This window comes from Lissotriton vulgaris, chromosome 4_1 (genome assembly GCF_964263255.1).
Source record: "Lissotriton vulgaris chromosome 4_1, aLisVul1.2, whole genome shotgun sequence".
NCBI classification, from domain to species: domain Eukaryota; kingdom Metazoa; phylum Chordata; class Amphibia; order Caudata; family Salamandridae; genus Lissotriton; species Lissotriton vulgaris.
Window position 1 is genome coordinate 527628706 of NC_141691.1, and position 144179 is coordinate 527772884.

General features: G+C 45.5%; 1 protein-coding gene across 1 annotated transcript; it reads left to right on the plus strand.

Moving 5' to 3' along the window:
- Window positions 1–24432: 24432 nt before the first annotated feature.
- GPR119 (G protein-coupled receptor 119) lies at window positions 24433–96953 on the plus strand. Its single transcript, XM_086964678.1, has 2 exons — window positions 24433–26053; window positions 90325–96953. The coding sequence occupies exons 1-2, from the start codon at window positions 25071–25073 to the stop codon at window positions 90350–90352; spliced, it is 1011 nt and encodes a 336-aa protein (XP_086820804.1). The 5' UTR covers window positions 24433–25070; the 3' UTR covers window positions 90353–96953.
- Window positions 96954–144179: the final 47226 nt, after the last annotated feature.

Sequence of the window (144179 nt, forward strand, 5' to 3'; positions counted from 1 at the left end):
TAACATACCACTATTAGGGATTCCACTAGCTAGCGGTAGGCTCACGAAACGTAAAAAGATGCCCTGGTTGGATGCGGGTATTGCCACTGTGGCGGACTTGTTTGGGGAGGAAACACTGCTGGTTCAGGATACATTTATAAATAAGACTGGTGCCCCAGCACACTTGTATCTAACGCATGCTGCATTGTCCAGATACATCAAAACGCACTGGGCTCCACAGAGAAGGGCACCCCCTGAAAACGAAATGGTTAAAATTATATACTATATGGGTACCGGACGCCATTTGATTAAGTGGCTATAGTCTGGTGTTAGCACCCATACCAGGATACCCCTGCAGGCCCTTTGGGAGTTAGACATTGGGAACGACCTGTCGGATAAAGAACGGCCTATAATACTGGAACACCCCAGAAAAATCCAGAGGAATGCCAAGTTTAAATTTATTCAGACCATGGTGCTACATCGTGCATATTTAACACCGCACAGACTAGATAAGATGTTTCCCCACACGCAGCATTCATGCCTGAGATGTCTACTAGAGAGTGCGGGTTTCACACACATGATATGGGAGTGCCGGAAGATACGGGGATATTGGGATGCAGTCCGGAGCATGGCTAGGGCAGCCACACACCTTGCTATTACAGACACATTGGGGGAATGCTTCTTAGGTCTACATTCCCATGTCTCTACCCACAAGGTACAATACCGTTTCATAAACCTCGCACTTACATTGGCAATTCGAAACATCACCATGCGTTGGAAATCACGTAAACCCCCCGAAGTGCGAGCCTGGTATACAGAACTCTTACGCTGGGGAGACGCAGAGGGTGCAGCACTGCGCAGAGAAGAAATTAGAGGCTTGCGTAAAACCCCGATATCCCTTGAATGGGAAGTCATGTTAGAAGGATTGCACTCACAAAATTCGGACACAGAGGATTGATATGTATGATATTTTAAAGAAATGTGACCTATGCTTCGTGTGTACTGCGGGCTTTAGGATGGTTTTTCTGTACCACACCTTTTTCTGTGCGAACAATGTATAATTAACGGCGAGACTAGCCACTGTATATTCATATATATGTGTAATAGATGGATGGAGACTGCGACCTAGGGGAGGGGGGTAGTTGGGGAACTGTTAGCGTGTTTAGATCTACAATTTGCTAGACATTGCAGGACTGCAACCACGATATGGAGGACAATATATAATACATTTTGTGTAGCAGGAATATAATGATTATCTATACGCTGTATATTGCCATATAATACACGTCACATTGTATAATTTGTCGAGCACTGTCTATTGCAGCATAACTGTATATGTTCCAAACTGAAAACTCAATAAACTATGTTTAAAAAAAATAAATGGTTCCAGGTCTAACACTCGGGTATTATTACACTTCCCTACCCATTGTCCCTATATCCCTTGCATCTGGTCCCTAAAGTGGAGTGTTACAGTAGCTTTAAAAAGTATTTAAATGTAATGGTAAGATTAAATTTAAAAATGTATTAATACCTATAAATTAATACTCAAAGGTTAAAATGAATACCAGGGTATTAATACACATACCCACTCATTACCCCTATATTCCTTGCATCCTGTCCTTAAAGGTGAGTGTAGTTGGAGGTCTAAAAATTTTAAAAGATTAATATTAATAATATTTATAATTTAAATGTAATGCCTATTAATTACTTCCCAAGTATAAAAATGAATACCTTAGTTTTAATACACTACCTCACCCATTACCCTCACATCCTACCACAAAAGGTTGGTTTTACTATCATTATAATATTGTTTTTTTTTATTGCAAATATTTTATACATTTTAAGACCAAGTAACATATTAATAATATTTCGGGTAGGATCAGTGTCTCTAATCGATTACATACTGGGATGTGGTCTGCAGTCCTCGATTTTGCTATCCTACCCAGGTTTGACAGTGACCACAACATCCTGTTTCTAGACCTGGCTCTTTATGACGAGGGCAATAGAGTAATGCGTCTTGACCCGTTTGATGACAGACTTTGTCTGTTATCATCAGGACGCTAACTTCATTGGACCACGATGCAGCAGTCTCTCAATGGAATTAGTTCTCTGTATGAGGCTGTGAGTATCACCATGACAGATTTAAGCAATTCTATTGAACCTGACGGAAAAACCATTTCAATAGGCAGATTGGCAGAGACTCGTGCAGCATTAACAGATACCTTAAATAATCTATTTTTTGCTGCAGTGCAGACCAGGAGTCATAGGCAAAACATTCTCACACTGTATAATAGAAAATGCAGGATTGCTAAAACTGCTCTAATATTAGCAATCAAAGACAAAGACAAAGCAATTATCCAATGTGCGATAGTCTCACACCGAAACATTATCAAACTAGCCAAGAAAGAATGGGACCAGGCCAAATGGGACTCTCTCCTTCAGGCACTAAAACAAAAGGCTTCATGAGCCTTTTGGAATATAGTCTCCTTTGGGAATATGGAGAGTAGAGTCCGTCTTTAGCCCAACATTGCGGTCAAAGTGTGGAATGGGCACTTCCGGTCCCTTTATATTGGTCAAGAGAGCCAAGAGGAAAAGGTAACTTTACTTACTGGGGTCAGCAACAATGATGCCCCTAAGATCAGCATGACTAAAGCTCCAGCATTGATATTTGCTGACACCCTTCTTTTGTCTAAATCTTCCATAGGTTTGCAAAGGATTTTAGATGGGTTAAGCTCATTTTGTAAGAGGAGAGGCCTAGAAATAAATATCACCAAGACACAATGTATGGTGTTCAACCCATCGCATTCTTCATGGCCCAATCCCTGCCTCAATAGAATTCCCCTTGAGAGGGTTTCTACCTTTGACCACTTAGGGCTCACTGTCAATGAACATATGGACTGGTCTTTCCATATTGGCAAACAAAGGCTGATACTTGCCCAGATCACAGGTAAACTTTTTGGAGTCCACAGGGGCTCCTTTTTCAAGGTAATAAATCCCTCTGTAGGGATCTATAAGACCCAAGCCTTGGGGGCCATTACCTATGGGGCGAAGTGTTGGGGGCACAAACCTGTGAAAGACATAGTGTTGGCTGAAAATAAATTTATTAGGCAGCTAGTGAGTCTTCCTTCGAGTATTCCTTTAGTCCCACTTTGCCTTGATGTAGGAATTAGGCCCATTTCTGAGGGAATCGGCTAGAGACCCATCCTCTTTTGGAGGAGCATCTGGGTCATCCTAGAGTTGAACACCATATAGACTTGCTCTGGAATCGATATTAGAACTACCTGGGGCCAAAAGATTGCCATAACCTTCCTACATTCGGGATACTCTGACGAGGATTGGCCTTGTGAAGTTATAGTGTGATCCCGCAGTAGCTTGTATACTAATATCAAGAAAGTATCTTGTGAATCACTATAAAGGATATAAACTTTCCTCCTTGTTGACAAATTCTACACTGGGCACCTTGACAGAAAGATTTATCAGGATCAAATATGTCTATAGTCCTGAGGCCATTCTAGATGAGATTCAGCCAGCATTGGTCAGAAAACTGTACATACAATTCGGACATGGATCCCTCCCTTTGCCCTCTTTTACCAACACCTGGAGACAGGATTCAACTCAGAGGTGTCCATCATGTGGTGATTCTGAAGAAACTGAGGCTCATGCACTCTTTATCTGATCAGCCTACAAAAAATATAAATTTAAATGGATAGTGAAGATTTGTAGGAACCTAGGGACCTCTAGCTATCAAATGGCCATTAGAATTTTAAAGTATGACACTAATCAGTCTATAGTTTTTGCTGTTTAAAGGTATTTATTTGCCATCTGGTGCAAAAGGGAAAGGCTTATGTGAACCATTGTTTAAGATCCAGAGTGACCACAGTTACTGGCTGGTTGCACTGAACAGTACCAAATTATATGCCAAGGCATTGAGATTTGGATTCCATACTGCTTAAGCCTCAAAATCACAAGCAGTGTGCTGGCTAATAGTAGAATTATCCAGGGAATCAACCTGAAACCACCATTAAACAAACAAATGGAGAGGTCCATTACTGTTTTATAATTAGTTGAACATGTTTCAGTCTAATAAGAGGTGCATAAGGTACCATATTTTATTGAGATTCGTACTGATTTTAACTATCTTATGTGTTTTACTGAGGTTTTAAAATTGTGTTGAAGCCGACTTCTGGTTGTCAGAGTTTACACCCCGTACAAGCAGGAACCACCACTCTAATCAGGATGAAGCTAGATATATACTAAAAGATAACTTGTAATCACCATCAGGTAGCTTGGCACAGACCAGTCAGATTTAGCTAAAGATGCAATGTGTAAAGTATTTGTAAAACACACACATTAACACAATGAAAACACCACGAAAATACTCTACACAGGGTTAGAATAAATAGATTACATTTTATGAGTAAAACAAGACCAAAATAAAACAATCCAATAAGTAGAACTGGAGTTATGAATTTTTAACAATTTAATGGAAATATAGTGCTTAGAGTCATAAAGCGTCAACCGGGGTAATTTGATCGCACTAGACCAGGGTAAATCCAAAGTTTAGGTTGACCGCGATGGAGCGCAAGTTGGACACAGGGACCAGCTTTAGTCTTCTGAAAAACTACCTTGGATGGAGGGAGCGGAGGAGATGAGGCGTCAGAATCGATTCCTCGAATGTAGGCAATGCGTCGGTTCCGATCACACAGTCGGTGGGTCTTTGGTGGCGAACACCTTTTTGATGCACATGATGTGTCGTCCGTGAGCATAGCAGTCTGTCATTGTTGAGCCATGCAGTCCGATGAAGCGTTTTCGTTGAGCAACAACTGCATCGGTGTTGGAGAGCAATGCATCGATTCCTCTCAGAGAAAAGTTATTAATGCATCTGTTTTGATGAATCAGGACAGCAGAAATCACCTTTCAAAGGCCCAGGACTGTGTTGGCAGGTAAGGACTCACTGATGGCAGAGTCCAGGTGCTGTTGCAGGGTTGAAGGTAGACAATACTCAACTGTCTTTCTTTCCTTGCAAGCACCGTAGTGCTGTTTTGTAGTTGCCTGGCACCTAGCGCATTAGGAACACCATCTTGCTGTGGGCTTTAGTCCTTCAACAATTGTGAAGAGTGTTATTTTATGCTTTTTCTAGATTTTTTTTGATAATCAAGTTTATTGGCATTTGAAGAAACAAACGAATCAAAGACAGCACACGGATACACAATAGACCAAAGTTTGTCCCTAGCTTACAGCAAGCATCCCAAACATAAGTGAAAAATTGCAAGGTAGTTACTTCGCTGAAAAACCAATATAGCGATATAGAAGAAAGGACATGCACATATCTTAAGACAGTAAATTCAACCATTTACCCCATATCCTATTAAATTTCTCGGGACATCCCCTGGCCTCAAAGAGGGGTTCTTCTTGAGCCGCGCACCAATCCACTTCCCCTTTGCCACTTTCTCACAGTGGGAGGTTTGGCTTGGGCCCAGGCCGCCGCGATGTCTTGCTTGGCCACTGCCACTGCCATACAAAAGAAGCGCTTGTTGGCTCTGGAGCCATCTAAGCCATCAAAAACACCCAGAAGAAGGCATATGGGATCGTGAGGCACCTGCCACCCCAGAACCTGCATAAGCATAAGCTGTTGAAGGGTTGAAGGTAGTAGACAATACTCAACTGTCTTTCTTTCCTTGTAAGCACTGTAGTGCTGTTTTGGATTTGCCTGGCTCCTAGCGTATTAGGACCGCCATCTTGCTAAGGGCTTTTAGTCCTTCAACTATGGTGAAGCGTGTTTAATTATTTTATTCTGTCTCTACATTTTATCCCATGTTCTTTAGTTTGTTTTTGGTTACCAGTAGTGCCTGCCGCAAGGGAGCTTGAGGCCGAACACAAGGGGTTGCCGTAACCTTGTTTTGACTTTATTTCCACCTGAGTACAGTTTTAGCTTGAGCTGTAAGCACTGTGTCATCACGCCCCCCACTGATGCCGGCCTTCACGTGGATTCGTGCAGCGGGCACACAGCTGGCATGCTGAAACATGCCTAAGGCAAGCCTGTCTGTGCCTGTCAGCACCCGCAATGCGCTCAGCACCAGACACTTTGCTGTTTTTGCCTCCCAGCCCACAACCATCATTCGCTACACTAAGGAGCAACTGCTCAACATGGATTACCCAGGTAGGAAACACAAAGGTCTCACAATTTGCCTAGGTGACCCCGAGAATCATCTGACCTGTCCTAGGTGCAAGTTCACCCTCAATAGTTTTAAGATAAAAAGCGTGAGGGTTTCTGACTATAAGACATCTCCGCTTATTGGGTCCCTTCAGTGCTCCCTCATTAACGAGCGCTCCCATATAAAACATGGTCTCGAATTCACTCACTTTTTAGAAACGCAATATTAGATGTAGCATTTGTTATAGAGACATGGGCCTATGTGGCCTCTTGGCCTGAGCTCTCTACAGCAGTACCAGTAGGCTACTCGGCGTGTGTCGGTAAAAGAGGTGGCGTCATTACCATCATAATCCGAAACTCATTTAAAACCTCTTTCATTGGGCTCAGTAGCTCTAAGGAGTTTGAAGCACTTTCCTTTAAAATACAGTTCACTAAGCGATATTCCTTCAACAGCCTACTCCTATATCGCCCTCCAGCCCCTTGTGCAGCCTTCTCAACCAATCTCTCGCAGCTATTGGACATAAAAGTTGACTAACTGTATTTCACCATCTTGGGTGATTTTAATCTTTACCTATAACTATAATTTGGTCCAATTTACAGACATGATGAACAGTTTGGGATTAGGGCACCTGATTAAGGGACGAACCCATTCGGCAGGGCATCCACTCGATGGGATTTTTTGGATCATTGAAATAATATAGATGACAAAAATATAGACTTACCAATATATCGAGGAAAAAATATAGAATGCAAAAATATTGAATCCCTATCTCCAAATAGGTAAGTACAAAACTATTGAATCCAAAATATCGTTGTAAAAAATATAGTTAGTCAAAATATCGAAAAACTTTTATGTCTTAAAAGTAATTGAAAATTAATGAAATAATAAATATAATTAACTTAAACATACTTAAAATACTTGAATAACCTTAAAATTCATAAATAATTAATGTAAGTAAAAAAAATACAATTTCAATTTTCTAAAACATATATATATATATGAACATAATATTAATAAAAAAGATACAATATTTTTACCGTTGGATAGCGTAGGGGTAAAAATTACTATTCCCACTCCAGAGAGTGCAACAGTAGGGAAAGCGATGGATAGCGGGAGGATAAAAAAATCCTATTCCCACTCAAGTGAGTGCAACAGTAGGGAAAGCGTTGGATAGCGGGAGGGTAAAAATTACTATTCCCACTCCAGAGAGTGCAACAGTAGGGAAAGTGTTGGATAGCGTAGGCATAACAATTACTATTCCCACTCCAGAGAGTGCAACAGTAGGGAAAGCGTTGGATAGCGTAAGGGTAAAAATTACTATTCCCACTCCAGTGCGTGCAACAGTAGGGGAAGCGTTGGATAGCGGGAGGGTAAAAATTACTAGTCCCACTCCAGAGAGTGCAACAGTAGGGAAAGCGTTGGATAGCGTAGGAGTAAAAATTACTATTCCCACTCCAGTGAGTGTAACAGTAGGGAAAGCGTTGGATAGCGTAGGAGTAAAAATTACTATTCCTACTCCAGTGAGTGCAACAGTAGGGAAAGCGTTGGATAGCGGGAGGGTAAAAATTACTAGTCCCACTCCAGAGAGTGCAACAGTAGGGAAAGCGTTGGATAGCGTAGGAGTAAAAATTACTATTCCCACTCCAGTGAGTGTAACAGTAGGGAAAGCGTTGGATAGCGTAGGAGTAAAAATTACTATTCCCACTCCAGTGAGTGTAACAGTAGGAAAAGCGTTGGATAGCGGGAGGGTAAAACATACTATTCCCACTCCAGAGAGTGCAACAGTAGGGAAAGCGTTGGATAGCGTAGGAGTAAAAATTACTTATCCCACTCCAGTGAGTGTAACAGTAGGAAAAGCGTTGGATAGCGTAGGGGTAAAAATTACTATTCCCACTCCAGTGAGTGCAACAGTAGGGAAAGCCTTGGATAGCGTAGGGGTAAAAATTACTATTCCCACTCCAGTGAGTGCCACAGTAGGGAAAGCGTTGGATAGCGTAGGGGTAAAAATTACTATTCCCACTCCAGAGAGTGCAACAGTAGGGAAAGTGTTGGATAGCGTAGGCATAACAATTACTATTCCCACTCCAGAGAGTGCAACAGTAGGGAAAGCGTTGGATAGCGGGAGGGTAAAAATTACTATTCCCACTCCAGAGAGTGCAACAGTAGGGAAAGTGTTGGATAGCGTAGGCATAACAATTACTATTCCCACTCCAGAGAGTGCAACAGTAGGGAAAGCGTTGGATAGCTTAAGGGTAAAAATTACTATTCCCACTCCAGTGCGTGCAACAGTAGGGGAAGCGTTGGATAGCGGGAGGGTAAAAATTACTAGTCCCACTCCAGAGAGTGCAACAGTAGGGAAAGCGTTGGATAGCGTAGGAGTAAAAATTACTATTCCCACTCCAGTGAGTGTAACAGTAGGGAAAGCGTTGGATAGCGTAGGAGTAAAAATTACTATTCCTACTCCAGTGAGTGCAACAGTAGGGGAAGCGTTGGATAGCGGGAGGGTAAAAATTACTAGTCCCACTCCAGAGAGTGCAACAGTAGGGAAAGCGTTGGATAGCGTAGGAGTAAAAATTACTAGCCCCACTCCAGTGAGTGTAACAGTAGGGAAAGCGTTGGATAGCGTAGGAGTAAAAATTACTATTCCCACTCCAGTGAGTGTAACAGTAGGAAAAGTGTTGGATAGCGGGAGGGTAAAAAATACTATTCCCACTCCAGAGAGTGCAACAGTAGGGAAAGCGTTGGATAGCGTAGGAGTAAAAATGACTTATCCCACTCCAGTGAGTGTAACAGTAGGAAAAGCGTTGGATAGCGTAGGGGTAAAAATTACTATTCCCACTCCAGTGAGTGCAACAGTAGGGAAAGCCTTGGATAGCGTAGGGGTAAAAATTACTATTCCCACTCCCGTGAGTGCCACAGTAGGGAAAGCGTTGGATAGCGTAGGGGTAAAAATTACTATTCCCACTCCAGAGAGTGCAACAGTAGGAAAAGCGTTGGATAGCGGGAGGGTAAAAAATACTATTCCCACTCCAGAGAGCGCAACAATAGGGAAAGCGTTGGATAGCGTAGGGGTAAAAATTACTATTCCCACTCCAGTGAGTGCAACAGTAGGGAAAGTAAATCATATATGAATAAAAGTAAATTAAATATTAATACCAATTACAAATTAATTAAAAGTAATTAACAATTTAATATAATATAATAATTAATCAATTAAAAATACAAATAAAAATTAATTATTAAAAATAATCACCTATAAATACAAATTATTTACCAATTAACAATTAATTAACAATTAAAAAATAATTCAAAATTAATTCAAAATCAATACCAATAAATAAATTTAAACATTTAATTAATTAGAACTAAATGACTTCCCACCCTATTCCCCTATAAACCCACAACCCGCAACAGAAAATACATTAATAAAATTAACATAATTATCAATTAATCAATTAATAAAAATTAATTACCAATTATATTTTAATTAATTACCAATTAAAAGTTAATTAACAATTAATTCAAGATAAATACAAATAAATTAATTAAAACATTTAATTGATTAGAATTAAATTATTTCCCACCCTATTCCCCTGTAAACCTACGTCCCGCTACAGAAAATAAATTAATAAAATTAACATAATTAACAATTAATCAATTAATAAAAAATAATTACCAATTATATTTTAATTAATTACCAATTAAAAATAAATGAACAATTAATTCAAAATAAATACCAATAAATACATTAAAATATTTAATTAATTATAATTAAATTACTTCCCACCCTATTCCCCTATAAACCCACAACCCGCTACAGAAAATAAATTAATAAAATTAACATAATTATCAATTAATAAAAATGAATTACCAATTATATGTTAATTAATTACCAATGTTTGGCTAATTTTTTTCAAGACAATGTAAATGCAGTTTTTAATCTCTTTTCAACTAATACTATAACCACACTGATAGTGCAACCGATCCTCATTTCAAGGAGGATGAAGACCAGGCAATTTTATCAACCTTAGCTGAACTTTCTTCAGCTCAAGTCCAGATATTACTTACTCAAACTAAATGAGGCTCCCCTCTTGATCTCTGCCATCCAAAATAATACATCTTGCTCCAGAAATTATCTCTGAACATCTACCCAAAATCTTCAATCTGATGCTAGGCTCAGGGCAAGTCTCAAGGAAATGGAAGCTAGCATGTATCCTTCCCTGCCTCAAAAAGCCCAATCTGGACCCCTCAGATCCCAATAACTACCATCTGATTTCCCGTCTCCCTTTTCCTGCAATAATCATCGAGAAGGCCATCAATTCTCAGCTGGCCTCCTACAATGAGAGCAGAGCCACTTAAACCCCTGCCAGTTTGGCTTCAGAAGTCACCACAGTACGGAGCTGGCTCCTGTAAGGGTGTCAGAAAAAATTAGACAGACCTTGGATTCTGGTGGAAAAGTTGCTCTGATTCTTTTAGACTTATGGGCAGCATTCGATTACAGTCAACCATTATATTGTACTGAACTGCTTTTCCATTATTGACATTAAGGAAAAAGCCTATCTACTCCTTAGATAATTTCTTTCTGACAGGAACCAATTTGTTGCCTTGGAAAACTTAAACGCTTCCTCCTTCACTCTTCCCTGCGACGTTCTCCAAGGCTAGTCATTAAGCCCAACCTTTTTAATGTGTCTGTGGCTCCATTGGCCAAGCTATTCAGGTCATATGGGTTCACATAGGTAACCTATGCAGATGATACACAAATTGGGGTCTCTGTGTTAACCGATCCTGTTAATACAGCTAGGCGTTACCATAACTGTATCCAGGAAGATAGGGCCCAGGACTGTCTGAAGCTAAATTCAGGGAAAACTTAAGTTTTGCTCATTAGAAAAGATACCTCCTTTTGGTCTCCCAAATGGTGGCCGACAGAACTCAGTACACTCCTTACCAAAGTCACCAAAGTCAAAAATCTAAGGTCAAAAATCTTGGAGCAGTTTTTGATAATCAACTACCTTTTGAGGGTCACATAAACTCCATCACTTCAGCCTCTTTTTTTACTATGAAACTTCTCAGGAAAAGTTTTTCCTTTACACCTAGGGACTTGCAGAACATGGTGGCAACTTCCTTATTGCTTTATAGGACCGACTATGGCAATCCCCTCTTTGTCAATATTAGAAAGAAATGTCTTAACAAATTGCAGATTCTGCAGAACTCTGCAGCCCATCTACTCTAAGGCATTCCTAAGAGGGAATCTGTTTCTGCCACCCTTCCCCTTCTTTAGTGGCTTGCCATAAAGAAAGGTATCAATTTTAAGGCCCTATGCTTTGCCTTCAGGACACTTCATGAAGAAGGACCAGCTTATTTTAGGCAAAGCTTCTGTTGGTACCACCCCCACCCCTGACCCCCCAGATTACTCCATTCCGCCACTGCTTTCAATCTGATTGTCCTCAAATTCAAAAAAGCACAATGGGGGGGGGGGAAACATTTTGTAGGCTGTATCTCTCAACTCTCGGACTCTCTGCCATTTCATTCAAAAAGGAATCAAATGCACTTATTTTCAGGAAAGCCCTTAAAACGTGGCTTTTTAGCCAGTAAATCTGCTAAGATACCTCTGTAGCTTCAGTCGGCTTGGGTAGTGGCATGCGTTTATACATTTTACTTCATTCATTCATTTAATTCAAGGAAGACTTTGATGGCTCTTAGACTTGAAAACAGGGGGCCATCCAGCTAGCCCTTAGAATCACTCTGGTTCAAGTGAGATGGGTCCTAGTCCTTGTCCTCAGCAGGGCAGAGATCAGCAGGCAGCAGGTCAGCACAGCAAAGCAAAAAATCAGTTCACCCAGAGCAGCAGTGACGCAGAGTGGCAATCCTTCTTTGCAAAACAGCCTTTACTCCTGGCAGAGTTCATCAAAGGTCCAGTAGTGTACTGTCTTGGTAGGGTCAGAGGCCAAGTTCTTATAACAACTTGTGACTTTGAAGTGGGGGTGACTTCAAAGCAGGTCCTTAAAGTGCACAGGTCCCCCTTACTTTCCAGCCCTGGCTCCTGACTATCAGTAGGGGGTAATCTTTGTGTGGGAAACAGGACAATGCCTATTAAGGTGTAAGTGTCAGCTCCCACTCTTCTTCTTGCCCAGGAAGAGCTATCAGAATGCATGTGAATGCAAATAATTGTGTTTGTCGCTGTCTAGAGGGATTGCACAGAGTGTAGTAATTACCCACGTAATAACAACAAAAGAGCGATGTAATTGAGTGCCCGAAGGTACTCAATCAAATTAACTAAACAAGGAACTAAACCCAGTGGATTGAACAACACACAGTTAGTTGGTAAAAAGAACCCTCACGCACCACCTGGTACTGACATGCTTCATCATTGGGTTCTTACTGAAGGACCGAATGTCCTCCCAGTGTGCTACTACGCCTGCTTACAGCGGAGCGGGTTTAGTGTGTGTTGAGTAGTGCTAACCAAACAAGTGTGAGAATGTGCAAAAATTAAAAAATGCCGAGTTGTGACTATCAACAACTTTATTAAGAGTTCAACTCGCATTGGTTAAAATAGGTGAACAAAGGACTTTTACAATGGTTCTATTATTGAAAACCAATAGTCCATGATAAATTGGTCAACATGTTTCTGCGATGAGCCAAAAAATCGCTCTGCATTCGTCAGGACCTTCTAAACAATCTCCCGGCGGTATGCACGTGCTAAGGCGCACCCGTCCGTGAAGATATCGAATGTGAAAAAGTAAGATATATTTATTTCGTTACTCACGGTATTACCCGTGGGGGCACTCACAGTATTTACTGGGGCCCGGTTTATCACAGAGGTTAGGTCAACGCTCCATGGGTAACCACGGCAGAGGTAATCTGCACGCTGTGCTACTATTCAGCCGGCGGCTCCCTGCAGCAAACCTATTTCGTTCACTTCCGTGGCCCGGATGTTTGTTATTACCCACACCAGATGTGTATTGGAGACAGGGAGCAAAGCAAACAGAGCAGTAAGAGCAGAGAAATGCACACTTTCTAAAAGTAGCATTTCTAAAATAGTATGGGTAAATCTATCTTTACCATTAAAGAGGATTTATTATTACCATTCCAAAGATATTAAAGATGATGCAGCTAGCCTGTGAGAGGAGTAGGTCTCACAGTAGTGAAAAACTAATTAAGCTGTTTGTTGCTACTAGGACATGTAAAAGTTGAAAAGTACACGCCCTTCCATTAAGTTACACAGCTCCCTGCCCTTAGGGCTACGTAGGGCCTACCTGACGGGTGACTTATGTATAATAATGGGGAGTTTAGTCTTTGACAAATGGTTTTAAATGCCAAGTCGAAGTGCAAGTTAACTGCACACATAGGCACTGCAATTGCAGGCCTGAGCCAAGTTTGAAAGGCTATGGTGTGGGAGTGCCCATAAGTGTTGCAGGTCCACTACTAGTAGCATTTAATTTAGAAGCCCTTGGTATATGATATACCATTGTACAAGGGAAATACAAGTAAACTAAATATTCCAATTATGTATATACCAATGCTACCATGTTTAGGGGAGAAGCACATGCACTGAGCACTTTAGCTGACCAGTGTTAAAGAGTCCTAAGGACAAAAAAAAGATACAGAGAAAAGAGAAGGTAAGTAGAACAGAAATTTGGGGGAAGACCACCCTAACAGGTCTAACAATTTGTTATTACCAATCAGATTTCCCTGCATCTGTGGCCTTCAAATGTAAGCCTGTGTGTAGGAAAGAAGACATTTTGCAAAATGCCCTCTGAATCACATGATAGTGTGGATAACCATAAATTACGTGGTGTACAAGTAACCACTATTCCTAAACTCAGTATCTTGTGTAAATTTTAGAAATAGGTTTCCTCCGTACCTATTTTGCATTCTTTATATTTTACCATATGAATTGTTGTGCAGTCTGTACAGAAAGACAAATCATTGTACAGTGCATCTCAGTTATTGGCTCTGGGTACTGCATGTTTTGGAGAACCTGCAAACATTATATATCACTGCGAACAGAAGGGTCGGCTGGACATACCGGTACATTGCTTTTGTAACTCAGCCAGCGTGAAAGAAGTTAGAGATAAAAATTTTGTCACAAATGGCTGTTTTTTCCTACTCATCTTTTTTATTTAAATACTTTGTTTATTTGGAAAAACGTGGTGGGATACACACAAATGACCCCCTGCTACATTCAGACTTTTAAGTACTTTAAAAATATTTATCGTTTTCTGGGATCACCCATGGGCTTCACACCTGTTTCTACTGCAAACTACAAGCAGGCTGAAACAACATAAATTAGGAGAAATAGACTACCTCTTAAAAAAATGCAAAACTGTTGTAAAAAAAATTGTTTCTTCATACAACTCTGCTTGTTCCTGAACACTAGAAAGATAATTATTTGTTGTGTGGCATTTTATTTTGGTGGTGATGTGATCTGTAGTGTTTTGCAGTGATCTGCAGTGCTGCTATGCCTAATTATTGCAAAGTTATCTTAAATTGACCTGCGCAATTGCATTATATTTCAACTTTTTTGTTGTCTTGTGCTCTGTTATGTTTTAATTGTGTATTTTGTTTGCTTTGAGTATGTTGTGTTATTTTTTGTTGTTTACTTTTGCTAGATCAACAAACGTTGCCACATTCCCTATCAAAAAAAAGCACGTCTTTATAGTTCCTGTCACACACAATAATTTACCTCTAAGGTGGTAAAATATTGCTGCTCTTCAACATTTTTAGTATACAAAAAGTGATGGATGGAGAGCTTGAATTAATCTCAGCCAATACTAATTACTCAGGCCGCATCTCAATCCCTTGTTATTGTCCGCGCCTTGAGACACTTACGGGTGAGTAGCCGCGCTATATAAATTCCTGATTGATTGGTTATTTTGCACACCTTGCCATCCCAGTTTGGATCCATCAATAGGCAAATCAGTTTTGACCCTGCTCCACTAGGAACAGTCTAGCTCCAACTGCCACGCCAGGTCCTCCCTGAACTGGGACACAGGCAACCCAGGACTGCTTTCATCCTTGTTATGGGCTCAGGCCCGGTTCCAGGAATTTTTATTAGGGTGGGCCAAGGGTGCATTTGGGTGGGCCACTGCGAGCTCGCTTTTTCGCATATATGTCTGGGCAGGTCTGCTTCAGGGCCCTCCTTTATCTCTTCTTAGTCTTACAAGGCCCAGTAAAACGCACTCTTTCCCAAATCTCTTCTAAATATGATCACTCTCAAAAAGTGTTTTTTCCATGTAATGTCCCTTTGATGGGAAGAGGAGGTTTCTGAGGTGGGAGTATCAGGCAAGTAACACTTCTCTGGCTCCCTCTGTGCGAGCCTTCAGGGAGAATCCCTCTTCATTACTACCTCCACCTGACCACGGACTCTGCAAGGCACTCCCTTACAGGCTTGATTATCCACTACTCCTCTCCAGTGCACCTTATCTCACAGATGACCTTGGGTCCCAGCCCCATATCAGGCACCATCAGGCTCCACTTTAATTTTTTCCGGTAAAAACATTAGGAAAATCACCTTCAAACTTAAACCATTGAATATAGCAGTAAATATAATTAGCACGCACTTTAAAGTATTTTCCACAGTAGCCCTTACGACCCGACTGCTAATTAAATAAACAAAACAGAAAGGCCGGCTTCAGCGCTGATGCGAAATTCTTTTTTGGCGCTGCGCCAATAACCTCTTTCTCCGTAAATACCTTTACTCCCACCTTCCAACAGTGCCCCTCATCTCCCAATGCCCCCCTCTATTTACCTCCTCCTCGGATTCCCTCAAAGCCACATGCCACAAGTGCCCCTCATCTCCCCATAGCCCCTCCCCTATTGACCTCCTAGGATTCTCTCAAAGCCACACGCCTCAAGTGTCCCTCATCTCCCCATAGCCCCTTCCCCTATTGACCTCCTCAGATTCCCTCACTGCCACCCTCCAACAGTGCCCCTTACTTTACGTAGCCCCTCTCTCATATGCATTTCATTTGTCGCATAGCGCTACTCATATCAGTGTAGTGTGTGTCAGTACTTTACACAACGCACGCATTATACAGATGCAATGAATCATACAAGTATGTAAATCAGTCTATAGGGAATGTCACATAAGCCAATGAGGATTACAAGGTGTAGGAATCACATGTCATCCATACTGGTGGCGGGATATTTTAAGAGAGTTTGGTCTGGGGAAACACAACCGTAGGATTTAAAGAGTATTCCATGGGGGTCAGCTTTACTGATAAAAATGTATATCTGCCCAAACATACTCATTTTAACAACATTAGAATAATGAAAGACAGGGGAAGTTCTAACTATATCACAAAACCAAAAAAGCGAAGTTCTAACTATACCATTCATGTTTGTATGCAGCTCTTAGATGACAGTTCATTGGTTACTGTCCTATGTTAGGATTGTAACTTCTGAACTGCAAGTAACACAAGGATCTCTGTGACAAAGGCAGTAGCCCACTGAGCTATCCAGGGCTTTAAGTGGGCTGGGTCTCACTGGGTCCGAGCACCGGCAGTTTTTTTAAAGGTGCCTCGAAGCGGGTCTCTATCGGGCTCTGATTTGCGCTCTGGTCACAGGTAGTCCGTTTTTTTCCGAACTGCAGTGACAGCAGTCTGCTGTCACTGCAGTCCGGAAAAAAGTGCCAGGGCACAAAACAGAGCCCGATAGAGACCCGTTTCTCGACAGCAGGCACATCGATGTACCCTGCTCACACTACTCACAAGTGGAATGTTACGGCATGACGTCATGCCAGGTGAGCGTTGTAGGGGGAAGGGAAATCCTTTAAAGAGAGTAATTTTCTCTCTGGATTTCCCTTCTCTTTTTGAAACTCAGGAGCAGCAACATTGTTTTGATGTCACGAGTGCTTCAAGTGGAAGCTTTTGCAATTATATACAAGCCATAGTTGCTGTTATTTATCTTATGCAACTAACAACCATTGACAAAGCCAATAGTCCTGACTTGTAGGTATGAGGTTACTTGTTGTATCAAATACCTGGATGCAACAACAGAAACAGCAAAATACAAGTCGGGACGCACACTGCTAAACACAGATTTTTAACGTACTGTTTTTAAGCCACGTCCTCAATTACATTGGCCACGCTCCTTTGAGAGACCCCCGAGTTTTTTCATTCCACTCAAAGCCCTGGAGCTATCCACATAAAATACAGTTCATCTGCATTTGAAAGCTACTAACAGACAAATGATTGCTCTCCAGCAGGATTATTAATCACCAGCGTTATCTGGGCATTTTGTATTCTTATTGTTGTCCTGCATTGGCCATGATAATGATAAAAACTGTTTAAATGAAGCACACACGTATGTGTCCTGCTGGGCCTGTGCAAATTTTAAAAAGAAAAATATATAGTAACACATTCTCTTACCTACTCCATTAGTCAAACTTTGTGTCGCTGCCTTATGTGATAAGCCACTGCAGGGGTCAGGAAAGGTGAATAGGAATAATTTCTCCTGCGCAGCATATAAAAATAAATATCAACGCAGCAGGACAGTAAGCAAAGGTTACCAAAGGTTACCCTTGTCAAAGAAAGGATTTGTCGCCTTTTGCCATGCAGAGATGAACAGGTCAAAAAATAAACAAAGCCTCGTTAACATATACACAGTCTTGTAAAGACCTGTGAAGTACTCGGGGGCGGCTGCGATCATCTCTAAAACTGTCTGTGTGTGTGCGCCCCTCGGTCCGGGCTGACACACGCGACGCGGGAGGGTTGAAGCACTCAGATCCCAAAGACGCCTGCCTTCAAGCCCTCACTGCGAGGGCCAAAGATCCTGTTTGGGTGGGCCAGGCTCATGTTTGGGTGGGCCTGGCCCACCCGGCCCACCCGCTGGAACCGGGCCTGTATGGGCTCATCTGCTGGGCATTGCTTAGTTCCCGTGACACAGTGTGCATGGTACCCATGTCTGGGCATACCCTCCCCACATAGGATGTCATACTGAAACATACACAGTGGTGTAGCAAGAGGGGTTATGGGGGGGGGGGCGGACTGCCCCGGGCGGGATGAGTTTTGGTCTTCAATACAGCGACCACATGGCAGCAACAAGCATTTACAATGCAATGGTTTCGCCTTTGTTAAAGTTAGAGCTATTGGCATTGCTCTTGACATTATTTTTATTTATGTATTTTTTAACATAAATAAATGGCATTGTCATTTACAATGCCACTAGCTTTATCTCTCGCAAATGACACACAGAGCCCCCCCCACACACACAGCCACACAAAGCTCCCCACACACACAGCCGCACAAAGCTCCCCACACACACAGCCGCACAAAGCTCCCCACACACACAGCCACACAAAGCTCCCCACACACACAGCCACACAAAGCTCCCCACACACACAGCCACACAAACCTCCCCACACACACAGCCACACAGAGCCCTCCACACACACCCACATGGCACAAGCAGGCAACAGGGGCACACTGAGGCACAAGCAGGCAACAGGGGCACACGGACGCACAAGCAGGCAACAGGGGCACACTGAGGCACAAGCAGGCAACAGGGGCACACGGAGGCACAAGCACATCTGTCACTTGTGAGGAAATAAATGGCTCTCCGTGTGGCCAATGGGCTGGCAGTGACTCAGGAGGTCAGCCAACCATGGCAGCCCACCAGCACCTGCCGCCATTTACGCGACACCCCGGCCAGCACGCACAAAGCCAGGCCGCACTCTCTGAGCCCGGATCACCAAGGGGTGACCTAAGGCACACAAAACATCCCCCCCAAGGAAGGTTGGCATTTGGAACCCTCCACCCAGCCTTTGTTACAGCGTGGCCCTACACCAATGTCTGCCCAAAAACACCTGCATTACCATAATGTCTGTGCGGGTTCAATGTGCTAAATTACATTAACGCATCTCTCTCCTGCATACATACACAGAACCGTCTGCTTCAGAAACGTGTTTCTAAAACTCCCGTCAAAGTTTTATCTCTCTACTTTGGTTTCCAGTTGATTTTCCCATACTACAAACGGGCTGCGTTAAACCTCTTTACTTCAGGTGTGTATCTTGTGTACAATATGTGATCTCTTTACTCGCTCTCTGATTAACCTGTAGCAGTTAGAATCAAGGAAAGGCGAACTCCCCGTTTCATCCTTCCGAGGTCGATACCCCAACCATCATGCAAACGGGTGATAGTAACACCTGTTATGTACAGCGCCTATTGGTGGCAAAAAGTGCAACATTAAGCGCTGTAAATAATATTTCATGCTGGCTCCTACTCAGCCCCCAGGTGCCTTCCGTCAACCTCAAAAATTGAGCCCCATCAGGACCACGGATCACCTCTTTCCTAAAGATGCTTTGCACAGCTGTGCACAGGAAGGCTCAAACAACAGGCAGAATTTTTGGCTGTCTTCCTTGGAGGAGTCTTCTTTGGGGAACAGAGTAAATAAAAGACCATGGCGGGGATATTAACCTTGTCTTAAAACATAAAAAATTAGCCTGGTCTTAAAACATAGCCCGAGTCCAGTGCCCCTGGTGGGCACAGGATAGAGGCAGCCTGAGAGGAGACCACAGCAGAATTAACAAGCGTGTCATGCCTTGTAGAAACCATTACAAAGGATGGTTCGATATACACTGATGCACTGTGTAACAAGTGCACTTTGCACAAAACTCAATTAAATGAATGACATTCCTATGGAATGGTTTCACATGGTCATGCTAAAGTTTTCTGCCGAGTCATCCAAAGACCTTCCTCCTTCCAGTGTCCTCCCTGACACTCCTGTCGAACTGCCAAGATTCTGCTCCCCTTACCTACCTTGCACCAAACAGAGCAGCAATCTGCAAAACCAGATCGCTCAAGGTCCCTTCTGCCTCGTGTAAGTGGTTCATTTTAACTAAGTTATTTTATTTGTATTCTGGGTCTTGTAACTGATTTTCTCATTATAAGCCCGAGAATGCAAAGAACAAGACTGGACTGGATGAAAGAGAAATAGAATGAGCATCTCAAACAAAGACCTGGAGGGTCTCACCCCTGCCCCAGTTCATCCCTGTAAAACCAGTCACCCTGAGCTCCCCTGCAGAGTGGGCCTCCACGCTGCGCATTCGCACACCAACTCTCCACACCTAAGACGTAGGCGTAGCAGCCCTCACCGAGACCAGCCACACACCTTGTTCTACCCACTCTAAGCATCCACGCACCAAATCTAAAATCCGAGAATCACTCCTGGGAAGCAATCAAATTTTGAGCACACCAAAATGACCCAGCCAAAGTTTTAACCCAGAATATACACCAGAACTGATCAAATAAGAAACTTTACAATGCAATGTTAAATCCCAGAATAAATACGCATGCCTTCCATGGGCACAACAAAGTTTCAGTAATAATGGCTATTAAGGACTCGCTAAATGGAAGTTACCTACAGCTGGCTCTTATTCTGGGTTTTGGAGAGGTTTGTCCGGGAATTAGTTGTGTAACTATTAATACCTAGTTTCTGGAGTCTGGCGTCCATTCTGAACTGAGCCGAAGGGGGAATGCTGGGGTGGGTTATTTTGACTAGTGTTAATAGAGAGGTGGGAGTAAAAAGGTTACCAGTGAATGACCCTCAGTGGTGTTGAATTTTGCAAGATAACTATTTAAGGTGAGGGGTATAGGTCTTGCAGGATAGGGTGTTAAGGTGTGGGGTATAGGGAGGGTGGAAGGGATGTGCCTTACTAATTAGCAAGCCAAAAATCATAGAGTGTAAGAGAAGCTAGGGGTAGTGGCAACTCGTAGTATTGATAGAGGGAGTCAGAGAGAGTGTGCTTTTCTGAGAGGAGCTAAGGCAGGCCTAAGCGCAGTAATAAGGGGAGTCAGAGTGAGAGTGGAACATTCTAGGGCGGGCGAGATCAGGGAAAATGATGCGCCAGGCGTGAACTTACAGTAGCAATCATGAGCCCAACAGCAGACTGGAGCGGCCATTTTAAATATGTGTGTGTCACTTATAGGGGGGATGGAGGTTGAAAGTTTTCAGCAGGAGAGTGAAGACAGGACAATTGTTGCGCCGGGCGCGAGCGTCACAAAGGCTCTTTCAGCAAACTGGGGGGGGGCGAGCCTAGGTAGTTTGAATTTAATTTGTAATTAAGGCCTATTAACGTGGAGTCGAGGAGATGCGAGGGCTAACTCAACGGGCGCTACGCCTGCCACAGGAGAGCAGTATTTGAGGCGCCAGGAGCGGTGCGCTAAGTAAATATGAACCGTGCTCGGGAGGAGTGGTGTCTAGCTGAGACCCAGTGTAGGCAGTCTCTCTCAGCGTCGGCCGGAAAACAGGGGCAGGAGGGCTCAGAGATTATCTGGCTGGGAGACAAGAGAGGTGTTTTCCTGGCGGGGGTATAACTATAGTCGACAGGTCACAGGCGAAGGTACTACAGCTTGTGGGGTCCGGGAGAGAAACAGATCAAAGCAAAACCTTGACAAAGGAGCCAAGGTCCTCGTGCAGAGCGGCGTGGGTGGTCCGGCCAACGGCTGCACAATCGGCTCTGTCTGAGGTTGTAGTATAAGGAAAGGCACAGTGTTTGAGCGAATGGAGGGGGGAGGAGAAGCAGACAGAGCAAAGAAGCAAACAGAGGCAACCTGGCGTGTGTGTGTATGTATATATATATATATATATATGTATATATATATATATATATATATATATATATATATATATATATATATATATATATATATATATATATATATATATATATATATATATATATATATAGAGACAGGCCTTGGGCGATGCCATATGGGAGGTCAGAGAAAGAAGCAAAACAATACATAGCAAAACAAAAGAAGACATCATGGGTGGTCCAGTCAGCGGCTTCACCATCGATTTCGTCGACGGCGGCCTTCAACAGAGTAGGAGCACAGTATCTAGTTGAGTGTAGGCGGAGGGCTCAGAGAGTGGGAAACAATGCAACATGAAGCGTCCGCGCCCTTCTCGGGGGCAAAATACCAGGCAACAGCACACCAAACAAAGCAAGAAGAGTCAAGCAGGCGTCAACCATTTGCACATATATCGACAACAATGTGCAGTTCGTACTTAGGCAAACATCAAGGCAGCACAGCAGACCACAGAATGTTTTTGTAAAGGAGGTCCGGTCGGCAGACAGTACCAACTGTGTGGATCTTGTCAGGGGTCAACTCAGGGCGATATTGGGCAAACACATCTTCGATAATGGTGTGTAGATAGTGGAGGTTGGGAGAGAGGCCAGGATCGGAAGGCAACAATCATCCCCCATCATAGAGCATAGAGAGGGCTTTAGCAACCACAACATGGCGGTGGGCAGAGGGATCAAAATCTGGCTGGGACAGCCGATGTGGTGGCTCAGTCGAGTGGACCCGAAGTGATGGTTCGGAGTGGTGGAGTCGCTGTGATGTTTGGGGCCTGTGTCCCGCTCATAGGGGCGAGTGGTGGACTTGTTCCCCTCGGGGACAAGGTCTGGGCAGGCGATCGGGAGCCTAGAAAGATGTCAACAAGAAGAAGGGCCTTTGGACTGGCACAACAGTAAACGGGCGCATAGTCAGGGAACCACATTCAAGACTACGGGGGTAGTAACTACTAGGCAACAATAGGAAGGTAGGTACCAACATCAGCAAGGCGCCAGACCTCAGGATAAGCTTCAGGGGTAGAAAGGTAGTGAGAAAGGCAGAGTCTTACGGATACCATCAGGCCTGGAGGGGACAGTGACCAAGAACTAGCTTTTTAGTACTAGTCTCAGAACCAGGAGCTAAAGAATGAGCGATGGACATCAGGAAAGACTTTGGAAAGGGAGGACTTTAACATTGTCTGCGGTATGGGGTGCTACCAAATAAGGTTAAAAATACGCAAACTCCTTACGTTTCAGAAAAACATCACCACGGGAACGGGGACGGGAGCAAGCAGCGACAGGCTGGGCAGCCCAGACAGAGCGGCAGGTTGGAGAGGCACTTCTCCGCTCTCCCCGCGGGCGCCGCCATAGTGCTTACCGTCTTCCTCTCCTTCTTCCCCGGGCTGCGGGGGGCGGGCACTTCCGGCCGGCCGCGCTAGGATTGGCCGGCCGGCCAGTCACGGGGCAATACAATCGGGGAGGAGGAGACTGGAGGCCGGCGACGGAGGAGAAGAGACGCAGTAGTGCCGGCAATGCCGGACCAGACACGGGGGCGTTCCCGGCGTCCCGTGACGTCGGCAAAAGCCAAAGAATGTCGGGAACGCCCCCGTGTCTGGTCCGGCATTGACGGACAGGCCCCTCGTCCAATGGCAAGGCTCCGTTTACGGAGCCAGCCAATCAAGGACGAGGGCCGAACAAAGCTACACTATGGAACTCAACAGGATTTCGCCTGCGCCGAAAAGATGCGCAGAGCGCATCCTTCGGCGAGGCGAAACCTAAAAAGCAGGGCCCGTCCCGGGCGGTCTTAATTCTACCTACGCCACTGAGCACACAAAAAAGTGATGAATAGAATGCTTGAATTAATCTTAGCCACTGGTAATTAACGTTCCAGCCCAAAACTGCTAGACTAGATCGCCCATGAACTGGAACACAAGCAACCCAAGACCGATTTGCCCTTATTAGGGCTCAGCAAATAGGCATAGCTTAGTTTCACTGACAGTGTGAACTGGATCCAAGTCTGGGCATACCCTTCTGGACTTCACTTCAACTATTTAAGTTCCAAGTCAGTGAAACATTGTGACTGAGGTGTGTTTAAATTACATTTGCGTTTCTAGAGCTCATTTTAGGTGATTCGAACTCAAAACTCCCCTTGTAGAGAAAGTTAGTGCCCTACCAAAAATGCAAGGGTACCTGCCCAGAAGGTTAGTTGTGATTCAAAAATAAAATGCCACCTGATCAGTGACCCAAGGTTGCCTACTGACAATGTGTTTAATAGCCTGGATGGCACTGTTAATTCCAGGCTAGTAACAATATTCGAAAAGCAGTGACGCCGTATTTTCCCTCTTGCCTGAAACACTTATCACATATGGAAATCAGTTAAAAGTATTTGGGAGCTGTCTACATCGTTCCAGAATGATTATTGGAATAAACGAAAGGGTAACCGTCCTGTGATAAAAGAAATCTGACAAGTTTACAAGATTTTTTGTCCTTCTGTCATCTCGTGGATGTTCCAGAATAACAAATCGTTAACAAATGGTCGGTATTTTTTCTTAAAAGTTGACCTGAGGATGAAAGCGGGTAGGTGCCAAGTGCCCAATCGGCTGCGAGTGCAGCACGAGCAGCGAGAATGGATGGACAGGAAACTCTTGATGAGATGTGGCTATTCATTGACTTGATTTCCAGCGTCGCAGGCAGCGTGGAGAGCGGCAATAAAATGAACTAGTCAGCCGCGCGCGCCCTGTCAGCGCACAGACGCTGTAGCACCGCCGCGCGTCCTCACCGAGGGTAGAGAAGTTCACGTGAACTCCCTCAGACACGCTCTGGACTTCGTTTCAAGACTATGATGAGCTGGGTATTTTGAAGACAGCCAGGCAACGGACCTTGAAGCCTCTTTATAGTTTATTCATCAGTGGAAGTGAAAGTGAACCACTCACATTTAAGTCCCGGGACCTGTCAAAGCTGTTTAATCGTTTTGCATGGAACTGGCTTGCAACCTTCAGTTCTCCAGCGCGTATCCTTGATAAAAGAAACCCACAGAAACTCGTGCACTCCTTGCTGCCTGCAATGCAGTATTTTCTCGTTTTGTCTTCTGGAAGTTGGAATAAGACCCATTTCTGAACCTGTTTGGTAGCCCCCTGGTGCTGCGTCATCATCACCGGCCCAACAATACTTCAGAGGAGAACGTGCGCAGCGTGATCAATGAACCGCGACAACACGCTGGGACGTGAACTCGTTTTCCCACCAGGACTTGTTTGTAGCATGCTGCGATTCATGTTTGGAAAGTACAGCCGCCGCACGTGCTGGCGGTGCGTTGCATTTGCTCGTCTGTGAGACACTGGCTTTTACATTTGGATACCGTGTCGTCCAGGAAACACTATGCAATGGATTCCTTTGTCTTTGGAGTCATCCTCAGCTGTTTTTCATGCCTCATCTTTGCCACAAATTCGGTCATGGCTGTCACCTTGATCTTGCTCATTCACAAAAGTGAGTCCTTAGGCCTCTGCTTCGTATTGAATTTAGCGGTGGCAGATTCCTTCATTGGCATCTCCATCACCGGAATTGCCTCTCTAGAGTTGGCCCAACCGAATTCAACATCGCAGCATTGCTGCGCCCTGATCATGTCCTTCATCACATCTCCTTCGGCTGCTTCCATCTTGACCATGGTGCTAGTGGCTATGGACCGCTATGTCGCCATCAAGCAGCCGCTGCGCTACCTGCAGTTCATGACCGCCCCAGTGGTGGCTGCATTTCTGGTGGGACTGTGGATCGTGTCATGTTTCTTTGGGTTCCTTCCGGTGATGATTGAGAACTTCCAGCACAATGACTACAATGGGAAATGCACTTTCTTCAGTGTTTTCGAACCATCATACATGCTTACCGTGTTCAGTCTTGGCTTCCTTCCTGGTTTGCTTGTTTTCATTTACTTCTACTGTGACATCCTAAAAATTGCACGCTCACACGCTCACCAGATCTGGGACATTGAGCAAGTCGGGCCAGCCCTACACTGCACAAACTTGCACAACAGCCATGATCTGAAAGCCATCCGGACGGTAGCCATATTGATTGGTTGCTTTGTGCTGTTCTGGTCACCCTTCTTTGTAGTGAGTATCGTGCAGCTGGCATGTAAATCATGTAAGCTCTACGCAGTACTTGAGAGGTATCTCTGGCTCCTGGGGCTTGGGAATTCTCTGCTCAATCCACTCATCTATGCCTACTGGCAGAAGGAGGTGAGGCAGCAGCTGTACCACATGTGTCTGGCAGTCAGAAGGAGGGCCCTTTCGCTGCTGCATGTGGAGAACAATCCTCCAATGCCCAGAGTGACTGCATCGCACCTGAATAACACCACTCATCCTCAGGGTGAAGGGTAAGGCAGGGCTGGGGAACAGTGTGCTTTTTCACTCTACCTTTTCCACTAGTGTTTCAAATTTCTGTCTGCCTTTTTATGTTCCCCCTTCCTCCTCCCTCAGAAACTCTTGCTATTTAGGTTTTGCCTGCACAGCGCTTGTGCTGTGCTTGTGAAATCTATTGTTAATATAAATCTTAAAAGCGGCTTACATCCCGCCCTTGCTTTTCATCGGTTGGGGTGCTTGCCACTTACTTTTCCTTAATTTCTATTAATTGTAGCATGCCATTTCCTGTTGTTCTTCGTGTGGTCTTCTTATCAGTATCCCATGGCCCAAGTACTTTTTTCGTTTGCATCAAACTACTTTCTGAGCAAGTGTGTCAGCACCCCTGCTTGTCCCCTCCTCCTCCTCCGATCTCTTTCTGAGGCGCAGCGGCTTGACCTTAGATGCCGCACCTCCCACAGTTTTTTATTGTCTCTGCACAGGTAATGTTATTTGTGTAGCGTGATCCCAGGTATTTAGTTTTACCTCATGTTTACGACACCTGCGTAAACATACATACTCATGCTACCAAAGCACGTATTTAGCATTTAATTTTCTGTTTCATGCATTCTTAATAGATATTCATATCATCAATACAGGAAACATGGTTCTAAGAGGGTGAATCACATGAATGCACACTGCAGGTATATTGTTATACCCTGGCCACTCAGGGTGTCCCACATTTGTCATTTTCTGTAAACATACATTCAGCCGTCACCTTTCTAAAATGGTGCCTATTGTTAAGATAAGGTTTTAGCCCTATTTTCATGCTTATGACACCTACGTAATCACGCATGGTAATGACACCAACACTCCTGTTTAACATTTCCAACATGGCGGCTGATTTAGATGCCCAATGGAAACTGTTTGATAATGCTCATAAAATTGTAAACACAGTGAGTTATTTATTAACACCTTGGCTGCTAGGTGTTTTCCCCTCCTATGCTGACTTATCGTCATTTACATCATTTCATGACAAGCTCAGCTCGTCATCAGCACAGCTCAACCGTGCATCATGACGAGCTGAGCTCGTCATGAGCATGGAAGGGGTTAAGAATATTGTGCCCGTTACTCTTTTGACCCTGAAAGGTTTTGAATTTTAGCACACGCATAGAGTCACTCTGAAATCACTAAGACACAGGTCTACAAGGCACTTTGGCATTTCAACTTTATTTTTGATAATTGTATGTACACGAATGCACTAACATTTACATTTAGAGAGGTATCTAAAGTGAATGTGGTTATTTACCTAGAATACTTCTTTAATGCTGGTGTTTAAGATAAATCAATGATGAATCATTGCGAAAACATTGATCTAAGCCTGAATTTCTACAGTGCAATCAATTACTGTAGTTGAAAACAACCCCGCCTGTTCCCCAAACTAAGCCATAGTTCTAGTACTTAACCATCCATTGAATAACATTAGGTGAGAGTTCCAACACCCAGAATGAACTGGCTGCATGCATGTTTCTCAATCAGGTTGTAACTTATACCCTCAGTTAAGTAAAGACAGGAAGTTCAAATTAAACTTGTAGCGTATGTCATTTTCCCATATTCAACAACCAGGCTACTGATGGTGCTGTAACTATTACTGAGCCTCTATATGCCTGTATCAGGTGTTTATATAATGGGGAGGCATTGCAATAGGCAGGGGTTTGGAGGGTCGTTCTCCAGACTTTTTTCTCCCTTGCCAAGTATCTCTCTCCTTTGTAGTACTTGAGCATTTCTGCTGGAAGAGAGGGCAAAGGTTCAGTCTCTAAATTCATCTCTATCTGTGTTCCAGTCTTGGCCAGATATGCATCATTCTTCTATAGCTGTTATTTGTCTTCTAACCATTGCCCTGGTTGAAGGGCTCTGCAAAGGCTCAGGGTTCAACCAAGGGGAGTGAGCGGCTACATTTCAGTGGTTTATCTCTTACTGTAAATGTTCACTTGAAAACCAAGAGTCTCACTGATGCTCGTTCATAAGGACTTCTCCACAGCTGAATCCATTCCACTAACACTGCATGTGCATATCATTTATTCCATTGTTTGACGAGTCAACATGCACTTTATGTTGGATAACGTAATAGCTTTTACCTTCACTATTTAACGGATGTGTTTGATAACTTCATGGGTTTGTCACCAACACTTTATGGCTATATTCAGTTATGGAAAGTAACTTAATGCACAATTAATTTCCCCATTGGGGGCACTAGATGAGACATTTAGCATGTTACCCTTTCAATATGCTAACAGATCGTGAAGACACATAGTTATTATTTACATAGTTATGCACATTCTGCCAGGCTTCGGCTGGCCTTAATTTATTTAATTTAATTATTTAATATTTAATTAATTTATTATTATTTGTATCTAAGCCCTCTCACCGAGCAAGTCCCTTGCTCCGATCAAACATGGTAGGAGGTAACCTTTGACCCCAAGCTCATTCAAGTTTGGGAGACAGGTAGCCTAGGTCCAAAACTTAAACAGCAGGAAGAAGGTCTGCCATGCAGTCACCAGCACTGTTTCATTGGCAGGGCCATTCACACTGTTTTTACACAGTATGTGCCCCTCCTAACCCTGCAATCCCCCATCACCTTCTTCGCTTTTCTCTCCCCTCAAACCGCTCGCTCATAATATTTTTGCAGCCGGACTCCCTCACCCCATCTCTTGCATTTCACTTATTTTACTCACCTAAGCACCCATTTCACATATCATCTCTAATCTCTCACTCCCTTTCTTACACTTCTCCTCTTTCTGTACCCCATTCTACTTCGCTTTTACTCTGTTCTCTCTTTCATGCCCTATTTTCCCTGTCCTTAATTGTATTTTACTCTTTTTCTTGAACTCTCCTCTATCTTTAGCCTCTCCTTTCCCTCTTTTTTGGTCTCTCCTCCCCTTTCCTTCACTTCCATCTCGCTCCTGGATCCTACTCTGATGCCCTCTTCTGCTCTTTACTGCTGTCTACTTTTAAGTCTTTTGTAGTCGTCTCCTCTCCATTTTCTGCATTATCCTCTTCCCATTTTTAGGTCAACCGTGCGACAGCATCGACACACCTGCTCTGCAATGAATGATATTGAGCTTGCTATAGTTCACTCCCCTGCTTTTAGGTAGAAAGACTAATCCAACCTTACGATTATTCTTGTGATAATTATGAGGGTATAACCCTTCCCAAGATGTAGTCTTGTTATTAACTCAACCAAGTTGTATGCATGTGTATATATTTAGTATTAAATCTATTTATTGAAAAATTGTACAGCATATACGACAAATATACATGCAGATGTAGCCATTGTATCCTTTAACATAGCTAAAACCAGGACTCGGAAAAACAAACTAAGTCCATCAGTACTAGCATGGGCTTGTGCCACTGCAAGGAAGCCTTGTATATGCTATAAATGACTAAAGAAACCAAAACAACACGAAACCCCCTGAACCCTTCACTACCCTTTAATAAAAAGAATTAAAAAAATTAACCCTGCAACAGCATGTGTTTTGCATGCATGCGCTCTTGTGAGACGTATTGTTTGCAATAAAGGGCTTGGAGCTCGCACACTGTTTATCATTTGTTAGCTTCAAAGTCACTAGTAGTCTTTGCTGCCTCCTATGTGGCCAGCACAGGGCAAGCATCACTTACGTTCCTTTCTGTGCAGCATGGACAAAGCACAGATTGAATCAGCCCAATTAGTGCTTGTCCGCTGTTCCCACTGTGATTCTCATACTATTTTTTCTTTCCCCTCCCTTCTAGTGTTGCTGGCCCATCTGTTGCTGCCTCCCCACACCTGTACCTCCTTTGTGTTGCTTTTCCCATGTCCCATTGTTGCTGCTCCCTCCCTCCTCCCTTTGCCTCCCTTATGTTGCTCCCCAGCTGCTTTTTGTAACATATTGCACAGCAGCGGGCTGCTGTGTAACATGGCTTAAAAAAATCTATGACACGGTCAACGCTGACCGATTCATATCACTTTCTTTTCTTTTTATTAAACTGCTATTCACTACTAGTGTTTGGTGAGTCTCTGAGGCAGTCCCCCAAACCATTGCTTCAACCAAATATAATAACTTTCTTCAAAATAAGCACGTGTTGTGGAGATCTGATATGTAATGTACTGTTACCAGGCTGTTTTAGTGATTAGGTGATAGGATTGCTGCTATGCTTTAGGTGATAGAGGTAAGATTGCTTTTCTGTAGTGTGGGTGAGGATGGAGTGAGGTGGGGTGAATGGCCTGTCAGCAGTTGGGGAAGGATGTATCAATGGACAACATTTTGAGTGAGTAGTTGCACCCTGTGTTCCTCAGTCATTAACTGGAGAAGAAACCTCTCCAGGTACCCAATAACCCAAGAGCAAAACCCGCTGCTTGTGCACTGCTATGTTAACATGTTATATCTGTGGTACGAGGGGAGCATGGCTAAAACTTCCTAACTGCCCTGGGTTTGCTGACCCTTTTAAAACCAGTGCTCTCTCAGCTATTAAGATACATAGAGGTTATGTAGGGGTACAGGAACTTCTTAGTTACTTTTAGCGGAATCTCTGCTAGCTCCGCCAACAGTAACCTTCGACCCAGAGCTCCGTCTGCCACTTAAGCACTGGGTCATAGAGGCAAGAAGTAGGAGGTACTTGTCTGTGTTTACATGGTTTCCTTGATAACTCTACTGGTCAAGAAGGCTTATATTGCACAACTGCTCACCAAGCTAAAACTTACACCAGAAAACATATTATTAATCCCATAGGCGAACGCTATTGCATTTAACAATGCTTGTTTATCCTGTACCTTCTCATTCTGTATTTTCTCTTGAAATCCTTTCTTCTGTATATTACTATAATATTTGCGGACATTAAAAGAAGCCTGGAAAGGAAGTCAAGCAGGTAGACTTATTTTATGTAATCTCCCTTTTTAGATTTCGCCTGCCCAGTTTGTGCACTGTGCTTGTGAAATCTATTGTTAATATATATCTTAAAAGGGGCTTACATTACACACCCTTGCTTTTCAGTGGTTCCTGTGCTTGCTACTTACTTTTCCTCTGTTTCCTTTGGCTGCAGCATTCTATTTCCTGCTCTTCCGTGTGTGTTTGCTCTTATCAGATGACCCAACACTACCATCTCATTACCGGCCTATTTCTTTGCTACCCTTTTTTGGGAAAGTGTTGGAACATCTAGTAAACAAACGGCTTACTGCTTTTACAGAGTCACATGGGGTCCTGGATCCTTCCCAATCCGGTTTCCGTGCTGCCCATAGCACGGAGACAGCGGTCATCGAGATTGTGGATATCATCAGGCTCTCGGTGGATAGAGGCGAATCAGCTATCCTCATCCTCCTGGACCTATCCGCGGCATTTGATACCATCTCCCACAGCATTTTGGAACATCGTCTGTGGGAGATAGGTATCAGAGGAAGGGCCCTTGGTTGGATTGAAAACTATCTTACTGACCGCCTCACCACCATTCGAGTCGACACTCTGGTCTCCAGTAGTCGCCCTTTAACGGTGGGGGTACCACAGGGGTCAATCTTAAACCCTCTATTATTTAATCTGTACTTAATCCCATTGGCGAAAATCATTAACTCATACGGCTTTGAAACCGTATCGTACGCCGATGACACCCAGCTGCTCATCACTTGTGGTGCAGATCACATCGGCACCCGTTCCCGTTTTAAAAACTGCATGGTTGAGATAAGCAGTTGGATGAGGAACAACAAACTCCAATTGAAGGTTAATAAAACCGAAATTATTTTGTTAGGTAAAGCAGAGAAATGCTGGACACAAGAGTGTTGGCCATTGGAACTGGGAGTATGTCCCTCCCCTAAATCTGCAGTACGTAACTTAGGAATAACAATAGACTGTGCCTTGTCCATGAAAAATCACATCACCAAAGTGACAGGGACTTGCTATGGAATAAAGCGCAGTCTCCGGAAGATCTTCAGGTGGCTTCCTATAGAAACCAGGAAACCTTTGGTACAGGGCCTGATCGTCAGCCATCTTGATTATGGCAATGCCCTGTACGCTGCACTTAATGAGGACCTGCTGGCAAAACTGCAGACCCTCCAGAATGCAGCGGCCAGATTAGTCCTGGACTTGCCTCCTAGAACAGCATCAGCACCCTGTCTGAAAAAGCTCCATTGGCTCCCCATTTGTCAGAGAAGCCACTTTAGGATCTTGAGCATAACGCATAACTCTTTGTACAACAACGGGCCCAAATACCTCCCAAAAAAATTAATTGGTATGTCCCCAAAAGATCCTTAAGGTCCAGCAACAAATCATTCTTGACCCAACCGTGTGTCCGGACCTCCAGATACGGTCACCGTTCTTTTTCCTACCTTGCCCCTATGCTCAGGAACAAACTGCCCCCCCACCTCTTATCCATCACTGAACACAAACTTTTCCGTAAAACCCTAAAAACCTGGCTCTTTCCCAAGTAGTTCTACCATACTGTATCTAGCCTCACTTGTGGTCAACCGTTTTTGTGCTGCAAGCGCCTTGAGACCTTACGGTGATAAGTTGCGCTATACAAAAACCTTTGACATGACATGACATGACAAGGCCCAAGTACTGTTTTCATCCACAGAACTTTTTTGGCTTTCCTAAGGCGCTATGCTGATGACTGTAAATCATGTCCTTATCTTGTTTGTATTTCTCGTTGCTGGTTCCACTTTTGGTGCTTGTGTCTGCAGTTCCTCACCCCCACCCTCCTTGTGCACTGTCTGTTTTTCCCCAACCCTCATCTCCCTTGTGTGTTGTTTTTTTATCCCCCCCCTTGTTTTTCTGTAATCATTACCCCCACTCCTCATCGCCCTGGGGCTGGCAGTCTATGCAGCGCATCTTACTGCACTAGTCAGGTTTAGAGAGGAGGCAGCAGGGTGGCTTACGACCACTTATGGTCAGCACCAAGTCCTGGCAGCTCTGCGGGCTCAGGCCACAGCTTAGCTTGGCCAGCAGCTGGATGGCCCATGCCTGCTTCTGTTCGGCTCTCTGAGTAAGAAACTCTTCTTTGGCTGCGCACTTCTCCTCGTGTGACATGCACCGCTCGTGCTGTTTCAGGTAGCGCTTTTTACGGGCCTACTGGTTGAACCAGGTGCAAGCCAGAGTGCGCATGAGCAGCAGCAGAGCCTTGATGCACGGGTGGTACTCATCTGTAGCCTACGGTACCACAAGATCTGAGGTTTCTGCAGTATTTTATTTTCTGTTGAAAACCCCGAAGAGGACTAATACTTAAATGCTGGAAAGCAAATGTGCATTTTATTTGCAGCCTTATTAGGTGTGGGTTCGCCCAATTAACTCATACAGGAAGGGCAAAATACGATATTTGTATTCTCTATGAAAGAGATGGAGTGTGACCACTCCCCAATATAGTTTGACCATGGGAAGTTAGTAAAGTTTAAGTTGCCACCCCAGTGTTTTAGGTGCTGCATTGACCCACTTTTGCTTACCTCTGCCATATTGGTCGGTTTTGTGTGACTTGTACAGGCCTCACCAACCAGCTGTTACTTCATTGCACTTGTTTTCGAACTTATTACGCAGATCGCTTTTGAGATTAGCACGCTCTGCTAGTGCAGTCACATAGAGGCGGCAGTCGTCATTGTGACTTCCTTTGTTCTGTGCAATAAAGTAGAATACTGCTTTAGTGGCACAGTTAGAATAATAAGTGCAGCAAAGCGCAAGTGTATACCATTTTTCCTTTACCGTTTCACTGTGTACCAAGAGGACACTGGGTCTTTGTTTTGGACCCAATGTGAGTCTGTGATGACATAACCTATGTCTCTGTGCAGTGCGACAACAACAAAGAGCTTATTATTAATCATATAGATTATATACTATAACGTTTTTTGGTTGCGCTGCTGACATGTCTTTACAACACTTACATTCCTTTCTCCTACTTTTAGACACCTCTCTCCCTGTACACTGACCCACCATTTACTCTGCCCACTCACCCTGATATTGCGTTATCAGTCAGATACTGCTCACCCACCACTCACACAGTGCTGCCTCTGCACTCACAAACCATTAAAATACCTCTCACCCAGCACTCACATTCCTCTCACCCTCCACTCACACCTCTCACCCTGAACGCAAACCGCTCATCCTGCACTTATACTATTGACATACCGCTCACCCTATACTCGCACACCTCTTTCCTTGTACAGGGCAATATCTTTCACTCTGTACACTCACACAATTCTTATTCTGCTCTGAACACACATCAATCACCATGCATTGAGGCACTTTCACCTCGCACTCAGACGCCTAACAACCTTAATTCAGGCACCACTCACCCAGAACAGAGAGCACTCACACAATTCTCCCTGCACTCATACACTGCTCCCACACCTTTTAACATATTACTATTCCCATAGGCGAAACCTAATGCATTTGCCAGTGCTTATTATACTTCTAGGGAACCTGTGTCCCCTACCCCCTGAAAATGCTCAAGATCTACCCTTTAAGACTTCCAAAGATTCCTAAAGAACCTCAGACTTTCTTGTCATTAGGATTTATTATGGCATGGATTAAAAAGACTGCTTTAGCTGTCTACCAGGGAATATGCAAAGAAGATAAAAATGACACCCAAGCGAGGCATTGGGTTAGTCCCATTCATTCTTGCTTAAATGAAGTGTGATTTATTTTATTTTATTTTAGAGTTGTTGTTACGAGTTGCTACCCACCAAGCTGGTGGCCTCTGAGAACTCACATGGATGCAAATGGGTGGGCACGAGGGCTCTTGTGTAGAAATGAGTTCCGCTCCAAAACATCTACTAACAAGTTGTGTTGTAGTCCCAGTAAATACTTGACACAGATGTCAAAGACTTGAACTTGCAGAAGTTCAGATTTACATTTTGAATCAGAAGAAAGGATAGCACATGTAGGGAGGCAGATAGACGGGTGTCCCTTCTGCCATTAACATTTTGTCACCCACATTTTGAATCAGCTCACAGGACATCCATTTGTAGTTGGGACCTGTCATTCTTTATGACTGATGGCAGTTTGCATTTGCATCTTTTCTTTGAGCCTGCGTAGGAAGGGCCCAGCATTGTGAGACAGAGTGGTCTGCCCCAAGCCAAGCCCGTGGTGACCACGCCCTGTCTCTCCAGGCAGTGGTTGTGCTTGTCACAGTTGGTAATGCATGAAACAGCAGCTTGTCACCATTATCTTCAGCTACCGGATGGACATGAGTTTGCCCACTGCTGCTGGGTGTCCCAGCAGCTGCCGGGCTAGTGTAATAAAATCATGAACTGTGGTTCTTGCTGTTGTTCTGGAGCTAAACTGACAGATGGGAACGAAGAGTGCACCGAAACTGGTCCTCTTGCCGTTGACCTCTGAGACTTCCTAGTTGCCCACAATCTGCAGGAGGCGCACTATCCTAGGGGACCTATCGCCGTGTCTGAGTATCCAGTTAGGCTGTATTATGTATTTCTTTACTTTGATAATTTTACCCGCTCGACCCTCAGCTCGCCCACTCAGTTAGGAGGTCCCCTCTCTTGTGTTTTTAAATTCATATAAAGTTGGCGCAGGCAGTTTCAGGATTTTAGGGAGCGGGGGGGCACTGCTTCAAAACACCCACAACTCAAATTTGTATTTCTCACTGTTTGCTTTGTCATCCATTTTGTAGCTGTTGGGTGATATGGTATTCTTTCTCCTGTGGATGTGATTCAGGTTTTTGGGAGCTCAAGACTGATAACCCATAATCAATATCAACAGCCTGTTATACTTCGTACATGCCAGGTGTTCCTCTCGCTAAAGCTGGGTCTGCCACAGTGGGTAGGACCTATGAAAAGTAGTGTTCAGTGCAGACTGAGAATTGTGTGAGTGTACAGGGCAAGATATTCCTATCCTGTGCAAGTTAAGAGGAGTGCCAATATAGGGTGAGCGGTATGTCAATAGTATAAGTGCAGGATGAGCAGTTTGAGATCAGGGTGAGAGGTGTGGGTGAAAAGAATGTAGTGTTGTGTGAGAGGTATGTCAATGGTGTGTGTGTGTGTGTGTGTGTGTGTGTAAAGCCAGCACTGAGTGAGGGGTGGGTGAGCAGTATGTGACTGCCAGCGCAATGTCAGGATGACTGTGCAGACAAAATGGTGGGTGAGCGGTGTCTTAGAGTAGGTGAAAGGTATGCAAGTGTTGTGAAGCAGAATACACTTTTATAATATAGAAAGATTTCCTCTATCATGAAAATCTAATTAAAACAATGCAAAATTGTTTCTTCCAATTCGACCTATCTGGGAACTCCTACTTGTTGCCATGCTCTGATTCAATGTTTAAACAGAGAGAATACTCAAACATAAGACTTACACAATGTATGCCACAAGTAGAAAAGAAGCCTAAAGAAAAGGGACTTATTGCTCTCGTACTTTATCAATGACATTGCTACTTATATAGACTTTGTGACTATACCATCTCCTGTTTTTAAAACGTTATGGACATTTATTGCGTTCTCAAGATTAAGTGTGGGCTGAAAATCCGTTCCGCTCACGGAATTTGCAAATTTTTGCCAATTTCGCGGTCCGCGAATCACGCAAACTTCTCAAAAAATTTGCAGTTCGCAAGCTGGTGGATTTTTTTGCTTGGTCGCGCTTCAAAAATGCAATCTCGCACGCGCGGCGTTGGCTTACCTTGATTCTGAGTTCGCTGAGTTGTTTTTCCTCCCGGTTTGCAAGCACTGCGCCATTTTGGATCTGGATGCGTGATCAAACGAGACTTTTCGACCGCGAGTACGTCATAGCGGCCCGCCATCTTGCACTGCGAGAGTTGCTGAACGCGAATACGTCATAAGGGCCCGCGATCACGCACCGCGCAAGAAAACTATTGCGAACACGTAGATGCGCCGCGCAGATGACATCCGGAGGGAGATTTAAACAGCTAGCTTTCCCGAACTTGTAAAAATTGCAATTCTGCACAAGAAATCTACCACAGGCAGCATAAACCTTCTGAAAATCAAACGAACAGACACATTTAGCCGAATTAAAAGATGTGTTCAGGGTTAGGAAATAAACCTTGTGCCTGCCACCACTGACAGAACATCTAAACAAATTGACAATAACCAGGCCACGTTTGCACTGTACTTGATTTTTAGTGGGGGCATAGAGCTGTGCTGAGTACTGAGAGCAAGTGCTTTTCGGAGGTGATACAATAGTAACAAGCATTGGAAATGCTATAGGTCTCTAATTTGAGTTAGAGCTATTGGCGTTGTAAATGACAATGTCCCTGTGTTATGTAGTGTATGTATGTGGTGTGTAGTGGAATTATGTGTGTTGGATTGGAATTGTTAGTTGTGGAATTGTGTGGTGTGGAGTGGCTTTGTGTAGTGGAATTATGTGAGTAGTAGTTATATGGTATTGAGTGTACTGGAGTTGTGTGGAGTGGGATTGTGTGTTATGGCGTGTAATAATGTGGAATAGGATTTTGTGTTGTGGAGTGGTATGTTGTGGAATTTTATTATATGGTGTGCTGTTGAATTTTGTGGCATGAAATGGAACAGCATGGGGGGGCGTGGCTTGGATGCCGAGGAGGTAGGCAGCGTGAGCCCGGAGCTCCGCGCCCGATCCTGAAAATTATCCTGAATACCTGATCGGACCCCAGCAAAACGGATAAAATCCGGTCTCTAAAGACATCACGGAGGGTGCGGCGCCTACAGCGGTCGACCCAAGGCTGTTCCCGGCCCAGAATTTTGGATTTGAAAGTTCGTATCAGGCGTGAAGGCATCGAGCCAAGATGGCGGCTGTGGCCTGAGACAAAGGAACGACTGGGACACGAGACCGGACTCCCTTACTGGACTACTGCTATTGGTGTTGAGGGAGTTGGCGGGTACTCCTCGACTACTTCGGGGGTCTCGAGCGGACCTTTCTCGCACTAACGCGAGTGGCTGGGAGTCGAGCCTTTGGAAGTGTGAGCGGTGGAGGCGACAACATGGCGACAGCCCTGTGACGTTGGCCCCGGCCCTTTGAGCACAACTGGCGCCGGACGGCTCGACGGCTCATCGGGGACCCCAGCCCCAGGAGGCGGCTTTGGCCTGAGTGTTTGGAGCGGAGCTTAAGGTACGGAACACAGAGGGCCTATCTGCTACTACTGAACGGGGACTTTCCTATATGCGACGCCCTGCAGAGTGGAGAGAGGGTGAAGAGGTGGCACCGGAGGCCGTCTACAGCCCAGATGGGGAAGACGAAAGGGAAGGGGGATGGTGCGACCGACACTGAGGCTGCAGAAGGAGCGGATCGGGACCAGTCTGCTCTTCAACGTATGCAAGACCGTATATTGGAGGCCATCTCCACCACAAAGGACGCCCTGCAGCAGGACATAGCTCAGGTGGCGACGGGCCTGGGCCTCCTGAAGGCAGATCACGATAAACTCAAGGACAGAGTGAAGTCTGTGGAAATCACAGTTCAAGAGTTGGCCCCGGACCATGCAGCGGTAAAAGCACAGATGGCGGATGTGATGGATCGGTTGAAGGTGCTGGAGCGGAGGGCTGAGGATGCGGAAAACCGAAATAGACGCAATAACGTGCGCCTCGTAGGCCTGCCGGAAAAAATTGAAGGCGACGATATGGTGGGCTATCTCGACAACTGGTTACGGACTGAGGTGGCACCGGAGGGATTGTCCCCTTTCTTCTCCCTCGAACGGGCCCATAGGGTGCCAGCCAGGCCGCCGGCCCCGGGCCTCCCACCTCGCCCGGTGGTGTTCAAGTTGCTCCACTACAGAGACAGAGACTGGCTGTTGCAGAGGGCGAGGGAAGCAGGACCTTTTCAGGTGGATAACAACAGGGTCACCATGTTCCCAGATTACACGTTTGAGACTCAGAAGCTCAGGGCCAATTTCCTGTCCCTTAAGCGGGAGCTCCGTGATGAGGGCATTAAATATTCCCTGCTCTTCCCAGCGAAGTTGAGAGTGGTGGTGGATGAAAAGGCACTCTTCTTTACAACCTCGGCGGACGCCTGGGCCTGGTGGGACACTTACAAAGCGGGGACGGATGGCGCCAAGGCCAGGGCGGAGGAGGCTAGAGTGGCACAGCCGATCAGGAAATCCCAACGGATCCGGAGGAATCGTCGGAGGACTGGCAGACCTTCAATATCACAAACGGAGACGGAGAGGCAGGCGGCCCTGCAGGCAGTGGTGAACTTATCTAGCGCAACCAGGAGCCAGTCCGGGAAGGGCACAGAGTCGGAGGAACTAGGCACGGGGTCGGAGACGGGTCTCTCGGAATTTGGTGGAGCCAAGGGCCCTATAGTGACGCCTCAAACTTCGGAGGAGATCCTTGAGGCGTGATACGCTGGACAGAAGGAGCGACCTGCTGGTTAGACACTGGGGCGCTGAGCCCGTGGGTGCGGAACACTGTTATTTGGGGTTTCGAGATGCTGTAATGTGGGGATTGTGGGGCGGAATGTGCGGGATTGATTGGCTTTCACGAACCTTTCGCATCGATCCGCGCCCTACTGGCCCTTACGGTCATCGCAGTGGAGACTGCGAACACTAGTGCCTTTCTTTGAGGGGTGGTTGGGCGTGACAGTTTGGATGGGGGTACTTCCAATTGTGGGGGGGCCTGTCCTGGGGGGGTGGGAATCGAGAGTAGTTGGGGTTGCTCTGGATGTTGTTTCTAGATGGGGGGGGGAATTTTTCTGTTTGGAGAGGGAGGGGGGGACAGTCCGTGGTCGGTAAGCGTGCGTGGTCAATGATTTCTATTGTTCTGTCTGTGTGTGCGAAGGGGAATGGCTAGTACTGGGGCTTTGAAATGTGTGACCTGGAACGTGCGGGGTATGCAGACCATGACACGTAGGCACAAGGTTCAGGCGTACCTCAAGCGTAGGGGGGTGCACATAGCGTTCTTGCAAGAGACACATCTTAACAGGCAAGAAGGGATAGCGCTGCAGAGGCGGTGGAGGGGGCAGTTGTTCAACACAACGTATTCAGCCTTTGCAAGGGAGACGCTGATTTGGATACGTGCGGGGGTCCCCTTCCAAGTCACTAAAACATTGGTGGACCCTGAGGGTAGATATGTAGCGGTGGAGGGGAGGCTGAGTTGCAGGGTAGTATCCCTCTGTAGCGTGTACGCTCCCAATGTGGATTTACCCGCATTTTTGTCCACACTTTCGGGCAAACTGGCGAGTTATTTGGCAGGGCCGATGCTCCTAGGGGGGGATTTTAATTCGGTGGCAGATGTGGTTTTGGACAGGTCCCATCCCCCGCTGCGCGCGTCCCCAGCACATAGGTTGGCCAAGCGCAGGCTGGAGTGGCAGGAGAGTTGGGCTCTTAAAGATGCTTGGAGGACACTGCACCCCACCACTAGGGATTACTCCTTTCACTCGCATTTGCATGATCTGCATGTTAGGTTGGACGCGTTTCTGTGCTCATCGCATGTGCTTTCCACGGTGGGTGGGGCGGAATATTTGGCTCGGACGATGTCGGACCACAATCCTTTGTTGTTGTCCCTGAACTGGATGGTGGAAGTTAACTGCGTGCCAACATGGCGATTGCAGCCTGACACCTTGGATGACTTGCATTTTAGGGAGGCCCTTGGGGAACGTATAGAGCGTTACTTTGAGGAGAACAGTGGCTCCGCCTCCACTAGGGCGGTGGAATGGGATGCGTTTAAAGTGGTGGTACGGGGGCACTGTATTGGGAACGTGGCCGGGGCCCGCAAGACATTGATGGATGATCTGGAGAAGGCAGAAAAACGGTTGAGGGAGATGGAGAGGGGTCGCCCGAATCACCCTGAGCTACAGGAGGAGCTTAGTGGTGCCAGGGAGGCGCTAGCGGTGGAACTGGAACGGCTGCGTAGCTTTGACCATAAAACGTACATGACGAAGGCGCATGCGGAAGGTGACAAGGCGGGGTCAATGCTGGCGTGGCTTGCCAACCCAGTCAGGCGGGGCATGCCGATCATGATGATCCAGGAAGTGGGGGAGGAGCCTTGCCATACCCAAGCCGGGATACTGGACAGGTTCCGGGCGTACTATGAAGATCTATACGAGAGCGGGGAGACGGGCGGGGCGGACGAGCTGGACGTCTTCCTGGACGGGTTACAGCTACCGAGATTGGAGGAATCGGAGGCTGAGGAGTTGGGTCGGCCCATTACGGTCGGGGAGATAGGGTGTGCAGTAAAGCAGATGGCCAGAAATAAAACTCCGGGCCTTGACGGTCTCCCGATCGAGTTCTATAGTAAATATCTGGAGTACCTCGCCCCTCAGCTGCGATCAGTTTACAATGAAGCGCAATCGCGAGGTCGGCTCCCGGGCTCCATGTGTGAAGCCCTCATGATCCCGCTGTTAAAACCGGGCAGGGAGGGGGCGGCTTTATCCTCCTACCGTCCGTTGTCCATGCTCACGACGGACTATAAGATCCTAAGTAAAATCCTAGCGAACAGGCTACTGGTCCACATGACTGGCCTTGTTCATAAGGACCAGTGCGGCTTTATCCCTACACGTAACACCACTCATAATATCCGCAGGCTTACAAGATTGATGGGGGCCCACTGGCCAGACGCCATCTCTCCATTTGTACTCTCTATTGACATCGAGAAGGCCTTCGACAGTCTTGAATGGGGATACTTATATGAGGTGATGCGGCGCTTCGGGCTGGGGGATGGATACATAAACTGGACCAAAGTCCTGTATACCGATGCAGTAGCTAGAGTCCGGGTTGGCACATTGATCTCGAAGCAGTACCCCGTCCGGCGAGGCACTAGGCAGGGGTGCTCCCTCTCCCCCCCTTCTGTTTGCCCTGGCGATGGAACCCTTTGCTGTAGAGGCCAGATCGGGCCGCCACTACGCCGGATTGCTATATAGGGACAGGCCGCATCTCATCTCATTGTACGCGGATGACCTGCTGATGTTCTTGGCAGACGCGGGCACAGAGCTTCTAGGGGCGAGACGGCTGCTAGGGCGGTTTGGGCAACTATCGGGCCTGAGGGTCAATTGGCCTAAATCCTGTTTATTCCCCTTAAGATTGGGAGAACCGTGCCCTCTCACGGCGCAGGAACTCCGGTGGGAACCACATTGTTTGCATTATCTGGGAGTCTACGTCTACCACACCCCGGCGGATATGCTGGATGGCAACATCACCCGTTGTATCACTGCCCTGAGAGGGAGTATGGATTTCTGGTCCACTCTTCCGCTGTCCCTGGCTGGTCGGATCTCCCTACTTAAGATGGTGGCTCTGCCCAGGCTGCTGTATTACTTCAGGACGCTCCCGGTATGGATCCCAAGCTCTGTTTTTCGGCGCCTAAGGTCTCTGGTCATAGCGTTCCTATGGGGCACAGGGAGGAGGCGCATAGCGCTGGACACCCTACTGCGTCCCAAGGATGAGGGAGGCTTAGCGGTGCCTGATTTTGAAGGGTATTATCTAGCGGCACAGTTGCAGGTTTTCACCCAGGAGGTTGCGAGGGTATATAGAGGCCCGGAGCCTGCTAGAGAATAAGGTACTCCGCGGCATGTGCTGGCGTACATTACACTGCACCAGAAGCTCTTAGTCAGGGACCTGACGGTGGAGGAACAGACATTCCGACTCTGCTGGAATCGGGCGCGCAAACGAGCGGGGGTCCACCTTATGTATGCTCCTGAAATCCCGTTGGGGATGGTTACGGCCCTCCCTCATGGAGGGAACTGGTCGCGGCTATTAGGGTGGGAAGAGGCTGGGATCCAGATGCTGGGCGACTTATACGAGGATGGGGTGCTGCTTCCTTTTCAGGAACTGCAAGAGCGGTTCGACCTACTGCGGGGCGACTACCTGTTGCATGCGGCGGTCACGGGCGCCATGCAGGCTCATTGGGGGGAAGGTGTGCAGGAACCGGGCACCTCTATGGCATGTCAGTACACGATGATGGCAGCCGGGACCTTTAAGGCTGTCACCTGTTTATACTCCAGAATGTTGCGGGAGGCTCTGCAGCCTCTCGCGGCTCTGAAGGCCAAGTGGGAGTTGGACCTTCAACTGGAAACCCCTGATACGACCTGGGGCCAGCTGCTGCGACGGGCGTGGAAAAGTTCGAGAAATGCCAGGTTTCAGCTAATCCATTTCTATGTCATTCATAGGGCGTACCTCACACCGGGGAAAGTACGACAATACTTTGGGGTGGAACAGGCTGCCTGCCCCAGATGCAACACAGTTGGAGCAGACTTGGGTCACATGTTATGGGATTGCCCTGCCTTGGGAGATTACTGGCAGGAGATTGGAAGGGCCCTCAACAATGCAACGGATAGAGACATTCAGTACACCAAAGCAGTGGGGGTCCTCCACTGGTTTCCACACACGCCTAAGAATAAAAATACCAGCAAATTCATAGATTTGGGACTAATCCTTGCTAAGCGGGAGATAACGAGAAATTGGAAATCAAGGACGGGACCCACATTTAAAAGATGGTATGGTGTATGTTTGCGGTGGGCGGCGTGTGAAAGCACCTTGAGGTACCAGGTGGCTTGGAGAACGAATGATGAGAAGGCTATGGAGAGGGCGACTGCATGGGAATTGATGGTACAGGCGCTCCGAGAGGCCGCCGACGAGGAGCGTGAGGAATTGGAGGAATTGGGTACAGCCAACCCCGTCACCTTACCGGGGGACACACCTTAGTGAATGTATGAACTTCCTACGCCACACCAGACTCTCTTTCCAATACTGATTTTGTACAGCGCGACCACGGGGGGGGGGGGTTGTTGAAATTGTTGGGTTGTTGGGGATCGATGTTTGTTGGGGTGGGGGAGGGGCGAAAACCACAAAAGCAACCCACTTTTTCTTTTGCAGTAATGACGTCAGACAATGTAAGATACAGCAAGGACTGTTATATGGATGGAGGCTGAACTGTCCTCGGTATGGGGACGTGCCACTCAGTACGGGGGTCGACAATCACTGTGTTTTCTTGCTATGTTTCTGATTGCACTTTGACTTTAATGTCTGTACATTTATATTGGTGATGCAATAAAAACAATGTTAAAAAAAAAAAAAAAATGAAATGGAACAGCATGTTGTGGATTGGATGTATGTGGTGTGTTGTGTAATGGTGTTTTTCAGTGGAATTATGTGTATTGGTGTCGAATTATGTGGTGTGGATTGGAAATGTGTGGAGTTGAATTGTGTGTGGTGGAACTGTTTGGATAATGAACACTAATTTATCAAAAACAGCACATCGCAGAAGTAACCAAGTTCAACAATCACGCAAGATGGCCTACCAAAAAAGCAATTATTGAAGAACAAATGCACACGAAAGCACACATTCAACGGGCACAACTGCACTGCTATAACCCTAGCACACTGATCCTCATTTTATTGGTGTGTGCATGCACCCACCCACAGTCCAGGCAGCACAGAGTTGAGCTTCAAAAACTGAAAGGACAATAAAAAAACATAATACAATGCATTTCATTCTAGAGGTGAAACCTCTCATTGTTCCCAGTCCTTGAATTGGAAAAACAGAAGTGCACGTTCTTCCCCCTTTTCCTTCACATAGACACCGACAGCTGAGGGGTTTATATTTAATGGCAACTCAAGAGGGAGGCACAGTGACTCAAGAGGGAGGCACAGCGGCGCAAGAGGGAGGCCTGATGGTGCAAGGAGGCACATCAGTGCAAGAGGGAGTCGCACGATGCAACACAGTTACTCTAAGGAAGATGGAAAATTGCATCCATACCTGCCCATCAGTCGACAGATGTGTATGGTTTATATGAGGTTGTCTGTGGACCTGTGCTATGCTGTTTATCAGTGGATGTTCAACACTCCCCTCAATCCTGGTTTATATTATGGCTAATTATGCCACCTTGGGGTGCTGGTGGGAGTGATAAACCACTCAGGTAAAGGAGGAGCAAATAAATCATTCGCATTGGTTCTAAGCATGGGCTGAAAATTAGTTCCGCTCGCAGAATTTGCGGATTTTCCGCGATTTCGCGATCCGCGAATCTCGTGAAATCGCGGTAAAATCCGCGAATCAGCGGGGAAGAATTTTCAGCCAAGCACTTACAGGGTTACAGCAGCAGGTGCAAAAGTTGAAGCTAATTTTTTGTAACCTTTTACAAAACGGTTACAAAGAAATTAACTTCAACTTGGGCACCTGCTGCTGCTGTAAGCCTGTAAGTGCTTCCTGGCGCCTCGTTGCCTACTTACAACTATTCTCTGACCCTGCTCTGACCCTTGAAGCAGGGTCAGAGAATAGTTACAAGTAGGCAATGAGGCGCCTGTCACGAAAATTAAACCTCAACAGGAAGCACTGACAGATATAAAAACAAGCATTTGCAATGCAATAGGTCTCGTATTAGGAAAGTTTGAGCTATTGGTCTTGTAAATGACAATTTTTTTTATTTATGTGTTGGTTTTTAAAATAGCTAAATTAATAGCTTTGTCATTTACAATGCCAATAGTTATAACTTTCGCAAATGTGACGCCTATAGCATTTGTAATGCAACATGTTTTGTATTTACGTGACTTAGCTGTATTGATATTACAAATTACAATGGCTTTTAATTTTTTAAAATAATTAATACTTAAATAAAAGTGATTTTCATTTATAATGGCAATAGCTTAAACTTTTGTAAATAACTTTTGTGAAGATTATGTTCAGTGTATTTTATTGTGACGAAAATCCAAGAACAGAAGTGAAATATTAACATCTTTTTGTGAGATTTGTAATAAAGTTTGAAACATTGAGAGAACATATTTGAACCAGTTGTTGTTGAATGGTTGTGCAGATTGATGCTGGAGTGGCGCTGAGTGGTGATGTGGTTGTGCTGAGTGGTGCTGGGGTGATGCTGAGTGGTGCTGTGGTGGTGCTGAGTGATACTGGGATGGTGCTGAGTGATGCTGGGGTGGTGCTGAGTGGTGCTGTGGTGGTGCTGAGTGATGCTGTGGTAGTGCTGAGTGATGCTGTTGTGGTGCTGAGTGGTGCTGTGGTGGTGCTGAGGGATAATGTGGCGGTGCTGAGTGATGCTGTGGTGGTGCTGAGTGATGCTGTAGTGGCGCTGAGTGGTGCTGTGCTGGTCCTGAGTGATGCTGTGGTGGTGCTGAGTGATGCTGTGGTAGTGCTTAGTGGTGCTGTGGTAGTGCTGAGTGATAATGTGGTGGCGCTGAGTGATGCTGTGGTGGCGCTGAGGGATGCTGTGGTGGCGCTGAGTGGTGCTGTGGTGGTGCTGAGTGGTGCTGTGGTGGTGCTGAGTGGTGCTGTGGTGGTGCTGAGTGGTGCTGTGGTGGTGCTGAGTGATGCTGTGGTGATGCTGAGTGGTGCTGTGGTGGTGCTGAGTGATAATGTGGCAGTGCTGAGTGATGCTGTGGTGGTGCTGAGTGATGCTGTGGTGGCACTGAGTGATGCTGTGGTGGCACTGAGTGGTGCTGTGGTGGTTCTGAGTGGTGCTGTGGTGGTGCTGAGTGATGCCGTGCTGGTGCTGAGTGATGCTGTGGTGGTGCTGAGTGGTGCTGTGGTGGGGCTGAGTGGTGCTGTGGTGGTGCTGAGTGATAATGTGGTGGTGCTGAGTGATAATGTGGTGGTGCTGAGTGATGCTGGGGTAGCGCTGAGTGATGATGTGGTGATGCAGAGGGCAGAAAGGCACAAAAAGCAGTCTAACAAAGGGCAGAAGGGCAGAAAAACAAGGGAGAAACGAGTCTAACAGAGGGCAGAAGGGCACAAAAAACAAGTCTAACGGGGCAGAAAGGCACAAAAACGAGTCTAACAGAGGGCAGAAGGGCACAAAAAACAAGTCTAACGGGGGCAGAAGGTCAGAAAAACAAGGGAAAAAGAGTCTAACAGAGGGCAGAAGGGCAGAAAAACAAGGGGAAAACGAGTCTAACAGAGGGCAGAAGGGCACAAAAAACAAGTCTAACGGGGCAGAAAGGCACAAAAACGAGTCTAACAGAGGGCAGAAGGGCACAAAAAACAAGTCTAACGGGGGCAGAAGGTCAGAAAAACAAGGGAAAAAGAGTCTAACAGAGGGCAGAAGGGCAGAAAAACAAGGGGAAAACGAGTCTAACAGAGGGCAGAAGGGCACAAAAAACGAGTCTAAAAGGGGGCAGAATGAATCCAACCCTGAGTGTTTGTCCACGAAGATGCCACCTTTTTGTGCAATACCTCTACTCAACTGGAGTACTTTCTACTGTCTAATCAGTAAGTGCTCCCTCGTTGGCTAAATGTATAGGGGCAGATTTACAATAACTGGTGCATCCCCAGGGATGCGCTAGTTATTGTGAGCCGCAGCTCCGCCACCCATGGTGAGCCGCATTTACAATGCGGCGCACCATGTGGCAAAAACGGCACAGATGCATCACACATCTGTGCCGTAAAACCAGCGCATTGCTGGAGCTGCGTCGCCCTTGCGACGCAGCTCCAGCAATGCTCTGGGGAGCTCTATCTCCCCAATGCTGCATGAAGCCTTGCGCCTGCTTCAAGCAGGCGCAGGGTTTTGACGCAGCATTGGCCTAAAAGTGACTGAGTGAAATCTTGTAGATTTCACTCAGCCACTTTTAGGAGGCGTTACAGTGCAGGAACGCCCTCCCCTGCGCCAGAACGCCTCCTGATGGCGCAGGGCTTTACAACGTGATGCATCTCTCGGAATCGTCACGTTGTTAATACCCAGCACTATGGTGCATCTTTTGTGCTGCCGCTGCATCACAAAAGGTCTCGGTAGAGGGTGGCAGTGATGAACCAGAGGGTGGCAGGGGTGAACCAGAGGGTGACAGTGCTGAACCAGAGGGTGACAGTGCTGAACCAGAGGGTAGCAGGGGTGAATCAGAGGATGGCAGGGGTAAACCAGAGGGTGCAAGTAATGAACCAGATGGTGACAGGGGTGAACCAGATGGTGGCAGGGGTGAACCAGAGGGTGGCATGGGTGAACCAGAGGGTGGCAGTGGTGAACCAGAGAGTGGCAGTGGTGAACCAGAGGGTGGCAGTGCTGAACCAGAGGGTGACAGTGGTTAACCAGAGGGTGGCAGTGGTGAACCAGAGGTGCTGTGATGAACCAGAGGGTGGCAGTCGTGAACCAGAGGGCGGCAGTGGTGAACCAGAGGGTGACAGTGCTGAACCAGAGGGTGGCAGGGGTGAACCAGAGGGTGCTGTGATGAACCAGAGGGTGGCAGTGGTGAATCAGAGGGTGGCAGGGGTGAACCAGAGGGTGGCAGTGGTGAACCAGAGGGTGGCAGTGCTGAACCAGAGGGTGACAGTGGTTAACCAGAGGGTGGCAGTGGTGAACCAGAGGTGCTGTGATGAACCAGAGGGTGGCAGTCGTGAACCAGAGGGTGGCAGTGGTGAACCAGAGGGTGACAGTGCTGAACCAGAGGGTGGCAGGGGTGAAGCAGAGAGTGGCAGTGCTGAACCAGAGGGTGGCAGTGGTGAACCAGAGGGTGGCAGTGATGAACCAGAGGGTTGCAGTGGTGAACCAGAGGGTGCTGTGCCCATACACGACCGCATGGGTAACTTCGCCATGCAAGCGGCCTGCGAACATGCAAAAAGCCCCGCGAACACGCAAAAAACCCAGCGAACACGCAAAAAACAAAAATCCGCAAATTCGCACAAATTTGCAGATTTTGAGGATTGCGAATTTGATTTCGTGCTTAATTGGTTCCTCGGCAGAAGCCTGCAGTGGTTGCAGCTTAAAAGAATCCTTGTGAGCAACTATAAACACTGTCTTGTTGCTATGCAACTTGTGGGTCAGTGTTGCAAAACCCTAACTCGCTCCCTGGAAGATGCATTCAAAACAAAGAATACTTGTGCATGTGCGAATATCCTCTGGGGTCAAGTTTTATTTCAGTGAATACTTAAGGTGAAGAATTGCCAACCTGTATTTGGAATAATTCTTCGTCCAAGTAACTGACTTTCTCCTAGTTATGCTGCAAAAGGAATATATAAAACGAAAGAAAAGGGAAACAAATGGGCACCGGAGGAATAGGCCACATATAAAATAGTAAGCTCAACACTCACATGCAAGTGACACCTGTCACATAAGAGGCCGGATCTCATAGTGGGAGGCGGTGGTCTCTTCACCCGGCTCACTGATGATGCACACCAACAGAGGCGTGGGAAGTGGTAAAGATAGAAGACGGGCACCGTCTTTTGTGTATTTGTTCTTCTGCTTTGTCCAATCAGGGAGATCTGACATGTAAAGTAAAAGAAAAACCTCATGTATCCCAGCAGGCAGTTCACAAAGTAAAAAAAAGCACAAGCAAAGCCAGCGTATCTGGGTTTAATGTGCTAATGCAAGGAAACAGCTTTTGTATGTTCCAGTGTCATTTTGCATCAGCCCATTTAAGGCAGGCTTATTAGAATTGATGCGCGCAAAGAAATGCACACCCACAGGTACCCATCGGCAAACAGGCAGATGTGTACTCACACCTTTATCCTCACCCTGAGCCCGACCCTCATGAGACTGATTTAACAGAGGGGATCGACAAATAATGCTTTGTTATGGTGCATTGTATTGCAGCATTTCCCGCGCTTACGTTAGTGCAGACTAACAACACCATCATCCGCCTGAAGACAAGAGAGGTCACAAGCTAACAAAATAGACGTCAATACAGCATAAGGAAAAGAGCAGAAGAACACTGAATGCATAAGAAAACAGTACTTTACTGGTGCTCCTTAGCCTTCAAAAGAAGTGACGTATCGGCAAATGAAACAATTAAGGAAGCACCAAAGAAGAGCATCACAAGGGTCAACCAGTGTTAAGCAGCAGGTGGGAAAAAAGGCGGATTATCAATTCAAGCAGGTCTTGCAGGCAGTGCATGCGCACTGTAGCTCAACCTAAAAACAAGCAAATCGCAAAGACCACTGCCTTATTGTCAGTGAAATTGCTCTCCCACCCTCGCAGCTCCACCATCAAGCGAGGCCCTCCTGAGCCCCTGCACTATCGAGTGTTGGTGTTTGAGGCCCTCCTCCACCCACAGCCTATACCTGCGCCTCTTCCCTGGTGGTCCAGTGGACCTCTCACCCATTCTCTCGCTCTGTTTTTCTGCTTGCCTTTTCCTTTCACCTCTTTCCTTTCACCTTAGTTTTTCACCTTTTATCTGTCACTCTCTTTCTATCACTTTCCATCCTCCTTTTCACTTTTACTCTGTTTTCACTCTACTCTATATCCTGTGCACCTCTCTCCCGCTTTTCCCCGCCGCTGCTGCCTCTGCAGCCTCTGCAGCCCCTTCCTCCCAGCACTACCAGCCTAAGTCAGTTTTCCCTCCCCGCTCCCAGCTGTCCAGCCCTGCCTTACCCCTACTTAATGGCAGCCGCTGCGCAGGCGTGCCCATGGTGTGTCGAAGGCGCGTCAAAGGCAAGTCCGTCTGCGAACCGAACGCGACAAGCGCCAGGAACCCTGGACCTCCAAACTGCCAAAGCCACAACCCAGGGGCACTCTTCACACTCAATCCAGGTCGCAACAACAACTGCAAGCTAGCATCACCAGCTGACACCCACGGACCCTTCATCTGTCACCGTTGCCGCCACTCCTGCAGCACCGCCAAGACCACGGATCCAGCACAAACTGCCCACAAAAACGCAACCGCACCAAAGTCCCTGCAGTGCATCCTCAATGTCTGATCCCTCCACAAACACGCCACCGAAATCTGGGACCATCTCGACAGCACCACCCGGACATCGCATTCCTTACTGAAACCTGGACTAACACCACCTCGGGACCTGACATCGCCATCGGCATTCCCCAAGGATACAAGATCTCCTGGAAGGACAGGCCCACCCGCCCTGGGGGGGAATTGACATCGTCCACAAATCCACTCTCTGACTGAACACACTTTCCGACGAGCCCACTCACCTGATGGAACACCTACACCTCAAGATACAGGCTAGCCCTACCATCACCCTCCGGGAACCCTCATCTACCAACCCTCCAGACCACACGGGCCAATCACCAACTCCATCACGGACAGCATCACGCCGCAGGCCATCACGTCCACCAACTACACCTTGCTGGGAGAGGGTGGCAGTGGTGAACCAGAGGGTGGCAGTGATGAACCAGAGGGTGGCAGTGCTGAACCAGAGGGTGCTGTGCCCATACACGACCGCATGGGTAACTTCGCCATGCAAGCGGCCTGCGAACATGCAAGAAGCCCCACGAACACGCAAAAAACCCAGCGAACACGCAAAAAACAAAAATCTGCAAATTCGCACAAATTCGCAGATTTTGAGGATTGCGAATTTGATTTTGTGCTTAATTGGTTCCTCGGCAGAAGCCTGCAGTGGTTGCAGCTTAAAAGAGTCCTTGTGAGCAACTATAAACACTGTCTTGTTGCTATGCAACTTGTGGGTCAGTGTTGCAAAACCCTAACTCGCTCCCTGGAAGATGCATTCAAAACAAAGAATACTTGTGCATGTGCGAATATCCTCTGGGGTCAAGTTTTATTTCAGTGAATACTTAAGGTGAAGAATTGACAACCTGTATTTGGAATAATTCTTCGTCCAAGTAACTGACTTTCTCCTAGTTATGCTGCAGAAGGAATACATAAAACGAAAGAAAAGGGAAACAAATGGGCACCGGAGGAATAGGCCACATATAAAATAGTAAGCTCAACACTCACATGCAAGTGACACCTGTCACATAAGAGGCCGGATCTCATAGTGGGAGGCGGTGGTCTCTTCACCCGGCTCACCGATGATGCACACCAACAGAGGCGTGGGAAGTGGTAAAGATAGAAGACGGGCACCGTCTTTTGTGTATTTGTTCTTCTGCTTTGTCCAATCAGGGAGATCTGACATGTAAAGTAAAAGAAAAACCTCATGTATCCCAGCAGGCAGCTCACAAAGTAAAAAAAAGCACAAGCAAAGCCAGCGTATCTGGGTTTAATGTGCTAATGCAAGGAAACAGCATTTGTATGTTCCAGTGTCATTTTGCATCAGCCCATTTAAGGCAGGCTTATTAGAATTGATGCGCGCAAAGAAATGCACACCCACAGGTACCCATCGGCAAACAGGCAGATGTGTACTCACACCTTTATCCTCACCCTGAGCCCGACCCTCATGAGACTGATTTAACAGAGGGGATCGACAAATAATGCTTTGTTATGGTGCATTGTATTGCAGCATTTCCCGCGCTTACGTTAGTGCAGACTAGCAACACCATCCTCCGCCTGAAGACAAGAGAGGTCACAAGCTAACAAAATAGAGGTCAATACAGCAGAAGGAAAAGAGCAGAAGAACACTGAATGCATAAGAAAACAGTACTTTACTGGTGCTCCTTAGCCTTCAAAAGAAGTGACGTATCGGCAAATGAAACCATTAAGGAAGCACCAAAGAATCAATCACAAGGGTCAACCAGTGTTAAGCAGCAGGTGGGAAAAAAGGCGGATTATCAATTCCAGCAGGTCTTGCAGGCAGTGCATGCGCACTGTAGCTCAACCTAAAAACAAGCAAGTCGCAAAGACCACTGCCTTATTGTCAGTGAAATTGCTCTCCCACCCTCGCAGCTCCACCATCAAGCGAGGCCCTCCTGAGCCCCTGCACTCTCGAGTGTTGGTGTTTGAGGCCCTCCTCCACCCACAGCCTATACCTGCGCCTCTTCCCTGGTGGTCCAGTGGACCTCTCACACATTCTCTCGCTCTGTTTTTCTGCTTGCCTTTTCCTTTCACCTCTTTCCTTTCACCTTAGTTTTTCACCTTTTATCTGTCACTCTCTTTCTATCACTTTCCATCCTCCTTTTCACTTTTACTCTGTTTTCACTCTACTCTATATCCTGTGCACCTCTCTCCCGCTTTTCCCCGCCGCTGCTGCCTCTGCAGCCTCTGCAGCCCCTTCCTCCCAGCACTACCAGCCTAAGTCAGTTTTCCCTCCCCGCTCCCAGCTGTCCAGCCCTCCCTTACCCCTACTTAATGGCAGCCGCTGCGCAGGCGTGCCCATGGTGTGTCGAAGGCGCATCAAAGGCAAGTCCGTCTGCGAACCGAACACGACAAGCGCCAGGAACCCTGAACCTCCAAACTGCCAAAGCCACAACCCAGGGGCACTCTTCACACTCAATCCAGGTCGCAACAACAACTGCAAGCTAGCATCACCAGCCGACACCCACGGACCCTTCATCTGTCACCGTTGCCGCCACTCCTGCAGCACCGCCAAGACCACGGATCCAGCACAAACTGCCCACAAAAACGCAACCGCACCAAAGTCCCTGCAGTGCATCCTCAACATCTGATCCCTCCACAAACACGCCACCGAAATCTGGGACCATCTCGACAGCACCACCCGGACATCGCATTCCTCACTGAAACCTGGACTAACACCACCTCGGGACCTGACATCGCCATCGCCATTACCCCAAGGATACAAGATCTCCTGGAAGGACAGGCCCACCCGCCCTGGGGGGGAATTGACATCGTCCACAAATCCACTCTCTGACTGAACACACTTTCCGACGAGCCCACTCACCTGATGGAACACCTACACCTCAAGATACAGGCTAGCCCTACCATCACCCTCCGGGAACCATCATCTACCAACCCCCCAGACCACATGGGCCAATCACCAACTCCATCACGGACAGCATCACGCCGCAGGCCATCACGTCCACCAACTACACCTTGCTGGGAGACCTCAACTTCTACCTCAACAACCAACAAGACCCCAAACCACATCCCTCCTCGACAACCTCTTGACTGCGCGCACACACTCAGCAGGACACACCTTCGACCCCAGCTTCACCACAGGAAACCCCATCACTTTCAGCCACACCACCGAACTCCTGTGGACACACCATTGCTGCATCCATTTAACCTTCAGTACACCCACCATCCACAGAACCCAGCACCTGCTCCCACGCAGAGATTGATCTAAAATTACTGATGAGCAACTCACCACCTCACTCAGCAACTCCACCCCAACCTTCACAGACAACCCCAACACCGCAACCCGAACCTTGCACAGATGGATCTCCGACAGCGCCAACACCATAGCCCCCCTTAAGAAGAACAACAACACACACGCCAGGAAAGCTAGCTGGTTCACCACTGAATTCCTAGAGTCCAGACACACATGCCACCACCTCGAAAAGGCCTGGAGGAATTCCAAATCTACAGAAGCCTACAACAACTTCAGAGCCACCACCGACGCCCACCAACAACTCATCAGAAGTACAAGAAAGAAAGCAATCCAAGACAGAATCTCCACACACGCGCCCAAGAGCAAAGAACTCTTCAGCATCATCAAGCAATGTCCACAGCATCATTACAGCAATGTCCACAGCGGTGGATCAAACTCTCTTTCCTATTCCCACATTTAAAGGCCATGCAACAGGATCATATATAGACCACATTCTATTGTCTGCTGACCTTGCTAATGTTGTTCTGGACTACTGCATTCAAATGAGAATTTATAGCGATCATAACCCTATATGTATTAAAACGGGTGGGAATATTTTTGAAAAACGAAATCCACGTGTGGATCGTGGATCCACAAAATGTATAAATGGAAAGCGTCGCTTAAAATGGTCATTGGTGAATTGTGAAAACTTGTATACTTCTATAAATAATATGTGTAGCCCTGAACTTTCAATATGTATATCACCTGTATCAGTACTGCAACAAATCTTAGCATCATTTGAGGATGTTGCCTTAAAAGTAGGGTCATTGTTAACGGTGCCAGTCAAAGGGAATGTAAACAGTAATCCAAAGTGGTTTGATAAAGATTGCTCCAAGGCTAGCTGCGAGCTCAAGATAGCACTGAAAACAAAACCTAGAGATCCGGTGCTTATCAAGGCTATGAGGATAAGGTACAAAAAGTCCCTCGCTAATCGCAGGAGAGAGGTAAAGAAAAGCGTTTGGGAGTCTCTGCTAGATCCCGAAACATTGAGAAACAGTTCCAAGTTTTGGGATATCATAAATAAAACCCTATTTGATCACCCCGGAAATTCCACTGTGGGTACTAATATCCCAGAGGAAGAGTGGGTCAATCATTTTAGTTCTATTTTTAAAAATAATGAGTTGCAGGCCGAACACATTCCGGTTAAATCTAAAGAAAACTTGTTGCTCTTCTCAATAAACGAGGTTGCAAAGGGAATCGAAGGGCTGACAAATAACAAGGCCCCAGGACCGGATGGTCTTCCACCGGACCTTTTTAAACCCTGTATAACACTATGGGCACCAGTTCTCACAGCCGTACTTAATGCGGCTGTGACTTGTGGTTGCCCAAAGTCATGGGGGGTATCTACCATTGTGCCCGTGTTAAAAAAAGGTGACCGTAACAGCCCCCTCTGCTATAGACCAATATCTTTAATTAACTCTGTTGCCAAAGTAGTGGGGGGAGTAATTTTGAATAGACTGGTCACATGGTCAGAAGAAAATAATATAATATCCCCAATTCAATACGGATTCAGGCCCGGCCATTCTACGATTACCCAATGCCTAAATTTATATTTAATTATAGGGAAGTATACCAAGGCCCGACAAGGAACAATTCACATGGCGTTCATGGATCTATTGTCGGCTTTCGACTGTGTAAGCCGTTGAAAGCTCTGGGACGCCATGGCGAAAATGGGCGTGGAGCAGAATTTAATTAATCTGTTAGAAGATATGCCCTCCGATACGAAAGCAAACGTTAGGTATACACAAGATTTAAACATGACAAAAGACTTTGGAGTGTATCGGGGAGTCCGTCAAGGATGCATTCTGGCCCCGTTCCTTTTTAATTTATATATAAATGAATTGGAGGAGCACCTTTTAAGTACAAATGCAGACTATCCATATATTGGACGAAAGGGACTGCCGGTTCTGCTTTATGCGGATGACGCAGTCCTTTTATCCAGAACTGCAAATGGACTTCAAGCCTTATTAAATTCTTTCTTCACTTTTATGAAATCCAGAGACCTAGGTATAAACAACTCTAAATCTTTTGTAATGAAGGCTGGCCAGGGAAACAAAAAGCCAAATCGTTTAAATGTTAATGGAGTACCAATCCCTGTAACAAATACATTCTCCTATCTTGGAGTCCTGTTTGACCATCAATTGAACTGGGGACCCGTAATACAAAAAAAAAGGGAGAGGTAATCAGGGCAAATGCGGCAATATTTGATTTCTCAAGAAAAATGGGAAATAGCCCAGTTGCTGCATTACTCCAACTTTATCAGGCAAAGAGTGTTACTACTGCATGTTATGGTAGTGAGATATGGGGATATGTCCCACTAGGAGCCCTAGAGATAGTTGAAAACAACTTCCTCAAGCAGTTACTAAGAGTTCCCAGGGGAACAGCAAATTTTTCTGTACATGAAGAGCTGGGTATTCAATTTTTATGTGATAAAATGGCAGTATATCCTTTAGTATGTTGGCTAAACTGTTGGTTAAATGACGACATACCACTTACCCAGCTCATACTGAAAGAAGCGTTAACATGGGAAAATAGGCTGAAGGTTCCTTGGATAAAGTATCTGAGTAATTGTTTTACTGATATAGGGCGACCTGAACTTTTTCTAACCCCTAAATCCATTACGAAATTAGATGTTACCTTTGTGAAGAAGGCTTTTATTTCTTCCAGATACCTAGACAGGGAGACTGGTGAAATGAGGAAAGACAGTGTACGAAATCATGTATTAATAAAAACAACTCTGCACATGGAACTGTACCTAACATGGTCTATGTCAAGTTATGATCGTTTTTTGTTGACAAGGTTTAGGCTGGATTTATTTCATTTACTTCTGGCTGTGCCCAAAGGATCACATTGTGGACAAGTGTTGCCGGCTTGCGGCTGCGACGAAAAGTCTCTGCAAGACCTGGCACACTTTTTATTTTTTTGTCCCTTTTATAATATACCAAGGAGGCTATATTTAAAACCTTGCCTAAAAAAACTGAACTTCTTTCAATTCAGACCAGCACTTTATTATCTTCAGCTGCTAAGTTGTGACTGTACCCTGTTTGTATGTAGTTTCTTAAAACTGGCAATTAAATTTAGGAAAAGTATGGAAGGATAATAGCATTGTTAACTGAAAAGATATATTCTATGCCCTCGGAACACTTTTATTTATTAATCCGAATGTTTAATATGCCTGCAACTTTTTGTGAGTGTTTCTTCGTTAAGTCATTTTTAACTGTTTTTTACGCTAATATAAGCTAATATGTGTATAATGTGTAATGCTTTTATGGTTGTCATCTTAAACAACCAAATAAAGTTTTCTTGACTTGACTTGACTTGACATTGCTGCATCCATTTAACCTTCAGTACACCCACCATCCACAGAACCCAGCACATGCTCCCACGCAGAGATTGATCTAAAATCACTGATGAGCAACTCACCACCTCACTCAGCAACTCCACCCCAACCTTCACAGACAACCCCAACACCGCAACCCGAACCTTGCACAGATGGATCTCCAACAGCGCCAACACCATAGCCCCCCTTAAGAAGAACAACAACACACACGCCAGGAAAGCTAGCTGGTTCACCACTGAACTCCTAGAGTCCAGACACACATGCCACCACCTCGAAAAGGCCTGGAGGAATTCCAAATCTACAGAAGCCTACAACAACTTCAGAGCCACCACCGACGCCCACCAACAACTCATCAGAAGTACAAGAAAGAAAGCAATCCAAGACAGAATCTCCACACACGCGCCCAAGAGCAAAGAACTCTTCAGCATCATCAAGGAGTTCACTCAATTCATCAGCGAGTTTACAGACATTCCTCCCTCACAAGACCTCTGCGACAAACTCAGCACCTTCTTCCACCACAAAATCAAGAACATTTACGACAATTTTGACGAAGACAGCCAATACACAGAACCCTCACCAACCACCCTTGAAGCCAACGATTGACAGCTGGACAGCCCTCACCACTGAAGATCCACTGACGACAATGAAGTCAATCCCCTCCGGGGCCCCCATGGATCCCTGCCCCCACCACATCTTCAACAGAGCCGCCAACACCATCGCCCCCATGCTTCGCCACACCATCAACCGCTCCCTCGTAAACGCCTCCTTCCCCTACGACTGGAAGCATGCTGAGATCAACCCCCTCCTGAAGAAACTCTCGGTGAACTTCATCGACCTCAAGAACTACAGACCTATCTCCCTGCTCCCGTTCCCAGCAAAAGTCATTGAGAAAGCCACCAACAACCAACTCGCCACCTTCATCAAAGAGCACAACATCCTTGACTCCTCCCAATCCGGCTTCAGAAAGAACCACAGCATGGAAACCGCCTTCTTCGCTGCAACAGATGACATCCGCTCCCTCCTGGACAGAGGAGAGACAGTAGCCCTCATCCTCCTCGACCTTTCAGCGACCTTCGACACAGTCACTAAGACGCAGACTTCACAACGTAGAGATCCGAGACAAGGCCCTCGACTGGATCCGCTCATTCCTCTCCGGCAGAGCGCAGCGGAGACTCCCTCCCATCCTCACAGACCCCACACCGACCACCTGCGGAGTCCCCCAAGGATCCTCCCTCAGGCCCATGTTGTTCAACATCTACATGGCTCTGCTCACCCCCATCAACAGAACCCACGGACTCAACATTGTTTCATATGCAGAGGACACCCAACTCATCCTCTCCCTATAAAACGAACCCAACACAGCCAAACACAACTTTCAAGAAGGCATGGAAGCAGTCGCCAAATGGATAACGGACAGAACAGAAGTACTCATCATGGGCCCACACCCCGACTCCTGGAATGACACTTGGTGGCCCCCCGCCCTTGGCAGTCCACCCACCCCCGCGGACCACACACGCAAGCTCGTAATTATCCTGGATTCCGAACTCAAAATGGACTGCCAGATCAACTCCGTCGCATCCTCCTGCTACCACACCCTCTGCCTCCTACGCAAGACCTTCAAATGGATCCCCCTTGAATACAGAAAGTCCGTCACACACGTCCTCGTTACCAGCAGACCTGACTACAGCAACGCACTCTATGCTGGAATCAACAAAAACCTCACCCACAAAACATCCAAAACACCGCCACCAGACTAATCCTCAACCTGCCATGACACTGCCACATCACCCAGCAACTGGGCACACTACACAGGCTCCCCATCGAGGCAAGAATCACTTTCAAAATTCTCACCCACGCACACAAAGCCCTCCACAACACCAGGCCAGCATATCTGAATAGCCAACTCACATTCCACGCACCCCAAAGGACCCTATGTTCAGCCCAGCTCTCCCATGCTGTGGTGCCTCACACCAGGAAGCCCAGATCAGGAGGATGCTCCTTCTCCTTCCTCGTGGCCAGAGCCTGGAACACCCTTCGCTCCACCTCAGACAGACCACATCACTCCCCATCTTCACGAGGGACCTTAAGACATGGCTCTTCAATATACTTCCTCCTTGAGGGACAGGACCCTGCGCATCCCCCACCCCCCAGCACCTTGAGACCCTTACGGGTGAGTAGTCGCACTCAACAAACCCATGATGGAATTGTTCACTGCATTATTCAGGTCCTCCTTAATTGGAATCTTTGAGAAGATGGAAAAAGGTTAACATTATGTGGGCATAAAAAGAGAATTCAAAGCAACAACACAGACAAAATGGCAAGTCTATCAAACAAACATGTTCTCTGCACACAATCAAACAAAATAAGAGTGTTGGAGATGCCATGCTTCTTTATGAAATCAGCACTTTCAATTTGAGAGGCCAAATCTCATCTCGTCAATATTTTAGGGATCAGGGAACAGACTTGTGTTGTGATGTTATGTGTGCTTAGTCAAAAGAAATGAAATAACAGCATTTGTAAAGCGCACAGATACCTCCGGAGACGTGTCCTGGCACTGGGGGCCGTCGGGAAGATTAAGCGAGTTATTGCCCATAGTCACATGGTGCTGGGCTAACCTGCCGCCAGTGATCGAACCGCGAACCCCGTGGTCCGGAGTCAGGCACCCTGGCCGCTGCACCACACCTCTTCCACTGTCCACCTCGTCAACATCAAGGCATTAACTTAGGAGCCCTTGTCAGTCATCAGACTGCTTGTACCTGTGTCCCTTGCAGAAGGGACAGTTGAGAGAATGAATGCTGTGGGGTGTAACGCCATCTTTCTTTCTCTTAACTCCTGCCACCATGTAGTGAGGAGCAGTGAGATGTAAGCTAAAATTAATGGCATGTGCCCTGCGCCAAGGCCTGTATAAATGTCCTCTACTGAATTTAACCTTTTTGGTACTAACTGTTAGTGTACACCTGGGTGGTTCCAGAATGCATTTCGTTTTGTAAATTAGCATGAGGCACATTCAGTTAACAATTTTGGGATATATCTCCTTTCACCTGGATACAAATATTTCTGATACTCCTGTGGTGCACCTGGAAAGCACATGCCTAAATGTAGCAGTGGGAGTAGTACATTTTACTCCTCCGCAATCCAACACTTTCTCTACTGTTGCACTGACTGGGGTGGGAATTGTACATTTTACCCTCCCGCAATCTAAGACTTTCCCTACTGTTGCAGTGACTGGGTTGGAAATATTCATTTTACCCCTCCACAACCCAACACTTTCCCTACTGTTGCATTTATTGGGGTCTTAATAGTGCATTTTACACCTCCGCAATCCAACACTTTTCCTACTGTTGCACTGACTGGGATGAGAATGGTAAATTTTACCCCTCCGCAATCCAAAACTTTCCCTACTGTTCTACTGACTGGAGTGGGAATAGTTAATTTTACGCCTCTGCAATCCAATAATTTACCTACTGTTCCACTGGCTGGAGTGGTAATAGTAAATTACCCCTCTGCAATCCAACAAATTCCCTACTGTTGCACTGGGTGGAATGGGAATAGTAAATTTGACCCCTCCTGAGCCCAACACTTTCCCTACTATTGTATAAAATGGAGTGGGAATAATGTATTTAAACTTATAATAATTATAATTATTAATGATTTTAATATGTGATATATATATTAGTAAATTGTAATTTTATATGTTGTTTCCTTTTTAAATTGTAATTACATTTTTGTTTAAATGTATGTTATTGGGTGTGTGTGAATATATATATGTGTGTATATATGTATATTCATTTATTATATTATATTTCAAATAAAGTATTAAACTATAATAGAAATTGAAAATATTAGTTTCATAATATTTTTAGCTAGATATATATGAATAAATATATATTAATATATAGGTGTATTATTTTCTAAAATAAGAATAATAGTTATATATTTTTTACTTAATTACATATATTTAATTTGTATTATTTTGCTGTTACTTTTTAATATATTTAATGTTTAATATTTTTATATACTTTAAAAAACAATATTCTTGACAACAATATTAGAGACAACGATATATTCAACCCTATATTTCTGTAATTTACATTATAGAGATAAGTTGACGATGTTTTTGACATCGATATTTCTGTCACAATATTTTTGTAGGATAATATTTTCAGTTTCGATATTTTGTCACTGAACCAGTCCAATGTTGACATCTCATAAATGCCTGCTTCAGTGATAGCCTTCCCTGCAGCGCAGCAGGAGTCTGGTGTTACATTAATGTCATAAGGGGTAGTACCCTCTTTCCATGGTCTCCTGAACAAAAAAGGACATTCACTGTAAACAGTATCCCTGCAAAAGTTGCAGCAACACCCTATGATATTCATAATGAAACCGTGCCTCATTCCATCAATCAACTTTTCCAGTTATATGGTTGTATTAATCAGGTGTTCATGGTCACTTAGAAAGGTTTTAAGGTTAACTTGGTCATGGTCATATCTCACCCTTAATGGTCATAAACGATGAATACGCAGTACAAAAGGGGGTGGTGATGGACGTAGCATCTGAATCAATCAAACACTCACACCGAGTCAAAAGATCTGGGTTTAATCCATCACCGTTCTTTAGCCCACTCTGCCACCCCAGTTCAGACATGGCTATATGCAAATCAGTCTGACCCTGTGCCTCATGGGAACAGTCCAGCCCGAACTGCCAAGCCATGTCTTCCCTGGACCGGAAACAAGCTTCCGAGGACCGGATTCTGGCATTCCAGCCATCTTCAGCCCGGCTTGCTTGAATCCAGTGGCAAAGTGAGCAAGGGACTCACGTCTGAGCATACCCTGCCACACTTATGGCGGCCAAAAGCGGTACAAAAGGGGGTGGTGATGGACGGAGCATCTGAATCAATCAAACACTCACACCCAGTCAAAAGATCTGGGTTTAATCCATCACAGTTCTTTAGCCCACTCTGCCACCCCAGTTCAGACATGGCTATATGCAAATCAGTCTGACCCTGTGCCTCATGGGAACAGTCCAGCCCGAACTGCCAAGCCATGTCTTCCCTGGACTGAAAACAAGCTTCCGAGGACCGGTTTCTGGCATTCCAGCCGTCTTCATCCCGGCTTGCTTGAATCCAGTGGCAAAGTGAGCAAGGGACTCACGTCTGAGCATACCCTGCCACACTTATGGCGGCCAAAAGCGGTACAAAAGGGGGTGGTGATGGACGGAGCATCTGAATCAATCAAACACTCACACCCAGTCAAAAGATCTGGGTTTAATCCATCACCGTTCTTTAGCCCACTAAACGATGAATAAGCATATCCTGCCCCAGGATATAAAAGCTATGAATGTGTTGTGATCAGCATTATTCCCGTCACTCTTCATTTCCTGGGTCAGAGTCGCCACACATGAGGAACATACATACAAGTTACAAGAGAAGAATACAATTAATTTACTTATATATTTGTTAAGCTTTGTTGAGTGTTGCAGTATCATCTTACAGTAAAATCAGAGCATTGGACATGGTGGGATGTAAAACACAGATAATTTGAGAATTGCAGGCTAGGTAGAATCCAGATGAATGTGAGGGTGTCCCTGTTCAGTATTTCCAGCAGTAAGTTACCCTCAAGAATCAGCATAGTTAAACACAGTGTTCTAGATGCCATTTTCAAGTGTATTCTGAACTGTAGATGGGTGGTGCAGGCCTTAGAAGGGGAATTAGATTGTTCCAAAGTTTAGGACCCAAACCCCCAAAGATCTTTCACCATATTTACATAGCTCAACCCTTTTGTTGAATCTTTGTTGAGATGGTTGATCAAAGGTCTCTAGTTTTAATGTAATGTGGTGACTGCTTTTGTAGACGTTCAAAACGTTTGCCCCAGTTGGCCTTATGAGTGGTGCACAAGACCCTACATTAAATTATTAATTTCACCTGGGGCCAATGGATTCATTCAAGTCGGTTAAAGGTAGTCTTGCTTCCTGAGCTTGATCGATTTTGAACTCCTAGCATTCTGTCTACAGTTCAATTCAGTTCAAAAATAAGTTTATTATGACCAAGTGGTCTTTAAACTACACATACCATCATAACACAGCTACAAGTACAATTATTAAAAAATGCTTTCAACACTGTTCTGTGTGACATTTCTCCGTAATTATTATTACATTTTTTCAAACCACAAATTCCTGCAAGGCTTTTTGTTTTCTGGGCCTGTAAGTGCATGCCACAGTTCAACGCTCTATCAAACCATATTTCCAGATATTTATATTCATTAACAACTTTCAATTTTGTCTGACCCAGGAACCAGCTATATTTATGATTTTTCTTTCCAAAGCACAATATTTTAGTTTTTTCCATATTTACTATTATGAGGCTGATTCTGATGCGGGTTGGAAATGCTTCCTGACAGAATCGGTTTGGAAATGGTTTCCAACCCACTCGGATCGGGACGGTCCGACCGACGGAGTACAGTGCATCCGGATGCTTCCACGATTTGGTTGGACTCCCATTTACTTCAATGGGAGCATATGTTCCTAACCGCTTCATAATTGGGCCCTGGGTCGTTCCCGATCTGATATGGAAGGAGCAAATGCCATTAGGAGGCCTTCCTAACCGCATCAGAATCAGGCCCTAGGTGGGAAAGCTTTCCAACCCGCATCAGAATCAGGCCCCAAGTGTTTGGATAAACAATATTTCTCAATGCATTTAGCTTTCTTTGCAGTCCTAGTTCCGTTTGATCAAAAATAACTAGGTCATCTCCATATAATAGGCAAAACAGATGCTTTCCATTTACCTTTGGACTTGCTCGACTTACAATATTTAATACATTTGGTAAATCAGCAAGGAAAATAGTAAATAGGAGTGGGGCCAATAAGCAGCCTTGTCTTAACCCATTATTAGTTTCTATCTCTTGAGTTAAACCTTCTACTGTGGCTTTAATAATTGCGCCCAATTTTCACAGTGCAGCCCTTGATTATCTTCTAAGAGGTCCTCAGGGATATTATATCTTTTTAATGTCTCCCATAAACATTCTCTATTAACTAGATCAAATGCTGCCCGGAAGTCAACAAAGCAGCAGTATAATCTTCCCTGCTGTTCCAATGACTTCCGAGCCACAGCCCACAAGGCAAAGCAATGATCGAGTGTTGAGTGCCCCTCTTTGAACCCTCCTTGTTCTACCGGGGCAATTGCATTTAATTCAACCCTTTCCTTCAATTTCCCAGAATTATTTTGGAGAACACTTTCACTCTGATATCTAATAGATTAATTAATCTATAATTCTTTGAGTCCTTCCTGTCCCCTTTTTTATGCAATGGCCTAATTACGGCTCCCCTCCATGATTTTGGAATTATACCCGATGTTAATACTGCTGTAAACATCTTTGAGAAGAATTAGACCCACCAATTTAACTCGGTTTTAATTATTACTGCGGGCAAATTATCAGGCCCTGCCGCAAGAGTTAGGTTTAACCTATTAATGGTGTTCTTTACATTTTCAAGTGAATATAAAGGAATTAGATTTTTTACTACATGTTGCCTCCATGTTTTCTCCCCACTAATTTCTGGCCCATTGCTAGATTTATATAATTGATTTAGGTGCTCCTCCCAGGAAGCCTCATCAACTTCACAACTCATAGTTACCGGAGATCGATCCGCTGTATCTTGGATCAACCTCCAGAAACCTTTAATATTTTTGCTTTCTATGGTTACTAGTAGGGAGACCCAATATTTTTCTTTAAAACTTATTTTCTTAGATCTCACTAACATTTTGTATTCCTTTCTTGATTTTATTAAATTATTATAGTCCTCCAGATCGTATCTTAACTTTAGCTTTCTTTCTTCTCTCCTTAATAGCCTTTTTTCTCTCTACATATGGAGTCAAACCAACCCATTTGCAGTCTGACAACCCTTTGCTGGGTTTTGCCCCCTTTTTTCGCCTTCTTTAAATTGTCAGATAAGCATGGTGCTGCCTGCTTGATTTTCTCTTCAAATCATGCAACACTAGTGCTCCATGCTATCTCAGAGTCTAAATTTTGTTGGAGACTAGATAATTTTGCAATATATTCCTCAGTCAATTTAGTAGACAGTTTTTTTGGGTAATCCATAGATTGTGGTAGGACTTTTTCACAGACTCTTGGAGGTGCTCTCACTATTTCAGAATACAATGGATAATGGTCACTTTCTTTACGTTTAATTTCCTTAAAATCTTTTACTGAAACAAAGTTCCAGGCGTGTACAAAGAGATAATCTATGGGGCACAATTGTTTGCCTCTTCTAAATGTTTGTTCTGTTGGTCTATCAAAATCGGTCTACCATTTAAACTACCTAATCCATGTGACCCTAAAAATGTCCCCAGCTCTTCATCTTGCTTATTCATTTTACCAATGGGAAAAAGGGCTGGCATTATCTCGAATGCGTCTAGAATTTCCTTCATCCAAGGGTCCAACTTTTCGGGAGCTAGTATATGATTAAAATCTCCTGTAATAATTAGAAAATCTTTACCATATTTATCATTTATAGATATCAGATCTTCTTTGAAGAGCCCCATTTCTTTTACATATTCTTCTTGGGAAGACCACTGCACATATATGTTAATCACAATCACATATTCCTTTTGCCTTCCCTGATCCTGTAGACGTACCTCACTGACCAACATCCATTTACAAGAGGTATTTATCAAGGACACCTTATTTATTGTTTTTGTGGAAATTAGAGTCACAATCCCACCTGATGGGCGACCAACTTTGGCTTTCGTAGCCGTTTTATAAATCTGAGTAAAGCCTTCAACTACCAGGGTACTGTCGCATAGCCAAGACTCTTGCAAACAAATTACGTCTGCCTGAGGTGAAACATTTTTTACACAATCCATCTTTATTTGCTCTTGTAGACCATTAATGTTCCACGAGATTATTCTTAGTCTATGCGACGACCCATTTCCCTAATCTATTTCGCTAAAATGACCGGACTCATTTACTGCCCACCAAGATGCATTTAAGTCTCTATCCTCAATGCTCCAATTTCCCCAGTTCTTATCCAGCTTGTTGTTTTCAACAACAATTTTAATTTTCTCTCTTGCTCCACATGACCCTGTTATTAGTCTACCTTGTCTTTTTCCCAAACCTGCATGGCAATTCAAAAAACTACTATCTGGCTGATTTACCTTTTCTATTTCCACCTCTGTTATTAATCTTATTCCTTCCTTTAGTATCTCTCTTTCAGCATTTACTATTGCAGATTTAATCATCCCTGAATATACTTCAACTTTTGTCAATTCTATGCCCTTGCTACTTGGTAAAAATCCAACCTACCTTAAATCCTTTGATTCAATTTTACGTAGGCTTGGACATTTTGAGAAGGAAAATAAAAGTTGTGAGCGATTTAACGGTGTAATTTTCTTTAGCTTTTTCCTGCCCTTCTATGCTTCCTGGGGTTCAAAGTATAACCACTTTTTATCTCTTGACTCTAGCTCCCAAATCTCTAAACTTTTCTTCACTTATGTCTCTTTTTCTATTTGGGCCATTTATATTAGCACCCCCTTTTCCTATACTTTTTGGGTGTCCAAAGGACACCCTGTAGCACCCCTAAAAGGTCAATGTAGACTGATGTTGCGCACACACATGTCCAAAGGACATGTGTGTGTGTAACATACCACTTAGGAAAATGCACTAATGTGCTTTTTTCTAAGTTTTCGCTATTTACCACGAAGTCAGACTTCGCGGTAAATAGCGGTAAAAAATAGCAAATTCTCAATTTTTCAAAGGTTCATGAATAGCATTTAAGGAATCTCTAATTGAGATTCCTTAAATGCGATCGCAATTTGAGAAATCGAAATTATTTGCGATTTTTCAAATTGCGAGTTCATGACCTATTGATGAATTCCAAATGCCATTTTTGCGGGCGCAAACAGCTGAATTTTGCGATTCGCACCGTTTGCACTCGCAAAAATGCTTGATGAATGTAGCTGTAAGTTCTCAGTGCTATTACATAGTATATCTTCCATAGACTTGAAGACACCATTTACCCATTGGCCCAGACCTTTATCTGCATTTGCTCCTTCCTCCTCATGAGTATTGCCATCATTCTGAGCTTGCTGCTCTTTTGAAGTCTTCTCCTACTACTCTCCATCTCTGGTGTCCTGCTCGAAGAAGATCCTGGGCGATGATGAAAGTCTTGATGTTTATTTAGCTTAAATTACAATGATTAGAGAATGAGTCTTCTATACCTTCAGCACATTGATCGTTTGTTTCTTGGATTAAAATTAAGTCCTTCTTTAGATCTTGAGTTTTTTTAGGTGTTGGAGTAGGTTTCTTGGTAAAGTGCTTTCCCACAAAATCTTTTATTGATCTAGAAACTGTGTTGCTTCCTTTCATGTTCACATGTTCACATGCAATGTATTTGGCATATTTGACGTATCTTTCTTCATTGTCATTGTAACTTTATTTTGTCCCCTCATATCATTCACTTCTTCTATAGACTCCAAAGGGGTTCTAATTGACTCGTTTGTTTCATTAATTGTAGCCTGATTGTTTTTTCGTTTTTTTGTTGATTCTTTGCTTTTTTGGGGCCATCTTTACAATGGAAAAGGAAAAGGATCAGGTCCGATATAGTTTTTTTAAGCTCTGGATTTCAAAAGAATGTGACCAGTGCAACAGCTAAACTGTAGAATACGGTTTATGGAAGGACCCAGATTAGGCCAGCGTGAGTCCAACAATTAAAAAACCAGTACTACGTTCATATCCACATCGCAATAAAATGAAAACCATTTTACCAAAGTCTTTTTCACTTACCTCTGCTGTGATGAGTAGTGGTACTTCAGGCTTGCCGTGGTAAATACCTTTTTACTCCTGCTGGGGTAACCTTTCTTTAACTGAGGCTGGGAGCATCAGGTTGATCCCCCCTTTTTGGTCTCTGCCCCTTCTGGGGCTGCGCTGGTCTTGTGCTGGTCTATCATTAATACAAGCTCTGCTCCCCACTTTGTGAGCTCTTATGCGCCTTTTTAAAAATTTCCTTTGAATCACCGTATCAGCTCCACTGAGCGTATTGCCGAGCTTAATTTCTGGCTCAATGGCCTCAATGGTCTCCGTACGGCTGCGGTATTCCGTATTCAGCCCCAATATTCGATTCCGGCTCCAACTCTCTCCACCACCGCGGGTCCGCTAACCCGGAAGTGACACACTTCGCCTTGCATCTCTTCACGTTGCACGGCAGCCCGGAAACAAACCACACTCCGATCACAGCAGGGCCTTCTGCCTACAGGTTTCTTTGGAAGAGCAATATTTATGGTGTTACAGTAATCACAATGCACATTATTAAGGCTCACTAAGTAGCACTCTATGTTGGGTTTCAACCAGTGGTAGGCTTCTCTTCAGCATTCATAGCTGCATTTATCTTGAGAGCAAAAGAGAACTCCTAGCCAAAAATAAATCCTAAGTATATTACCTCCTGTGAGGTCTGTAAGGTTCTCCAAGGCACATATCTGGCACTGATATGAACATGTTCTGGGACGTGTACACCTACTGTTAGGATTTCAGTTTTAGTTCCATTAAGGCAGAAGCTATCTGTGATCCAATTATGTTTCTGATCAAGACCATTTAGAATGGATTTGGTGGATCCCAAATACGTGTGTTAGTTGAAGCATGTAGATGTTGAACAGTAACTGTAAGAGAGGCGATCTTGGTGGAACATGCATTGCATGTTGAAGAGAGTCCTGATCCCGTCCGATTGTATAGGAAGGAATGTTATCAAACTCACTCATTCATTGAGTTTTTTAACAGAACACTATGGTTCACAGTAATGCAAGGCCATTTAGGATAGACCATTATTAAGAAACGTCTCAAGGCTAGGTTTTGGTGGCCTGAAATTGATGAGGATGTTAAGATTTGGGTGGAACATTGTAGGTTATGCAGAGACAGCGAAAAAAGGCTAAAAGTCAGTACACAAGGTATGGGTTCCTTTGGAGGAAGTGGTGGTGGAGCTCCTTGGGATAAAGTTTGTCTTGACTTTATTGGTCCCATGTATTTTGTATTCTAAAAATAGAAGGTTTGCTATGGCGCTGGAAGATGTTTACTCGTGGAATTTTTAAGGAATATTACTACTGACAATGTAATAAAAAATGTAAAAGTCATTTTTAGGAGAGAAGGTTGTCCAGGTATCTTGAAGACAGATAATGGTGCGCAACTGACATCCTATGTCATGCAAAATGTCTTACGAGGGAACAGGGGAAAAAATGTGCGCACTTCTCTCTATAATCGACAAGGAAATGGAAGGGTGGAATGCATGAACAGAGTCGTTAAGGGTATCCTTCAAACGGTTATACAAGGCAAACAGGTTGTTCCGAAATGTGTAGAGGATGTGGTTTGGGTAACAATACTGCTGTGAATGGTGTTACATGGGTTTCAAAAGGATGAGAGGCGGGGAACACAATACGAAATTGACACCTCAGTGGTTGATTGAAACCAAAGCGAGCCGAGGCAAAACATTTTTTGTGAATTTTGAAAGAATAGAAACAGGTGTTTTGGTTAAAATCAAGTTGGGAAAAAAGGAGGATGGGGGTGAACAGATTTCTTGTACCACTGGAAGAAAAGGAAGCGCACGGGTGGCATGTGGTCTTGGAGAATGGACAGAAATGGAACAAAAGAAGAGTAGGTTTGTACTGAAAAAACAATTATATTTGGAAATGGCTGAGTGTGGGTAGCAGGATTTCTACACAGGATCTTGAGGGAGGGGTGTCAATTGAAGGTGAAGGTGAAACAGAAAGGAAGTTGTATACAGGGAGATTGATCATTGATGGTATGAGTAAGAATGTTAAATCGTTGAGTAGTGTTAGTAAAACAGGGAGGCATTCTGTTTGCGCTGTGTGCCCAAATTTGCTGACTATGCAATGGAGTAATAAGTTGTTTGGGTTATTAAATTTTACCTGTTCCAACTTCATCTCTCCTTCATGGATTTTTTTGTGTTTTGTTTGTGAAGTAAGGTGATATGTTATGATTTATGTATTAGAATGCTTGCCCTTTTGTAACCACGGCAGTCTTGAGGGTATCATGGGATACATGGAATGCTCTCAGTGTTCCAGGTGGCTCATAAGGACGCGTTAGAGATGGTTGATGGATGAAGCAGGCTGGGTTATCCTCACATTGAGAAGGGAGAAGTAAACAACCAAGTTCTGTAAACCTTGGTGTACGAGTACTTCCTCTACCATAGTTGGGGCAATTCTGAAGGTGAAGGCGTATGGGCCTTTACCCAGGCTTGTGACGCTAACGAGAAAAAGATGAGATAGATACAGCCAAATGGTGATTGAAGAGTCCTCACGTTAAAGGGAGATAAGGGTCAATGCCACTCAGAGGGGTGCACAAAGGTAATGAAGAAATTGACAGCTCAAAGACCACCATGTCAAGCCAAAGACGTTTGCACCAGGCTTCCTGTAAAACAGACAGACCCAGAGATGCATGGCCCCCCGTAGTGAGTCACGGTCAGTCACAGTGGCTCTCAATGAACTCAGGGCATGTGGCCTCTCACAGGAAGTTGTCCTATATCACTTTGGTCCTGGGACTAATGCTGAACACAGAGGTGCAAATGCCTCTTGCAGGAAGTTGCAGTCACCCACAGCTTCTGTTTTACCCAACAACGAACATCACAGCATATGGAAATCTTGCAGGGAGCCATTTTTAGTTACAACAGAATTTGTATGCAGTCACTAACACAGAGGCTCAGGCCCTCTCACAGGGAGTTGCAGTCAGGCTGGCAGTGATTTCTAGCCTTCATGAAGCATTCCTGTAAAGATGACTGGACACAGGAATGTTATTTCTTAGAAGTTTCATTCCTTGAAGAATCCCATCCATAAGCAAGCAGGCAGCCAGGAGATCACCAGAGTACTGATCTGGTTTATATACAAATCTCCCTAAAGAATGCCATGACATAGATGGATTACACCAGTAACATTCTGCACATGACATACTAACATTCTACTCTATCACAGTAACCACTGAAAGGAATACCACACACCTCCCCTCTTTATCTAAAAAATAAAAATAATATAAGTTAAACATAATAAGCAAGATAAGATAGACGTTTACACACTCTGGATGCAAAGGTGCACCCTTAAAGTTTTCTTCTGATGTCTGTCCTTTTACTACAACCACTCTATTGAGGTTCCAGGCGCGATGATCCTGCGTCTTTATAGCATTATTAAACACTTTGATGGGTTTCATGAATTTAGCAACAGTATTACCCATTAAACCTGGACGTTTAATCATTACCACATCACCTACCTCAACTTTTGTCATCCTTACAGCTTTCAAAAGAACTTCCTTTGCTCAGCCTTCTCTTCATCTCTCTTTTTGATGAACTCATTGCCACATTTTCCCGCCTTTCCTTTATCTAACTCACATTTATTCACCCATGCAGGTTCCAAACTTGTATTTGGTATTCTACCTCTGAACAATAAGAAAGGTGTCTTCCCAGTTGTAGAATGAGGTGATAATCTGTATTCCTAGATTTTCTTTAAAACTTCACCTTTCCAATCTAATGATTGAGACTTAGCTAAAGAAATTGTTTCTTTGATGACTCTGTTAAATCTCTCTACCATTCCATTGGCCTCGGGATGATAGAGAGAACAGGTTCTGTACACAATTCCTTTAGAAGAAAGAAAGTTTTTCATCTCCACTGAAACTAGTTGGACCCCATTATCTGTTAATGCAGACTCAGGAATCCCTTCTCTTGAGAATAATTTCTTCAAACACTCAATTATGTGGCCAGAATCAATTATTGTAAGAAAGAAAACCTCTGGCCATCTCGAAAACATATCAATCACTACTAACACTAAACGTTTGCGAACCATTGTTATGTATAGGACCAAGAATGTCTAGAGCTATGTCCTGCCAAGGATTAGAAGGACGCTTTCTCAAAACCATAAGTTGAACGCGAGTACACTTAGATTTATCACTTAAATTACATGGAATACAATCTCATATGGCACGCTCAATCTCTTTATCCATCCCTGGCCACCAATAAGATAAACGTAACCATTCTTTGCATTTGGTAAGGCCAGAATGGGAAGAATGAACTAAATTTAAATCTATGAATACTTTTCTAAGACTTGTAGGAGGAAACAATCTCGTGGCACGAATTATAGACCCTTGTCAACAGACAGTTCATTACGTACTGTCCAATACTTTCTCGTATCCTCAGATCCCATTTTATGGCCAATCCACCCCTTTTTTTATCAGATTAAGAATTTCATTCAAGATACTATCTTGAGCCATTCCAACACTCCACTGTTTTTCAGAGATAATGTCCTGATCAACCACACAAACCCATTCATCAATATCTTCAAGGTCTTCCTCTTCAGTTGATATTTTCGGAATGAGACGTGACAATACACCCGCAACACTATTCTCTACACAAGGAATGTATTTTATTGCGAAATTGTATTCCTGTAACCCTATCACCCATTTGGTTATCCTGCTAGAAATGGAGTCAAGACCCTTTTTTCTGTCAATTTCAACCAATGGCTTGTGGTCAGTCCTTACCTCAAAATCTACTCCCCAGAGACATAGTGACAAGAACATTACAGTGTGCAGACCCACTGGACCTTGCTGTTGTAACACTGCACCCAAGCCTTTTTCACTTGCATCAGTAATAAGTACAGGCTTGATCTTTGGGTTGAAACTTGTGAGAGAAGGTGCAGTTTTGAGTTTTTCCTTGATACCAATGAATTCTTTTTCACTGAATCAGACCACTCAAAATCTACACCTTTCTCCAATAAATACCTCATGTTAACAGCACATTCAGCAAAACACTTTACAAATTTGGCATAGTATTCAACTACCCCCCAAAATTTCATCAATTCAGACTTGTTTGAAGGAGAACTCATTTCTTGAATGGTATTAATTAAATCTGCTTTTGGTTTTACTCCACCACAAGTGGTATTGTGACCTAGGTAATCTATGGAGTTGGTCCTGAATTTCCACTTTTCAGCCTTAATGGTTAAATTATGCTTGGACAGTTTCTCTAAAGCTAATCTTAAACGGCCATCATAGTAAGCAGAATCTCCTCGCGCTAGCTCTGCTGAATTGAAAATACCTGTGTGTTTATATTAAAATTGTCCCTCCGAAATCCTATTGTTTTACCTTTGCTCGCGCTTGCTCTGTCGCTTTCCCCGGTCCACCGCAGCAATCTCGTGCTGTTTGTGTGGAGGGTGGCACTTCAGCTTCACTTCCTGGTTGAGCAACTCAGAGCGGCCATCGTGGCAGGGTGGCGCTCTAGTGGTAAACCAGCTGCAGGGTATTAAAGCTCAGTCGGGGCCGACGCGCTCGAGGTTAGTAAGCACAATCTTCTCGCGCTAGCTCTGCTGAATTGAAAATACCTGTGTGTTTATTTTAAAATTGTCACTCTAAAATCCTATTGTTTTACCTTTGCTTGTGCTTGCTCTGTCACTTTCCCCGGTCCACCGCAGCAATCTTGTGCTGTTTGTGTGGAGGGAGGCACTTCAGCTTCACTTCCTGGTTGAGCACCGCAGAGCGGCCATAGTGGCAGGGTGGCGCTCTAGTGGTTAAGCAGCTGAAGGGTATTAAAGCTCAGTCGGGGCCCGACGCGCTCGAGTATAGTAAGCACAATCTCCTCGCACTAGCTCTGCTGAATTGAAAATACCTGTGTGTTTATTTTAAAATTGTCAATCTAAAATCCTATTGTTTTACCTTTGCTCAGGCTTACTCTGTCGCTTTCCCCGGTCCACCACAGCAATCTCTTGCTGTTTGTGTGGAGGGAGGCACTTCAGCTTCACTTCCTGGTTGAGCACCTCAGAGCGGCCATAGTGGCAGGGTGGCGCTCTAGTGGTTAACCAGTTACGTGCCTATAAATTACACTATGACGCTAACGCGCAGCGGACGTGCGCAGGGGGCGCGCCAAAGGCAAGCCCATCCGCGTCCGGCCGGAGCCAGGGGCCACGGATTATGGCAAATATGTGACCTAGTCGGCTAGTGATCTAAATTCACTAAGACCCCCCACACACCTCCGCCCTTCCTTGGCCCCCAATACACTCCGCCTTATTTCTATCAACGGCATCTCTCGGCCTTCATTACCTCACCTATGTGCAGAACCTAGTAACGTCTCACCCACTGTCACCTACCCCTCCACTAAATCCCAACTGGATCTTCGCTGTGTATATCTTAATACCCTCTCCTTGGTAAAACACCAACTTGATATTTTTTTACTACTTGCCACTGAAAAACCTGATATATTACTTATTACGGAAACCTGGCTAACCCAGGACTCACTGCCTGATATTCTAGTAGCACTCCCTTCAGATTATTACATCATAGCAGCAAACCGCCCTTCTGGTAAAATGGGTGGTGGTGGGGTTGCAGCCATCATTCACAAAAACCATAAGTTTGTGGCTCTCCCCCCCTTGTCCTAACCGAGGCTGAGAATTCGACACGGACAGCGGCGCTCTAGTACTTGTACTGATCTACCGTCCCCCTCAAGTGATGGCCACATTTTCGATATCTCTGGGAGAAGAGATGGCCTCCCTTGTGGTGAACTTTCTGAAAGTTCTCCTAGTCGGGGACTTGAACTACTGGTTCAATAACGACGCAGGTGGCCCCCAGGCAGCCGAACTCCAGGAACTGCTTTTGAACCTTAACCTGGCCCAGCATATACACTCTCCCACCATCAAGGGTCACATCCTGGACCAAATATGGTCTCACAATCTTTCACTCTCGCTTCCCTCCATCACGCCCTGCATTTGGCCTGACCATTATTTAATTCAGTTCACAACTACCATTAATGGTTGCATCAAATCATTACCCAGGCGGGAGGTGTAACTAGAAAATGGAACTCCGTAAGCACACCGGCCTTTATAGACACTTTGAAATCTACGTTACCCACAATCTGCAAGGATGTAGATATCATGGAAGGAAAAATTGCAGATTGGTTATCAGCGGCCACCGATACCCATGCTCCCCCGGTTAAATTCTCCCGCACACGTGGCATGGACGCCCATAAATGGTTCACCTCTGACCTAAAGAAATTAAAACTTGAATTACGCCAGAAAGAAAGAAAGGAGGAGTTCGTCACAGCTCGTAGAAAATATCAAAAAACTATTTTAAAAAGTACAGCTGACTATTTCTCGATGAAAATATTAAATTCCCAAAACAAATCAAAGGATATTTTTAAAATAGTAAACGACCTATGCAACAGCGAGAGAACAGCTCCCACTCAGGCCCACACCCAGGAGCTCTGCAACTCACTCAATGAGTTCTTCATAGACAAAATCTCTGCTATAAAGAGGAGCATCCATAACCCGCTTAGCCTGGAACCTATGGATGACATCTATAATAACCCCCACACTCTTGATGCCCTCCCCCTTATCGACCCAAAAACACTCTCGGAGATCCTCTCCCGGGTCAACTCCGGGTCACCCAACGACAGATGCCCACCACACATCTTGAAGCAGGTCTGCTCGGCTCTACCCCTGAGCATTCTTCCATTCCTGAACAAATCTATTTCACACGGCAACGTCCCCTGCACTTTCAAAAATGCCACGGTTGTTCCACTCATAAAAAAACCTGGTGCAGACCCTTTGGATCCGGCCAATTACAGGCCAATCTCCCTTCTCCCCTTCCTGTCTAAAACTACTTGAGGCTCACGTGTCTAGATGTCTTTCAAACTTCATCGAACACTCTGGCTATCTAGAACCGAATCAAGCCGGCTTACGTCCGTCACACTCCACAGAAACTGTGATCCTCGCAGTTCAGGACACCCTAAGAGTCAATGCGGACAAGGGCATCCATCAGGCCTTGGTGCTCCTGGATTTGTCGGCCGCGTTCGACAAGGTCGACTACAACATACTGTTGAACCGTGTCCAGCAAACCCCGCTCTCAGATGGATAGCCTCCTTCATCATCAACCGGACGCAGTCCGTGAGACTTGGAACATTTACAGCCCCGAGGCTACCTTCTTCTTGTGGGGTGCCTCAAGGCTCATCACTCTCACCACTTCTATTTAATCTGTACCTTGGACCTCTGCTACATTCCTTAAAAAAACGTAAAATTACTATCTTCAACTCTGCTGATGACCTGCAGCTGATAATTCCCTTGAACTCCCCGGACTCTGCTGATGAGTTCCAGGCAACAATGTCAAACATACAGAGGTGGATGGATTCAAACCATCTCAAACTCAACCTGGGCAAGACAGAATTAGTATTGCCCGGGAAGAGTTAGCTCAGCTGGGGTCGACATTTCTGGCTGACCGATATGGGCTCCCCGCCCACGGCTTCCCACTCGGTCAAAAGCTTAGGGGTTATTCTTAGCGCCGACTTGTCACTTAAAGGACAGGTGGGAGCCGTTGTATCCTCTAGCTGTTTCCAATTACGGAAAATCGCACACCTGCTGACCCATTCGGCACTCGTACAGGTAGTAATAGCCCTGGTACTCTCTCGCTTGGATTTCTCGAATGTCCTATATCTTGGCCTTCCAGCGGGACTGCTAAAACGAATCCAGATGGTCCAAAATCAGGCGGCCAGACTTATATGGAAACAAGCTAAATGGCAGTCAGCCAGACCTGGCATGGAAAAACTACATTGGTTACCGATGGCACAAAGGATCGCCTTTAAGACGGGTTGTACTGCTTTTAAAGCACTGCACGGAAACGGCCCTAAATTTATAAGAAACATGATAACCAATTATAAACCCCAGTGCAACTTACGTTCCGCCCATCTTAGTCTAGTTACCATCCCCTCGTTCAATAGAAAAAGGCAAGGAGGAAGCTGCTTCTCCTATCTGGCGGCCACTCTCTGGAACTCCCTCCCCTTATCACTCAGGAATTGTGACAATCTTCTGGTCTTCAGGAAGTCCCTGAAAACGTGGCTTTTCAAGCAGTCCTACGCTTAGGGATTGTATTCTATCTCTCTATAATAGTGCCTTGAAACCTGCGGGTGTACGTGCGCTCTATAAATAGTTATTAACATAACATAACATCATGTTGGCACTCATAATTTCCAAAAACTAGTATGTCGTCCTGGTAGACATAAACGCCTGTGGGACCATGAAGAACATTTTCCATTACTCTTTGAAAATCAGACGATGCTGCAACCAATCCAAAAGGCACACGTATGAATCTATAAGTTCCAAAAGGAGTGATGAACAAGGTTACATCTCTACAAGATTCCTCCAAGTCAATTGGATGGTATGCTGAGGTAAGATCAATTGTACGAAAATCTTAGCCCCGCTCAATAAAACCAATAATTCATTTATGTTTGGCAAAGGGTATTTATCAATCACAACACAAATGTTCAACTGGCTCAAGTCAATGCAAAGTCTGAGATCCCCATTGGACTTGTGTGCTGCTACAACTGGAACTAACCATTCAGTGCCTCCAACTTTTTCTAGGATGCCCCATCACTCAATTTATCAATTTCCTTTTTCATGTCCTCCCTCACAGAAAGGGGAACATTCCTTACCTTGCAACAAACTGGTATTGAATCTTTTTTTTAAACAATTTTATGTTTGTAACTCTTTAAACAATCCATTTTTTTAAAAGACATTAGGGTAACTCCTCTTCAGGTCAGAGACAAAGTGATCACTGTTATTAATAACAACAGAATTCACTGAGCTTTTTAGTTGGATGGGAGGATCAGCATTTGGATCAAGAAAACCCCCCAGTTCACCTTGATGGATCCAACTGATAATGCTATCTCCCTTCTTGGAAACAAATATCTTCCCTGAAATGAACCTTCCTTTATACTCCACAAGACCCAAGAAATATCCATGCAGCTTTATTGGTTCACCACCATATCCTATTGGTCTTATGCCAGGTTTCAAGTGTTTTACCTTCCCTTTCAAATTTTCCATATAAAATCCACAAGGTACAATCGTGATTTTTGCACCTGAATCAAATAAAACTTTAGTTTTGGCTCCTTCAACAAGAATATTATCACAAGGACAATTGTTCTTTTTATCTCCACTCACGGCCTGTACTAAATTTTGCCCACATTCATAGTCATCTGTACTTGACTCATCACTTGCACCATCATATATTTCAACCTCTTTAACTGTAGATTTACTGTTGCACAACAAAGTCAAATGTCCCTTCTTCTTACATTCAGTACATGTCTGACCCAGGGCGGACATTTCTTATTATTGGCTAAATGACCTGTTCTTCCACATCTAAAGCTTTTAGAGTCGACCCGTTTTCCATTAAATTTTTCCTTGTTGTGTGTAGCACCCTCAAAGTTTTTATCTTTAGCATGCACTTTACTCCTACTTTTGACTTCCTGCACTTTACACTCTTTATCAGAGTCTTTCTTTAAAATTGCTACACATGTTAACGATTGTTCAATCCTTTTGGCTACATTAAGAACTTCGTCTAATGTTGGATCATCAGGTAGCCACAATTCTTCCCTTACCATTTCCATGTTACATCCAAACATGAATTGGTCTCGAATTCGTTCATCCGTTAAAGTGCCAAATTTACACGATGATGCAAGCTTTCTTAAATAAGTTACATAACTTTCTACTGTTTCATCTTCACCTTGCATTCTTTTTGCAAGATTGTACCTTTCTAAGATGGTGCTAACTTTAGGTAAGTAATGCTTATCAAGTTTTCTTGATGCAAATTTCATAATCATTGAGACCATTTGCCTCTTCCACAGATAATTCCGGTAAATGGTTAAATACATCCTGACCTTCCGAACCTAAACAGTGCAATAATAACAAAGATTTCCTCTCAGCACTCAAGGAAGGTCCACACACCCTAGCATACCTTTCAAATACTACTTTCCACTTCTTCCATTGAATAGGAGGATTTCCTGGAATAGAGAGAAAGAACGGAGCAGCAGTAACGTTCTGCATCCCAAAGCTCTATAACTCAACAGAAAAAAAATTGAATTTCTATGATACATAACACTTAATTATAAAATTAAAGGTAAAATTCAGCATATGCTTGTGCTATTACATTTCATTCATAAACTTATAGGATGCCTAAAGATTTTATAACAGTACTCTGCAAAGATCCCACATTTGATAAATGTTGCACACAACTACGCTGTTTAACACATGGCACCTCTATGTAAATCTCGCAAATGAGGTTGTCTTTGTTATTTCACAATGTTAGCTTAATGATCTTGATCTCAATGTATCAATATCAATGTTAATGAAATGTGAATGTTGATAAAATGGAAGCCCAATACACCTCACTGTGCCATAGATGCTGTGCGTATCAGTGGAGAAATATATACAGCTGAAAGCACGCAGAATATGAAAAAAGGAGGCACTTCTAAACTCCTTCAGATGCTGTACCTGTCAGCGAAAATATACACACAACCGTGTGCATCGGTGAATGAACATTGGACACATGACGATCAATGAAGCACTCTCAAATCACTTCTGAAGCTGTGTGTGTCAGCGTTATTATGCACGCACGACAGTCAATGAGGCACTCTCAAATTGCTTCATAAGCTGTGTGTGTCTGCGTAATTGTGCATGCAACGTGTGCATCGTTGAAACCAATGTTGAAGTAATAATAAAAACAGCTAGACCGTTGATCGGGTTTTATTCTTCTTCTTTTTTTTTTAAATAAACTTTATCCAGGAAGCAATGTAGCAACTAAAGAAAGCTGACTACACACTAGTGGGAATTTCTTCTCTTAAAGAACGGCGCTAGGCAGCGTAATGATGTGCATTATGCTGTGAGGCGATGACAAGTTGACGCAATGACAACTTCCTCCTCAGAACTCTCTTGGAAGAGACTCAATGGAGGCTGACGCAAGCAGAAGAACTTTAGCATCTATCAACCTGATTCATGAAGCTAAATTGCGCTCGCAATAGCTGCAAAAATGCTATAGCGGGCGCAATTCCCATAATCGGAATTCACCACGAAAATTGCGAATTCGCAAACACAGAATTGCGAAATCGCTAAAAGATTCGCAGAATCCCAGCAGTAGACCATTTGCGAATCGGAAATAGCGAGAAATCACGGATTCTGCGAAAATAATAGCGAAATCGCAAATTCCTCGCAATCGGGATTCATGACAAATCGCAATTAGCGAAAAACTCCAAAATCGCATTTTGCGAGGCGCAATTTAAGGACAACCCAAAGCAGGTGGTAACCATCAAACCCATAGTAAAAAAAAATTTGGAAAACCGTTAGCCAATCAGCAACTGGTGCTGGCCTGCCCAAACACACTTAAGGAGAAGCAGCATCAGCATAAGGAGCGTCACAATGCCAGGAATGTACATGGTGGTCAGGCGGTGAAGGCTACAGCGAGCAGCACGGAGGAGACGCAGAATCCAGGCCAGGATATTCCGCCAGCGGGCCACCCTGCTGGGCCAAACCAGAGAGCAAATTTACGCAAAGTACCACCTTAATGGGGCAATGATCATCAAGCTAATTCAGGACCTTGACCCCCTGATGCAGCACCCAACAAGGCGGACCAATGCCGTGCCAACACATGTCCAGGTATTGTGTAGCCTGCACCTCCTGGCCTCCGGGAGCTTCCAGGGGATAGTTGCGGCTGCTGGGGGGATATCCCAGCCCACCATGTCCCGCTGCCTAGGGAGTTTCCTTGATGCAATGCTGACCCAGCTACACCACCACATCAAATTTCCAACAAGCCAACAGGAATTGGATGAGACCAAGCTTCAATTCTACAATGTTGCGCATTTCCCACACGTGATAGGATGCATTGACTGTACCCACATCCACATCTGCCCACCAGCTGCAATGGAGTACATGTACGGCAATCGCAAGTCCTACCACTCCCTCAACATCCAGATGGTCTGCAATGCAAAGACATACATCACGGACTTAGTGGCACAGTACCCGGGGAGTACACATGACTCATTCATATTCCGGCACAGCGGCCTCCACACACGACTGGCCAGGGGAGACTTTGGTGAAGGACACCTACTTGGTAAGTATACTTTGCCCACCATGTCACAATGCGATGAAGTAGCTGCGCTGCACAGGCACTCACCCTCTGCTCCTCTCATTCAGGTGACAGTGGCTACGCCCTGCGTGAATACCTCCTCACCCCATACCTCAACCCTGCTACACCACAGCAACGGCGTTACAACGTATCACACATACGCACAAGGAATTGCATTGAGAGAACTTTTGGGCTACAGAAGAGCAGATTACGCATACTTCACAAGACAGGTGGGGCTTGTACTACAGTCCTGATGTGTGCTGCAGCATTGTGGCTGTGTGTGCTATACTACACAACATTGCTACCAAGCGCAGGATACCTGTCAACATCTCTGGCAGTGAATCGGAAGGGGATGACCGGCCACCTGCACATGCGCGCCATGCACGCGGGGAGAACCCAGCTGAAGGCCACAGACGCCGCAACCACATCACAATGAACAGTTTCTAGTGCACCCTCTCCCCTCACCCAACAAATCACAATTGCATGCAAAATTTAATAATGACACAACGCCAATGTGTGATGCTAAATTAAATATTATTGTTTGAATCACAATAAGGGTTCCAGTTGCCATCCTTCCATTGCAAACAGTATTGCCCCATACTGCTGCGTCCAATACACAGGGCAGGCTTATGTTCAGCCTGTGCCTGTACAAGTACATTTCAGTCAGGTGCGCCTCCGGCGCGAAGCACCCAAGCGCCTCTCCGGCTCCTCCTCAGCCACCGCACGTGACCCTGCAGTGGGCCTGGTGCTGCGTCTCAACGCCACTACGTGTGAGGCAGAGTGGCTGCTCACACTTGAGGTGCCCTCGCTGGCATCGTCCCCCCCGACAGTGGCAGGTAGAGCGGGATGAAGTGCCATCACGGCAGTGGTGAGGTGCTCTAGTACCCTGGCCACATCCTCGCAGCATTGAATGAGCTGCTGCTGCGGCGCCAGGGACCGGTGCGATAGCTGCGACGTGGCATTGCCAATCACATAGTTTGACCGAGTGTAAGCCGTCAGCCGCATCAGTAGCTGACGGTCGCGGCGGCGGGCCGTGTTGCGCTGTGAAATCATAGCAGCTGTGTTGGCCTCCATGGCTGCAGTCATACGGGCCATCCCCTTCCCCACACCTGCCATGGCTGCAGTCATACGGGCCATCCCCTCCCCCACACCTGCCATGGCTGCCGTCATGCGGTCCATCCGGTCCCCCACACCTGCCACATTGCGGCCAATGTTATACAGCTGCAACTGTATGGCCCCTTGCCGGCGTGCCTGCAGCTGGTGAATCCGTAGCATTCGACGTTCGATACTCATGCTCGGCAGGCGCTGTTCATTCCCCCTCCTGGCGCTGGGAGCATTGGTCTGCAGGCGAGCCCTGCCACGCCTGCTCTGCTGGCTGGCCACAGTGGGTGGCCGCTGTGTCACCGCTGTCGCGGGACCTGATGTGAATGCGGCAGCTGCTGGTGGAGTCGAGCTAGGCATAGATGGTGCGGCAGACGCTGGAGGCACAGTTGTAGTGGGCCGGGCTGCAGGGGTTTGGTGCTGCAGCAGCCGCTGGAGGCACAGTTGTAGTGGGCCGGGCTGCAGGGGTTGGTGCTGCAGCAGACGCTGGACACACAGTTGTAGTGGGCCGGGCTGCAGGGGTTGGTGCTGCGGCAGACGCTGGAGGCTGTGTTGGTAACGGCACCTCCTCGTCATCCTGTGCTTGCTCATCTATGAGCAGCCTCTCACTGTCGCTGCTGTCTGCGCCACCTGTGAGGGGAAGTGGACGTTCATTAGTTGCATGTATCTGTCACACGTGCAGTTGCTACATGCATGCTGGGTGACATTCTCTGACTGGCTATGGCATTGCGTACTTTTGAACCTGTCTGGCTGCATTGGGGTACTTGTACATTGTGGCCACACTACATATCCCACAATGCTTTAGGGCATTACCTGATGTGCACCGATGGCATGACTTTGGAACATTATGGGAGGCTATAGGGTCAATGCCATTCATAGGGGACAGGGTCTCAGTCGCATGCCACTTACCTTGGATCTCTTGGGTGGGGCGGGATGAGTCCAATCGGGTGACTCCAATGCACGCCTCAGCCTCCAGCGTGTCTTCAACACGATCCTCCATGGGGGTGTTTGGAGGTACTGTAGGTCCTCCCTCTCCAGTGGCCAGGGACTCTCCCAGCCTCTCAGCGACCTTCTCCTTGGCACGACCTCGGAGGTCGTACCACCTTTTCTTTAGTTCATCAAGTAACTTGTCGGCCACACCCACAGAGTTCAGTGCGGCCGCTATCCCGACCCAGATCCTGCGCTTCTCCTGCTCGGGCACCCTCCTCGACTCTCTCCCGAACAGTTTGGAGTGGTTCTCCACCACCCCTTAAATTAGGTGCTCCAACTCCTGCTCGGAGAACTTACGTTTTCTCTTGCGCCCGGTGGTGTTGCTGGGCCCAGGTACTGCCTCCTCAGCCATTGCTGCAGTGGAGTTGGAAGTGGTAGTCCAAGGTGTCCTTGCAGGAGCTGTCTCTGTTGCTGCCTCGAGGTCTGCCTCACTGTGGTGAATGGGGGTGGGAACTGGCTGCTTCCTGGTTGTGATGTCATCACTGTGCTCGAAATGCGACTTCCCGTTTTCCCGATCTCGCGATTTTGAGATCTCTCTTTTTGCGATCTCGCAATTAGCGATATCGCTATTTGCGATATCGCAAATCTGACACGGATGTTGCCGTAACTTGCGATTTTTCTGCGATTTACGATAATCGCAAATGGTTTTTGCGGCCGCTTGCGAATCGCTTATTTTTGTCGCTAAACATCATGAATACCGTTCTGCGATTTCTCAATTGCGATTCGCAGTTAATCGCTATTTGAGAATCGCAGATTCCGGTTTTCCTGAATCAGGCTGTAAGTTCCATCACAACTGTGACGGGCTTATTTCAAAGAACAACAAGGAGAGGTAACGTTGTTGTTCACTTTTAGATGTCTGACTTCGTTTACAATGCTCCCAGCTGTCAAATCAGACAAATGCACAAAACACGATTGTGTAAAGAAACCGATGAAGTGCAATCAACAAATTAGGATGAGGAGAATATACCACAAACATTACTCTATGAAATTCATTGGTAATGCTATTTAACTTTAAGGGTCAACAATTCTCCATGGCAAGTAAAGTTCAGTTTCCACCAATCACATTAAGAAAGGATGAGCCCAAATTGAAACACATGCCAGAATTAACACGCCCACCATGTGTATTATGTGGCGAAGCTCCCAATCCTTAAACATTCACAAAGAAGACAGTATGTACGATTTCAGTAATTGAATATAGCCTTCCCATGTTCTAAAATTCTTAGAGTGACATAGATGGGAAAAAGTCAATTCCTTTCCTTTGAATAAGTGGCCCCTTTTTTTATTTTTAATAATAAAATTGCTTGATTGATGAAAGTTCAATATTTAAAATAAAGACATCTCTCACCAAAAGTTCCTTGTTGGGATTCTCATAGGACATCCTGCTGACTATGCCACTGAAGCATTCCTGTAAAGATGACTGGACACAGGAATGTTATTTCTTAGAAGTTTTCTTCCTTGCAGAATCCAATCCATAAGCAAGCAGGCAGCCAGGAGATCACCAGAGTACTGATCTGGTTTACCTACAAATCTCCCCAAGGAATGCCATGACATAGATGGATTACACCAGTAACATTTTTCACATGACTTACTACCATTCTACTCTATCACAGCAACTACTGAGAGGAGTGCCCCACTCCAGTCTCTACAGGCATAGTCAAGCTAAGGATCACAAAACACAAGTTCTGTCCAAAGGCAAGGCAGCTTCTGTTCACGCAGGGCAGTCAATCCCCTCTGTCTTCCTTCAGGGTGTTCTCAGTCCTGGGCTGTGGTCTGTATTTTTCAAAGCCATGAAGTCTGCCAAAAGTTCCAGCCTTTCTCTACAGTGGTGTGCAGAGCTCCTTGAAGTAAACAGTGAATACCGACTGAGCCAGAAGCGGTCAGCTTATATCCAATACAGTGGCCGGTTGACTCTGATCACTTCACCAATTTTCAAACTTCTGGGGTTTGAGAGTAAGCTTATCATGTTAAGATGTATTTTACTTCACGTGTGTCACAGCTCTATGGCAACTAGCCAGAGGACATCGCTCAGAGAGTGTATTGATTCAAGGCGACCTCAAGTAGATCATGAGTCGCTGTTGGGCTCTTCCCTCTCTTTCAGGACAAGGCACAGGATCCAGGGGATGGACATGTTCTTCTAAATTGGGCAGTCTCTTGTCATGTTTGTTCCAGCTTTGTGGTTGCTGGACCCGGAGTGTTCGTTGAATTTGCATATTCCTGATCTTAAATTTCAGTCACCTTGAAAGCACGGATGTATAGACAGATTGTCAGACACCTTTAATCAGGATTTCCATATAACCAGCAATGAACCTAATTCATAAGGACTTACTGTCTTTGAAGACTGGTCTTTAATTAAACCCTCTAGGAGGAACTACTTTGTCTTCGCATAGAGTGGGTCTCCGCTAGCAGAGACCCTATGGTCTTTCTGCTGCTTCTGCCATAGCTCGGCTGTGCAATTTGAGACTCAGTTTATCAGGCTATCAGTGTGCAGCCCTCGATGTGTTTAGTCTTCTCCCAGCTGTTCTGTGTCCCCCCCTCTTTCTTTTATTCATATTCTGTTACTTAGCACCCTGAAGAAGGGTGTACAACATTTGCTCTTGCACCGAAAAGCGCACTGGTGCAATTTGTAACTAAATGCAAACCAGAAGACCACATTACCTACATGTCTAACTGAGGGGACCTGTTCCTACAACCCTTACTCTACAAAAGAATTTAAAAATAGATGGTTTACTTCTTGGTATGCTTCGAGATCATATGTTTGTACAATATCCGGTGTGTAGGTTGTGTTCTGTTAAGTCAAAATGATTTATGATGCACCTCTCCAAATGAAAAGGGCACAATTGCGCTCTATCACACCCTAGGGCGGGCCGAGCGCTTAGTGCTTGCCTGGCCTTCGTGGGGAGTTTGTTGTGCCCCCCTGCTTCCTTTTTCACCTTTGGCTCCTGCTGGGCGCCGCTCCGCAATCTCCTGGCTGTGCTGACATCCTGCTGCCTTTGCTGTTGACCACATCTCTCCAACGCCATCCCCGCGCCCATTGTTTTTTGGAGGCCGGCTGCGACTGTCCCCCAGTACCGGTGTTTTGCCTATTTCTCCTAGTGTGTCTCCACTTGCTGGGGGGGTGGGTCTGCCCACCGCACCCTTTGCTGCAGCCTTTCTTGGTCCCTTCTCCTCCCCTCTGCTCCTTGCTCAATTCCGACCCGAGGCCTGTGAGGGCACTTGCGTCACTGGTGCCCGTGGCTGCTGGTCCCGTATTGATTTTTGGATTACCTCCCCTGACGTTGTCACATGGCTGACCTATGCTGACCATATGGCAAGCACCTTCACGTGACAGTCCAGCTCTGCCTTTGTCTCCCTGACTCTCCGCAGCGCGCCTTCACGTGGCGGCTCACTCCGAACAGCCTACCGGATGCCTTTTTCTGTGATGAGATCCAAACAGCGATTACCAACTGCTATGACCTAAACGTCGGCTCCGTGTACTCCGCGTCTACCCTCTGGTAAGGCTTCAAGACAGTGATACGCGGCAAGTGTATCTCCAAACAAGCTGGTGTTCTTCGCTCCATCCGCACCTCTCTGGACAAGTTAGAATCAGAGATTAAGGCCCTCAATGCTGAACATGCGGCCCTCCCCAGGCCAGAAACCCTCGCGAACTTGCTTGTAAAACATACCAAATTCACTGAGGAGGCGGATAGAGAACTCTCCTTTCTTGGCAGGGAGGCCCGAGCGTGTTGCTTCGGCGAAGGCTATAGGCCAGGTAAGACCCTGGCAAACCTTTTACGCCCTCCCCACACCGCATCGTATATCACGGCTCTTTGGGACGGTGGTCCCACCAGAACCATCTCCCCAGAAGAAATCAAGGTTTGTTTCATGGACTATTACGCGCAGCTCTACGCTGCCGGCCCCTCCCCTTCCCGTGAGGCTTTTGAACAATATTTCGATACCATCGGGTTGATTTGGCTGGAGGACTACCACCACAAATTCCTTGATGAGCCCTTCTCCAAGGAGGAGATACTCGCTGCCATAATTAGCCTGCCCAGTGATAAGGCCCCTTGTCTTGACGACCTCCCCGCCTCATTCTTTAAGATGTTTGCCCAGCTTCTTGTGCCACACCTGGCCACCATGTATAAGGATTCCTTTGATAATGGCCTTTTTCCTTAGTCCCTCCGGGAGGCAATGCTCACGCTGCTACTTAAGCCAGACAAACCAGCTGACAGTTGCGACTCCTATCACCCCCTATCTTTAGTTACATTGGTAACAAGATTTTTGCTAAATTACTGGCCTCCCGTCTGCTCCTCCTTATGCCCCTCATCGCCCTCCCAGATCAGTACGGCTTCTTCCCTGGCCGTGCTGGCGTGCTTCTCTAACCTCAGGACAATTTTTTCAGTTCTCCACCAAATCAACTCTGGTCCCCCCGCTGTAGCATTCTTACTCGTTGCCACAAAGGCTTTCGATACACTTGAGCGGCAATTTCTATTCTTTCTTTCGCTTTGCCTTGGTTTCAGTAACATTTTTATCCGTAAGATATCACTCCTCTATACACGTCCACCGCACGTCTTTGGATTAACGGCCAGGTGTCGGATCCCATTTCAATTGAGCACGGCACTTGGCAGGGCTGTCCGCTTTAAACTATGCTCTTCGCTATCGCGATGGAGCCACTCACTGCCAGACTTCGACAACACCAGACTCAGAATGGCATTAACTTTTCGGCCCATTCTCTCCTTGTCTCCATGTATGCAGATGACATTACGTTATATGTCCGCCATCCCCAAGATAAACTAAACCCCCTTGTGCGCGAGATAATAAGATTTGGCGGATCTGCTGGTATACAGGTGAACTGGAGTAAGTCAATATCGTTCCCCCTCACAGATGCCACTAAACCATTCACACCTGATTTCCCCTTTGTATGGGCTTCTGGACTCATCCCCTACCTGGGAATTTGGCTGAACAGGGACTTAGATGACCTTTGGAGGGCCAATTTTGGACGAACTATAGACTGGCTCGAATCCAAAATACCCCACTGAAACCGGGCGGGTCGTATAGCCATTGCTAAGATGGTTGTTCACCTGAAATTCCTTTATCTTTTCACAAATATCCCCATAACTCTAACGGCCCATTTCTTTTGCAAAAAAACACTCTTTGATCATCTCACTCGTTTGGGCTGGCAAACAGCCCAGGATTGCATATAATATTCTCACCCTCCCCATGTCAGTTGGTAGTATGGGCGTTCAAAATTTCAAATGATATGCCTTAAGCGCCCAGGCCAGTTTCTTATACTTCTGGGTTCACCCCGCCCCTTATCAGCCGCACGTCGCTGTCGAAGCCAACCTTGCTACCCCTTGGCCACTGAATACTGCCTTGTTTGCGCCAACTAGCCGCCCTTGGGGGAGGTGGACACAGTCGAGACTCTGCGCTGGGCTTGGTTGAGACTGTGTCATTTCTCCAACGCTTCCATGCTTTCGGCTAATATTATGCCGATTGTATATCATCCTGCCTTCCCTCCTCTGCAAACAACTGGCATGTCCAAACATGCCACTCACCTGGAATTGATGACATTGGTGGATCTTTACCCTGGAAATACGTTTTATTCTCTTCCTGATTCCTCCGGTCCGATGCTCTTTTATCAGCTCCGAGCAATTTGTCAGGAACTTCACCCTACATTCCCCCAACCTCCATCTTCGATGCTTGCTCTTGATTTTATATATACATCTCCTACCCCCGCAAGCTGGTAACAAAATTATGTGCCCTTACACTATCGTCTACCTCTATCTCTACTGAGCGCGCACGTGTGCTGAATTAGGTGTGGACATCTCCCAAGCGGATTGTCTTTATTGCTGTAACCAGACCAAGAAACTGTCCCCCAACTATCGTCTTCGTCTCATACATTTAAAATATCTGCAGACTATATCGCACCCATGCCCAGCTACACAAATTGGGACTCATATCTAACGATAACTGTATGCGCTGCTCTGCCCCTGCTGCTGACTTCACGCATCTCGCTTGGCTGTGCCCCAAGGTGTCGGACTTCTGGTGGGAGGTCTGTGCCGCTGTCTCTGAAATTACCTCCACCCGGGTTATCCCCGACCCACCTCTGTGCCTGCTGGGCTTTGTCAAATGTTGTCCCGACTCCTCTCGCCGACTGACTGCAATGCTGCTTGTCCTCGCAAGCGTAGGGTGGCTATGTGCTGGGGTTGCAGACCGATGCCCAGGTTCCCCCATTGGCTTGAAGACGTTTCGAGATGCTAGACCCTATTATCTGAGTTCTAGGATCTGATGCCGGCAAGGTCACGCCCACCTGACATCTGGGGGGCCCCTAGTGACATACCTCCACTCACGACCACATTCGAGCAGAGCTCTGCGGCGGCTGCCGGTGTTGGACAGTGACTGCCTCCCTCCCTGTTCGTGTTCCCCCCGACCTGGTCTGTCTTTCTCTCCGCAGGGTTAATATCCTCTCCTGTAGCTTTCTGCTATTTATGATATTTCTGCCGTGCCTTACAGGATAACGCTACTGTCGGACTGAAGTTTTCATGTATATTGTTTTTTTAAAATTGCCTGATGTGTAAGATGCTCTGATTTGAGGCAACAGTGTAATGTGATCACTTTGAAGTTGTCAATAAAGGTTTTTGATAGTTAAAAAAAAAGGTTTATGGGTCTGGGGCTATAGGGTTAAGGGATTTTAGTTACAGGTTAACCCTTATGATTACATTTGTTTAGTTTTAATTGAAGGTGTGATGAGGATTGCTACAGTTGACTTAAGTCTATCTCTTCAAAATAAGGAAAACAAAGTGTTACTTTCCACAGTAAAACTGTATTTAATTATTTTCAATGGAGCCCCCTATGAATTCGAAGTGATGCAAGAATTGTTAAACATGAACTGATACAATTTCTAAGTAACAAAATTGAATGATGAAGGTACCACCATCAGGGCATGTTGGTACAAAAGTAGGTCCTTGCTTTAGAGTGGGGTTGCCATACTATAAAATATAAGGTGACCACTGTTTTAAAGATATCAGCTGCCTTAGAAGTAAGCAGGGCCAATCAGAGCGAATTGCAGGGAGAGTGGAAGCGCTGAGGATTCAGTGAACAAGGAAGGGATGGGACACAATGGTTTGCAGAAGTCCCACAACCAAAAGAAAAATAGATCCCTGTGCTAAAGAATGAAAATTGTAACCTAGTGATGAGTCCGAGTGCATCTGTATGATTCTGTCTTCCTTGTATTTTACAGAGAACCCCAGACCTCATGTGTGCCTTAAAGAAAATCGGAGGGCTGACTGCTAGGCGGAGGAGGACTGGACCCATTGTGCACATGGAAAAGACTTGACCAGCTCCTATGAAAGAGGAAGCTTTTACTACCATTACCTTTCAGGCATCCTCGTGTCCCCAAGCCGACACTTTGGGCTGCTGCAAGTTAATACCAGTAGGTGGTCCCAGCTCTAGAACAGAGTAAGAAGAGTGATGGCCAGAGAGATGCTGCCTTGAAATCACCTTCCTCGGAAGATTCAGAACCTTGATAGGGATTTGGAATCCAGTAAAGACTTACTTATTAAAGGGGCTGCTTTGCTTGAACTACTTTTATGTGTTTGATTTAATTGTTTATCTCCCCTGCCTGTCCTCTTTCCTTTTGTTTGCATATACTTTGGGTTATATATTTTCTATTATCCAGTTTCCCAGGGAGTGTCTCTGAGGCAAAAATGTGGCTGCAATGGCACTTTATGAAATGTAATAAACAAACACATCCATTGACTTTCTAATGATCCAAAGCTAAAACACATACATGAGAAAACCTATTAAGTCCAATCCCATATTAAATAGAGAAGGCTTAAATATGGGCACTTAGGACTACATTATTTGTCTGCTATGAGCATCATATTTGAAGAGCTCCCTTCAACAATATCAATCACCTCATAGTCTCTCTGCTACTTTAGTATCACATTACAGATGACAACATATCAAACTTCATCAGAGTCAGCACAACATCTAACATGGGGTCACTGTCCTGTGGTGATCAGGTGGCACATACTAGGCGTGGGGCTGAAAAAGCTGCAGAGAAACTCTTCCCTAGCAACTGTAAATCAAACTTTCCTTCACAAGTATAACATTGCCTTCAGTAAATGGAACACAGGATTCCAACCATTCAAACGCATTAGATTCCAACAGGCCATTTCCCTGTAAATGGTGGCAGCCTCCACCAACAGAGGGTATTTATAACATAGAATAGTCTTCTGTAAAGCCCACATTCAGCCAAAGGGTATCTTGGTACTTGGTACTGAACCATTATGCCCCGCCTACCAATCTCAAAAACATGTCGACGAGATGACAAGTCAGTATCTGAGTAACCAAGTGGAAATTAGATTCTAGAAAAAAAAGGGAAACCCATTCCCAGCTGGCAGGAATAAATGTCATGGGTCATTTCACAGATAGAGCGGCTACCTCACTCCATGCTTTGCCTCACACTTAAGTGTGTACACCGGTGCAGAGTGGAACAGTGCATCCTATCACAGCAAATTAGTTTTTTTCGAGTGCAGGCACAAGCCCACACCTCAACAACACACTAGTTAAAGGTGTATTGGCTGTTTGAAGCAGCTGGTCTGCCTTTCACCTTGCAGGCAGCAACCCAGTCTGTGTTTGAGAGAGTGACATTTAGCACGTTATGTATTACAGAAGGGGCTGTGGAAATGTCTGTGGCCCATTCAGCAATACTAAATTGCTCCAGGGATGTAAAAACGCAAATGCACATGCCCATCTCGTCCCCGGGCAATTTCTACAATATCACTCCAAATGTGCTCAGAGTGTGCTTCCTGGATCACTGAACCACTCCAAGGCCACATTTGGGATTACCTTCAATCTGCCACCTGAATCTAGCCCCCGCTACTCTTGCCAAAGATTATGTATGCATATGGTATTTCAATACCTCGAACCTAAGCAAAAGGCTGTGGAAAACTGTACATGGTGAAAGGCAAGCCTAAAGTCGGCGAGTAATAGGAGAGAAAGCTGAGTTGTGGACTGTTAGTGCATTGTGATGAAGTTTTCATAAAGATATGAATGAGTCTTCAACTCTTCCTTATATTGGAGAAGCATTAGTGCAGTCCTGATGTATAGAGGGGCGTTGTTCCAGATTCTGGACGCATAGATGGAAAACCCCCTTGTCTTGTTTTTCTATTTTGACATTTCTTATTCTGCAGTTTGATGATGTCCTGGCTGTGGTTTTGTCCATCGTGCCTGTTAGATTTGGGGGTCTCTTGTTGGTAGAGGTAGGTACCTTTGACCAAATAGGGACCCTTGCGTCTAGTCAGGGTAAGGGGGTACACTCCTAAAATAACCCCTGCTCATCCCCTTAGTAGCTTGGCACGAGCAGACAGGCTTATCTCAGAGGCAGTGTGTAAAGCATTTGTGAACACATACAGTAACCCAGTGACAACACTACAGATGGACACCACACAAGTTGTAGTATAAAAATAAGTATCTTTATATAGACTTAACACAAGGCCACAAATTACAAAAATCCACAATACTGTACTTCAAAAATGGTAGAATTAGCTCAGTTCTCTTAGGATGTAAAATGTGACACTTTGAGTTCAATGTACCTTAGGATGCGTAATGGGATACAACTAAAGTGGTGTAGGGAAGGTGATGCGTCTGTGCCTTACACACAAGAACAGTGATGCGTCGGGTCCCTACTGATGCGTAGGAGATGCGTCCGTCCTTCTCTGCGAGGGGAGGTGATGCATTGATTTCTTACTGCGCTTCCGTGGCGATGCGGCCAGCAGCACCGTGATGCGATGAAGATCCGGTGCAATGAACAAAGATGTCATCTTCTTCTTGATGCGACACGATGCGTGCACGGCCGACGGCCATGTGGTGACTCAACGATTCTTCTGAGATGTGACAGGCCCTGTGACACGCTTCTCCGTGATGCGGTGGCGTACGGAGCGACGTTGATCCACTTCTCTGGCGATGCAAGGCGCTTTGGCGATGATGTGACAGCTGCAGCTGTGGCGACACGCTTCTCCGTTGATGCGGCGGCGTCTAATGCGGCGTCAATCCGCTTCTCCGGCGATGCGACGGCAGCGGCTGCGGTGGTGACGCTCTTCTTTTTTATGAGTCACGGTTCCAGCTCCTTGTGACACGCAGTTCCTCAGACAGCTCCACACAACTGCAGGCACTTCCAAAGAACTCTTGGGGAGTTGGTGGGTGAAGTCTGTTGTCCCTGAGACCTCAGCAAGAGCCAAGCTCTATCTCAAGACCTTGGAGATCCTTCACAAGTTGATGAAAGTACACACAAAGTTCATCTCTCCTTTCTTTGGCAGTCAGGCAACCACTGCAGGCCAATCCCCCAAGCAGCACTTCAGCTTAAGGACAGTCTCTCCTCAGGTTCTCTGGTTCCTCTCCTCAGCAAAGGTTTGTTCTTGTTTCCCAAAAGTGATCTAAAGTTCTGGGGTCTGGGTCCCCCTTTTTATACACAGTTTCTCTTTGTTCTCTGAAGGCTGAGAGACCTTTGGCTAGTCCAAACCAGTTCTGGTCAGTCCTAAAGCACTCTGTTTACTTGACTCCTTCTTTCCTTTAACAGTGCAGGGTAGGGACATCAGACGCACTGCAGGGGGTGGAGTCAGCATTGTGGAAGGAAAGCACAACCCTATTCAGGTCCCAGGTGCAATTCCTCCCTCCCATCTACATGCAGATCTCTCTATTCAGCCTGTGCTGACTCGCCCTGTCTCCTGGAATCCTCCAGCCCCTGTCACTCAAAATCCAGACAAGGAATACACAACCTAGCAGAGGCAGGCTTGGGTGGCTAGACAAGAACATACCTACTTTCTAAAAGTGCTATATTCAAACACAGAATGTTAAAACCAACTTCACTAAAAGATGTATTTTATCTTTCTGAGTTCAAGCATACTAAACTTGAATGTCTACCTAGTTCCCTGAGTCAGTTAGGATTATAAAATGTAATAATCAAACTGCCCATTCTGGCCTATCGGACAGATAGCCTTGCAATAGTGAAAAACGAAAATGTCTGTAATTCACTACTAGGACATGACACACACATCAGGGCATGTCCTACCTTTTACCTACAATGTACCCTGCCATTGGGCCTACCGTAGGGGTGACTAATATGCAGAAAAGGGAAGGTTTAGGGACTGGCAAGTGGGTGCACTTGCCCAGTCAACATGGCAGTACCAGACTGCACACAGGCTCTGCAATGGCAGACCTGAGACACACTTTTACAGGCGGCTTCTGTGGGTGGCACAACGAGTGCTTCAAGCTCACCAGCAGCATTTGGTTTACAAGCCCTGGGCACACTCAGTGCACTGTACTCGGGTCTGACAAGTTAACCCCAACCAGCCAATCATGGAGTCACTAATCCATACATCAATTTACCATAGGGAGCACTTGCACTGTGGCACTCGACGGCAGTGGCACAGTGCCCAAAGCATCTATAACCAGCAAAAACACATGAGGCAACAGCAAAAAATGGAAGGGAGGCCCACGCCAAGGTGCCAGGTCTAACAGTGCCCACGATACAATAGGTTCACCTTTGATCTCAAAAGCTGTCACTGTTTCCACTGCTTACAAGAATCATCATTCTACACTAATAAACTGCCCAGTGACACTGAGGAGTAAGGTTGGACAGTGGCACAGCTAGATGCCTATGGTGCATTTTGGGTGGTTGCACTCTGCCTGCACTTGCAGGAACCAAGATCACTTTAAAATGCTAAAAGCAATAGTCCTCTCCAGAGGAATTACACCTCAGAAGCAAAAGCAAAACAGATTACGGCTCACATATCTTTTTAAAATAGTAAGCACTGGCTTTGCAGGTTACTGAGATGGATGGCAGACTCTGGGCTTTAGTGCTACTGTGGTCAGGGCCCAATGTTGATAATGGCACATGCCTCATAAATGGCTACACTCAAAAGCCATTGCGAAGTACAAGTTTAAGTGTTGATAGAGGACTGTGCCTTCTTAATGAGTTTTTCGTAAATGGAATAATTTCCATAATTCAAGGATCGTTTCCAAATATGGGTTGTTTAGTACACATTTTCACACATGAAACAAAGGACAGCCAACACGTTTTTCACCTGTGTGGCCCGACGGCCGTGGGCTTTCTAAAGGCAGGTAATCGTCGCTGGTAATCCAGTCCTGTGACAGTCATGGTGGTGGTCTCTGCGGTCCCAGGAATGAAGTCCTCTCCAGAGGAATTATACCTAAGAAACAAAAGCAAAACAGATTAAGGCTTACTCATCTTTTTGAAATAGTAAGCACTGGCTTTGATTACAAATATTTACAAGAGGCACTCTACTTATCATGACAGTAAAACAAGGTCTCTGCCCCTAGTATGCCCAGGTTAAAGGCTTGTGGCAAACCTTGCTGAAGAGTATTTGCTGGGCCACCTGGAAAGGGCTGGGTTGACGGTTATGGCAGCAGTAATTCAATTCTGAGTGAGTGCTCGTGTAAGATGTTTATTCAATACACACATAAAGGCGGATACACAGTGAGCTGAGTTGTTAAAATGAACACCATCACAAGGCAAGTTTCCTGCACAAATGACCACAGGCAGGCTGCATTTTCATGCGAGACAGGGCTGACGTATACAGAGTTGCCTTTGCTTGTATCTTCATAGTATTTAATATACAAATCTAGCATTGTTTTGACGGTAGGAGGAGCTGATAGACCTCTCCCTAATAAGTGTAGAACATTTCAGGCACATGCTTTGAAGATCTAAAAGTCGTTTATTTGTTAAATGTGGTGTTTCGTTTCGTTATGCATCAGGTTGTCCTGAATACAGCCCAGGGTGTAGAGTCTTCTTTGATAAAAGCTCTAGGCATGGCACTGACACCACATCGTAGAGTTTGAAGTTCAAAAGCGGGGGGCTGATCTTTCTGTGCCCTGGCCCCATCTCGCTGGTACTCACTTTCTCTCTTCATTAGGAACATCCAGAACCACTTGCTTTTCAGACTATACCTCAAGTCATAGGTTTTCTCCATCTACCCCCCCCCCCTTCTCTTGGGGTGCTGGCAACTGAAGTTTGTTTGTCCTGTGGGTCCAGCGCGCTAGGAAGCCCAGTTGTTGGGGCAGCTGTGTGCATTATAAGCCTCATAACATCTTCATGCCATATAAACAGATACAGTAAGAAACACACAAAAAGGACACATTCCCCTTCTTCACAGAGAGAATAAAAACACTTTTTTCTACGTGACAAAGACCATCCAACACAAGAATTGTGAATCCAAACACTATACTATAACCCACACTTCAATAGGAATGACTATCTCAAAGCACTTATTTGCCAAATGTGGTGATTGTGGATCTTCAAACCACACACTGGAGATCTTTTACCCTTCCTAAAGTGAGTGATGTCAGCCCCTTCTACTTGGAATGCCCAAAGGAATAGTGGGCTGGTTGGTCACTCCCTGCACAGCTACAAGCACCTACCTAATTTACCATCACCTTTAATGGTATTAGAGGCAGCTCTAGCCTAAGCATTGTCAACACAACCAGCAGCTTGCCCTTGCACCATCTTGGTACCTTCCCTCTGGATTGTCTCAAATCATCATACTCAAGAAGCATACAGTGGCCACAAAGCACACATTTGTGGTATTAAATCTCCCACTTTAAAAACAGCAATTCCCCTGTCTCTCCACACTCATTATATGCCAGTCATTCCTCTATTTTAGTTGTTTTGCAGATTTTAGTGTCATTGGCAGCAAGCAAGCTTGCTGTTGTGATGCAGGCATGTGTGAGATGTCAGGTGGGTTCCCTCAGAGTTGTATACACTGTGGAGATTTTATGAGTGCCTGTTGTTGCACTGTTTGTTCTAGAACATCTTTCCCTGTCATGCAATAAAGTTTCCAAGACTGCCTCTGCATTGTTGATGTATTTGTTAACCTGATACGAGTGGAGGAAAACTATAACATGTCTCGGCTTTCACAGGATTGGTTCTTCTGTGCAAGATCACCTGAAAGAAGGGGAAGGGAAGAAAGGGGCATATCATTAACTTTCACTGTCTCACTTGTTCCACTAGAACCAATGTCTACTTGTTTCTTTATGCTGGTCACTATGAAAAGCCTGGTTACAGGGGACTGTACAGAATATGGGCATTTCTCAGGTAATAGGTGGGCTGGACTGTTCAGTCATGATATTCTGGCGGTGCTCACTGCTAGTTGCTTAGGTTCTATGGGGCAGATTTATGTTAACTGGCGCATCCCCAGGGATGCGGCAGTTAACATGCGCCACAGTGCGCCACAGCTCCGCCAGCCATGGTGCGCCGCATTTATAATGCGGCGCACCATGGTGCAAAAACGGCACAGATGCGTGACGCATCTGTGCCGGAAATGTGGCGCATTTCTGGAGTCGCGTCGCAAGCGCGACGCAGCTCCAGCAAGGCTCGGGGTGCCCCATTTTAACAATGCTGCGTCAAGACCTACGCCTGCTTCAAGCAGGCGCAGGCTTTTGACGCAGCATTGGCTTAAAAGTGACTGAGTAAAATCTCATAGATTTCACTCAGCCACTTTTGCGAGGCGCACCTGCCCCGGAACGCCCACCCTGCGCCGGAACGCCAACAAGCGGCGCAGGGCTTTACAACGTGACGCATCTGCCTAGATGCGTCACGTAGTAAATCGTTCGTAGGGATGCGCCACGTTTACGCCGCCTTGCGTGACGCAACAGCGGCGTAAACGTGACGCAAGGGCCTCATAAATCTGCCCCTTAGTCTTCCTTGTTGAAAAGACCTAGGTATGAGAACAACCCAATGTATCAATATCAACTCACACATCATGCGTTATTAGAGAGGGTGTACTCCTCCCCATTCTGTTAAGAGTGTAGGATTTTTTAGGAATGACAGCTAAGTCTGCATGTCACCAAGATGTCAAATTCGCTAGACAATGGAGTACAACTCTGTGTTCTTTGGAGGGAACCTCGACTCACAGAAGTTGTAAGTGGCACCATGCCTACACGTCTGCAGATCCTTGGTACAGCTCAAGAATGTGTGCCTGTCCTTTGCTTGCCAGCCATTCCATTGAAGAAATACTAGGACTTCATCAAAGTGTATTTATTGGAATCTCCGGGGCCACTGAGGTTTCTCAGAGGACAGAAAGGAAGCAAATTTGCTGCATTGTTTATGGGTTGATGATTTACATTAATGTAGATAACAACCTATGCCTATTGGACTGATGAGAATGTTATGCTTCTTTTGCCTCACAGTTTGTTTAGCACTCTGCAATCTGCCACGAGGTGCTTTGCCATCATGCGATGGTGTTTAAATTAAACAGGAGAGGCGCTTATAATCATTGATGACTTCAGTCCATCACTGAAGACAGTAGGCAGGCAGGTTAAGTGTAATTCACTTAGCCAGTTCAGGTTTACAATTAAATTCTAACCTTTATTACACCACTCAAAGACAATGAATGTTCAGCCCTCCAAAAGACTACCCCATATTACCACCCAAAGAGGCTTTGCAGGCATTTTGTGCTTAACCCATGACACATGAAACCCTCAGCAATCCATCGGGCCACAAAGAATGATAAACCAAGGCATATGTCCTAGGGCACCCCCACTTTTTCACAAACAGCATATAAAAGGGCAGTGGTTCAACTCTTATTAAAGTGAAGGTTAGTAATCAGAGTTATTTTTAGACAGTGAAACTGATGACACACAGCCCCTGCCCCTGCATGTAGGAGTGGTGGGGCCAGGTTGGGGAGGGGGATTCGACAGGCGAACACGAGGGAAAATAAAATAAATAATTAATTTTCCCTCGCTGTTGTCTGTTGAAACCCCCCCTTCCCCGCCCCCCTCCCCCAGACCTTCTGTGCTTACCTGCACGGGCCGCGGCTGATGACACAAAGAGAACCTTGCAATACAAGTGTTGAACTTATTGTGCGCGCATGACTGGCCTTATGTCCTCCAAATTATCTGTTGTTTTTTCAAGGCTAATCAAGGGTAACTCACAGACTGTATAACTGAAAAATACAAAAATAAGAAAAAACATTCAGTTTTTGGGTGCACAGAATTTATGTGTTTATTATTAGCCACACCACAGGTTTAAATTATGCAACGTACTATTTCAAATTCAAACTAAAGCATGAAGCCACTTTTCCGCGGAATAAGAAATAAAATAGCCACAGTATTTAGTAGGGACTCTGAATTAAAGCCGTCCAGGCGTTACAGATTTTTGTGCAAAAATACTATATTTCCCCCCCCCAAAAATTTTTTTAAGTTCAAATCATTTTTTATTAAGCAATAACAAAAATGATAGCGGCAAAAGGCATCAGTGGAATTACAGTCGCATTACAAGGATACCGCAATCAAACATGTATTATTACATAAAAAGAAAACAATACATACATACAGTAAAGGAAAATAAAATACCAACATTGCATTCTTCACAGTTGTATATAGTTCCATAGAGCCCTCCGTCCAAATCTAATCATATAATACCATTTATACTTTGTCGTTCCTGCATTGTGTGTCTAAGGTTGTCAGGTCCCTGAGCACAGGGTATAGCCACTTCAGTTCACAGTTTACTGAGTGTAGACCTCATCAGTTAGTTCTTCAGGGTGGGTCGAAGGTGAAGGAGGCCTGATCTAAGGAGGACCATAATTTTTTGTTGGTAACCTGCCATGGTGATGGATGTAGAGCGGGATTGTCAGTGCCCCTAATGCAGGACAGCCATTCCCTCCATGCGTTGAAGGAGACCTCACCCGATGATTTCCAGTTGCATAGGATCACCTTGCATGCTAATGTTAGCAAGAGATCCAGGAGTTGGCGGTCATGGTCCCCCTTTATTAATGGATCTAAGGCTCCTAGGAGAATGTAGATGAATTCCCTTGTAGGGTGTATGTCAAACGTGTGCCCAATGTAGTCAAAGATTTTTGCCCAAAAGGAGTGAAGCATGGGGCAATCAAACAACATGTGTGGAAGGTCACCAATGTCAGAGGAGCAGTTCCAGCAATTTGGTGTATCACGCAGGCCAACCTTAAATAGTCGCTGTGGGGTCCAGAATGCCCTGTTAATAATCATATACTTGGTCTGTGATAGTATCGGCGATACCTTGTGTGTGAGAGCTGATGCGTGTATCCTGACCCAGTCTATACTTATACCAGTGTTGTTTGGCTTGATTCCCATTTGATCTCATTGTGCCTCATCGATTTGTTGGCCGATGGCGCGAGTAGTTTATATATTTTGGAGACAAAATGTCCAGAGGATAGAAAGTGGGGTAGCATAGACTTTAGCCAAGGCATTACTAGCTTGAATGTTCTAGTGGATAGGGCTGATTTTAGCTTTAGGAAAGCATAGAAGTCAATTGGTAACAGGGAGTGTCTAGCCTGCAGAGTCGAGAATGGCAGTGGCATATTATGTTCGTATAGATCAGCAACCACGTTAATACCTTTATCAGCCCAGTGGTCCCATATGATGTGTGATCCGCCAATTTTAATGGATGGGTTACGCCATAAGGATGCAGAGGAGGAATTGTGGATTCGTTGACCAGTGACGTGAGCGCGATCTATCCGCAGAAGTGCTCTCTTGGTATTGAGCATGATGTATTTAGAGTTCGTAAGGTGTGAGAGGTCCATTGTTAGGACTGCAGAGAGCGGGGCCTTGCCTATAATGGATTTCTCAATATTGACCCATAAGGGCGTATAAATGGGGTCTTCTATAAACCAAGAGGCTCCCTGCTTACAGAGAAAGGCGGTCTGGTAGTTTCTGAAATTTGGTAATCCTAACCCCCCTTTAAGCTTTGGAAGTTGGAGTTTTTTCATGGCAATTCTCGGTTTCTTCCCCTTCCACAGGAAATCCGAGAGCAATTTCTCAACTTTATGTAGAAAGTCCTCTGTGAAGGTCATGGGGAGCATACATGCCATGTAATTTACCAAGGGACTGATCATCATTTTTAGTGTTTCCGCCCTACCCTACCACGAGAGGAATTTTGGAGACCAGCCGTCTAATAGTTTTTGTATTTTTTTATAGAGCATCTCTTCATTAATTTTTAAGGTGGATATCAAATCCTTTTCAAATTCCAGTCCTAAATATTTAAAACTCTTCGGCTGCCAGGTAAGCCCGGAGTCACCCAGGATGTTTTTATCACATAGGTTATTTAATGATTTCACCTCAGTTTTATCCTTGTTCAAGGAGTATCCAGATACACTTGAGAATTCTTCTATTGTGGACAGTAGCGCCGGGATAGCCTTATCAGCTTGTTCACTCATGATCAACACGTCATCTGCATAGACCGTGAGTTTAATTGTACAGTCAGCGAACCGAATTCCAGCAATGTCAGGATTTTCCCTTATGTAGTACAGAAAGGGCTCAATTGCCAGGAGGAATAAGGACGGGGACAATGGGCAACCCTGCCTAGTGCCCTGCCCTAGATTAAAGGGGGAGGAAAAAGCGCTGCCAGCTCGTACTCTAGCAGAGGGACAGGCATAGAGGGACATGACTAATTTAGTGAATAGGGGACCCAGATCGAATTTGTGTAGTACAGCATTTAAGTAAGTCCAGTCTACTTTGTCAAACGCTTTCTCAGCGTCTAGTGTAATTGCAATGGTAGGTGTGGATAAGAATTTCGCTTTTTCAATAACATGAGCCAGGATTCTCGTGTTATCGCTCGAGAGCCTGTTCTTCAGGAAGCCCGCTTGCGAGGGATGTATCAGGGACGGCAGGACCTTTTGAATGCGACTCGCCAAAATCGATGCCAGGAGCTTACAATCTAAATTTATCAGTGAGATGGGCCTGTAGTTTTTGGGGAAATTGTGGTCTTTGCCTTCTTTGGGTATTACCGCAATTACAGCCTCTGCCATAGTCCCCTTAACTTCTCCTGTACTGCTAATTTCATGAAAAACCTCTAGAAGAGGAGTTGTAAGAATATGGGCAAAGGTCTTATAAAATTGTGCTGTATAGCCGTCAGGGCCAGGGGCTTTCCCCTTTTTGAGGGATTTGATCGCGCTAATAACCTCCGACTCAGAGATTGGTTCATTCAAGGAGTCTCTTTCTGCTGTCGTAGGCGTTGAGAGTGTGCAATTGGAGAGGTATTTCTTCATTTTCTCACTGTCCACGTGCATGTTCCTAGCATAGAGTTTCTCATAAAAGTCTTTGAAGATATTCGCAATTTTAGTGGGATCGGAATTAGGGGTACCATTTCCATCAAGTAAGGAGGCAATGGTATTCTTCTGAATTTTAAATTTGAGATAAGCTGCTAGCCCCTTCCCCGCTTTGTTTGAGTCACAAATTTTGAAGCACTTCCTCCTATCCAGCCAAATTCCTGCCTTTTCACTAATAAGTTTGTTATAGGTGTATTTCTGATTGGACAGTTCAGTTAGAACCTCAGGGTTTCTACTCCTCAAGTATGTGTGCTGGAGTTTTGAAATGTCCTCCTCTAATTTCAGCAAGGCTGCAGTGCGGTTCTTATTAATTGCAGACGATATTTTTATGATAAGTCCCCTTATAGTGGATTTCAGTGCCTCCCATCTGATGGTATCTGAGGTGTCCCCCCTCTTGTTTAACAGTAAGAAATCTTTAATGGCAGTGTCAAGGGTTTCTTTGTGTTTCGTGTCATTAATAATAGTGTCATTGAATCGCCACATAGATTGACGGGTAGTTGGTTTAATATTAGATAATGTGAGTGAGATGCAGGAATGATCAGAGACTAATCTGGGAGCAATGTCCGCGTCCTCAACTCTTGCCACCGCGTTTTTAGATATGAGTATGTAGTCGATTCTCGAAAACGAGTCATGTGGTGGGGAGTAGAAGGAGTAGTCTCTACCATCAGGATGCATCAAGCGACACGTGTCCACCATATGAAATCTATTGCATAGTTTCATGAACGCCTTATGGGCTCTGCCCGGGCGAAAGACGCATTTAGAGTCTCTATCTAGTATAGGGTCGTATGGGAGATTGAAGTCGCCCGCCAAAATATGGACTGCCGTGTCAGGGATGGAATTTATCTGCTTCGTTAGGCCTACCCAAAAGGATGGATCGTGTGTATTTGGGGCATAGATAGTCGTGATAAAGAATTCAGTATCATCTTTGAGTAGTTTCGCCGAAACCCATCTACCTTTTGTATCTGTTGCACTAGAGACTATTTCGACATTTGCATTCTTGGCCACTAGCATCACCACCCCATTCTTTTTTGAGATCGCCTCAGAGCCTATCACTTCGGTATAGTATTTATTGCGCAGTGTGTGAAATTGCTTTGCTTCTAGTTTTGTTTCCTGCAGCAAGGCTATATCTCCACGCTGCCTTCGTAGATAGTCAAGTGTCTTCTGGCGTTTAACTGGCTGGTTAAGTCCTTTCACGTTCAACGATAATATTCTAAGGTTAGCTATAGTTGTCGTCCCTATTGGAGTATCTATAACAGGAGCCATCAGTTATACAACCAGTGATTTCGTCTCATAACACATGTGTGCGCATAAGGATTGGGTTGTGAAAGCAGTCTCATACCCCTGAAAGAACCAGCAGTACCATTTTTCACGTAAGGTGTAGGGCTAGCACAATATGCAGGAAATAGAGGGACAGAGTATAAGCTTCGGAACGTAATGTGGTACAATGGATGCAAGCTAGAATGCAAGATGGAAAAAACTACACAAAACAATATGCAAAATGCGAAAACAATCTCCCCCATCCTCCCTACCAACCTCCCTCCGCCCCCCTCCCTCACCCACAGCCCACCCCTCCCTCCCCAATAGAAGAAACAACAGAACATGGCGACTCGGGAAGGACGACCACGAGGCCGCCTCCAAGCAGCTTACTCATAGCTATTGATCTTTGGGGCTGCAACCCCTATCTAAGGAAAAAATAAGCCAAGTATGTAGGCAACAATAAACAACAGTGACGTCGTAACAGTGAGCACAGGAAAGTCGCTGCATTAACTTCAGTGTCGTGAACCAAACACAACAGTAATTATCGAGGAATAATCGTGAGTGCACGTAACAGCAAATAGGATTGCTACAAAACAACACCACAACATAGTGCCTAGGTGAGGCCCAAGAGGGATACGAGCAATATCATGGTAGCATAGACATAACTTTTATGGTACAGCTTTTAAGTTAAGGGTTCAAGAAGCCAGAGGATCGGTGGCAGAGAGTCCAAAGGTACATAGAAGGGCACCATTTCAATCAGCAGAACAGGCCAAACCGACCAACACCAGCCCCAGTTGAGTGGGCTCTACGAGGATTCAGGAACATTAGAGTAGTAGGAACATGAGAGAAATAGCACGAAAGCCCCAGAACAGAGCTTATCCTAGGCCAGATGCAGAGGCCCCTTGCTGAGACTTCCATTGAGCCATCTCCGTGGTCGAACAGGAGCTGCCTCAGTTTTCGCGGATCCGAGAACACATGAGTCACACCTTTTATAGTTACCCTAAATTTTGTCGGACCAATAAAGCCATACATGTGACCAAGTGATTTCAGTTGGGGTCTCAATGCAAGGAAGGCTTTCCTAATTTCCATTGTTTCCTTACTGAAGTCCTGTGAGATGAAGATTTTGTGGCCTTTCCATAGCACATGGTTATGTTTGCGAGCGAAAGTAAGTATCTGCTCTGCGTGCTGGTACCTACGTGGTTTGCAGACAATCGCCCTTGGGCCTTTCTGATCCTTAGAAACTCGTCCCGGTACCCTATGTGCTCTATCAAACTCCAGTGACTGAGCGAAGGTTAGATTAGTGGCCTGTGTGAACCACTCTTCGAGGAAGGGTATGCATGAGTCATGGGATTCCTCTGATTTTTCCGGCATACCAACAATTCTTAGGTTCCCCCTTCTGTTTCTGTCTTCCAATTCCGCAACCTTCCTCACAAGGTGGTCCGAACATAAGGAGAGGCTCTTGAAAGTTCCACACGCTTTATTAATTAATATAGAAATACAAAACTTTAAATTAGTACCAACATTGCAGTACAAAATACAGATTTGCAGATAGATAATAACCAATTTCCAAAATGATTGAGCACATTAGCTTATATAATCCAAAAACCCCATCATATAATTTCAGTCTTACCAATCAAAATAGTTCTCCATTTGGACTTGGATTCAATTAAAATACCCAAATTAAAAAAACATTATAATAATACACAATACCCCAATACATCCTCTGTGACCATAAATATAACAACTTCTTATAAAATACTAAGGGCATTATTACGTGCAAGAGGCGTTGCCAGTGTGGCTGCACGTGCTGCAGGCTCACTATGAGCCGAAGGCTGCTGCCACCGTTGCATCGCTGCCGCAACACTGCCAGTTTATTCATAATGCAGCGGTTAGGATGCCGCCTGCTTGCTGTTGTACCCCTGACCACAGCAATGGCGATCCCGCGTCGGACCGCCAAACTCGGAATCAAGGCCTAAATATGAGTAGAAATTACAATGAAAATGATTTCTTCTGAATTAGTATAATACACTCTGCAATAGGCAATTTCAACGTTTAAGGTCTTCATTGAGCATAAAGTGACTTTCTCCAATACCATACTTCTCAAAAAGCGGCTATGAAATCTTTTTTTTGCACTCAAGAAAAACAGCAATGTAAAAGAAGGTGTGTTAGACAAGATTTCAAGTCAGTTGTGCTGAAGTGGGTGCTGGCAGAGATGAATCCATCGAGCAGTGCGGGCGGTTGTATGTCACTACAACGCGGGCTATTACCACGCGTGCCATTACAACGCTGTACGCGCTGGATAGTGGAATAGTTTAATTTTCTATTCCAACTCCAGCCCACGTTACAGTAGGGAAGGTGTTGGAATAGAAAATTAAACTATTCCCTATCCAACAGCGCCCTCCAGCACAAGTCGTTGTAACGACTTGCGTTGTAAAAGCAGCGTAGTAATGGCAGCACGTGGTAATACCCGCGTTGTAAAGGCTGTTCACCAGTGCGGGCAGTGCTTGTTGCGGCGGACCTGGCTGTCTCTGTGGATTTTTGCCCAAACCCGCGGAAGCCAGAGATGTTTAAGGCATGTGCAAGGTGGGCGCTGGCCCAGGGCCCCAGCCCAGTCTTCCACGGGGGGGGGGTCCTGATAGTCTTCTCAATTGTGTGCCTGAACCCGGCAGTGTTCTGCAGACAAACTATGATGATGACCTTGAATGATTTTTAAATGTGATTGTTTTACCATGTCCTTTTCATTTATTTTTAGCAGAGTGATGTGTATACAGAAATGTTGCGAGGAAATGTGCTTATGTATGAAACAGTCCCTCACTTATGCTAAATGGAAGGGGGTCCCACAGATTAGTTTCAAAAACATTAGTGGCTGCTGCATCACAGTATTGGAAATACAGTACTATTTTGCAGTCTGGTGCGTTTATTCTGAATATTAGATGTACACGCATGTAGAACTTGCATTTACATCTGATGCGTGACATATTTATGTGTTTATTTTTTAGCATATTACATCTCACCTACTGTATGTTTCAGCACATCTTAACATTAATAATGCAGGCATATATAATCGTTACACTCAGAAGAGCGGCACAAACAAGGGTCTTTTCTGAGAGCATCTATCTCTTCAAGGTCACTTTCTCAATAATATATTCTTACAAGGCAAACAAAGACATTTGGTCCTGTGCAGGGTCCATATTCCACTTTCAAGAGAAGTACTCAGTTGTTCTGCACTATTTTACTCAGACTCTGTCACTTGTGAGAGGGAAGCTTGCTTGGTTCTGATAATGTGTGGTATCAGCTATACCTGTGTGTGTGAAGGCAGGTTGCAGTGCTGCTTCCCATACTGCGTCTGACGTCTGAGCGACAAAGATTTCTTTAACATCAAGGTTAGCTTTGCTGTTGGAGACCTAAGTCTGTACTTTATGGGTAAATAAAGGCATAGGGGTCCATTATGATGTCGGGCGGATTTCCTCCGCCAGACAAACACCGCCCGCATGTTTTCCGCCCCGGTCGCCTTGCGGCCGGGGCGGAAAACCAGTAACATGGTGGCGGTGTCTGTTAGACACCGGCCGCCATATTACAATGGGCTGTGGACAATGCATTTCCGTGGCGGCAATGTCGCCATGGAAAGGCATGCGGAGACTCCCCGCGGGGGCCCGTTGCGGGCCCCCTGGGAGTCCGTGGCTTGGGGGGCTGCACATGGGGGGTACCTATGGTACCCCCCCCCCGCATTTCAAAGTGCAACATGGCAGGCACCGCGCGGTGCCTGTCATGTTGCCCTTTGAAAAGCACAACATGTACTTTTACCATTGCGGCGGGCGGAGAATTCTGCTCCGCCCGCTGCAATGGTAAACATACAGGATGCTCCCGCCTGCATGGCGGGCACATCCTAATGCCTATGTCGGGGCCCCCGCACTGTTAGCGGGCGGTCCACTTCTCGGTTAGGGTGGCGGGCGGCCAAAGCCCGCCCGCCATCCTAATGGACCCCATAGTTTTGATTTCAGATGCTTGAGCATATAAAATTGGTGAAACCTGAGAACAGCTAGGACTGAGTCTGTAAGATCTGTGTAATTACAGGGATGGGGATAGTGTTACTGTCACATGTCTAAGTGATAGAACTGCTTTTTAAAGCTGTTGTGTTGTCTGTGAGATCTTTGTAATATGTAAATTAGATGTGTCTCAGGTCTGAACTTAAGCAAACTGTGTAACAAGAGGGACAGCTCAAAAACCTTAGATCTCTACTGCTCATGAATCTGATACCGGAGCCTGCAAAGAATTCATGAGGTTTGGGTGAGACAGCTTTCTTGTGTGATACCTGAGCCTATGTTAAGATATATGCAACCTGAGACGATATTTTCCTATTCAAAACTAGTCTGATTTGTGTTAAAGTAACAAAACTCCGTTTTCTAAACTCACGTCCTGTGACATCTGTGCTGATGTCAAGCAGCTCTACCTAAAATGTGTAGAGCATTCAAATGTTTAAATAAATGCCTACAGGTAGCATGAAAAGATCCTGAGAATGCTGCAATACATTTCACAATTTATTCAAACAGGTTGCATTTTTTAAATAAAAAATCTTTCAAAGTTTATTGATGTTCAAATCTGTCTCCTCTTTTGGACACACTCTGGTTGTAGTTCTTGTAATTCAATGTGTCCTTGTAAATTGTAGTCCTTGATCATTAGCCAGAAATTTTAAGAAAAATTGTATTGTGGAGGTGTGTAATTTGTATCACTTAATAAGTCTAAATCGTCGAAACATAGTTCATAATTTCTGTTTGCGCCAAATGCTCCTATCTGTGCACTGCCAGTCAACTGGTCTAAGAGGGTATGAAGGAGCTGGAATTGGAAATCAAATTGAAAGATTTTCTGAACAGGGGCCCTCAAAATATGTTTGGCATTGGGTCCCCAAAATCCTAAGGATGTCCCTGGCAGAAGCGTTCAAAGTGCCCGTGCCCTTTTTATGACGGCCTACTCACCAGGTACCGTGGGGCCACTTCGGGTGCTGCCCAACCTCTCCTTTACGGTGGAAAGCCAGAGCTTTGGGGGAGGGCAAATCTTTCTCTGGGTGTTCCACATTGCGTGGATCTTGTGTTCGTGCCTAGGGCGGGAGTAGAGGTGTCGACCAGTGGGAAGTGGAGACTTCATTGTGGCTTGCTGAAGGGGAGTAGTGGTGTACCCTGCAAAAGCTTTCAACAAGGTTCACAATACTGCTGGCAACAAATCTCTGGGTGGTTGGCGGCCACAGGTGTTAAAGCAGAGGCACTGCTATGGCATATTGATAACAGAACTATTGAACCATCGAAAAGTACCACACAATTGGGATATTGTAAAACAATTGCATGTTGCAAACCTACAAAACTTTTTATTTTGCACAAAGTCTGTGACTATTGCTACTAGTGCTCTGGGGATCAGCCGAGTGAGTGCATATTTAGTTCACTACACCTTGTCTATGACAAGAGCATCAAGAGCAACAATAGAACATGAGTAAAATTAGGAGTGAAATGTGTATATATACACAAACAATGAGCTCATCTATGGTCCCCAAACACACACTTTCTAATATTACTGAGACTCCTGGTGCGTAGTTAATAAATCTAGACCTGGGATACCAGCTGCAATTATTTGTGAGCTGCTACTGTTTGCTCTATGTGGATGACCTTCTGTATAATGGATTGATCACAGTATTTAATACCATCATAATGTTTTAGCTGCGCCTATCAGAGATGGAACAGAATGGGGTAAACAAGGCTCTAAACGAGCTGGCTTTATTTAACAATGTAGAATGGAACAATGGAATCAATCAAACATTGGATTGGCAGCCTTGTTGGCAATCGCAGTGGATACCCTCAATCTTCCATTACAAAACAATGGATACTCAGATCAATAGCCTACTAAAGATTGCATTTCCAAATTAATTTCCTCCGAGGTCAGCTGGAAGCATGAGAATACTCAATCCGAAGACGTTTCACATTGCTTTTGTGGTGAGATCATCAATAAGCTAAGGTCACTACCTATCGTTTTTCATTCACTGATTAGTGCCTGGCAAATTGGAGCATGCAGTAGGCTGAATGGATCCAATGAGGAGTAGACCATCAAACCAGGAAATCAGGAATAATACATTAATGCAATCACAACCCATCCAGAAATATAGAGTAGAGAAAACTAATCAATATACATTAATGCAATCATAATCCATCCACAAATATAGAGTAGAGAAAACTAATCAACATACATTGATGCAATCATAATCCATCCACAAATATAGAGTAGAGTAAACTAATCAATATACATTAATGCAATCATAATCCATCCCAAATATAGAGTAGAGAAAACTAATCAATATACATAATTGTAATCATAATCCGTCTACAAATATAGAGTAGAGGAAAATAATCAATTATGTCTGCAAATTCAGAGTTGCTTGACAATTCCATTCCAGGCATGCCTACTTCTGAATGAACATCAATATTGGCTACCATTGAGCCGGAGGAGGATAAACAATTAGATAATCTACTTACACTGAGCCCGTTTCAAATGTAACTAGGGAGCAGCCAATGTTGGAGATGTCAAGAAGGAATCATAAAAGCTAAAAAAGCTAACGAAAAACAAAAATCAACGGAGCAAAAATGTACACTATATCTTTAACACAGTCGTGGGGGAGTCTCCGCACTCGGAGCGGAATCTCTGCAATGAGAATCCTCATTGCCAAGCTTCCGCCCCGAATGCGGAGGATCACCCGTGACTACTGGACCTCCGCAATGAGTGTGGAGACCCTATGTGAATCAGGCCCTGAATGTTTACACGAAACGTAGTTGAAGGATGATCCTGTGCCTCAGAATTCAACCTCCTGGATTAAACAGGACACCTTAATTACATCTTGTCTTGAGAATACCAAAAAGAATAATTCCAAGCGACTCAGATTATATTCTAGTTACAGAAATAAAATGTTGCTGGGTTATTAACCATCCAGTTTTAGTGCCGTATAACATCTACATCACACAGGATGCATTACGTAAAATATCTAGGCAGTCCACCCTGTTTGATCATATCCTCAGTCAGCAAACGGGAAATACAATCATGTAGTTTATCCTTACAGAGAATTTAAACGAGCCTCTGAATCCAATTTGGCATAGTCACAACCCAGTAAAAGACCTGCTATTCTTCTAGGAGATCAAGCTAAGGCCTTCCACCAGAATCAATTCCAGTTTTAGGTTACCAATATTCAGCACTCAGGTCATTAATCTAAATGGACTAATATCATTGGATATAACTGCTAGGCCTTTGCATTTTGTGGGTACAAAGGGCAATTTGTGCGGTTTCACCCTAGTAACTTCCTCCCTATTGCAGGATTTTACATAGTGCCCAGAAGAGAGACCCGTCATTGGCCTCCAGTAACATAATTTAGATGGTATATTAAGTGCATTAAACAATTAATGACCACAGTAGAGGACGAAAACAATCCTAGTCAGGAACACTCCACAGGGGGTTGTGAATGCTGGTGATAGTTACCCAGAAGTAAACTAATAGAGAAATAATTCCAGTCTGCGGCTGAATGTGATTATAATTGTTATTTGGATAACATCCTTTCATCATTAGTTGATTTCTATGTAAGAGCATGCAATAAAACCCTCCAGCAATGGGAGACATCAAGGTAGGGTAAACAAATAAAGCCCATAAAACATACATACGATCTGAGGGCCATGAAAAGTCAGCTTAATTGCCCCTCCAGGTGCCACATCAGATGTGGAACCCCTCTTCTCAACAAGAAGATATGAAGAGCTTCAGTGCAGATTATAAAGCAAAATGATGGAATGAAGAGGAATTTTTTTTTAAAGCAAACGTTGGCACAATATAAAGAATTGTCCAGCATTGCATAACACAGGTACATTCCTGGGGCTAATTCGAGCACTAGAGCAAGATGATCCTGTATAACAACATTCATGCAGAGATTTGGAGGCTGTATTTATAGGAGCTCTACCATGACGAACAAGCAAAACTGGAATCTGCTCGATGGCCGAGGTAGTCAAGATGGCGGTTGAGCACTAGAGAAGCTCCCAACGTCCGAAGGAAATTCGCCGTTATCTAGCCTGGAAATGTCGGCCTCCTCGACTCCCGGGCTCCTTTGCCGGGCTCTGAGGTGCTGTACGGGCCCCTCATTCAGGGTCGGATTGGGATCACAATTTGGCCCGGGCACTGACGAAAAAAGTGGCCCACGTTCAAGGGGCGTGGCATACATTTAAGGGACATGGCCTACAGTTAAGGGGCGTGGTCCACATTCAAGGGGCGTGCCCTTTCATGAAACACTATTTGGTTACTCTTTGAGGTCTAATTCGTAGAGAAATATTTAGTAAATTAAGCCTTTTAAAGCTTACAGAGCAAGTAACATTGGTAAAGACTAGGAGCACTGCAGGTCTGATAACTGAATACTTACATGCAGTCTTAACGCCCTGCACAATGTCGTTAGATACTCTTTCCCAACCAGCTAATCATCACATAAATCAGAAATCTAGTACAAAGTCAAGGAGAAAGGGTAAGACTGGAATTTCTGGGAACAGAACATGTAATAACAAAAGTAAGAATTCACAAATGAGGAAAAGGCAGTCTGGGGTGTAAAGATTGCTGAAAAAATGTATCTGTACAACCTAGTCATAAATGTATTTCACAGCCAGCAAGTGATGTCTATATACAAAAAACACAGTTTTATTCACATCTGTTGCTGCCTTCAAGTCTGGGCCATGAGGAGACTGAGGATTACTCAATTAACCATGAAAATGATATAAAATCTGCAAAAAGGAATTCTAACCTGAACATGCTAGAAAAGTTAATTCTTCTGCACAGAGAAAGAAGTGCCAAGTTTGCAAATTTTGCTTAGGCCTCAAACAAGGCCTAGCTTAGAATGAGGCTAAACATTTCTCTTTTGAGAAATCACATTACACAAAGTCTTAGACATGTCCTGAAATCAACACACAAACATGTTGCCACATTCTGGCCTAGGACCTAAAATAGAGTGCAGTCAGACCTACACACTACAAACAAAAACTAGCCAAAACTTACTAATTAATATTTTTGGCGTATAGAGAAATATGCCCCTTGTCTGCATTTTGGATGAGGGCTTTAAAATAAAGTTACATTATTAACTGCCACACAAATGAATCAGTAAATTATGCAAAGAAATGGTAAACAAAATGGTTCCTACCGGTTCCTTCTTGCTTCAGAGGAAGGGATCGGCTAGCAACACATTGCATTTCTGGGTGCTGGATGTGGCAAGTCAAGTAAACCTTTGAGGAAGACCTACTGCACTGAGTCTAGTGCAGTATTTTCTGGATTCGGTGGGATGACAATTGAGGCACACTAGATGTAGCTTTGAGTACTGCTTTACTCAGCCTACTTTGGTCAGCCCTGTGGAGAGTGGGATGCCAAGGGGATTAGATGGCCCCTCTTGAGTTAGAGCTTGGCAGTGTGGTGCATCTGGTTACTCGAGTAACCAAATAGAAAAGGCAGGGCGAACACTCTGTAGTTCTGTATGGGAGTGTCAGAACTAGGGTGACCAACTGGCATGGGTGCAAATTCAGGATGGGGAGTGTAAAAATTCAGGACAAAGGGTTAAAATTCAGAAAAAAACCTTCTGGACAAAAGGTACGTTTTACAGACCCATCAGAGGAGGTTGCGCATTATTATGTAAGTAAGTAAATAGACAACCCTTTAAGCACTAGTCAACATAAGTTTATATCAGGTTGAACCAATCGTGTACTTCACGGTTTTTCAGTATGCACGCAGCTTTGATCAACTGTGCAGGTCTTTTTGTGATATTTCATATGATAATAATCTATATATATGGTTACAGCACTGGGTTGTCCAGTCTGATATTTTGTTTACAATTCATGATTCTGAGCAGGCATGTTTGGTGAGAGAAATGGTCGGGAAGATCTGCTTGGATAGTCATTGTGAGATGTAAAGTGGCAAACATAAGATGCCGCTAATCCAGATCCAAACATATTCAACCATTTGCAAACCTATCCATCATGTATTCTTCCATCCATCATTTCACTCATCCATCCCTCCATCCACCCTTTTACTCATCCACCCATTATCCACCCATTCATCCACTCTTCCACCCATCCATCCATTCACTCATCCATCCATTTACCCTTTCACCCATCCATCCACCCTTTCACTTACTGATCCATCCACCCAGTCACTCACCCTTAGACACATTCACCCTTTCAGTCATCCACACATCCATCCTCACTTTTTCTCTCCATCCACCCTTTCACCCAATCCATCTCTCCACTCATCCATCTAGCCATTTGCCCTCTCACCCATCCAGCCATCCTTTCACTTTTTTATCCATCCACCCAGTCACTCATCCTTCCACCTATTCACCCTTTCAGCCATCCATTCTCCCTTTCTCTCTCCATCGACCCTTTCACTTAGCCATCCATCCTTCCTTCCATCCACCCAACTATCCATCTACTCATCCACTCATGCATCCATCCATTGACCCTATCACTCATCCATCCTTTCAATCATCCATCCATCTTTTCTCTCATCCATCCTTTCACTCCATCACTCATCTATCCAATCTTTTGCCCATGTACCCTCCCTTTCACTCACTCATCCATCCTTACGGCCACCCTTTCACACATATGTTCATCCATTCACACTTTCACTTATTAATTAATCAATCCATCCATCATTTCACTCATCCATCCACCCATTCTCTCTCATCATCCATCCATTCACCCTTTCATTCATCCATTCACCCTTTCACTGATCCATCCAGCCATACCTTCACTTACTCTCTCACCCACCTTTTCAATATAATTGTGAGCTTGAGGTAATATAAATTTTTATGGTCAATTGTGTCCCCTAACGCGAACCCCACCGTCTCCATGTACGAGCTTAAAGTGCATGTAACTTCCCTCCTCGACCTGCTATGAAGACGCAAATACATTTGCGTCCAACGTTAACATGTCCCCTTTCAGATCCACCATGAATGGATCGATAATTCAGTTCCTAAGTATGCCTTGCCAACGTCTTTTCATGGTGCACTTTCACGTTTTTTCTAGCCCTGCAGAGCTAGGCCCTGATTTCTGCCATCGAGTCCTTTTCTGTTCTCTGCCTCCTGAAAGCTGCAACGTGGGATGCATCCCTGACCTCTGTCCTACTCCCTGCGCGGCGAGCGGTGCCCGGCTCGGCCTGCTTGCCTGCCAAAGACAGTATTTTGCCTTCAAGTTATCAGTATAGCCGAGTTCAGCTCCTCGAAAACACATTCCAGTCTAGCAGAATAGATAAACATTTCCCCGGCTGCAGAGCAAAGGTCCCGGCCTCTCTGTCTCCATGCAAGTAATTCATTGCTCCCGTTACCATGGTAGGCCCATGGCCCCTCGCATTACACGCAGACACGTAGTCACATATGCACGCATTAATAGTCAGTATAGAGTAGCTTTTGCCCGAGAGACCTTTCCTTCTAGATAATATAGTTCCCTAAACACAAGATATCAGATATGATTTAGGAACGAGTCAATCTGACATGCCAGACTTCTGTCTTTTTCCTCTAGTGCTAAATGTCAAGTCCCCTGCACCCTCCAGCCTTACGTCAGTCACACGTCATGCTGCTGCGCGTGCATCTTTGCTACAGATTTCTGCTGACACTGCAAGATTCCTCTATGCTGCTCCTGCCCTCAGAGCGCTTCACTGGCTCCCCGTGAAGGAGCGGGTGAAATTTAAGGCGCTATGTACTGCGCATAAAATTCTACATGGCAAAGGCCCTCCTATTCTTGCTAATATGGCCCGTCCCTATAAACCCCCACGTCTGCTGCGCTCGGACCAAAAACACCTTCTGCAGTCAGCCAGAGTAAGAAAAGCTCGTTCTGGGGGTAGGCGTTTCTCGGTGCAGGTGGCGTCTCTTTGGAACTCTCTGCCCCTCAGGATTCGCTCAGAGCCCAAGATCCTACCATTTAGGAAACTTCTTAAGACCTACTTGTTTCCACAGTAGTGATTAGCTGAGTCTCCCCTTCTGGTCTGTTGCGCCGGGACGCCCCTGGGTAAGCTGAGCGCATTATAAATTTCATATTATTATTATTATTATTATTATGTATCCACCCACTTGTGACACTTTTCATGTGACGTTTCTAGCACACACCTCTGTGTACGCCCTCGTGCACGCCTTTCTGTTACGCACATGTGTTCTTATCTCGTTTCTCTCAGCTGTTACGCCTTCTGTATCCATCACCATTATATGCGTTTACTATAAATATTGTATACTGTCAATAAAGTATTGTCTATCCCTTCCTGATCCTTTATGGTGAAAGGAACATGATACCTGGTTCGAACCATTCCATTTTATGGAATAAAACCCCTTATAACCTCAGATACCACGGATTCTGCCTCTTATTTCTGACTGAGTTATTTTATTGAACTTTACTGCATAGAAATTCCGACGGTAAATATTTATTTACCACATTAATTTGGCGCCCGAATAGGGACCCCTCCCCCACCTTACGCGCCGGCGGTGCGTTGCAAGCCTAGCCCCCTGCCACAGCCGAGACGGACAATTACGCGTACCCGCAGGATTTCCTGTATCTCCCTCTGGCCAACGGAGGTGACTGAGACTGCGATCGACACCCAGACGAGGCGGTGAGGAGTGCGGAGGATCCCGACCAGAGCCCAGCCAAGAGAGCAAAATCCGAGGTGTTTAGAGGCCCACCAGTCCCGACGTGCCAGTGACGTCACGAGTCGAGTCCAGTCCGGTCCAGTCCAGACGAGTTTTCCGAGGCCTTCCGTTCCGTGCTTCCCGGTGAGTACCGTTGCTGGGGACGCATCTAGACGGGTGCATTACTATGCATCCGGTCAAGACGGGTTTGGGTACACAGACCCGGTCTGCACTGTTTTAGCAGTGTATCTGTACTGTTTAGCAGTATATCAAGTTATAGTGTCTACAACAGTTCGATTTTTGTTTTCGTTATAGAATTCAAGCTTAGTTAATATGTGTTCAAAATGTTTCTATGTGATTAATGTCGTGGTGTGAGTGACTGTTTGATATACATTACCGTGTTTCTGTGTCAAAAGTGTGTTCAGGTTCAAGTAAGTATCAAGTACCGAATATCAAGATGCCATTGTTTTCCAAATTAAGACAGATAGGAACTAGGAAAGGGATACTAGAGGAAGCGATTCCTGTCCCACCTAGGGATACTCCCGGAAATTTTAAGTACCATAAGCATGGCTTAGATGCCATCTTATATCTAGATTTATGGGCCGATTATACTAAGAACCTAGACGAGAAATATAGATGGCCCGTTACAGGGACATGGGATGCAGATTGCATCATTAGAGTAGAAGAAGCGCTATGGAAAAAGAAGGCCAGACAATCTCAGAAGGACGCTATAGAATTGTGGCGTAAAGAATCGCATAGACGTACAGAGAAAGAACTCAGAAAAGCAGAGAAACATAGAGAAGATTCAGATACAGTCCGAGAAAACGTGCTAGTTGAAGAAGGAATACGAGTTAAAGCAGAGCAAGTAGACCGACCCTTGTGAATGGTATGTATCCTCTTTTGGCCGAGGGTTTACCTAAGGCCACTTCGGAAATACCAAAAGATCTGCCCCCTCCATTGGTTCCGACTAAACTACGTCACAAGACCGCAGCAGACATTATTATTTCTTCCTATTTAGACGATGTAGCTTCCACATATACTACTGCACCTGCCCATGTACCCGTACCACCCGCACCTGCTGACGGTCTCCTACCCCAAGATCATCCGCCCCCAGTTCCGCAACAGCAGATCCTTCCAGCCCCACTACCCGCACCCCTTCCCGTTGTCCCCCCTGGTATCCAACAACTGCATCCATTAAATCCTTTTGGGACTGGCGTGGTCCAGGATCCAACACAGCTACAGCAAGTACAGCCAGGTTATGCTCAAGCCTCCGGTTCAGGAGGTGCTACAGGAGGTTATCGAACACCCCCACAGATACACCGAGTTACAATGAGAGATTTAGCAAAGGCTCGAACACCGAAAACCGCTTCGACCGAACAACTTAGAAGAGAACTTACAGACTGCAGATATGACACAGTGCCTGGTACGTCAGGACCCATGTTGTTAGCGTCCATACGTTTGAGACGCGTTACAGATTATTTGATGCTACTACCCGAAATGCCAGAACATCTAGACAAATTGTATTTCTTTATCAGAACAGGAGAAGGACCGGAGTCTGTTGCCGACGCCATGTCACGTCAGAAAGTTGAGACTAAAGGTTTTATAATGCGATTTTTGGTTAATAGTTTAATAAGAGAACAAGATCAGGCAGGTTGTCCGCAAACTGAGATGAAAAGACTGATTAGATGGAGCCAGAATATGGCGGAGGGTAAACATGATAATGAGAACAGTATACATATTATGGTTAAAAAGATCCGTAAAGAAATAATAGACATACATGCCCAGGGAGCACCTAACGAAGATTTTGAACTAGACGATCCACTTTCCTCGCAAGAGGAGGAGGAAACAGAGAATGTAGCAGAAACATCACAGCAGTCAGACAAAGAGATAATAGCATATGTAGGTAAGGGAAAATACCTTAAGAAAACAATACGTCCAGAAAGCAAAATAATTTTTCTCTCTGCTATATCAAATCCGAGTTCTCCTGAACATATGTTTCAGGCTACCGATAAAATACTTCAAGATCGAATGGGGTACCATGTACTCAATTCCATGGATGAGCAAGAACTAGCCCGGTCCGCAGTACAATGGGCTAATGATTCTAGTACATATAATGATGATGCAATAGCTCAGACGTTTTTGAACCTTTCCCCTGATGAACAAAAATTAGCTGGTGTATACATGATCCAGCATCTCATTACATTGTTTAAAAGCCAACATTCTGATCCAGGTCCCTTACCGGATATATTAGTAGAACTGCTCTCTAATAGATGGAGAGGCCTAGGTACTGATTTAATTAAAGAAATTCTAGAACATAGACACAAGTATAGTGCTTTTCTGAAACCCCAGTTTATGTCAGCTCCACCACCCTTAGAAAGAAAAATTTATTACTTTGACAGACAGAATCCCTTACGGGAAGTACATCCGGTCAGAAAAGACGATAACACGCTAGAACGTGTATTTGTATATACACCCATCACTAAAATGGAATTATTGGAAATGTAGAAAATAGTGCCCAGTCATGATAAAGACCCCACAGGTTTCCACCGAGAGATTAAAGATATGTTACTCATGGGCGATTACACGTATACAGATATTATGAAAATGTTAAAAGTACTGTTGCCTGCTGGAATTTCCGAGAAACTGAAGGAGAAAGAATGGGAGGTGGGAGACACAAAGATTGATTGGGCTGCATTAGAAGTTGAAGAAAATGGTCGTACTGCAGGTTTAGGCCTTGGGGATAAAGCTAAAGCATTACCAGGTTTATTAGTTCAGGTTTTACCTAGACTGTTAGCAACTAAAAAGGAAGACTGGGACGCAATCTCAGCCTGTAAACAGAAACACGATGAAGACACTAGCGATTTTTATTCTAGATTCGAGAAATGTTTTATTATTAACAGTGGCCTGAAAACAAGTAGTGAGTCATACCCACACCTCTTTGTATCAAAATTAGTCGAGAATTCCCTGCCTCAAGTTAAGAACCGTGTCTTGAAAGTAGAAAGTACATGGCAAGCAAATACGCCGTCCCAAATGTTACAAATGTTACAGTACCACCAGAACAGAATTAGGGAAGAACAAGACCACGGACAAAGACGTATGAAAGATACGAAAATGAAAATGTTGGTTGCTCAGTCAGTTCCAGCTGACGGTTAGAAAAAGGGTGTGACACAGTCAAATAATACGGCGGCTCCCGTTAAAGGGACATGCAACTATTGTAAACAACCAGGTCACTATGTGAATGAATGTACGGTTCTGAAATACAATATAGCAACAGGAAAAACTAAAGAGAGACCACGTCAGCCTAGACAGGACCAGGTCCAACACCAAGTTCAGCAACATATTCCACAGAGCACCCAGCCAATGCCTGCTCCTCAACAGACAGGACAGACAGTAGCGGTACCACATCCACAGCCCATTGCCGCGACACAGCAAGTTTCACAGCAGATGTACCAGTATGCACAATCTGATTACCCCGATTATCAGCGTTATTCATGAAACAGCCTAGAGAGGGAGGTTGGCTTGCCTCTCATTGAAGTTCCTGTAGATCAAGAAGGTCCTTATGTACATAGTCAAGTATTAGGAAAAGATAGAAAGTTTTTGATTGACACAGGGGCAAGTCGAACAACAATAAGTCACGACGAGGTTCCAGGGGCACCCCTCTCAGGCTCACAGAATGTTTCCCTTGGTTTTTCAGGTCAGCCCATTGTTAATGAAGTATCGAAACCTGTTCCCCTAGCAGTTGGTCCATTGTCACGTACTACAGACCTATTACTCACGAAGTCGTGTCCAGAAAACTTGTTAGGTATCAAGACACTGAAAGCTCTAGGAGCTGTAATATGTTGTTCTCCGGAAGGAGTTAGACTGTTTTTACGTAACTATAAAGGTCACTATGTATTACGAGATTTTGATGTGAGATTGAAAAATGTACCAGAACATTTGTGGGCGAAAGGCCCAACTGATGTAGGTTGTATGCACATTACACCATACCGAGTTACACTCAAGCCAGGAATTGTACTGCCCCGAATCCGACAATACAAGTTACCACCCGATGCTGTAGTGGCTTTACTGGAAATCATTGAAGAGCTCATTGCACAGGGAGTGGTTGTAGAAACTGACTCCAATCTATGTAATTCCCCTATCATTCCGATTCTTAAACGTACAGATCCAAATGCACCACCAGTTTATCGGTTGGTGATTGATCTGCGAGAATTAAATAAATGCATTGTGCCACAGTACCCTGTGGTCCCCGACATCTCATCCTTATTGACTGCTATTGATTCAGAAGCGACGTTCTTTACTGTAATTGACCTCAAGAACGCCTTCTTCAGTGACCCCATTGATCCGGAGAGCCAATACCTTTTCGGATTCTGTTTAAATGGCCGTAGCTTCAAATTTGCATGCGCACCTCAAGGATTCACAGAAAGCCCCAGCATCTACAGCCAAGCATTAAAAAGACAACTTGACAGTATTCTCATGCCAGTTAACACTGCCCTACTACAGTACGTCGATGATCTGCTGATCACCGCTCGGAGCGAGCCCGAATGTGAACATGCATCACTGACGGTTTTGCATTTCCTAGCTGACAAAGGACACAAGGTGTCCCCTTCAAAGTTACAATTCTGTGTTCAGCAAGTGGTGTACCTTGGGCACTTGCTGTCCAAGAGGGGGAGACAGCTGACACCTGACCGCATCGAGTTAATTGCACACTTACCGCAACCCAAGACACAAAAGGAAGTGCGGGCCTTCATTGGCCTCACCTCTTACTGCAGGCAATGGATTCCTCAGTACGCATTTCTAGCCAAGCCACTTATACAGTTGACAACACAGGAGGCAGCGACTTCGACTGTCCTCCCTTGGACTCAAGAACACACACAGGCTTTTGACGAAATAAAGAAAGCATTATGTAAAGCACCAGTTTTAGCAACACCTTGTTACAGCAAACCTTTTACACTTTTTGTTACAGAACGTGATGGCACAGCATTATCTGTCCTCATACAAGACCAAGCAGGTTCACATAAGCTGTGTGCTTATTTTTCAAGTACATTAGACCCAGTAGCCCAGGCTCTGCCTGCGTGCTTAAAATCAGTTGCAGCAACAGCCTTAGCGATCCGACAAAGTGATTCCATAGTGTTAGGACATCCCCTGACAGTACAAGTTCCACACTCTGTGGAAGTTCTTTTAAATAGAACACAGACTCAACACTTGACTATAGCACGATTGACAGGTTATGAATTGACATTGTTCCAGCCACACATAGAAATCAGACGCTGTAATATACTCAATCCTGCCACATTGTTACCTTCGAACATTACAGATTCAGCTCCACATGACTGTATAGAGATCATTAATGCAGTAACAAAGCCCCGACGAGACTTGACAGACGTTGCACTGACTAACCCAGACCTGACACTTTACGTGGATGGTTCATGTATGAGAACAAGCACAGGAGAATTAGTGGCCGCATATGCAGTGACCACTGAAACTGAAGTTAAGGAAACACACCGTATTGATACACTGTCTGCTCAAGCTGCAGAGCTCATTGCTCTGACCCGAGCTTGTATGGTAGCCAAAAACAGGAATGTCAACATATACACAGATTCACGTTACGCATTTGGAGTCGTACACGACTTCGGTGTACTCTGGCAGGAAAGAGGTTTCTTGACCTCCCACGGAGCCAAAATCCAACATGGTCCCCTCATTCAAGAATTATTGGAAGCAATACATTTGCCATCAGCCATAGCTATCATGAAGTGCAAGGCACATACTAAAGTTACAGATACCATTTCCCAGGGTAACGACCTGGCCGATCGAACCGCGAAACACACAGCTCTGACTTACACACATGCAGCTGACATGACAAAGACAATAGTTCCGACACCGACACATTGCATGACAGTTAAGGATCCCGCACTAGATGTAATTGACATACAGACACATGCTACTCCAGACGAAATTAAGAAATGGACTGAACTAGGAGGGATCCAGACAGACCAGGGATGGATGACGAAGGGAAAAGCCACATGGTTTCTCCCCGACTCTATGGTTCAAGTTATGATTAACACCGCACACAGTCCAGCACACCTAGGAGAAAAAGCCATGTTAGACAGTTTACAGAATCTCTGGTACAATAAACATTTACGAGCAGCAGCAAAACAGAAAGTACGTACTTGCATGATCTGTTGTCAGTTCAACCCAGGTAAAAGCATTCCCGTTGAGCAAGGTGGATTCAATCCTCCCGATTACCCTTTTGAAGTCCTCCAGATGGATTATATCCAGATGGAACGATGTCGAGGATTCAAATATGTCCTCGTAGTTGTATGTGCACTTTCCCGTTGGACAGAAGCATATCCAGTCCCAGATTACACTGCTCCGACCACTGCCAAACAGTTGGTTCGTGAATTCTTCCCACAGTACGGTTTGCCTCGTATCGTGTACTCAGATAATGGCCAACCATTCTCGTCCGAGCTAATGAAGCAGGTATCACTCCTGCTAGGATATCAGTGGAAGTTCCACTGCGTTCGACATCCCGAGGCAGCAGGTCTCGTGGAACGCCACAATCAGACACTGAAAACACGTCTTGCTAAGATTTGTGCCGAGAAAGGGGTAGACTGGATAGTCGCCTTGCCAGTTGCATTGTTTTACATGAGAATGGTTGCACACTCTAGAACAGGGCTATCCCCGTACGAGGTGGTCTTTGGTAGGCCACCGAATATGTGGGGGACGCCTCTGCCTCGTAAAATAACCGATGTTGACTGTAACATGTTGACAGATTACCTTGCCTCCTTGATGTCTGCACTACAATCTTGTCGTTCACAGGTAGCTGCAGCCTTTCCCGACAACACCGAGGTGAAGCCGCACGAGATTACTCCGGGGGACCTCGTCTTTGTGAGGAACTTCGACAGGAGGAGTCCGCTGGAGCCCCGCTGGCAGGAGCCGAAGCTTGTTTTATTAACTACAAGGACAGCGGTGAAAGTGGAGGGCCGCAAGGGCTGGCTCCACTCAAGTCATATAAAAAAATATAATGGACTTCAGCCAAAGACAGACTCTCAGCCTGGCCCCGTCCCAGAGACGGAATCTAAACTCCCACTGGTAGAGAAAACTCCCCAACAGGAGTACCGTTTAAAGTTGAGGTCTAGCAAGTCAGACAGTTTAATTGTTTAAGTCCTCTCCTAGGTGAAGCGGTTAGACAGGTTCCTGACATGTACAAGCCAGACCCCAATAGAGAGAGAGATAGACAGAAACAGCTCAAGAAACAAGAATATTGTAAATCTCTTCGTAGTCATTGTATTGTGACATTATTGATTATGTTTTTTCTGAGTCTTACGATTATTGCTGCAAGTTTTCTGCTACACATGTATTTCCCTATTTCCATACATGCACATTTCTTTCCAAATAGCACTATCGAGCATACTTTCAGCGAACTACCCCCGCATGAGTTATCTTACCGGCTTGCGCTGCGCAACAATACTTTTATCAGTATGTTACATCATTCTCATCAGACCAGCAATGCTACCAATTGTTGGATATGTGGCCGACTTCCTCCCTATCAGAAATACAAGGGAGTCTTGCCCCTCTTCCCGTATCCGTTCACACATAATGGTTCCTGTGGTGCATGGTTTAGTTTAATAAATTCTTTAGACTCTGAGTCCATAGTCTACAAAGGCAATTGGATATGGGGAAATCTGAACACAGTCCTGCATAAAGCATGTTACCCTAACAAGGAGGGCCTTCCACAAAGGACAGGGACCGATCTAGAAAATGAAGTATATGGATTAGGTAATTATACACTCAACCTCATGATTCTGAATGTCCAGTCTGATACAGGACCAGACTTACCCTCTATGTCAGTATTACCAGTCAAAGGCGAGTTATGTGTCAGAAAGAATGGTTCAGTACCCCTAGGTCATAGTAAATGTACTACTGTGATCGAATTCAGTGATAAAGGCAAGTCTACATTCAAAGCTACTCGTCATTCCTATTTCATTTGTGGTCATACAGCCTATATACGTTTGCCACTAGATTGGGATGGGACATGTTATATTGCATTCCTTCTGCCACCTGTTTTTCTAGCTCCACCTGATTATCATAAGAACTCCCGGCTAGTACCTAATAGACACAAGAGAGATCTCCCGATTGTCGACTATACTGAAACAGCATTGGAACAATATACAGATTTCAATAAAGGTTTCTTTCCCTATTTAGGAGCTATCTTCAATAGCAAAGCAATACGTCATTTGACCAGAACCCTTGAAGCAGTGGTAAATGAAACTACTTCCGCCCTAGGCAACCTAACAGAGGAACAGTCTGCTATGAGACTTGTTGTCCTTCAAAATCGTCTATTTCTTGACGTCATCCTGGCCGATAGGGGCGGAGCCTGTAGAGTCATCGGATCGAGTTGCTGTGTTTTCATTCCAGAAAACGCACCGTCAGTATATAAAGCCATAACGCGTCTTCATAAGATTGCGAGTCAGATACACCAGAATCCAGGTACCTGGACTTGGTCCGGTTGGTTCTGGAGCGTGTTATCAGCCTGGGGTTGGAAAGTCCTATCCTTCCTCGGAATAGCTCTTCTCCTAGTATTCAGTTGTTGCCTATGTATACAATGTGGGCCAGCGATTTGCGGCTTGTGCGCCACATCATGTTTTCCTCATCCCAGTCCACGTTCTAAGTCCCGCCTGAAAAAGGAAGAGCAAATGATGTTATATGAACAAATAGATGGACTAATGAAGATTGATATATCATGAAGGGTCCGTAGGGGACAAGGAGGGAATGAGGTAATATAAATGTTTATGGTCAATTGTGTCCCCTAACGCGAACCCCACCGTCTCCATGTACGAGCTTAAAGTGCATGTAACTTCCCTCCTCGACCTGCTATGAAGACGCAAATACATTTGCGTCCAACGTTAACATGTCCCCTTTCAGATCCACCATGAATGGATCGATAATTCAGTTCCTAAGTATGCCTAGCCAACGTCTTTTCATGGTGCACTTTCACGTTTTTTCTAGCCCTGCAGAGCTAGGCCCTGATTTCTGCCATTGAGTCCTTTTCTGTTCTCTGCCTCCTGAAAGCTGCAACGTGGGATGCATCCCTGACCTCTGTCCTACTCCCTGCGCGGCGAGCGGTGCCCGGCTCGGCCTGCTTGCCTGCCAAAGACAGTATTTTGCCTTCAAGTTATCAGTATAGCCGAGTTCAGCTCCTCGAAAACACATTCCAGTCTAGCAGAATAGATAAACATTTCCCCGGCTGCAGAGCAAAGGGCCCGGCCTCTCTGTCTCCATGCAAGTAATTCATTGCTCCCGTTACCATGGTAGGCCCATGGCCCCTCGCATTACACGCAGACACGTAGTCACATATGCACGCATTAATAGTCAGTATAGAGTAGCTTTTGCCCAAGAGACCTTTCCTTCTAGATAATATAGTTCCCTAAACACAAGATATCAGATATGATTTAGGAACGAGTCAATCTGACATGCCAGACTTCTGTCTTTTTCCTCTAGTGCTAAATGTCAAGTCCCCTGCACCCTCCAGCCTTACGTCAGTCACACGTCATGCTGCTGCGCGCGCATCTTTGCTACAGATTTCTGCTGACACTGCAAGATTCCTCTATGTATCCACCCACTTGTGACACTTTTCATGTGACGTTTCTAGCACACACCTCTGTGTACGCCCTCGTGCACGCCTTTCTGTTACGCACATGTGTTCTTATCTCGTTTCTCTCAGCTGTTACGCCTTCTGTATCCATCACCATTATATGCGTTTACTATAAATATTGTATACTGTCAATAAAGTATTGTCTATCCCTTCCTGATCCTTTGTGGTGAAAGGAACATGATACCTGGTTCGAACCATTCCATTTTATGGAATAAACCCCCTTATAACCTCAGATACCACGGATTCTGCCTCTTATTTCTGACTGAGTTATTTTATTGAACTTTACTGCATAGAAATTCCGACGGTAAATATTTATTTACCACAAGCTGAGCCTTTGTACGCTGAGTTGCAGACAGAAGAGACTCATCAGGAACTCACCCCTCGCTGTAGTTCCTAAAGCAAAGGGAGGCGTTCAAGATGCCCCTGCACATAGTCAATCTGAAACATTGGAATTCATGAGTCAAGCATGATGCACAGTGCCAGGCCCTGAGGTGTCTGTGACATGGTGTTGTTTCCAGGGCTTTAAGTGGGATGACAAAACTGAGGGGTCTCTCCAAAGGGGGTGTTCAATGTAATTATGGGCGTAGCTTAAAACACCTAAGCTACAAATCTGTGCTTAGCATAGTGTGCCGCCCGACTGGTATTTTGCTGCTTCTGTCATTGCGTTCAGATATATAATACAGCAAGTAATGTTACACCTACAACAAGCCAGAACTATAGGTTTTGTCAATGGTTGTTAGTTGCATAAAATATAAAAGCTGCAACCATGACTTCCTTGAATGTAATATTGAAAAATGCATCAGTTCTAAAATGATGACACTGAGAAAGAACTATAACCCTTTTTTTTAAACTTCTTGCACGGGGGGGGGGGCTAAGGTGAACATTGTGCGCTTTCAAAACATCACCTGGCCCCCACAGCCAAACCCATTCTTCCTTGCCCACTGTGCCCTGAATGTGAGGGGCTGTGGGCGAGGTGTTAAGACTATCACTGTTTCCCCAGCGGCGTGGGCCCCAGGGGGGCCATGGTGAAAATGGCTCAAAAGGCCTGAGAAACACCTGGCCCCCAGGGAGGCCGATTCTTGTAAACAATCACCCCCTCCCCAGGCTCCCTCAGCGTGATTGCTTTGCAGGGCAGGGGGTGCAGTAGAGGCCACAGCTGATAATCGCTGTATGGCCGCACAGTGAAGCGCTTTCATTTCTGTCTCTGTCTCCCTGCTGTGGGCCGTTTTTTTTTCTCCCATTTCCCAGTCGACAGAGAGCAGACAGCAGATTGCACTCTCTGTGGACTGGGAAAGGGGAGAAAAAAACGGCCCACAGAGGGCACTGAAACAGCGGCCCTTCGGCCGATTCCCGAATGCCCGCAGTGCCAATCCGCCCCTGCCCTCATTTGAACATCCCAGGGCCGCCGGACCGACGCAGGAGCAGGGAGGCCTAACGTGTTGCAGATCCTGTGCCAGGGCTTCACAGAGGAGCGGAGTTGCTTCACTTAGTGGGAGCGGCTCACTCCATGGATTTGCCTGAGAACAAAGGGATCCCCACGGCAGCTGCGGAGCTGGCCTGCGGCACGTGGCTCCTGTCGGGTGATGTGCCCTGTCCTGGTGGGTTGGGATGAGGTCTGACGGCAGCCGAGTGAACGCTGACTGCACGCTCTGGGCAGGGGAGCGCCATCACACAGCGTGGGCCCAATTGGATGTTGGGCCCTCCTAGTCAAGGCCGGTGTAGCTGAACCGCCGCCCGCAAATGTGTGGTGGAGAACGGCAAGGCCTAAAATAGGTCCATCTTCTTCTCTCATCCCTGGGCCCTCTTCCCGTCTCTGGCTGCACTGTATGCGTGGGGTCACAGTCCACCAGTGGTGCCTCTGTGGGAACCACGGCGGCGCAGGGGGGTCAGGCATGGAGGCTGCAGCTGTGGCCTGCTGAATTGGATCCCTGCAGCATATCTATCTTTTCGCCAGCTGGAGGCTGGAGGCCAGACTGTGCCTGGTTGTGCTGTGGAGAGTGCGGCAGGCAGCTATGGCGCTGAACTGCGGGGTGCCATCTCAAGTGGTTAACAGAGCAGACTGACCATGACTGTACTGTATCGGGCGTGATAGGGGTGAGGCTTTTGGACTCTGGCACATCCCCCAGCACTGTGGTATAGTGACATCCTGTAGTGGGCCTCTGGTGTATTTGTGTGGCTGGAGAAGTGGACTTACCATGTGTGGAGGCTGAGTTGGGCCTTGAGTGAAAACATGGGTGTCAATGGAGAACTGTTGGCTGACAAATCCCCTGGAGCTGGGGAAGCGGTGGAGTGTTTCTCTGGACCAGACCCAGGACAGTGGTTTGAGCGAGAGAGATGTGCATTACTGTGGACTGTGCTGGACACATCTTCATCTTCGACATCGGCTGCTGGGGTTGCTGCCTGGGGGTCTGGCTGGTCAATGACTTATTTCCTCCCCATTTTGGGGTGCTCTGAGCCCCGACCTTTTGGTGTTTTTGCTCCGTCCCTGCCTGGTCTTCGGACCCTCGCCCCTGGAGGATGGGGCGAGGGAAGGTTTCTCCACAAACTCCGGCTCAGACGAAAATGGATCAGTACACATTCCCACCAATGACCTCACAGGAACATAGTGAAGACTTGACAGAAAGAGAACCTGACTAAGCACAGGATGTGGTCCTTAAAGCCATATAGGATTCCAGGGAGGCCGTAGAGTCAAAAGTATATGGCTTCCAAGTGGATCTCTCCCTGCTGTGCCCAGACCTGCAAAATGTGGTGCAGAGGAACACTGAGGTTGAGACCTGTGTTTCCTCTGCCAAGGACGAAATTTCCATACTCAGCTGTCCTCTTTGGTGTCCACCTTAACAGAGAGGGTGAAGCACACCGAAAATAGGCCTTGGCGTAAAAGTCTTTGACTCATTGGCTTACCGGAGACGTTGGAGCAGAGAGGCCTGGCAGATGTTCTGGAGGACAGGTTCAAATCATGGGTACCCGAAAACACTTTCTTTGTTATCGACAAGGCACAGTGCTCCCTGATCCTGAGGCCTCCTCCTGGGACAAAGGCCACTGGAACATACTATTGTTGAATCCTATGGTACAGCACTTTTTAAAATGGTGTGTCTACCGTGATATTTGTATGTGTTGAGTAAATATCCCTATCCCATCCCCCGTAAGAGTTTCCACTCCCTGACTGCGAAGGTTACCGATTTTGTGCAGGGTGGGGGCTGACACAGTGTGGCGTTTCAGTCATTTTCTAAGTCTCCCTTTGATGGAGGCTTGGGGCTATATGACATTTACTTATATTATCTCATATTCAGCAGGGAGAGAGCCACTCAGAGACCATTCACTTTGGACTCCGCAGCATCTTGGCAGCCTGGTACTTTGGGGGCACACAGCGACCAGGAGTCTTCGCGGCCAGAGCCGCTTGCATCATCGCCAAGCACCTGGAGGCGCTATAAATCAGGTGTGGGCTCCCGCAGTGTGGAAAGCACGCAGGCGTGCCCAGGCCACCGCCCCGGCAAGGCCAAGGGCGGGCCCGTCTGTGCCCGTCAGCAGCCAACAGAGGCCGGGCTGGTCAATCCCTCTTTGGTGTTCAAGCCAACATGGGTAAGCTCAAGCTCCCTTGTTCGAATGACTTGTTAAAGAATAAAAGCAAAGATACCTCGCAACTGTGCCTCCATTATGTCCTACCTAACAACAGCTGTGAGTGCTATAACAACTGAGATTCATAATGTAGAAGCACAGTTGGGTATGGTAATTGAGACAGTCTCTAGCAATACCCTGCCATTGGCAGCTCCGTTTAGCACAGCCTCAGGGATAGATGCTGCTGATGATCCTGTAACGGGGGCTTGTGACTCTATGTAGGCAAATGAAATTATGTTGAACTCATGCCAGGACCAGCAACCTGAAGTAGGTGGAATCCCGTAGATGAATACACCTATGGAATCAATCACAGCCCCTATAAAGAAAAGAAGGAAGAAAGGTGTAAAGGCAGGAACAAACAAAAAAGAACCGGCAACTCAGGAGGAGTTGGGAAGTCGTACTATTATGGAGGAACAGATGCTCAGCTACCCTAATACCACAGCGGCGGACTTAATCTTAACTCACATTGACACTCTCTTTGGGACGCTTAGGGAAGAATTAATCAGTTGCGTGAAATTTAGGGTTGATGGTTTAATGAAGAAGCTGTCTTGTTTAGAGAGAAAATTGGATGGTGGAAAGAGTTTTAATGCTACCCCGGGGAGAAGGGTGGAAATGTATTGTGTAGTAAATCATCCAGTATCAATAATATACAACACTCAGATAAAGTGACACCTTTGGGGGAAGATTGTCCTAGTATTTCTTATTCAGGGCCCGGAAGTCCAATGAGCTTACCTCAAGAATTAAAATAGATGCCAGTCAGCTGGATAGTAAAGGAACACAATGGAGGCCTGACACCAGGCTTATTGCGGGATCTGGCAACTTACAAGGGTGTGCTAACCAAGTAAGGCTTCATCTACCTCCTGAGGCTACGCCATTGGTGACAGTTTTAATAGGGGTACCCCCTCTCAAGGAAAATATAATGGAATCAACCGAAGAGCTTATTCGTTAAGTCAAATTTTGGTGTAAAACACACTCTGAGGGAGGGTTTAAAGCATCCCTACATATCTTAATAGCTAGACAAGTAGGATGGGTTGGTCACCATCCCCAAAAAAAAGAGGGAGATTGTGTTGTTATTAATTTGGATCGGAGGGATGTGGCGGGCTGTTTTTTTCAGGGGAACCAACACTGTGGTCAAGGTGGAATCACTGCATTACCTCTGGGGTTCTTTTACCCGCCAGAAATGGCTGTGCAGGCAAATAACCCAGTTTCCCTCTTAAGACAAACATCGATAAAAGGAAGCCATGAGTTGGGTGTTAGAACCAAGCCCAATGGTGGTCATCTTTCTCAGATGAGGATGAGTGGGCATCCCATAGCCCACTCACCTTTGGGGGATGTCGCTAGAGAAGGCGCTGTAGAGAGTAGGTTGGAATTAGCAAATAGATTCACCCTGTTGAGTCAGTTGGATAGTAATGACTGACTAACCATCTGTTCCCCCATACAAAGGCAGTAAGTAGGTAGTCACAGGGAGCATACAAATAACCCGACCTGGGGAGATGAGTCAAGTAAGCAAGGGTAAGCCAAAATACTTAGTTGTAATATCGCAGGGCTAAGAAATAAAATGGATGATTCCATGTGAAATGGTTTATTAAGGGAGCACAATGTGATTGGGCTTCAAGAATCATGGGAAATCAATCATATTTTTGGCCTGAATGGTTATACAACTTATTTTGAACCTGCAAGGCCATCTATAAGTGGTATACCAAAAGGTGGTTTAATAACCCTTATTTCATTAAAGGTCTCAGGTAACCATTGCAAACTGGATTCTCGGTCAGTAAATTGTTCAGCAATTAAAATTATGCCAATTAACTCAGCCAAGCTACTAATTGTTAATTTGTATAATTCATTTGACAGAATCTCTGCCACCGAGCATCTATATAATCTTAATTGTTTTTTGGAGTCTTATAAGGAGAAACAAGTCACACCTTATTCAGTTATTATTTTAGGAGATTTTAATATACATTTATGTTTAAAGAACTATTAAGTTACTGATAGCTTAGGGCCTGGCAAGTATTCAGAGACACATTCCGAACACTCACAACAAGGGGAGTTCTTAGAGGACACCCTAGAGGAATTTGGTCTTCTGTATCCCAATGATGTATGTGGGAAGGAGGACATCCCATCTTTTAAAGGAAGGGGAATGAACTCCACCGTTGATTATATTGTTATTAATACTGCTCTGGAACCCTATGTAGAAGCATATACATCCATGTGGTCACAATTTAGCGATCACAACCCTATACATCTGATATTGGCAGGGGGAATTCGGTTTAACCCTGAGACCACCAGACATGCCTCTACTTTAGCCATTAACCCCTTGCATGTGGGGCTCATTCCCCCGCTGTGCTCGGGGGGCGCGCACAGCGCCCCGGTGCTCATGACGAGCTCAGCTCGTCATGAGCCACGGTGGTCGTGTGCTCATGACGAGCTCAGCTCGTCATGACCACACCCGTTTCGTTTGAACGCTCGCACAGCAGGGGAATTAGCGCAGCGTGCGAGCGTTCCAACGGTCATGACGAGCTCAGCTTGTCATGAGCACACGAGCACCGTGGCTCATGACGAGCTGAGCTTGTCATGAGCGTCCAAGGGGTTAAAGCAAAAGATCAGGGCCGTAGGCTTAAGTGGTGTAATGTCATTCGGGAGGAGTTTTTTAATGATCTAGTCACCAAAGTGAGAGTGGAGATGGATCTCTGTCTTGATGATAGGTTAAGGGATAACAAGATTTTCACTGCTTGTGTGTAAATATGTAATCAGGTGGCTAGAGCCCTTACATATATGTGTAAGGAATTCCCCAATAGGAGAGCGAGGTGGGTTGACCACAATTGTACAGTCGCTCATCAGAAGCTGATGGTTGTGTTAAAAAATAAACCACAAGCTAAATTTTCTAAAGCTTTCCTCAGGAAAAACTGTAAACTGGTGATACACACACGTAAATTGGAAATTAAACATGAGGCATGGAACGGCTTACTGTCCATCGATGTAATCAGGAATAGTGCTACATTTTGGAATTATATAAATAAATAAATAAATCAGATAATAATAGTAGCCCACTGTAATGTAATACTCTGGAAGAGGAGTGGTTTAAACCATTTCAAACATATATATGGTGATCAGGAGGACCATGGACCCTCAGGTACGTCATATGTATGGGAGGATTATATTTTGGCCTTTACTGATAAATAAGTAGCCGTGGCTATTGATCATATGTCATGTAATAAAGCTCCGGGATCGGATGGTGTCCCGGCTGATCTTTTTAAAACCAACGTAATATGGTGGTCCAAATTATTAGCCAATGTTTTTATCATTGATTAATATCATTAATCATTGTCCCAGTCAGTTATAGTCCCTGGTTTTTAAAAGGGGAATAGAGGAGACCCACGATGCTATAGGTTAATATCACTGATAGATTCTGCAGTGAAGATCTTAGGAAGAGTGGTCCTAGGTGAACTCACTGACTGGCTAAATGATACTAATATTCTCTCAAATTTACAGTATGGGTTTAGGAAAGGAAGAGGCACCATGGACCAGTGTTTAAATTTAATTTTACTGGCCGAGAAGTATACGATTGCGAAGAAAAGGACGCTTCATTTGGAATTTATGGACATCTCAGTTTTGGCCAGATAAATAGATCCAAAATATGGCAACTGTTATTAAAATTATGTCTGGACAAGAATATTGTAAACTTTCTGGCTGATTTACATTGAGACCTAACAGCCACAGTGAGATTTGATCAAAAGGGAAACCTTACGTAGGGCATCAATATTATAAAAGGAGTCAGACAGGGATGCATCTTAGCCCCACTTTTATTCACTTTATATATCAATAATCTTGAATAAGTTTTAGTGGGAGCTAGTAGGGACATCCCACGTGTGGGGGGAAGAGGGGGGGCGGTTAATTCTGGCTCTCCTATATATGGAGGATGCCACCCTATTAGCTAGAACAGCAATTGGCCTACAGCGTCTTTTAACTACCTTCGACAATTTTATAAAATCTTTGGACCTAGACATGAATATTTCTAAATCTCATACAATGATTGTGGGTCTAAAGCCCAGAAAACTTAAAATGCACTATTGTGAAGGAAATGTGATATCACTGGTGACATCATTCACATACCTAGGTGTTTTATTTGATGAAAGGGGTACGTGGGTACTGCAAATGAAAGCAAAACGAAATGTAATGGGCAGATCTACCCTGGCGGTCCTTGACTTTGTACGTAGATTAGGGGCAAAACCAGTGCATGCAATGTTAAATATATGTAGGGTCAAATGCATTGCCATATCAAATTATGGCTCTGACATATGGGGATACAGAGAAGCCAGGGATATCCAAATAGTGGAAAATAAATTCCTAAGAAATTTGCTATCTGTGCCACAATCAACATCTTCCTATGTACTCCACAAAGAAACCTGTATAGGTTTCAGGTCTGATCTAATTTGAATGGCACCTTTACTTAAATGGATAGGAATTTGGATAAACCCGGAGCTAGGAATGAATCGCGAAATTATTCGCGATTGCCTAGCACTTGATCGAGCTAGTAGCATCCCCTGGTTGAGCTACGTGAAAAGGCTTACAATTCAATTAGAAAGGTCAGAGTTATTTAACTCCCCAGAGAAACTTTTAAAGGCAGATATGCTCTGGGCTAAAAATACTTACCAGCAGTTGATACAGACGGAAAGAGAGGCCAGGTAACTTATAAAACGATCAGTACGGGCACATCAATTGTTATCCACTTCGTGCACAATTGAACCCTATTTAAACATAGTAACCAATCAGCATCATCGTCTCCTTTTAGTGAGATTTAGATTTAATCAATTGCGCCTACTTCTGGCTGAACCCAAGGGTTGGAAAAAGATTGAGGACCTGGGTGCTTGCACACGTGATCATTTTTCTACCCAGAACTCATTGCACTTTGTTTTATTCTGCGAGCATGTTTTGCACATTCGGAACCGGTTCATTTTACCTAGTTTAAGGGACAAAGGATTTTTACAGGCTAGACCTGCTTTGATATATCTACAAATGTTGACTAATGTCTGGGAAATTTTTAGTGTAGCCAGCTTTTTGACTGCAGTGGTTAGAATAAAGAAAAAGAGAAGGATAGTTATGAATTAGAACACTTTTAATCATTTGTAAACAGTTTTAATCAATTTTAATATGGTTTCTTTTGTATATCGATGATTAAGATGTATGTTTACTGTATATAGTTGGTGCTTGTGCTAATCTAGTGTTTTAATTGATTTTATGTAGTATGCTTTAATGTTTTTAATTAACAGAATAATGTGAATTTGACTGACTGTCTCCACAGCATCTCTGGAGTCCTGTTTGACTTTTAAGATGGTGCCGGTTAATGACTTGTTCACGGGGTGTGATGATCCAGCATATCGATTGGAAATCTATTCATTGGGGATAGATGGCCTGCTTGATCTCCTATATGAGGCACGTCTGCCAAATACCCTGCCTTCCTCCACGAGGGTGTCCCTCATTTGTTAGATGGCGACCCTTCACCTTAATGGTTGGAACCGCCGGTTTAAGCGGAATGACCCCTTTATGGCGGGGAACTTAGTGTGGTCAACTCTCGACCCTAGAGGGGTTCCTGTCTTGGGATAAATGAAACATTTTCTATTTACAATGTCCTCGTTAGATCATGAGAAAGTTTTCTTCAACAAGCCTTAATTGTACTAAACCTTCTATTGATTAATATACATAGCGGGTGACTTGATCTAATACGTTAAATTATATGGTGTGAGGAAAGAAAGAACAGCACATTTCCTGACAAAGACACGTATTACAGTAAAATATTGAACTAAATCAGCAGTTCTAAAAGGCATTATTTTATTAAAGGGAAAGGGGAAAAAGAAAATAAAATGAGGTCTAGTCATGTAAGCACAATGAAAATGGGAGCTTTCTGTCGACTTACAGGCTTCACATTTGTTCTTACACATTTGAGAAATGCACATTTTCCTACGGTTTGTTTTTGGTTATGTATTCTCTACGTTCTTTGTCAAGGCACATTTTAACATTTGTGTAAGGTTAATCTAATGCTCTATCAGCTTCTAGGTCCAGCATACAAGCTCCCTCAATGTACATGAGCGCTATACACTAGGTTTCTCATTATAAACCTTGTTTCTTAAATAATATATTCTGTTTGCGTATTGCCCCATTACGGAGTGAGGATATTCAATATCACACAACCTCCCCAAGATGGCGGCCAATTCGGTCTACTATCCCAAGGAAAGGGTGGCTCCCCTGCCCCCTTTTAAGACAATGCCTCATGAGATGCCCTGCCCCTACTAGTACTCTCTGTAGGTAGCTGACCAGGAGCTGGGTTTCTGTACACGTTGCACCCGCCTCTCTCAAGCGGGGGTTGCCAATCTCTTTGCGATTCTACAAAAATGTTGGCATATCTGTATTGCACTTCATCTCGCCCCAAGATGGCAGTGACATCAACCTCATCTTGACGTTTCACGAGTAATCAAACCTGCACACTATAGCTACACCTGCGACTGATTACTACCACTTAGTTCAGTATTTAAACCGCCTCCTATGCTTCCTCATTACTTCCTCGGTGGCTGAGAGGGGTAGGTTGCGGCTTTCCTCACGTGCTGGACGGCATCAGTATCTTTGAGAAAACCTTACTTTGCAAACCTGCCTTCACTATTCTAGTGCTGATAAATGCTTTTTTGATTAGTTTTATTCCGCAGCTAGCTGAGAGGGGTAGGTTGCGGCTTTCCTCACGTGCTGGACGGCATCAGTATCTTTGAGAAAACCTTACTTTGCAAACCTGCCTTCACTATTCTAGTGCTGATAAATGCTTTTTTGATTAGTTTTATTCCGCAGCTAGCACAGTCTCTGCCATCAACTAAGGGGTCATTTGCTTACTCAAATGGGTAAGATTTTCCACCTTTGCTTTCTTCTACTGCATATTACCCTCTACTCACTATAAAAGTGCCTAACCACACTCATATATGTGTGGAGATGGGGTTTGTGTTTGTTAAACGTTACATATGTATCGCCCGCCCGTTTGTGTGTTTGTTTATATGTTTTGCATGCTCACTGACAGGCGTGATTCCGCGTTAGACATTAATTTCTTTACAATTGTGTAATGCATTGTCAATTTGCTCTGGGGTATGGCTGCCTGAATATCCACACCTGTATTACCTCTCATACTCTGTATATTTTTGTTTCCCTTTAGGTCGGACTTTAGATATTTTAAGGTATAACCTACATTTTGATAGTGGCTTTTTGTGACTGGGCAATTTGTTAATTATTACACCTACATCCCCAATCATTAGTAGATTAGGTTCATGGTCCTGATGAATTGCCAAGATCAGCAGCGACCATCTATGGCAAGAAACATGTTGACCTATTTTTTCCCTGCTCTTTGAGCTGTACTGGATCATTGTTTGCAACACAGCCACCATTTGTTTGTACTTCTAACAAGATTGCCCCTGCATTAAAACTTCTTTTTTTTTTTTTTTAAATTTGTTTTTATTGTTACATCAAGAAGTATATGTATAGAGAGAATCATCTGCTGACGTAGAGTCAACATTCAGCCACTGTCAGCCATTTGCGCAACTTTTTGTTTCTAAACTCCTATTTTGCATTTTGTGTTCATAACTTTAATAATACAGGCATGATAAAATGCAGCATACACCCCTCTACTCCCCCCCTCCCACCACAAAGCACAAACATTACATCATCCTATTCATGGTCTCGTGCCCACCGCCTTGTCCCTGTAGTGTGCCTATTCGGGGCTCTCACAGTCAGCAATGTTACTTTTGGTAGTTCCGTAATGGTCGCGATCCCCCCACCCCCGGGCCCCCCCCCCCCTTACTGCCCACCCTCCAATCCATGGTATTGCCTCCATTTTGCCCACACTCTCCGGAACGTTTTGGGACAGCCTCTTGCTTTATAAGTCACTCTTTCTGCAGCCATATATAAGTCCAAGCCTCTCCTCCATTCCTCTATGTTCGGCGTTTCCGTTGCCCCCCAGTACTTTGCAATGTCCCTTTTAGCCACCACCAATGCGAGTACCAAGAAGATAAGCAGTGGACATGGCATGTCCACCTCGTTTGTCATGCCTAATAGTGCCAATTTAGGGTCTTGCGACAGAGTCACCCCTAGGATCTCCCCTAGCTCCGTGAATATTTGCGACCAATATGTTTGTATTCTGTCGCACGCCCAGATAGCGTGATAGAAGTCCCCTTGCTGGTGACGGCATCTAAGGCAGGTCGGATCCTCTATTTTTCCCATTTAAAGGAGTCGTACCCTATCAAAATAGGTTCTGTGGAGCACATTCAGCTGGATGAGGCGTAGTCTTGATTTGATCGCCACCTCCCGGGGGTGCATTAGGACAATCTCCCAGTCCAGATCTTCCATTTCTCCTACTTCCGCTTCCCATACACTCCTCAGCCTTGCCAAGTCGCCTAGCATATTATTTGTCAAAGTTTTATATGTGAGGGATACCACCTGACCCATGATTTGTTCCTGAAGCAGCCTACCCTCCAATGGTGCATATTCTGGTATCTCCGTGAGCGTGATATTTTGGGCCCCCCACGCATGTCTCAACTGTGTGTATTTGAAGAGTTGTGTGTCGTGCAACCCAAATTCAGTCTTAAGTACCTGGAAGGACTTCAGATCCCCCTTAGCAATCACATCCCCGATAGTTGATATGCCTATGTCATCCCACCTTCGGAAGCCGCGCAGCTTACTGAGTTCTTTTAACCATTGACAGTGCCATAGCGGCGTCTGTCGGGTAGGTCTCCTTTCCCACCCCATTCGCCTTGTGGCCTTGGTCCAGGCGTTTAGTGTGATTACCGTTGCCGGTAAAAGCAGTACCCGCACCACACCTCCGTAGAGATAGTACAATAGATTTTTGGTGGACATTTTGAACCTTTCCAACGCATAGGTCGGGTGGTCCGCCGGGGCGTGCATCCAATCATTTATTGGTGTTAGGTGTTCTGCCCAGTAGTAGGCCTCTAGGTTGGGGAGCGAGATCCCCCCACTATATTGGTGGTGTTGGAGCGTCGACAGGGCTACTCGCGGCTGCTTCCCCAGCCATAGAAAAGTACGAAGGTCCGCGTCAATTTTGGGTATCGTCTTGGCCGGGAGTGGGTAATATTCGTTTTGGAGCTCATATAGGAACTTAGGGAGGACAATCATTTTGTACATTGCTGCCCGACCCAATAGGGTGAGCGGCATTTGCCTCCACCTGGCCATATCCGCCCTATCCATTATCCGCTCTATATTCTTACTGAATGAAAGTTTCCCATCTAGGGTAATGTAAATACACAGGTACTGAAATCCTTCCGAGGTGTTGACCAGTTGCTCCCGTAGGTTCCCCCCTCGGTCCATTCCCTGTGGATCATAAGGACCGACTTGTGCCAGTTTATGGTATGACCCGCCCTTGCGCCATAACCGCCTAACTCCCTGAACAGTTCCGGGACCGTAGTTTCAGGTTTAGTAATGAACAGTAACACATCATCAGCGTAGAGTGATATTTTTTCTTGTGCGGAGGCTGAGATTTCCCGGGAGAAGCCACGAATCTCTGGATTCTGTCTTATCTTTGCCGCCAGGATTTCGATGGTTAGTGTGAATAGAAGGGGGGACAGAGGGCAACCCTGGCGCGTACCCCTTTCGATTCGGAATTCGCGGGATAACCTCCCATTTACCCGAACCCGCGCTCTCGGTGCCGTGTAAAAAAGCTGAACCCACTTCTGGAATTTCGGGCCGAGGCCAAACCTCTGGAGCGCCGCCATCAGAAATGGCCAGTGTACCATGTCGAATGCCTTCTCCACGTCGAGGGGAAGGAACCAATGAGACTCACTCCTTCCCTTGACTTCTTGCAACCAATTGTGCATGCGTTGGAGGTTTAACTTGGTTGCCCTGTCCGGCAGAAACCGCGACTGGTCCATGTGTATGAGCTCTGGAATAACCGCCCTCAAGCGATTTGCTAGAATAGTCGCTATAATCTTCACCTCCATATTGAGGAGGGAGATGGGACGGTAGGAGGCACATTCGTCTTTCGGCTTGCCCTCCTTATAGATCGGAACGATCGTAGCCAGGGTGTGTCTGGTGGTAAGCTCCCCACCTGATATGCGTCCGTGAAGAGGGCTTTAAGGTGTCGTGTCAAGAGATCAGTCGTCCGCTTAAAAAATTCCGCGGGAAATCCATTCGGCCCTGGTGTCTTACCCGCTTTCAGTTTGGCTATGGCGTCAGAAATGTCCCCTAGTGTTACCTCCGCCTCCAGTGCTATGCACGCTTCGGAGGACAGTGAGGGTACCTCCGTGTGTCCTATGTATTGCAGCGCGTCCTCACTAGTCCCCAGGTCTTTCGCCTCATAGAAGTGCTCATAGTGCGACGCAAACACATCTGCTATTGCCTCATCTGTGTGGACCTGTCTTCCCTCCGCCGACTTGATCTGTTCTACCCACCTTGCCGCCTGTTCCTTTCTGCTGAGCCAAGCCAGGAGCTTGCCAGACTTATCCCCAACATCATATAGACAGTGAAGGGTTGCTAGGGATTGGGTCCGTGCCTCGTTTGAAACCACCTCCCCGTACCTCCTTTGGGTATCTAGCAGTTGTCGAAGAGTCCCCTGCGTCTTTTCGTGTTTGATACTCCTCCTCTAAGGCCAAGATTGTTGTTTCCAGGCCCGCAACCTCAGCCTGTTTTGTTCGTCGTTCCTCCCCCAACCTACTCTGTATTCTATCCCGCAAGACCGGTTTCATCGCCTCCCAGAAGGTGACCCCTGAGTCGACTGTTCCTTCGTTCTCAGCCACATACACCTTAATGTCAGCTCTGATGCCACGTATTGTCTCCGGCGTTTGAAGGTCCCACGCCGCTAACCGCCATTCAGCTCCCCCCCTCCCCCGCACCCGTCCCATCTGTACATATAAGGGAGAGTGGTCCGAGATACCCCTCGCTTTGTATTCCGCCACGTCATCCGCTGTTAGGTACTGTCTCGATGTGAATATATAGTCAAGCCTCGAAATGACCCTATGTGCCCCTGAGTAGAAAGAGTAAGCTGTCTGCGTAGGGTGGAGCCACCTCCAAACGTCAGTGAGTCCTATGTCAGTCATCTGCTGTGCCAAAGCTGTCTGTGTCCCCCCTCTACGCGCTGTCCCTGTACGGTCCTGCACTTCACACATTACGTCATTAAAGTCGCTACCCACTACTTGTATGGTATCCGCTGTGTCCAGGAGAATGGATGTGATTGCTTTAAGTGTGCACGCCTGGAGTTTCGGTGGAGCATAGACCAAAATTATAGTGTACCTGCGTCTCTTCCATGTCCCTTGCACTCCCACATACATCCCCTGGGGGTCTAGCCATGTGCGCGTAATGCAAAACGGGGATGTTTTATTAATTAATATCGCACCCCTCTGGAGTCTGACGTGTATCCTGCATGTGCCAGGACCGTATGGCGGCCTCTCGCTATGAACGCACATTTAGTACCTCTAAGATGTGTCTCCTGTAATAAAATGATATCCGGTGCTACTCTCTTGAGGTAAGCATTCACCAGTCCCCTCTTAATTTTCGACCCCAAGCGATTCACATTCCAGGTTAAGATAGTGACTCCCTTGTCACCCTGTTGCGGTACGGCTAATGTACTTGCCATTGTGTAAAGTGACCCTCATTCATGGTGTGTCCCTGCGATGGATGTGTGGTAGGGTGTATCAAGGTGTACGCCTGCATTCCCTTTGCCGCTGCCCCCTTTCCCCAACTCTTTCCCCCCTACCCCAACATGTGTTAACGCTGCACTCCCTTGTCCCTCCCCCCCACCACCCTCCCCTTCCAGTCTCATCCCAACACCGGATGGAGCTTTCAGCGGGAGTTGGTCTGTCACCCACTCCTACCGCCCACCCTTCAACTACACCTCACCCTCCCCACCAAGGTGGAGTAGGGTGCGGTGTCAAGTCCAGACTCTGCGCCCAGACGGAACAAAACAAATCCAACCCAAACTGATAGAAAAAACAAGGGGCAGTGTCAACTTGCGTGTTTCAGGTCACCCGGCTGCCATCTCAGGTAGCCCACTCCACCATCGTTCATGAGTGTGAATCTTGCGTAGCCGTGTCTCTCCCATCGTTCTTTTCGGAGGAGTCCTGTTCCAGGATGCGTATCACCTCTACCAGTGGATGCACCGAGCTCTGCCTCTCTCCCTGCTCATCTTCCTCGGCTCCTGAGGTCCTGCACTCTACGTCGTCCTCCTCCTCACCCTCCGAATGTATCTGTTTACCTGGACCAGACAATCTAGAGCCAGCCGTAGAGGATTCCCCCGATCGCCCTCTCCGCATCCCCGCCGATGTGTGTGCCTGGTATGGTGTCCCTGGCGTGCGTGATTTTATCCTCCGAGATTTCCTTCTTTGCGGTTTCGGCAGATCCCACTGAGTCTTTTGCCTTAGCGCCCTGTCCAGTTCTTCACGTCCCGCCACCTCTCTGCTCTGTAGGATCGGTCGCTCCTCTAGCCACTGCCAGGCGTCGTCTGGGTGAGTGAAAAAGAGTGATTTTTCTTTATATAATACCTTGAGTTTTGCCGGGAAGAGCAGCATGTAGGAGATGTTTAGCGTTCTTAGTTTCGCCTTCACCGAGTCGAAGGAGCGTCTCTGTTTCTGCACCTCTTGGCTATAATCCGGGAAAATCATGATGGTCGTGTTTTCCATTCGGATTTCCCCCAGTTTCCTAGCTTCCCTCAATATCAAGTCCCTGTCCGCAAAGTTGAAGAAGCGCGCGATCACCTGTCTGGGTCTGTCTCCCTCCGGAGGCTTCGCCAGTAGGGCTCTGTGCGCCCTTTTGATGACAAAACATGACGAGAACTGCGCCGACGTGAAGGTCTCGGTGAGCCATGTGCGGAGAAATGCTGCCATATTATTCCCCTCAATTCCTTCTCTAAAACCCACAAAGCGCAGGTTGTTGCGTCATGCTCTGTTTTCGGCATCATCCACTTTCCATAGTAGTTGTCTGTGTGAGGCCTGGAGTTCCATCATGTCTTTCCAGAGGGCGGTTATCGTGTCTTCAGCTTCTCCGATTCGCGTTTCTGTCACTGTCACTCTGTCGGACAGATTCCTGAAATCTTGCCGCAGGAGAGTAACCTCCGATCTCACCTCTCCAATTTTGACTTCTAGGGCCGCTCGGGACTCCTGGATGTCCGATCTTGACGCTTGAATAGCTGCCAGCAGTCTGTCCGTATCTGTCGTCCCATCCGCGGCTGAGTGGGGGTTCTCCCTGTTGAGGCACGGTGTCGCAAAGTTATCCATGGGCCCTTGTTTGGGGAGTTTAGGTAGCGAGTCTTTTTTCCCCATGATTGGCGTCACCAGATCCGTGTATTTCTCCTGCCGGTGTGGTATGGTGCCCCTGGCCCAACTCCGTCAGTCGTGCTGCGGGTAGTAGGCTGCACAGGTTTCAGCTCCGTCAGTGTGTGCCAGGCATATCCTCTCGTGGTCCTCCCCCGACCCTTCTGGTACCTTCCTGCACCGGCTGTATAGCATGGATGTATTCTCCCTCATGCAGGCAAAATCGGCGCCGCGTCTTACATCCCACCCGCTTCGTACACCCTCCAGGGTTCGCGGTGTTCCAAATTCGCCCTGCCCAGCTTCAGCGTTATTCGCCCGCTATGGTCCGCTCCCCATAGATTCTGGGTTTCCGGATCTTGGTCCTGGGCTTCAGAAGCCCCAGTTCCTCCCTCCTAGCAGTGTAGTGGCTATCACTCCCAGGATCGGGGGATTGTGGATCCCGTTACCGTCTGGCCTCCCCGTGTGTAGCTCCCGTTGCAGGGCCTGTTGATCTCCCCTTACTGAGTGCCGCCCTATGTGCCACGCCGCCCGGGGCTCCTACCTCGCGTGCTCCGGACCTGTAATTGCGGCACCCTCACTTTACTTTTAACATTAAAAGTGAAGCGCGGATGGTGAGATTATTGCAAAAGTAAAGAAATAAATGTTTTTTTCTATTTCTTTACTTTTGCTATAATTGCGGCACCCGCACTTTACTTTTAATGTTCAACAAAAAGCGCGGGTGCCGCGATTATAGCAAAAGTAAAGAAATAGAAAAAAACCTCTATTTCTTTACAATTGCTATAATCGCGGCACCCGCGCTTTACTTTTAATGATAAAAGTAAAGCGCGGGTGCCGTGATTATAGCAAAAGTAAAGAAATAGAAAAAACATCTATTTCCTTACTTTAGCTATAATCAAGGCACCCACGCTTTACTTTTAACATTTAAAGTGAAGCACGGGTGCAGCGATTATAGCAAAAGTAAAGAAATAGATGTTTTTTTCTATTTCTTTACTTTTGCTATAATCGCGGCACCAGCGCTTTACTTTTAATGTTAAAAGTAAAGCACAGGTGCAGCGATACAAAGACAGATGGTGGCTGTGCGCGTGGAAAAGAAGGAGAGGCATAGCTGTGCATGTCGCGCGCACTTGTGCGCGTAACAGCGAGCTGGTGGCCGGCAAAAGCTGTGGGTAGCACTTTTAAAACCCAAATACTAAATGTCTTGCCAGATCAGCGCTGGCCCAGACAAGACCTAAAAATTAACATTGTTTGGCCTTGTTAAAGTAAGATGCTAAGCTGTTCCTCCCACTGCATACAGCATTTGATTTCATGTTACAGACCACTTTTTCCTAGATTGAGGGAATAATGACCACCCCTCACGGGAGACCAATTGTCTCCGGGATGGGATCCTTACTAGAACCCTTGTCACAGTTTTGTGATTTCTATTTTAAATCCCTTGTTCAGAAACTATCGGCATATCTGCGAGACACCATGGATATTTTGAATCTTTTGAAAGACATCTCCTTTGATCCTACCACGGAATTCCTCATAGGCCTCGAT

Excerpts from the sequence above, each read along its gene's own strand:
- GPR119 (XM_086964678.1), top strand. The coding sequence starts at position 25,071 with ATGGATTCCTTTGTCTTTGGAGTCATCCTCAGCTGTTTTTCATGCCTC. Across the intron at positions 26,054-90,324 it reads ACTCATCCTCAGGGTGAAGG|AGAACCCCAGACCTCATGTG; the intron begins GTAAGGCAGGGC and ends TGTATTTTACAG.